General features: G+C 45.5%; 1 protein-coding gene across 1 annotated transcript; it reads right to left on the bottom strand.

Moving 5' to 3' along the window:
- Nucleotides 1–23,916: 23,916 nt before the first annotated feature.
- LOC147117352 (putative acyl-CoA dehydrogenase 6) lies at nucleotides 23,917–143,386 on the bottom strand. The gene is made up of 9 exons (XM_085988281.1): nucleotides 143,245–143,386; nucleotides 130,935–130,962; nucleotides 77,540–77,669; nucleotides 50,017–50,123; nucleotides 45,751–45,918; nucleotides 43,512–43,685; nucleotides 38,066–38,227; nucleotides 33,763–33,913; nucleotides 23,917–25,855 (listed from the first exon to the last, which is right to left on the bottom strand). The coding sequence occupies exons 1-9, from the start codon at nucleotides 143,338–143,340 to the stop codon at nucleotides 25,762–25,764; spliced, it is 1,110 nt and encodes a 369-aa protein (XP_085844407.1). The 5' UTR covers nucleotides 143,341–143,386; the 3' UTR covers nucleotides 23,917–25,761.
- Nucleotides 143,387–144,179: the final 793 nt, after the last annotated feature.

Genomic DNA, 144,179 nt, shown 5'->3' with positions numbered 1-144,179 from the left:
ACCAAATGGATTCTGTCCTTGTCCCCTCAAGAACATCCTCCCTTTCCAACACTACAATGTCTTCCTTAATCAGCACTGCCACCCCACCTCATTTTTTTCCTTCCCTATCTTTTCTGAATGCCTTGTACCCTTGAATATTAAGTGCTCAGTCCTCACCATTTTTAAGCCACGTTTCCATTATTGCCACAACATTATATTGCCACACAGTTAATTGTGTTTGTAGCTCACCAACCTTATTCACCACACTTTGTGCATTTACATACATGCATTCTAAACCCATTTTTGAATTTTTCCTAGTCTTTCTTAGTCTGCTGCTATCTAATATGGTACTACTACTGCTTCTAGTACTATCTTCTCTAGTACTATCCAACACACTCACTCTTCTATGCACCTTATTCCTTTTTTCTACTCCTATATGCTGGTGCCCATCCCCCTGCCAAGCTAGTTTAAACCCTCCCCAACAGCACTAACAAACCTCCCTGTGAGAATATTGGTCCCAGCTCTATTGAGGTGTACCTGTCCAGCTTGTACAGGTCCCACCTTCCCCAGAAATGGTCCCAATGCCTCGGGTATCTAAAGTCCTCCCTCCTGCACCATTTCTCCAGCCACGCATTCATCTGTTCTATCCTCCTATTCCTGTACTCACTAGCACGTGGCACCGGGAGTAATCCGGAGATTCTTACCTTTTTGAGGTCCTGCTTTTTAATCTCTCTCCTAGCTCCCAATAGTCTGCCTGCAGGACCTCATCCCTCTTTCTACCTATGTCATTGGTACCGATATGGACAACGACCTCTGGATGTTCACCTGCCCCCCCTCAAAGTGTCCTGCAGCCACTCAGTGACATCCTTGACCCTGGCACCAGGGAGGCAACATACCATCCTGGAGTCACGTCTATGGCCGCAGAAACTCCTGTCTGCTCTCCTAACTATTGAATTCCCTACTACTATTGCTCTTCCACTCTTTCTCTCTCCCCCCCCCCCCCCCCCCCCCAAACCCCCCCTGTGCAGCTGAGCCACCCGTGGTGATGTGGACTTGACTCTGGCTGCACTCGCCAGAGGAACCATCGCCCTCACCAGTACTCAGAACAGAATACTGGTTGGAGAGAGCAATGCACTCTGGGGACTCCTGCACCACCTGCCTGGTGGTCCTCTTCTGTCTGGCAGTCACCCATTCCCTCTCAGCCTGCATACTCTTAAGCTGTGGGGAGACCACCTCTAGAAACGTGCTATCCACGTAACACTTAACCTCGTGGATGCATCGCAGTGACTCCAGCCGCCGTTCATGCTCTGAAACCCGGAGCTCGAGTTGCTGTAGCTGGCGACACTTCCTGCACATGTGGTCGTCCAGGCTACGTGAAGCATCCAGGACTTCCCACATGGCACGGGATGTGTACTCCACGGGACAGCTGCCCTGCCATACCTCTAGTTAATAGACTAAGAACTAACCCAGCAGAAATAAACTTAAAACTTAACAAAAAATACATTGCCAGCTACTCGCATATCTGCTCGATCCTTCTATTTAATAGGCTATTAACTATCTTAGCAGAAATAAACTTAAAATATAATACACTCCCCAGCTACTCACCAATCAGCTCCTTCCCTTGTGCCGATGTCACTTTTTTTACTCTGACGTCATTTTTTCAAAAACTGCCTCTGTTGAGTTGCTGCAGCTCTTTAACTGCTCCACTCTCGCTGTGCTCCCTCCAGGTCCGCTCAGGCTGCAGGATGGATGAGTAAACTGACCACAGCACCATAGTACAGGAGGCCATTCAAGTGGGGGGGGGGGGAGGGGAGAGAGAGAGAGGAGTGAAAAGGAATGTTGTAGGGGACAATATAGACAGGGGGATAGATACTATTCTCTGCAGCCATGACCGGGAGTTCCAAAGGTTGTTTTGCCTGCCAGGTGCCAGGGTTAAGGATATCTCCTTGCGGCTGGAGAAGAATTTGGAGTGAGAGGGGGAGGATCCAGTTGTCATGGTCCACATAGGAACGAACAACTTAGGTAGAACTAGGAATGAGGTTCTGCTGAAAGAACAACAGAAAATGCTGGAAAAACTCAGCAGGTCAGGCAACATCCGTGGAGAGAAATTTGAGTTGACGTTTCGGGTTTGACCCTTCTTCAAAACTGGGAGAGAGTTTGAGGAGCTAGGGTCCAAATTAAAATGCAGAACCTCAACGGTAATAATCTCTGGATTGTCACCTGAGCCACATGCAAATTGGCCTAGGGACAAGCAGATCAGAGAGTTAAATACGTGGCTCAAAGAGTGGTGTGGGAGGAAGGGGTTTTGATTCATGGGGCACTGGCACCAGTACTTGGGAAAGAGGGAGCTGTTCCATTGGGACGGGCTCCACTTAAACCGGGCTAGGACCAGTGTCCAGGCAAATCGAATAACTAGGGCTTTAAACTAAAAAGGGCAGTGGGGGGGAGGCAGTTGCCTGCATGTTATAATCCCCTGGCCATTATGAGAAGGGTCATTGCTGAGGCCATAGCCGACGGCGGGGCTGAAGCCATTGAAGATGAGGCTATCTGCATACCTAATACTCTTCTCATCCCACTTCTCCCTCATCCCTCAATTTCTTCTGTCTTACAAGCTGCAGATTTTGTAAGCATGCACTTCTACTTTCTCCTCTCCCCTCACCACAGCTCAACACTTGTTATTTTTTTCATTTCAGATACTCGAGAACAGGAAGCTGCCCAGGCAGTGCAGGAGCTAGAAGAAAGTAAAGATGAAGGGACACCGTCACTCGATTTCACAGTCGCAGCCACCAGCTCAGATATTGACACTGTGTGTAATTTAGAGGATAGCATAGAGGAAGGATCTGTACATGGTGAGACACCGGGCGCACGTGCGCTGAAGCCAGGAATGGGGAAAGGATAACACAGGTGCCAGCTCGCTGAGGGTGAGGTCACACACTAGTTCTGCTGCAGAGGACTCAGATGAGGACTTCGATGGGCCAGGCTACAGGAGAAGTCTGATGGGTGTACACACCCAAATGCTTGGTGCACTGGGAAGCCTGACGGAAAGCCTGCATTAAATGTCAAGGCGCATGGAGGAGTCCAGCGCTAACTTGGCGCAGGGCTTTACATAGAGCTTGGAGCCCACCCTTTCCAATATGGAACTGGTGGCCACCTCCATCAGCACACCTGTGGAGCCAACCATGATGCAGCATCTGATGGCCGATGTCTCAGCTTCTATTGCAGCACAAGCAGCATCCACCCAATGTCTGAGTGCTGCAGTGGAAGCGCAGACTGTTGTCATCATGGCTCTGGATACCAGTGTGCAAAGGGGCTTCCAGGACGTCACAGCACTTCAGCAATCTGTTCTCCAACAGATCTGCTCCCTAAAGACCCTCTCTGGATATGGCCTCCTGCTGAGAGCCCTTCTGCCCCTCCTCCTCTTCCTTTGTTCTAGCAGCTTGTCCTGCTCTGTATGGCCTCTGCTAATTCTCCTACTAATGCTCAATGCCAAGAGGAAGCCCTACCAGGCCACTCATGTTTGGAAGCAACTGGTTTGTGCACAAGCCTTTAAGTCACCAAAAAAGTCCTTCAGCATCTACCACACCATTCCCTGTAGGCTTTGGCAACATTAAACAACTATAGAAATCACCAAACACTTGTAGAATCGTAGCAACAGCCAGAAGAAATAGTCCAGCAGCTAACCTTTAAATAGCACTAGTGATGTGGGGGGGGGGGCACCTTGTTGTTTAACGTCATGCTCAGCTGTGCGAGGTTAAGAGGGCTGGAGCGTGAAGCTCAAAAATGGCAGTGCTGGCGTCAAATCAGTGTTGCATGCTGATTGATGTCATGATCTGCCTGTTCTGCATGCTGCCGGCAGTCGTAGCGCCCAAAAAACAGGCGCTACAGTGCCCAATTTCACCCCCTTGGAGTTTCCAGCCTGGAAAGGAGATGTTTGATAGGTGATCTTATGGAAGTATATAAGATAATTCAGAGAATGGAATAAGAATAATCTGGAATACTACTTAAATGAAACTGTGGGAGTTGGACACTGGGATGCAGGTTCAAACTAGTAAAAGCAAATTTTAGGCTTGGTATCAGGAAATAATTCTTCATTCAGAGAGTGATTAATGATTAACACTTGGAATGGGCTTCCAGGTAGAGGAGTGGAGATGAGCCCCCTTGAATCATTTAAGAAACAATTAGATGCAGCAATTGGGGAACTGTAGAGTCTTTCTTGACGGATCAATTAATATGGGCTGAATGGTCTTAATTAATTTTAAGTATCTTGTGATCTGATGAAGTTGAAGATTTTTGATGATATAGCCACCATCATCAGAACTGGTGGCTGAGATAGATCGACTGGTCCTAGCTTGTCTGTATATGGTAATGCCACAATAGGCTGGAGCTCTGCTGGTTGTGTGTGGGAGTGGGGGTTGGGTGAATTAGCATGGCCTGCTTTGGTTACTTTCACACTGTAACTGGATGCAGGTGTGGATTAAAATTATGACATAAGTAGCAACTAAGCATATAAGAACAACAACTTGCATTTATATAATGCCTTTAATGTAGGAAAAGGTCCCATGGTGTTTCACAGGTGCGTATTCAGACAGAAATTTACACCGAACCAAAGAAGGAGATATTAAGATGGACAGCTAAAAGCTTGGTTAAAGAGGTAGGTTTTAAGGAGGGTCTTAAAGAAGGAGAGAGAGGCGGATAGGTTAGGGTGAATTCCAGAGCTTAGGGCCTATATGGCTGAAGGCACTGGTGCCAATGGTGGGGCGAAGGGAGTGGGAATGCACGAGGCCAAAGTTGGAGGAAAGCAGAATTTCTGGAGGATTGTAGGGCTGGAGGAAGTTACTGAGATAGGAACGTATGAGGCCATGGAGGGATTCGAACAAAAGGATGAGAATTTTCAAATAAGCCGCTGGTGGACCAGGAGCCAATGTAGGTCAGCGAGTACAGGGGCGATGGGTGAGCAGGACTTGGTGCGGGTTAGGATACGAGCAGCAGGGTTTTTTGAATGAGCTCCAGTTTATGGAGGGTGGAAGATGGGATGCTGGCCAGAAAACATTGGAATAGTCGAGTCTGGAAGTAACAAAAGCATGGATGAGGGTTTCAGCAGCAGATAAGATGAGGCAGGGGCAAAGACGGGCAATGTTACGAAGGTATCACAGAAATCACAGAAACCCCACAGTGCAGATAGAGGCCATTTCGGCCCATCGAGCCTGCACCGACACATATCCCACCCGATCCCCGTAACCCCACGTATTTAATCCCCCTAACACTAAGGGTCAATTTATCATAGCCAATCATCCTAACCCGCACATCTTTGGACTGTGGGAAGAAACCGGAGCACCCGGAGGAAACCCACGCAAACACGGGGAGAATGTGCAAACTCCACACAGTCACCCGAGGCCGGATTCGAACCCGGGTCCCTGGCGCTGTGAGGCAACAGTGCTAACCACTATGCCACCGTAGAAGCGGTCTTTTTGATAGAAAAGACATGGGGTCAGAAGCTCAACTCAGAGTCAAATAGTTATGCTGTGATACATTACCCAGTTACAATACAGCTGTTATGCATGTGTATACTTTTATTTAAAAATGTGATATCTCCATTTCCATCTTTATTCCTGTATAGTGCCACTATACTAAGTTTTTAAGGCTCCTTTCAACAAAATGGAAAAAATATTAATTGTAGTGTCCATACTTAGATGCTACATAGCGTCTTTAGGAATGCATTCCCAAATCCCTGCAGACTCGTCCTATGGTCAGGTCATGTGCTAATGTCTGATGAACGAATCTCGAAGATCTTTAGTGGTGGTCAGCAAAAGAGATATAAAGACTGCTTAAAAGCTACTCTGAAACAGTGCAAAATAGACGTCCATAAATGGGAACAATTTGCTCAAGAAAAGAAAGCATGACAAAAAACCATCCATAATGGCAGCTCCTACTATGAAGCTCGTTGCATTGCTGATGCTGAATGTAAACATCAGCTGAGGAAGTCTTGACTGAAAAATTAAGATTCCCAACCTGAAGTATCAGAAATCTACTGTTCACTCTGTGGACGATCATTCCGAGCAAAAATCAGTCTCTCCTGTCATGTAAGAACTTATCACAGAAAATTAGATGATATTTCGATATCGAAGGATGGACGCACCTATACATCGCTGACTGATGCAGGCTTTGTCACCTGTGCCTGCTCAAGCCCTCCAGTGGTTTAAAAAAAACTTGAGCACTGTTGTTACTTTTACTGGCACAGAGCTTTGGAGGCTTGAGAGTATGGCTTCAGATTCTCTCATCAGGTAAGAAAGCTCTGCTAACTACCTGCCAAACCAGAGGTCCAGGAATGTCCACCTTGCTCTGTAAACTTGCTCAGCAGCATACCTTCAAGTCAGTTCCTCCTTCTCTGGTGTTGACTCTTTGCTCTTGCATCCAGCAATGCTGCTTTCTTATCCTCCTCCATATAAAAAAAAATGTTAAGGGAAATCCCAAAGGACATTCCACCCTGTACTTTGCATTGGTGTCCTCCCGGCAGCCACAACTAGCAGGACAAACTATCTCAAAGTGAATGCCCCTCTAAACAGCAATCCAAATCTTCTATATCAAATAAATTAGTAAATCTGCTGAGTCAGGCTTCACAGCACCCTAACAGCTCTAACTCTTCACAGCACCCTCTTATTGGGGACAGCTTATTGCTCGCAACCTGCGACTGGTGCTGTACCTGGAAATTGTATCGCTGCTTCGTATGACATCATAAACGTGATGAAAGCTCCTGATATGCATTGCTGCACTTCTTGAGGCACCGTCCCATTGGGACCTTTAGCATTCATGGCAGGAAATGCATGGGGAGCATTATTACGGTGGAGACTCGGTGTCATGCGTGCTTGACGGTCCAGTGACGCTAATGCTAGGAAAAATTGGTCCCATATTCTACTGCTTTTATAAAAAATAAAAAAATAAAGTTGTGGTTTTATTTGAAGCAATAAAATAGCACGTGTGCAAAATTTTTTTTACCGTACTCTGCGAAGGCTTAGGTACAGTGTGGCTTTTCTCTGAGCTACAAGAAGAGTTCACATCAAACCTCCTGTGCCATCCCTGATAGCTCAATGAATTTATCCGGTGCATAGTTGAGCCATACAGATTAGCAAGGTCCCAGATTCTGTCTTGAGTTTCCTAAATTGAGCCAGGGAGAGGTAGGGTCAATACAATTGGCCTCAACAACTCTGGCATAGATGGAGAAATGGTTATGTACGTATGTATGTATATAGAAATGTAATGGTCATTTTTTTTAAAACTGGTGGGATGTCGGTGATAGTGTTCCCCAGAAATCTGTGCTGGAACTGCTTTTGTTTTCCATTTATATAAATGTGGATATAGGCACAAGAGGAAGGATATTGAAGTTTTCTGATGATACCAAATTAGGGGGCATGAAACAGTGCGATGAAGAATTCAGGAGATTGCTGGAGGACATAGACAGTTTGGCAGAGTGAGGAAATAGATATCTGATGTCATTCAAAGTAGAAAAACATGCATTTATGGAGAAAATTACAAAAAACTCCAGGTTTTGTGCCAGGATGACTGGCTGTCAAAGCAAGGTTAGCCCACTGCACATTGAGCTGACTGCATGATTTTGCATGGTCAAGGTCATTTGAATAATTAGCATAAGCTCTGAGCACAGTTTTGGCCTTGAGCCAGCAGCTTGGCTATTGGAGCAGGCAGAAAACATGTCTAGCAGCTCAAATTAAAAGATATGTGACTGCATATTGGGAAACATATAAGGATTCCCTGACTCCTCACCCATGGCCCGCCACAACTTTTCCTTTCTGTGCTTGCGGTGCACCAGATGGGTGCCCATCATGGGCAAGGACTCCGAAATCTACCTATTGTTCCACTCTTTTTATAAAGGTCCAAAATGGATTTGAAATATTTGTCAGCATTTGCTAAGGCTGGAGTGGGGGAGGGAAAGAAGCACCAGCCAAAAATGAACTGAAAGGGAAACCAATGTGAAGGCATGAAATAGAATCTATAGGCAAGTGATGGAATGAGGCAGCACCTGAAAGCTTGTTTGCTGGCTGGCAAAGTGGATGTGCTGCAGCATGAAGTAGGTGTGAGGAACATTGCTGGAGAGGGTGGCCTGGACTGCCATTGCTTTGGCAATCCAGGCCACCCTCTCCAGAGGACAGCAGTGCAACTGGCATGTCAGGAGATTGGGGCTACATTCAATAATCTGTACAGTACATGGTACCATCTGCCATGTTCTGCATTTTCAGGAATTTTGACACTTGGAAACAGCTCTACATCCTGTAAAGCTGATGCTTTTGTTTCACAGAGAAAGTGATGAATATGTAACCCTTTGCAAACAAGGTCTCTGTCACTTGCTTGATACATCTGTGGACAACAGACACATTTGGCATATCCCACCTTGGGGTGGCTTGCAAGGATCCAGTGGTGTAAAAGTTTAATGCAGTAAGGACTTCCATACCCACAGGAAGAGCTGACCATGTGGTTGCAGTTGTCTCCAGGTCTGCCTCCAAGAGATGGTATAGCTTTATGGCAACCCCTATTTGTGACAGAGGCACTGAAAACAGATCTCTGAAATGCCCAGGATTCCTGGGCATTTACTGCCTGGAGTAAAGACTGGTGTGTACGTAACACATGAGGTACAGTCGAGCATTATATTAGCTTTCTTGTCCCCTTGAACAGCTCTTCCTTCTCCAAATCTAGGAGCACCATTAGAACCTCCAAAGGAATTTGCACCCTGCCCACTTTGGTTGGTGCAAGCAAAATAGCTGCTGGAAACAGGATTTCAAAATAAGTCTTACAATACAAAATAAAAAATCAAGCACAAAAGCAACAAACATTAATGAGCAAATAAAGCGATTCACAGTGATGAGTTAAAAAAAGATATGTAGTCACTTATCTTTGAATTTCAGTCAGATTTTCTGCATGCTCTATTAGGCTAAGTACCAACTAAATTTAAAAAGAATACTCAGTTTTAAGATGCATACTCCTACAGGCCAGGCCATTCACACACCACTGCACCTCTTACAAATGAGCAAGCAGTGCTGCCAGCAGGTAAGTAGCAAAAAAGAGGTAAGGCCCAGTGTGAGTGTCATTTAAATGAATATTATATTTATAATGCAGGTTACACTGGTTACCAGCAAAGACTCGATATCCTGGCATGCACTGTGAATCGGGCATACCAGAATGAGCACAGATGAGGGTGCCTGTCAGAAACATGAAGTTAAAGAAATAGCAGTGTTTTGGGCAGGAGAAGACCCTTGATCAATATGGTGTACATTTCCAAACCTTCCAGCGGCTTCCTTACTGTGATTCTGTAATTAATGCGTCTATCTAACAGGATTAGGAGCAGGAGTAGCCCGTTTGGCGCCTCAAGCCTGCTCCACCATTCAATACGATCACGGCTGATCTTCGACCTCAACTCCACTTTCCCACCTGATCCCCATAGCCCTTGATTCCCCTAGAGTCCAAAATCTATCTGGAATATACTCAATGATTCAGCATCCACAGCCATCTGGGGTAGAGAATTCCAAAGATTCACAACCTTCTGAGTGAAGAAATTCTTCCTCATCTCAGTCTTAAATGGCCGACCCCTTATCCTGAGACTATGCCCCCTAGTTCTAGGCTCTCCAGCTAGGCGAAACAACCACTCAACATCTACCCTGTCATCTCCCCTCAGAATCTTGTATGTTTCAATGAGATCACCTCTCATTCTTCTTAACTCCAGAGATTATAGGCCCAATCAACTCAAACTCTCCTCATGGGACAACCGTCTTATCCTAAGAATCAATTTAGTGAACCTTCATTGCACCGCCTCTAAGGCAAGTATACCCTTCCTCCGATAAGGAGACCAAAACTGTGCACAGTACTCCAGGTGTGGTCTCACCATAGCCCTGTACAATTGCAGCAAGACTTCCTTACTCTTGTACTCCAACCCCCTTGCAATAAAGGCCAACATGCCATTTGTCTTCCTAATTGCTTGCTGTACCTGGATGCTAACTGTCTGTTTCCTGTATGAGAACACCTAAATCTCTCTGAACATTTAACCAACATTTAATAGTTTCTTACCATTTAAAAAATATTCTGCTTTTTCTGTTCCTCCTACCAAAGTGAGTAACCTCACATTTTCCCACATTATACTTTTTTATGCCCTGCTATGACTTTCCATTGGAATACATTGGGGGTGATTTTAGCTCAGGTGTGGGATAGTGTCGTGTTATCCGAATTTCGTGTTTCCCACACGAATCTAAATGGATGTGGGAGATTGATGCAATTTTAACTTAATTGGCCAATTGATTTTCAACGTGAGAAGCCTTTGCAAAGGGATTTTTCATGACTGAAAGTCCCCTCCGATGACGTCATTATTGCTGCTGCATTTAAGGTCTGCAACAAGCCTTGCTTCTTCTGCAGACAGCCAACCTTTTGCCCTTTCATGCTAGAGCGACCTGGAGGCAGAATGACCAGCGAGAGACCTAGGTCTGCTCCCAGGTTTGATGATGTTGCCTTGCAAGCTTTAGCTGAGGGAGCAGGATCTCATAAAGAGCTGCTCTTCCGTTCTTCAGGGAGGAAGAAGCCTCCCCAGCAGACCAAGGCTGTGTGGATCCAGGTGGCAGAGGAGGTTAACTCATTATCAGTACCCCGCAGAACCTGGATACAGTGCAGGAAGAGATTTCATGACCACCTGCGCACTGGAAAAGTGAGTATGGATTTCCCATCACCCTCAATTTGAACCCCATTGCCTTTCCTCACCAGCACTCAACTTTAGCAATCTTTTCCTCCGCATCCCACTTGACACTGACATCCATGCACCCTTATCCATTCCCTTTCTCTCTATGGTCACATTCACATCGCTATTCGGCTATGCAGCCCTCACACACCCTATCACTCTGATGCTTTGAATACAACTGACAACACACAGGGAGGGCCCTTGGTCTTGCCACCTCACTCCATCTTTGTCTCCTTCTAAGTATCTATGCTATGGAATCTCAACACTCACTCCTTCATTCTCACTCAACCTCCACTTGTCTCCCTCATTACAGGAAAAGAGAGCTCACAATAAGCGAGAAAAAGCGAGGACAGGAGGAGGGTCACCCTCACTAGCCCACCTCAACCCCTGGGAGGAGGCGGTCCTGGAGATCGTAAGAGTGGAGGAAGATGCGCAAGTGGGGGACGGACAGATGGGTGCATCACAGCAAACTGGTGAGAGAATAGTTTTCCATCTCTCTCATTGACATTGCATGAGTCGCTGATAATGATTCTGAAGTTCTTACAGATGGACTTATGATCATTTGCAATGTGCATGTAACCTTGGCATCACATCTCTGACTCTTTCCTTTACTCCCCCACAGGACCATCGCAAGCAGCCGTCCCCACTAGCCAGGAGGAACAGCCTGAGCATCCAGACTCCTCAGAGGAAGCTGCAACCTCTGAGGGCGCAGCATCAGCAGAATGCAGCGCACCCAGCACCAGCGCAGGCACACCTCGGTGGGACCTTCAGGACATATTGTAGTATTGTCACCTGTTGTATCACAGCTCACAAGTGAGCATCAGCAGATTGTGGAGACAGGGACAGCAGTGGAGTGTGCTAGTCAGAGGGCGCAGTACTCTGCCAGCTCGGCTCAGCTGCATGTCGACCCTCTGCCTCTGGGTCCATCCATAAGATTAGCAGTGCTGGAACTCCAGGAACAGATGCCGGAGTCTCTGGCAGGTTTTGTCTCCAGGGTCGATGCAAGTGTGGAGCGAATGGAGGAGTCCATAGCGAACATGAGCAGAGCCTTTGTGGAGTCATTGGCGCATCAACACATCACCATGGAAAGGATGGCAACCTCCATGGAGGAGATAAGTCGGCAGAGTGCAGAAAATATGGCGAGTGTTCATAATAGAATGACATCTCTGGAGGAGTGATGGTTATCTATCTATTGAACAAAGAAACCTGACCTTCATGGAAATCCTTCTGAGTAGGACTGCCAGTGCAGAAACAGGTCCCCATGGTCCCCTGATGTACAGCAAGGTGCTCTCAAGCCACTTCCAAGCGCTGGCCCCTTCTGGCCTGTGCAGCTTCAGGTGGGTGAGCAGCAGCCTGGCGCTCCTGTTGCTGGTTCTGCGGCTGGTGTTCGAGCTCATCTAATGCCCAGAAAGGAAGGAAATAAATGGCTCCCATGCTTCTGGTCTATGCCTCCGTTGAGGAAGCGCTGAGTGAAGGTGGCGAGAGGGGTTCCCAGGAGGTCACCCTAGAGATGGGTGTGAGGCTCCAACCTTCCACAGGTGTGGTTAAGCCTTCTAAAAGTTGCCCCAGACATGAGACCACTAAGTCCTGCCACCTGCAAATCATGGCTGTTCAAATCTCCTTTTTAATGGTTTACCTGCAGTTGATAGTCACCAATGCTCCCGCCAGGTTTCACATTCGTGATTCCCACCAGGCGTGTTTTATGTGGGAAAAGGGTTAAAGTTGCAAGGGCCTGTTAAAATAGGATTATAGACGCCATTTAGTGGTAATTAAGGGGCTTAAAGACCAGTCCCGCCTATTGGATGCGGGATGGAGTCAGGAACAATCAGGTGTGTGTGAGGATGATTTAGGGTGTGTGTGTCTGTGGGGATGATTCAGGGTGTGTGTGTCTGTGGGGATGATTCAGGGTGTGTGTGTCTGTGGGGATGATTCAGGGTGTGTGTGTCTGTGGGGATGATTCAGGGTGTGTGTGTCTGTGGGGATGATTCAGGGTGTGTGTGTCTGTGGGGATGATTCAGGGTGTGTGTGTCTGTGGGGATGATTCAGGGTGTGTGTGTCTGTGGGGATGATTCAGGGTGTGTGTGTCTGTGGGGATGATTCAGGGTGTGTGTGTCTGTGGGGATGATTCAGGGTGTGTGTGTCTGTGGGGATGATTCAGGGTGTGTGTGTCTGTGGGGATGATTCAGGGTGTGTGTGTCTGTGGGGATGATTCAGGGTGTGTGTGTCTGTGGGGATGATTCAGGGTGTGTGTGTCTGTGGGGATGATTCAGGGTGTGTGTGTCTGTGGGGATGATTCAGGGTGTGTGTGCCTGAGGATGATTCCGGGTGCGTGCCTGAGGATGATTCCGGGTGCGTGCCTGAGGATGATTCCGGGTGCGTGCCTGAGGATGATTCCGGGTGCGTGCCTGAGGATGATTCCGGGTGCGTGCCTGAGGATGATTCCGGGTGCGTGCCTGAGGATGATTCCGGGTGCGTGCCTGAGGATGATTCAGGGTGCGTGCGTGAGGATAGAAACATAGAAGATAGGCCATGCGACCCCTCGAGCCTGCTCCGCCATTCAATGCGATCATGGCTGATCATCCAAATTCAGTAACCGGTCCCTGCTTTCTCCCCATACCCCTGGATCCCTTTAGCCTTAAGAAATATATCCAACTGCTTCTTGAATATATTTAATGAATTGGCTTCTACTGCCTTCTGTGGTAGAGAATTCCACAGGTTCACCACTCTCTGGGTGAATTCCTCATCTCTGTCCTAAATGGCTTACCCCTTATCCTTAGACTGTGACCCCTGGTTCTGGACTCCCCCGCCATCGGGAACATCCTTCCTGCACCTAGTCTGTCTGGTCCTGTTCGAATTTTATAAGTTTCAATGAGATCCCCTCTCATTCTTCTAAGCTCTAGCGAATACAAGCCCAATCGACCCAATCTCTCCTCATACGTCATTCCTGCCATCCCAGGTATCAGCCTGGAGAATCTTCGCTGCACTCCTTCCATGGCAAGAACATCCTTCCTCAGATAAGGCGACCAAAACTGCACACAATATTCAAGATGTGGTCTCACCAAGGCCCTGTATAACTGCAGCAAGACATCTTTGCTCCTGTACTCAAATCCTCTCGCTACGAAGGCTAACATACCATTTGCCTTCTTAACCGCCTGCTGCACCTGCATGCTTACCTTCAGCGACTGGTGCACAAGGACACCCAGGTCTCGTTGCACTTCCCCTTCTCCCAATCTATTGCCGTTCAGATAATCTGCCTTCCTGTTTTTGCCACCAAAGTGGATAACCTTGCATTTATCCACATTATACTGCATCTGCCCAATCACCCAACCTGTCCAAAGCATACTGGAGTTTCTCAGCATCCTCCTCACAGCACACACCCCCACCCAGCTTTGTGTCGTCTGCAAACTTGGAGATATTACATCTAGTTCCCTCGTCTAGATCATTAATATATATTGTGAATAGCTGGGGTCCTAGCACCGATCCCTGCGGTAGCCCACTAGTCACTACCTGCCACTTGGAGAAAGACCTGTTTTTTCCAACTCTTTGCTTCCTGTCTGCCAACCAGTTCTCTATCCAAGTCAGTACCTTACCCCCAATCCCATGTGCTTTAACTTTACACGCTAATCTCTTATACGGGACCTAATCGAAAGCCTTCTGATAGTCCAAATACACCACATCCACTGGTTCTCCCTTATCTATTCTACCAGTTACATCCGCAAAAAATTCCAGTAGATTAGTCAAGCACGATTTACCTTTTGTAAATCCATGTTGACTTTGTCCGATCCTGTCACTGTTTTCCAAGTGCTCTGCTATTACATCTTTTATAATGGACTCTAGCATTTTCCCCACTACCGATGTCAGGTTTACCGGTCTGTAATTCCCCGTTTTCTCTCTACCACCTTTTTTGAATAGTGGGGTTACATTAGCTACCCTCCAATCTATGGGAACTGTTCCAAAATTCTATAGATTCTGGAAGATGACCAGCAATGCATCTACTATTTCTAGGTGGTACACGCTGCAGCCACAGTACGCCGGTCGTGGTGGGATTGAATGTTTAAGGTGGTGGATGGGGTGCCAATCAAGTGGGCTGCTTTGTCCTGGATGGTGTCGATTTTCTTTAGTGTTGTTGGAGCTGCATGAAATCTTTTCCTGCACTGAATCTAGGTTCTGCGGGTGACTCCCAAGGAGTTGACCTCCTCAGCCACCTGCATCCACACTGCCTTGCTCTGAGTGGGAGGCCTCTTCCTCCCTGATGAAGGGACGAGCACCCCCCTGTTGGCCCTAGCCCCATCTACTAATGCCTGCAGTGCCACCTCGTCAAAGCGAGGAGTTGATCTGGCCCTCCCGCTTGTCATATTTGCTGCAGCTCCCTCACACTGCACAGTCAAGAAGCTTGGCAGTCTGCAGAAGAAGCAAGGCTTACTGTGGACCTTAAATGCAGCAGCAATGATGACGTCATCGGAGGGGACTTTCAGTCATGGAAAACCCATTTGCAAAGGCTTCCCACACGTTGGAAATCAATTGACCAATTAAGTTAAAATTGCATCAATCTCCCACATCCATTTAGATTTGTGTGGGAAACATGAAATTCGGATAACACGACACCATCCCGCACCGGAGTTAAAAATCCCCCCCATAGAGTACAAAAGTCAGGACGTTCTGCTAAACCTATGAATACTCTAACTGGGGCCGAACTAATATTTTGTGTCCAAGTCTGGGCACCACACTTTAGGAAGGACGTGAAGGCTTTGGAGAGGGTATATAAGAGATTTACTAGAATGGTTCCAGCGATGAGTGAATAGACACATGGATAGACTAGAGAAGCTGGGGCTGATCTCCTTGGAACAGAGAAGACCAAGAGGAGATTTTATAGAGGTGTTTAAAATCATGAAGGATTTAGAGAACTAAAGGGTCTGTGCTGAAACCAGCATCCATGCCTTTGTTGCCTCTGGAATCGATTACTCTAAATCTCTCCCAACATCCACCTTCCACAAACCTCAGTTCATCCATAACTCTGATGCCCGTATCCTATCCCACACCAAGTCACACCCTGTCCTCCAACTAGAGGCAGCGTTTCAACCCAGCTACTTTGCAGCAATTTATACCTCCTCACCCACTAAGTAGTGTTTCATAGATACCCCTCTGAACCCACATTTCAACAGTGTGTACACTTGCCACCCACCCACCACCCCCCCCCCCCCCCCCCCCAGCGACTGAGCATCAGTTTGCAGATGGGAACCACCACCCCAAGGCCCCCCAACTCAGTAGCATTGAATGATGAATGTGTTTCCCAGCCGCCTTCCCCTCCTCTTCCCCCTTTTGTTTACCCCATCACCTCTCCCCATTCCTTGACTTGGTCCTCTTAAATGCTTCACCCTCTAACCCTGCTAACCTGAATACTGCACTTGGTCTTCACTCCCAATGTGCAAAGCTGTGGGAAATAGATAGAGTTCTCTGCAGCCGAGAGCGAGAGTCCCGAAGGCTGTGTTGCCTGCCCGGTGCCAGGGTTAAGGACATCTCCTCTGGGCTGGAAAGAAACTTGCAGTGGGAGGGGGTGGATCCAGTTGTCATGGTCCATGTTGGTACAAACGACGTAGATAGGACTAGGAAGCCGGTTCTGTTAAAGGAGTATGAGCAGCTAGGGGTCAAATTAAAAAACAGAACCTCAAGGGTAATAATCTCTGGATTATTACCTGAGCCACGAGCAAATTTGGCTAGGACAAATAAAATTAGAGAGTTAAATGCATAGCTCAAAGACTGGTGTGGGAGAAATGGGTTTTGCTTCCTGAGACACTGGCACCAGTACTGGGGCAGGAGGGAGCTGTTCCGTTGGGACGGGCTTCACTTGGCCAGTGCTGGGACTAGAGTCCTGGCGGATCATATAACTAGGGCTGTAGAGAGGGCTTTAAACTAACTAGTGGGGGGGAGGTTCCTAGCGAGCAAATAATAAAAATGACAACAGAGAAAGTCATAGACTTAGGTAGCAGTGGGGAAATTAAAAACCAGAGCGTGTCAGGAGGGGCAGAAGGTATGGAGTAAAAGGTAAAGTAATAAAAAGTGCAAAAGCAGGAACTAAGTTTCACAAAACATATTTGAAAGTTCTCTATCTGAATGCACGTAGCATTCGTAACAAAATAGACGAGTTAATGGCACAAATAACTACATATGGGTATGATCTTGTGACCATTACAGAAACATGGCTGCAGGGTGACAATACCTGGGAATTAAACATACCAGGTTATTTAACGATCAGGAAGGACAGGCAGGAAGGAAGGGGAGGTGGGGTGGCTATGTTAATAAAGGAAGGAATCACTGTAATACAGAGAAATGATATTGGGTCAAAAGATCAGGATAATGAAACAGTTTGGGTGGAGGTAAGGAATAATAAGGGGAAAAAAACTAGTGGGCGTAGTCTATAGGCCTCCGAACAGTTGCAACTCTGTTGGATGGAGTATCAATCAGGAAATAGTTGAGGCTTGTAATAAGGGAGCATCTATAATTATGGGGGATTTTAACTATCATATTAATTGGACAAATCAAATTGGACAGGGCTGCCTTGAGGATGAGTTCATTGAGTGTATTAGGGATGGGTTTCTTGAGCAGTATGTATCTGAACCGACCAGGGGGGCAAGCAACCTTAGATTTGGTCCTGTGTAACGAGACAGCATTAATTAAAAATGTCCTAGTAAAGGATCCCCTTGGAATGAGTGACCATAACATGGTTGAATTCCATATTCAATTAGAGGGTGAGAAGGTTGGATCTCAAACAAGCGTGCTAAGCTTGAATAAAGGAGACTATGAAGGTATGAGAGCAGAATTGAGTAGAGTGGATTGGGAAAATAGATTAAAGGGTAAGACGATACATGGTCAGTGGTGTAGATTTAAGGAGTTATTTTCCAACTTCCAAAAAGAAATATATTCCACTGAGAAGAAAAGGGTGTGAAAGAAAAGACAGCCATCCGTGGCTAAGTAAAGAAATTAAGGATAGTATTCGACTAAAAACAAGGGCATATAAGGTAGCCAAATCTAGTGGGAGGATAGAGGATTGGGAAAACTTTAAAAGACAGCAAAAAATAACAAAAAGATTAAGAAAAAGATAGATTATGAAAGTAAATTAGCAAAAAATATAAAAACAGATAGTAAGAGTTTTTATAGTTATATAAAAAGAAAAAGGGTGGCTAAAGTAAATGTTGGTCCCTTAGATGATGAGACCGGGAAATTAATGGTGGGAAATATGGAGATGGCAAAAACACTATGAATATTTTGTATCAGTCTTTACAGTAGAGGACACCAAGAATATCCCAACACTGGACAAACAGGGGGCTATAGGGGGGGGGGGGGGGGGGCGGGGGGGGGGGAGAGGAGCTAAACACGATCAAAATCACTAAGGAAGTGGTACTCGGTAAAATAATGGGACTCAAGGCAGATAAATCACCTGAACCTGATGGCTTACATCCTAGGGTCTTGAGGGAAGTGGCGGTAGGGATTGTGGATGCATTGGTAAAAATTTTCCAAAACTCCCTGGACTCAGCAAAGGTCCCGGCAGACTGGAAAACTGCTAATGTAACGCCCTTATTTAAAAAGGGCAGTAGACTGAAGGCTGGAAACTATAGACCGGTTAGCCTAACATCTGTGGTATGTAAAATATTGGAGTCCATTATTAAGGAGACAGTAACAGGACATTTGGATAATCATAATTTAATAGGACAAAGTCAGCATGGTTTTATGAAGGGGAAGTCATGTTTGACAAATTTGCTGGAGTTCTTTGAGGAAGTAACATATAGGGTGGATAAAGGGGAACCAGTGGACGTAGTGTATTTAGACTTCCAAAAGGCGTTTGACAAGGTGCCACACAAGATTATTGCTTAAGATAAAAAATCACGGGATTGGGGGTAATATTCTGGCATGGATAGAGGTTTGGCTATCTAACAGAAGGCAGAGAGTTGGGATAAATGGTTCATTCTCAGACTGGCAATCAGTAACTAGTGGTCTTCCACAGGGGTCAGTGCTGGGTCCCCAACTCTTTACAATCTATATTAACGATTTGGAGGAGGGGACCGAGTGTAACATATCAAAGTTTGCAGATGATACTAAGATGGGAGGGAAAGTAGTGAGTGAGGAGGACATAAAAAACCTGCAAGGGGACATAGACAGGCTAAGTAAGTGGGCAGAGATTTGGCAGATGGAATACAATACTGGAAAGTGTGAGGTTATGCACTTTGGCAGGAAAAATCGTAGAACAAGTTATTATCTTAATGGCAAGAAACTGGAAAGTACTAAAGTACAAAGGGATCTGGGGGTCCTGGTGCACGAAACTCAAAAGGTTAGTATGCAGGTGCAGCAAGTGATTAAGAAGGCCAATGGAATGTTGGCTTTCATTGCTAGGGGGATAGAATATAAAAATAGGGAGGTATTGCTTCAGTTGTACAAGGTATTGGTGAGACCGCACCTGGAATACTGCATACAGTTTTGGTGTCCATACTTAAGACATACTTTGCTCTCGAGTCAGTACAAAGAAGGTTCACTCGGTTAATCCCGGGGATGAGGGGATGGACATATGAGGAGAGGTTGAGTAGATTGGGACTCTACTCATTGGAGTTCAGAAGAATGAGAGGCGATCTTATTGAAACATATAAGATTGTGAAGGGGTTGGATCAGGTGGATGCGTGGAGGATGTTCCCGATGATGGGTGAAACTAGAACTAGGGGGCATAGTCTTAGAATAAGGGGCTGCTCTTTCAAAACTGAGATGAGGAGGAACTACTTCACTCAGAGGGTGGTAGGTCCATGGAATATGCTGCCCCAAAAAGCTGTAGAAGCTACATCATTACATACATTTAAAACAGAAATAGACAGTTTCCTAGAAGTAAAGGGAATTAAGGGTTACGGGGAGCGGGCAGGAATTTGGACGAGTCTAGGTTCGGATCGGTCATGGCCCTGTGGGTAGCGGAGCGGGCTCAGGGGCCGTGTAGCCTGATCCTGCTCCTATTTCGTGTGTCTAATTCTGTTAGATTCAGGAGATGGTTCTGTGATAGTAGATTGGCGGTTAGGATCAGATCAGCCATGATCTTATTGAATGGCGGAGCAGGCTCGAGGGGCCGATTGGCCTACTCCTGCTCCTATTTCTTACGTTCTTATGTTCATTAAATAATTTGAAGGAATACTCCCGGGAAGGTTTACAAAACAACCAGCCAGCATGTTGCTAAAAATGTGACACTTATATGCCTGTTATCTTATTTTTTAGTTGATAAATGGCTATTCCACATATTTGGCGTCAGCTGTGGCTAGTGGTAGTACTCGGAGTCAGAAGGATGTGGGTTCAAGTCCTACTCGAGACTTGAGCCCATAATCCAGGCTGACTCGTCAGTGCTGATCTGGCCCTCCCGCTTGTCACATTTACTGAGGGAGTGCTCTGCCCACACAGGTGGACGCAAAATATCTCATGACACTATTTCAAAGAAGAGCAGGGGAGTTCTCTTGGTCCTGGCAAATATTTATCCTTCAACCAAAACAGATTATGCAGTCATTATTTCATTGCTGTTTGTGGGAATTTTCTGTGTGTAAAGTTACTACACTTCAGAAAGTACTTAATTGGCTTTAAAGCGGTTTGGAACGTCAAGGTCATGAAAGGTGCTATATAAATGGAAGTCCTTCTTTTATTGGGCTAATTATAACCATTAACTTGTTCCTGCATGCATTTTTGGAGCCCCATGGTGCAGGAGAAATGACATGGGAGTGCTGAGCAGAGTAAACATTCCTCAAGCTTAGTGCTGACCTGAAATAAAATCTTGCTCTACTCATGTACTGCCCTCTCCGTGGGAATGTCTCGGATGAAATGTTAAACAGAGAAACTGCTGGGAGGCCAATACATTGATACAACATTTTATAAGTTTGAGGAACAGATACGTTGTTGTCTAGTGCTTACGTCATACCTCTCCCAAAATTAGTATGGGGTCAGGCTATGAGAATAATTGCTAATATCAATGGTCTATGTGAATCCATGCCACTGCTTACACTTGTATCATAGTATTGTGATTGGATGCCATGTGCCCAATCTTCAATTACCTGTTTAATCCTGCAAAGTCTACCATAGATCTATCAGCCATTCATTACTGCTGATGTGTTTTTGCCATGCCTCTCCAGAAATTGGTCCTCATTTACTGTTTTCCATGCACGCTTGAAATACACACAATCCCGTATTGCATATGTTGATGAGGGGCATAATGCCTGCTTTAGGGTCCCCTCTGCCAAACTGGGTTGTGCTGGGCTGAGCAGGTGTTGGAGGCTGCCTAGCAAGCAGCAGCCACCAAAAAAAAGTAAAAAAATGTTCTTTTTAAAACTTGATGTGGAGCCAAGAGCAGGAATGCTCCTCCCAGCTCCTCAGTATTCCAGAAGACTACTGCTGGCCCCATTTCGGCTCCCCTCCCCTTGCCCTCTCCTGAACCTTACCAGAGGACTGCTTGCTTGCCCCCGCCCACCACCCCGGAAATGGGCAAGCTGTCTCTGACGGAAGTTGCCCCAAGTATTCAAATGAGACCCAAGGCCCAATTTAGGGTGAGCCCGGGCACGCAGTGTCTGTGTGCCATTGGCTATGCGCTCGAAAATGGGTCATAATTCATTCGTTCTAATATGATAGAATTTTACATTGAGTTTGAAAGTGATTTGGTTAAATCCGAAACTAGGGTCTTAAATCTAAACAAAGCAAACTATGTAGGAATGAGGGGCGAGTTGGCCAAGGTAGATTGGGAAACTATATTAAAAGGTATGATGGTAGAGAAGCAATGGTTAGCATTAAAAAAATTAATACATAATTTACAACAAATATACGTTCTGTCTGTCTTCATGGAAGACGACAAAAAAAAACTTCCCGGAAATAGTGAAGAACCAAAAATTTCATAGATTCTAGAGCGGTTCCTGTGGATTGGAAGGTAGCAAATGTAACCCCACTATTTAAGAAGGGAGATAGAAAACAGGGAACTACAGACCAGTTAACCTGACATCAGTAGTAGGGAAAATGCTAGAATCTATTATTAAGGATGTGGTAACACGGCTCTAAGAAAATAATAGGATTGGGCAGAGTCAGCACGGATTTATGAAAGGGAAATCGTGTTTGACAAATCGGTTAGAATTTTTTGAGGTTGTAACTAGCAGAATAGATAAGGGGGAATCAGTGGATGTGGTGTATTTGGATTTTCAGAAGGCATTCGATAAGGTGCCACACAAGAGGTTATTAAACAAAATTAGGGCTCATGGGATTGGGGCTAATATACTAGCATGGATTGAGGATTTGTTAACGGACAGAAGAGAGTAGGAATAAACGGGTAATTTTTGGGTTGGCAGGCTGTAACTAGAGGGGTACCACAAGGATCAGTGGTTGGGCCTCAGCTATTCACAATCTATATCAATGATTTGGATGAGGGGACCAAATGTAATATATCCAAGTTTGCGGATGATACAAAGCTAGGTGGGAATGTAAGTTGTGAGGAGGATGCAAAGAGGCTTTAAGGGGATATATACAAGCTAAGTGAGTGGGCAAGAACATGGCAAATGGAATATAATGTGGAGAAATGTGAAGTTTGATAGGAAAAATAGAAAAGCAGAGTACTTTTTAAATGGTGAGAGTTTGGGAAATGTTGGTATTCAGAGGGACCTGGATATCCTTGTACACAAATCACTGAAAGTTAACATGCAGGTACAGCAAGCAATTAGGAAAGCAAATTGGCCTTTATTACAAGAGGATTTGAGTATAAAAGTAAAGATGTCTTACTGCAATTATATAGGGCCCTGGTGAGACCACACCTGGAGTATTGTGTACAGTTTTGGTCTCCTTACCTAAGGAAGGATATACTTGCCATAGAGGGAGTGCAACAAAGGTTCACCAGACTGATTCCTGGGATGGGGGGATTGTCCCAAGAGAGACAGTGAGTAGACTAGGCCTATATTCTCTAGAGTTTAGAAGAATTAGGTGATCTCATTGAAACATACAACATTCTTTCAGGGTTTGACAGGGTAGATGCAGGGAGGATGTTTCCCCTGGCTGGGGAGTCTAGAACCAGGGGTCACCGCCTCAGAATAAAGGGTCAGCCATTTAGGGCTGCGATGAGGAGAAATTTCTTCACACAGAGGGTGGTGAATCTTTGGAATTCTCTACCCCAGAGGGCTGTGGAGGCTGGGTCGTTGAGTATATTCAAGACAGAAATTGATAGATTTGATATTGAGGGAATCAAGGGATATGGGCATAGTGCAGGAAAGTGGAGTTGAGGTAGAAGATCAGCCATGATCTTATTGAATGGTGGAGCAGACTCAAGTGGCCAAATGGCCTACTCCTATTTCTTATGTTCTTATTTCTACCCCAGTAACTCTTTTCCTAAAATAGCAGGAGCAATGGAGTTGTATATTTTCTTTTACTGAATTTATCAAAGGGCTATAATTTACTGTAAGCGGAGAATGAATGGCACCTGGCATTTGTTAAACTTGACCTTGCCCATGTTTTCCATGAGCTTTTGCACTTAAAGTTTCTGTAAGTTAGAGATCCAAATGGCCCAGCGCCCTGTACAGGCCATCTGAGACCTGTGTGAACAGGGCCAGCAACTGTGTATCTCCTTAACCAGACACTAGAACTGCGCAGCCTCTGAAGTGCAAGTTAGAATAGTAAATTCAATGTCAAATCAGGTACAGAAAGCAAAATAGAGAGAGGGAAAGAAAGATTGGATTGAGAGAGAAAAAAATACAGAAATAAAAAGTAATTAAAAAAAAATCTCTCAACAATTGAAAGCTGAAGGAATGAGACTCCATGCTTGTAAAAGTTAATTTTCAATGCCAGAGGGGTTGTTTGCTGTTAGCCTCATGTTATTTTGACAATAAATTCTACTCAATGTGTTCTTAAGGATGATATGGTTTTGCTCCATCAACTTCAGATTGCACAGGAGTTCCTTTAGTTTTACTTTAAAAGAGCAGTTTTTTTTTTACTTAAGTAACTATTCAGTTCAAAACCAAAAAGAATCTTATTGTCCATATCAATGTTTTACTTACCACCACTGTTTTCTGTAAGCTGTGCGGCACTCCAGGGACCCCGTGCAGCCAGCCTGCCACCTCTTCAAAGAGAAAACCATGCATGCGTAGTATTTTGATTGGCCCACGCAGCGCCAAACAAAATTACAGGGAACGTTGCTTGCCCATAGTGGAGATTCCACACATTACTAATGCACACACTTGGGAATTAATATCTTCCTTTATTTATTTGCTGCTTGAAAGTAAAGAAAGAAACAAACATAACTGAACTATAGCTGGGATTGTTATTTATTCATTGCTGTCTACTCCGGGGAAGAGTAGGATCAGGGATAATGACAAGATTTTTTTGTGCGTACATTTGTCATTTTTCTGGTCATGTGGTGGCGATTCCATCCACTGCTATTTCACTTTTACAATTTCTGCTCGTGAGCAATACCATGCGTGATCAACTACCCTGTAGTACATTTTTAAATGTATAACATAAAATCATAATGTGCAATGTGACAGGAGATCAACCAATATTACATAAAATTATAAAGTGTATTGACACACCATAATCTGACACAGAACCAGTTAAGTTAGCCTGTTCTAAGACACTAAAGTAATAACCTAAACTACTAATGGGAAACATTCAACTTTTGGCAAGTAACCAAAAGAACTGAATACAGACCTTCCAATTCTTTTGCTCCCACTGCTCTCAAAAAACTGTTTTGCCAGTGATTTCATGGGTTTAACTTTAGCCATTTTCTTCTCAATTATTACCTCACCCAACTGTTAGAATTCCAATTAATGGACGATTTCAACAGAACTTTGGCAATAAAATTTGAGTCACAGATTTAGGATATTTACGTCTGAACAGTGGGTTTCAGAAAAACCTCTCACCTGTTAAAACTGGTTTAAATGATATAAAAGTCTAATGTGAGTATTTTCTGTTAAGGGCAAATTGCGGAGAAAACCTTTAAGTATAAAAATAACTATTATGAAGCATGTGCCATTTTCTAGTTTCACAGATCCACCATCCCTGCTCAGCTACTTCATGTTAAGTGTGTCTCAGTTACTCTATTCATTTCAATTGCCTTCAGAATTTTGGACTGGCCTTGGAGCTGCCTGATCCAGTAGCAGTATGTTTTTTCCTCCAAGGTTAGCAGACTCTTGATTGAGTGCCAGGCTGGTTTGAGGTGCTAACTTTCACTAAAGTGAATGAAGTCACTCTACCAGAGCCCAGGCTCTCCTGTAATATATATCACAGAGCTTAAGAGGAAGGAGACCACAAAATCCCACATATTTCATAATAGGCAAAGTAATATAACCATAGAGATTTACAGCACATCAGGACACCATATGATCCATTGTGTCTGGAGCAATCTAAACCTAATCCAACTGCCCTGAATCTTGCTCTGCTTCAAATATTTATCTATTTATGGTGTACTGTAGCAAAGCATCTTATACATTAAGAACTCTCTGCATAATGGCATTTCTCAATGTCTCCCCTCACTCTCTTAGTGACAATAATAAACTTATGACACCTCAACCAGAAGAAATAGTCCTTTTCTACTTCACCCTTTCGAAACCCTTCATAATTTAAAAAAGCTGTTAAATCTCCTCAGACTTCTCCGTTCTAGTGGAAATAGTCCTAATATTTAGAGATAAATACTGCGAGCTGGGTGTGAGTACTTTGAACAGAAAGTAGTCCCACAGTCTTTCCTCTTTTTTAAATGTGATGTTAGATCAGGCATTAAACCAGTACTAAATAAAAGGAATTATAATAACCATTCATTATTCAACTTGCAAAATATTTCTATGCTTTTACACAAGTGAAAAAGATTATTTCATGTCTGCTGACAAAGTTTCTCTAAGACAAAATAATGATTACACAGACACTGTACAACATACAGTATTAAGTAAATATGTTTCTCTATGTTAACATTTTACAAAATTGTCATAAAAATCAAACAATGTCACATAGAAAGCATCAAAAACAATTAATGCAACAAAACATTGTTTTGTTCTTGTCCCTGGTGATGGATTTTCTATTATTTGAATCAATCATTTCTTTCCAGGAATGGTTCCCATGTACTTGCATATGATGGACAACATGACTTCATCTGCACCACCGCCGATTGACATCAACCTCATATCCCTCAAGGATAAAATAAAAACACAGAATCATTCATTGACTGCACATAAAGATATATAAATGCTGACCTTTTTCATTGCAGTGTGCTATTTCCCAAATACAATGCCCAGCCATGTGAAATGTTTCAAGGAGTGTCTTACTGCCAGCATTCTGACCTATATTCTTTTGTTCCTCCTAGAGCAGGAGGTACCAGTCTCAACGGAGCATCTCACACGATGCTAATTTGGTAACATGCCGAGAATAACAATCAGAACAATATTTCTGTTAATTGTTTTAGCTACTGGAATTATCCTATGCCTTTCACAGGATCTCTCCTGTCTTCGATAAGTGGTAGAGCATCATAACATCAAAAATTGTTTTAGGTTTAAGCTAATAAGCAAACTGGTGAATAAATAACCGTATAAGTTTACAGAAGAAATTTTATCTAGCTCCTTGAAAGGAAAACAATAAAAAGTCACAATCGGAATGCAAAGCTATTCTTTTGTATATATTTTTTTAATAAAAGCAACGTTTCTTTTCTTGCATTTCTTACCACAGCAGGAGCTGTACCATAAGAGAGAATGTCCTGGATCTGTACCCAGGCGCACTGGATCACTTGAATACAGCAAGTACTGTATTAGAAAATTGGACAGGATGGAGCACACGCCTGTATAAGAACTTTCCCGCTTTTCCTTGCAAAGTATGTTGCATATTTGAAAACTGAGATTTGAATAGCAGCCTTGCTTGACACTCAAAATTGAGATGTGGATAGGGAGTTGCGGGCAGCAAAAGGAAATAACTATTTTTGGAAAAATGACTGCAGACATTATTTGGGAAGTAACTTGCAGCTTCAATACTGCCATTCTCTTGTGCTATTTGATGCAGGGTTGGAGTTTTCTGGTCCTTTTTACGCTATTTTCCATTGAGCAGATTTAGGTCACATTGGTGCAACAACTGTGCGTAAACACCTGTGGTCCATCATATGCAATATAATTAGTGAACACTTAGAAAGGCATAGACTAAGCAGCGAACTTGCGGACGTCTGCTATGAAATGCAGGCGTTATTCCACATATGCCATTTCAATGACAGACATCAAAACCTTAAAACTGCCAATATGACAATTTTTGGGTTGCGCTCAACCATGGTATAGGCACACTTATGTTGGCAGTGATGCCTTGCAATTGCGACAAGGCTAGCCCCGCCTCCTAATTGCAATAATTTCACAGGAACTGGAAATTAAACCAGCAAAAAGGCACTATAGTAATTATATTTGTTTGCCTCATTAAAAAAGATGTTTATTTTGCAACAGACACTTGCTACCGGACATCTTCCTTCAGGTATCAGGGCATGGCAGTCTGGGGCTTGCCTTTTAAATCATTGCCGTGAATGGCTGCTTTGTGATTTGCTTTGACCGTTGATTCAGATATGTAACATCCCACTGCTGAATGGTAGTTCCAAAATAGATACAGAATATTTCATTAAAACACAAAGCATTACTTTTCAGAAATCCTCCACTCTCACGTAACAAAACTGCACATTTTACCACAAGGGTAAAGCACCCTTCCAGTCACTTGAACAAAATGTCAAATTAAATCATAGCTGTTCAGTAACGGAACATATTAAATTACAAACGGGAAAATTTAGAAAGAAAATTTAAAAGCAACTGCAGCAAATATGGGGCAGGGAAAGAAGACCCTGCTATCACCTTGTCCTGAATTAGTTCAACAGCAAGAAATGAGCTTCATACAATATAGGACAACTATATACTTTGAAATAAAATTATTTCCCTCCCTTTTGTCTTGGGTTGTCCCACATCACACAGTAACCCAGGCAAATATGAAATCTAGCAGACATTATTTCTCATCATTTGGTCCAAACTTTTGTTACTACATCTGATGAAGTGCCACATTTCGCAAGAGGTGGAAATGTATTTTTCCTTCAGCACATGTAGGATTCATTATTTTGAGACTAAAGCCATTGTTTACTCAGTTTCTCAATCACTAATGGCAAACTTAAAATCATGAACTTTCCATGTGAAGAACACGGTGCCAAATAACTCTTGTTAAGCAAAAACAGAGGTCTACCAACAAGGATTTTCATGACCACTATTACAGGATTTTAGATTAGAAAACTTATATATACTAGCTGGAGTGCCTGGCGGTGCCGAGGGTTTTTTGAGGGCATGTTGTTATGAAAAAAGTACAAATAATATATATATATATGTATATATATATATATGAGTTTGTCTGTCTGTGTGGGAAGGAGAGCGAGAGAGAGGAGGGGGAAGGAGAGAGAGAGAGAAGGGGAAGGAGAGAGGGAAGGAGAGAGGGAAAGAGAGAGAGAGAGAGAGAGAGGGAAGGAGTGAGAGAGACAGAGAGGGAAGGAGAGAGAGAGAGGGAAGGAGAGAGAGCGAGAGGGAAGGAGAGAGAGGGAAGGAGAGAGAGAGAGGGAAGGAGAGAGGGAAGGAGAGAGAGAGAGAGAGAGAGAAGGAGAGAGAGACAGAGAGGGAAGGAGAGAGAGACAGAGAGGGAGGGAGAGAGAGGGAAGGAGGGAAAGGGGTGGGGGAGGGAAAGGGGTGGGGGAGGGAAAGGGGTGGGGGAGGGAAAGGGGTGGGGGAGGGAAAGGGGTGGGGGAGGGAAAGGGGTGGGGGAGGGAAAGGGGTGGGGGAGGGAAAGGGGTGGGGGGGAAAGTTAGAAGTTGAAGGCGCTAGATAAATGCAAGCTGGGTTAACGGCGTTTCTTAGAATCCCTCTGACATCCACTACAATAAAGAGAGATATTTTGAAAGCATTGGCAGTGCAACCTCTCGCAGAGGTCGAGGCGGATACCGACCTGGATGAGCAGAGCCCGGCCACAGAAGCTCAGGAAGCGAGTGCCGGGGCGGCTGCAGAGGAGGAAGCAGCAGCCGAGCGAGAGCAGGGCGGCGGTGGCCAGCGCCGTGTGCGGCGGCCCGAGCGAGAGCGAGCCCGGGCGCCGGTCGGTGCAGCCCCGCAGCAGAGCAGAGGCTCCAGCACCCGGCGCCACTCGGGCTCGGAGGCGGGCAGCTGGCGCCGGCACAGCCGCTCGAAATGGCCGTCAAAGTAGGCGAGCCTCCGGGCGAAGGGCAGCGACCGCGGCCCCGAGCAGCAGCTCCTTCCCCACTGGCCCATCATCGCTGCTCCTACTTCCGCAAGGCCGGGGTGACAGGAGAGAGGGGAGAAAGCGGCGGAGACCTCGTGGGCGGCGTAGCGCCCGAGGCCTGGCCCGAGTCACCCGAGCTGAGCTCCCGCTCCCTCTGACCCGAAGAGCTCGGCAGTGACATCCTGCAGAGCGGAGAGGCCCGGGTGACAGGAGAGAGGGGAGAAAGCGGAGAGAAGGAGGAGGCCAGCCTTTACCAAGATGGCGGCGATGGCGGGCCGCTGGTTTGGAATCGGGCCCAGCGGGATGGGTGGTGCTTAGCAAGGAGGGGCTGAGGCTTCGAGGCCTGAGGCCTGCAGGCAGCTCATCCACCGTGGATGCAAACATCCCGTGAGCGGAGAGGCCGGGGTGACAGGAGAGAGGGGAGAAAGCAGAGAGAAGGAGGAGGGTGAGGGTGGGACTGATGACAGGAGGAAAAACTTTACGCAGCGAGTGGTTAGGATCTGGAATGCACTGCCTGAGGCAGACTCAATCGGGGCTTTCAACAGGGAATTGGATAAGTACTGTTCTTCCTTCCAACTCTTGCAAGGGTGAGGTTCCATAGGCCCCAGTTGCCCTTCTGTATGCTGCATAAGTGACAACTCTTCGTGTCTTGAGAATGAACAAAGTCAATTTAAAATTAAGCATGCACTTCAAATATAAAAGTTGACACTTAAATAATCTGAGATTCAAAAGCAAAAAACAATGTGTCATGACAGTTTCACACCAACTTCACCTTCAGTCTCAACAGGCAGACCAAAAAACAGAATGGCCCTGAATTTGCAGTCGGAGGCTTCCCGCAGGCGAATGCCTCCGACCATCAAAAAATCTACGAACTTACCTGATGGTCCCGGAGGTTCGGACACTTGCGCTCCTGGGCCTCTATGCGTAGGCCTGCATCGAGGCCCATGTATCCCAGGGGCACATGCAGTTCACAAGCACCCCTGGGATCACATGGGCCGGCCCAACCAATGATAGAAGGGGATCCCCATTCATACTTATGGAGATTCCGTACATAGGTTCTCCAACTAGAGGAAAAATTCTTTCCCTATTCACTATCAAAACCCTTCATAACTTTAGAAACCTCTATTAAATTTTCTCAGCCATATCTGCTCCAGTGGAATTGTCCCAGTATCTCAATTCTCTCTTCACAACTATCATTTCTCATCCCTGGCATCATCCTACTGAATCTATGCTATATGGTTTCTATAATGGGGTTCCCAAATCGATACTTAGTACTCTTAACTGTTGCCCAACCATTGTTTTGAATAAATTTTACATAACCTCTTCACTTTTGTACTCTATGCCCCTATTTATAAAACCCCAAATGTTGCTGGCCATTTTATGACTTTTAACTACCTGCATCCACACACTCAAGGATTTATGTATTTGTATCCCTAGGTCTCTGTTCCTCCACACTCTTCATCAAATTTTCATTGTGTGGATATTCCTATTCCTTGTTTTTTCTCCCAAAATGCATGACTTTAAACCTACCCAAATTAAACTACATCTGCCATTTGTCTGCCAATTCCACTCATCTGTTGATAGTCCTCCTAGAGCCTTTTACAGTCATCTATAAGTGCCACCTCTGAAAACCCATAACCAATGGTGACTCCAGCAAAGGAGACCCTTGGAACTGATGAAAGTCCCTTATTGTTAGTCACAGATGGAGTAATAAGCCTTCACTGTAACTCATCAGTTAGCTATGCAGCCATCTACTAGTGCTGCTCCCTCACCTAGGGGTCAATTACTAGTAGTGCACACTAAGCAACATGGAGAAGTTCATGATACTCAAGGGGCAAATTTGGAGAAAAGTACAAAGGAGGCACTGAAAAGCATAATGAAATTAATAATTTGGTAGCTGGAAATGCTCACCTCCAACCCTTTTTTCTGTCCATAATGGCCCATGACAGGTGCATGTAGTGTTATGGATAGAAAATTCAGCCCCAAATTCTTCTGCGGTTGTTATATATCTAGCATTCTATTAGCCTTTTTAAAATTTGCTTTGCCATATAGTCTGGATATTAAAAGCAACACGTCAACAATTATTCTCAGGTCCCTTCCAAGGCACTCTAGTACGAGTTTAAAAAGTGGTATTACTTGTTTAATCCTTGTTTTACCTTTGTGAAGACAAAAGGAACTCACATGCTGATTGGGTCCCGTCTTATTCTGCATCCCATGCTGGCAGTTGCTTCATTACTTTCAAGAATGGGGTTATCATGCTATCTGAGAAATGTTTGATCCCCATTGTGCAAATAGGTTTGTTAAACTGAATGTAACAAAAACCAGCTTGGGCATTTCCCTATCAGCACACAGCATGAAGCTCAATGTAAGCTCGAGGAACAGCACCTCATCTTTTGATTAGGCACTTTACAGCCTTCCAGACACAACACTGAGTTCAACAATTTCAGATCATAACCTCTGCCTCCATTTTTTCGGACAGCAGGTGCTGATTCTACTATTCCCATTTACACCTCTTCTAGATCCATTTTTTTTTTTTACTTGTCCCATTACCACTCTCTTTTGCCTTGCTCCATCATCCCTTCTGTCATTCAATTTCTCCTGCCTTCCACCGTATCACAGACTTTCCCTTTTGTTCTTTCCTCCCCTCCTCCTGGTCCCTGTCTCTGTACTTGCTTAAAACCTGTTACATCTCTAACTTTTTCCAGTTCTGATGAAAGGTCAGTGACCTGAAACGTTAACTCTGTTTCTCTCTCCACAGATGCTGCCTGAGCTGCTGAGTATTTCCAGCATCTTGTTTTTATCCCTATCAACACAGCTGTTAGTCTTATTCTGGAGTAAGAAATCTCAAGGTAAACAAAAACTACTATGAACTGCCTGTTATTACACAGACCTAACAGATGTTTCTTTCACTATTGAATATTTGGTATTACAAATATGGTGAATATGTAAACGCAAAAAACACACAACCTGGACCTAACGGATTCTATTGGCTTTTCCTCCAGTGCTATTTTGTATAATTATAGTTGAACTGCCATCTAATTAGATGTGTGAAAGCAGGATTAAATTGGATAATATGTCATATGAAGCTGTTCAAATAGAATCAAAATCCTGAGCAAAAAAAACTAATACTGCATTTAAAAAATTATTTCCTGTAATTTCTAACACTTTCTGCTGTAATAAATGATTGATGTTAACCTATTTTGACGATATAGGTGGAGTACTTTTTATGCCTTGCACTATTTGATCAGGACATTATTTGTCCAAAATGATTGAATTAGCACCAGTAACTGCTGCTTCTTTTTTTGCACGTTCCCTCCCCACCTGACCTCCCATTCTCAAGGCATGGAGTCTTTCATGGGTATGTGTGAGGTGCCAGAGGGTGCTGGGCATCCCTTGGTACCTCATTCAAGTAGGTTTTTCTCAATTGGCCACTATTCATATGTAATTCTTACCATTTCTGTGTAATTCTGTGTGGAGTTTGCACATTCTCCCCGTGTTTGCGTGGGTTTTCTCCGGGTGCTCCGGTTTCCTCCCACAGTCCAAAGATGTGCGAGTTAGTTTGATTGGCTATGATAAATTGACCCTTAGTGTTAGGGGGATTAAATACGTGGGGTTACAGGGATAGGGTGGGATATGTGTTGGTGTAGGGGTTACGGGGATCTGGTGGGATATGTGTCGGTGCAGGCTCGATGGGCCGAAATGGCCTCTATCTGCACTATGGGGTTTCTGTGATTCTGTGATTCTGTGAATAAGTGTCAGAAAGAAATTTGAGGGCAGTGACATCACAGCCAAAACTATTCCTTTACTCATCCAATGTTCCACATAAGGACTTCCCGCTACCTCTTCCACCTAGAAGGACAAGGGCAGCAGGCGCATGGGAACATCACCACCTCCAAGTTCCCTTCCAAGTCACACACCATCCTGACTTAGAAGTATATCGCCGATCCTTCATTGTCACTGGGTCAAAATCCTGGAACTCCCTACCTAACAGCACTGCGGGAGTACCTTCACCACACGGACTGCAGCGGTTCAAGAAGGTGGCTCACCACCACCTTCTCAAGTGCAACTAGGGATGGGCAATAAATGCTGGCCTTGCCAGCTACGCCCACATCCCATAAATGAATTAAAAAAAACTTCAAGCAAAGGATGCTGGATAGCAATCAGGAACAGCAACTCTGACCAAATTTCTCTTCCTTAGCCCAGGGGTGCTGAAGGCAGCTAAAGTACTCTTAGTGCCACCCTGGCTGAGATCAGCTAAATCAGCACAAAGCAGGGATCAAACATGGGAGGTTCCAGGTTTGTGTGATTGAGCCACTGAGAGTGCTGAACTTTATTAGATCCACTACTAACTCATTATATGCACAAACTTGAGAAAGCACTAGTTTAGATTTGAAGACTTATAAGGAAAGATTTTTGTGGGTCTGGGCACTGGATCGGCTAGGCACAGTGAATACCGGAAAATCCGATGGGTCAGAGCACACATCTGTAAAGGAATCCATTCAATGTTTCCATAATGGAAGGAAAATCGGGCCGGTTCCATTAGAGGCATGCACTACGAGCCGCATGATTTTACAACACTCGTTGCGCCTACACAGACCCAAGAAAATCTCCCCTGTAAACCAATTCACAATCAAATGATATGACTAGAAACCTTCATGGTAATTTATATACTTCACAACCCATCAATTACTGTTAGAATATCTACTTCAATAGATTACTGTTTTAGTGGAGATTATTCTTGGCTTTTAAAATATGAAGAAAACGTTTGCAGTTAAACTCAGTTCATGTCTGCATCCTTTAATTTTACTCACCTGTACAGTCTGCTGACCAGCACCTCATTAGTAAAACCCATTCCTCCCCAGAACTGGAGACAGCTGTCGGCTACCTCACGAGCCAGGCGGCTTGCCTTCAACTTTGCCATTGAGGCTAATTTTGTTGTATCAGTTCCTTGAATATACTGAGCTGAATGAAGAAAAAAATAAACCTAATTATAACTATAATTAAAAATAATTCTTGTATGAACAAAGCATAACACAAAGTCGATTGTGTTAGAAGGCAGTATCATATTTCGTGGTGGTGGAGTAGGGTTAAGGGTTTGACATGGCATCAGAAACTACAAGGCAAAGCTTGGTATATCACCTCAACCCCGAGGTACGACTGCCTTGGATAAACTCCAGTGTGTGTTATTCTTTGTAACTTATAGAAATTAAGAATGTAGTAACATTGACATTTTTTGCCAGCAGAGTGTCGTGGCTGACGGTGACAAATAAGTTCCCCTGATCAAATCAAGTGATTTGATAAATAGTGATGTTGTGCCGCGTAGATGTGATAAGCTGCGATTTTTTGATTTATTTTAACAAATTATATTAGGAAATGTCATAGTTTCCATATATGTTACAATAGTGTATATAAAACAATTCAAAAATCTTACTTTAATTGTGTAGCAAACTGCAAAAACGAATCCCTTTTTCACATAATATGCAAGAATGATCAAAAATGACAAAAGAATTCAACAAAAAACATGCAAATATTTACATTAAATGCTAAGAGGGCGTAAAACTTTGCTAGAGTCCCAATAAACTGAGTTTAGATGTATGTCAATAGAATAATCTAGTATGTAAAATCTGTATAATTATAATACCTTTATCTCCTTAGAAAAAAATCTCATGTTCATAAAGTATCACTCGAGCTGAAGGGGCTGTCTACACCCATGCAATACATTTAACATTCTTTCTAAAGTCAGGGTCCTCTTTAAATATGTAAAATGAGTCCCGATGATGACCCCGAGCTTTGCCCCCCCGACCCCCACCAGCACGGTGGCATAGTGGTTAGCACTGTGCCTCACAGCGCCAGGGACCCGGGTTCGAATCCGGCCTCGGGTGACTGTCTGTGTGGAGTTTGCATATTCTCCCCGTGTTTGCGTGGGTTTCCTCTGGGTGCTCCGGTTTCCTCCCACAGTCCAAAGATGTGCAGGTTAGGATGATTGGCTATGATAAATTGACCCTTAGTGTTAGGGGGATTAAATACGTGGGGTTACGGGGATAGGGTGGGATATGTGTTGGTGTAGGGGTTACGGGGATTGGGTGGGATATGTGTCGGTGCAGGCTCGATGGGCCGAAATGGCCTCTATCTGCACTGTGGGGTTTCTGTGATTCTGTGATTTCTGTGATCTTACCACTTAACTGACTGCCTAGGATCAATCCTGCGGGTCCCCAGTGGCAGCCTCCTGTCTGTGAACTTACACTCCTGCCGGCCGGCTAGGTAATGTAGGTAGAGAGTAGGGCCTATTAGAGACCAAAAAGGTAACCGGTGTGTTGAGGCAGAAGACATGGGTATGGTTCTTAATGAAAAGAGGGAGGATGCAGACATTGTAGTTAAGGAGGATGAGTGTGAAATATTAGAGGAGATAAACATAGTGAGAGAGGAAATATTAAGGGGCTTAGCATCTATAAAAGTAGATAAATCACCAGGCCCGGATGAAATGTATTCCAGGTTGTTAAGAGAAGGGAGGAAATAGCGGAGGTACTGACCATCATTTTCCAATCCTCTCTGGCTGCAGGTGTGGTGCCGGAAGACTGGAGGACTGCGAACATTGTACCGTTGTTTAAAAAGGAAGAAAGGGATAGACCCAGTAATTACAGGTCAGCCTAACCTTGGTGGTGGGCAAATTATTGGAAAAAATTCTGAGGGACAGAATTAATGGTCAATTAGAAAGTCACGGATTAATCAAGGACAGTCAGAATGGATTTGTTGAGGGAAGGTCGTGTCTGACTAACTTGATTGAATTTTTTTGAGGAGGTAACAAGAAGGGTCGATGAGGGTACAGCATTTGATGTAGTCTACGTGGACTTTAGCAAGGCTTTTGTCAAGGTCCCACATGGTAAATTGGTCAGAAAAGTAAAAGCCCATGGGATCCAAGGGAAAGTGGCAAATTGGATCCAAAATTGGCTCAGTGGCAGGAAGCAAGGGTAATGTTCAATAGGTGTTATTGTGACTGGAAGGCTGTTTCCGTGGGATTCCGCAGGGCTCAGTACTAGATCCTTTGCTTTTTGTGGTATATATCAATTATTTAGACTTCAATGTAGGGGGCATGATTAAGAAGTTTGCAGATAATACAAAAATTGGCCATGTGGTGGATAGTGAGGAAGAAAGCTGTAGACTGCAGGAAGATATCAATGGACTGGTCAGGTGGGCAGAAAAGTGGCAAATGGAATTCAATCCAGAGAAGTGTGAGGTAATGCATTTGGGGTGGGCTAACAAGGCAAGGGAATACACAATAAATGGTAGGATACTGAGATGTGTAGAAGAACAGAGGGACCTTGGCATGCATGTTCAGAGATCCCTGAAGTTAGCAGGACAGGTAGATAAGGTGGTTAAGGCATATGGGAGTTTTTCCTTTATTAGCCAAGGCACAGAATATAAAAGCAGGGAGGTTATGCTTGAACTGTATAAAACACTAGTTAGGTCACAGCTAGAGTGCTACATACAGTTCTGGTCACCACACTACAGGACAGATGTGATTGCACTAGAGAGAGGTTACAGTGCAGATTTACAAGGATGGTGCCAGGACTGGAGAATTTTAGCTATGAGGAAGATTGGATAGGCTGGGATTGTTTTCTTTGGAACAGAGGAGGCTGAGGGGAGACTTAATTGAGGTGGCTAAAATTATGAGGGGTCTAGATAGAGTGGATAGGAAGGACCTATTTTCCTTAGCAGAGAGATCAATAACTAGGGGGGAATAGATATAACAGGGGGAATTGATTTCAAGTAATTGGTAGAAGGATTAGAGGGGAGTTGATGAGAACTTTTTTCACCCAGAGGATGGTGGGGGTCTGTGACTCACTGCCTGAAAGGATGGTAGAGGCAAAAACCCTCAACGCATTTAAAAAGCATTAGGATGTGCACTCGAAGTGCCGTAACCTACAGGACTACGGACCAAGAGCTGGAAAGTGGGATTAGGCTGGATAGCTCTTTTTTGGCGGGCAGACACATTGGGCTGAACGGCCTCCTTCTGTGCCTAAATTCTATGATTCTATGGGCTCGATTTTGCCAATGTGGAGCTTTTGGAGGTGGGACTCCCACTTGTCGGGTTTATTCCCGCCTCCAGCGACTTCTGGCCAACCCACGCTATTTTCCCTTGATTGACCTTGTTAAGCCCGCCCAGCGGGTTTAGCAAGCCAATTAAGGGAAAGCCGGTGACAGAGAACGTCAGCGTATGACGTTACATCTATCAAAAAATTTTGACAGGTGAATTGTCATCGTTTGACAGCTCTGTGAAGCTGTCAAACACTGGCATTCTCTGTTGTTTGATGAGTCCTTGTATTCAAGACTCATCAAACCTATCTGCTGAGCAGAAATCAGATGGCTGTTGCATTGGAGAATGCAGCAGCCATTCTGTCATCTCTGCTGGTGAGATGTCGGAGCCTCCGGTTCCCCAACTGTTGAAGCCTGCAGGAAGAAACAAAGGTAAGTAAACATTTTCTATCACTTTACACTCACCTCACATACTTACCTCTCCACACTTGCACCCATCACTCACCTCTACAGCGCACTTTTGGACCCCTCCGATTCCTGCAGACCCACTGCTCGCCTCGCTGACCCTGGCGGGGTTTCCCGACGTCGGGAAGCCTGCACTTGCAGGGGTAAAATGGGGATCATCCTCTTAACTGCCTGTTAACTACCTGTTACAGGCAGTTAAGTGGCTGTAATCCCTGTTCCACCTCGGGGAGGCGGCTCCCAGCGTGGGTCAGGTACCCGCCTCCTGGGAAGATGGCACGGAGGCGGGCTGGGGGCGGGATGGGCACCCGCTCCCAAATTCTGCCATTTTCCCAGCAGTCTCACCTCCAAACGCACCTCCCCAGGGCTGGCAAAATTCCCCCCTTGGTATCTGGCCGGGTTCGGGCAGGATTCCAATGAAGGTTATGGTAATGAGGCCCAGCCATTAAGATCAGCCGGGCCTCCATGCCCCTGTACTCCCCGGGCTCCACTTTGGGGCTCGACGCACCGTATCAGCCTCCCCTTTAAAATCAGGGCCATAGTAACTGAAACCCACTCATATTAAAATGATAAAAATGTTTGTGTTTGAAAGTGATTTCAGTTATTAAAGTTCCATACCAACACAACGATAAAGGAGAGAACGAACAAGTTCAATCTCAGTCTCAAGTTCAGCAAGGCGGAAATGTACTGTCTGGTTGTGCAAGACTGATTGGTCAAAAATTTTACGTTGGCGTGTATATTCGATTGTTTCCTGAATGATGTTCTGCATTGGAGCCAACACTGCAAAGAGAAAAATAACATTTTAACACAACAGTTAACATTGTGGGGTGTGAATGATAGTGCAGTGATACTGCACGTTGAAACACCAATACATGGTGTCAAGGATCTGCAGAGCCTGCTGTGACTCTGAGGTAGGGTGCAACTTGCATTATATACACCAGCTAGCTCAATAATATGTTCAAGGCCCCTCAATCATTTTCCATTTGATCCTCATTAGTTTCACTTTTTGTGATTTAATTAATGAATTCTTAACTGATTAGGGTCCTTGAATAACTACTTTGATCTTTCGAAGTATTTATAAGCCGTAAGGTAAGGTATCATTACCCCTTCCGCAAAGACCCCATCCTCAACGCCTCTGTTTTACCAGATTACTGCCCCATCACCAACGTCCCTTTCCTCTCCAAAGTCCTTGAATGTGTTGTCACCTGCAAAATGTGTACTCATCTCTTCGGCAACTCCCTGTTTGAATCTCTCCAATCAGGATTGCACCACTACCACATCACCAAAACAGTCCTAACCAAAGTTATGAATGATGTTCTCTGTGGCTGTGGCACATTATTCCTCCACGACCCCTCTGCAGTCTTTGACATAGTGAACTATACCATCATCCTGCAACACCTCTCCTCTCCGTTGTCCAGCTCGGTAGAACTGCCCTTACTTGCTCCACACTTACCCAACTGATCATAGCCAGATAATCTCCTGCAATGGCTTCTCTGCCCACCCTACACCAAATGGCAGGGGGTTGGGAACCTGAGCAGGGAGACAGAGGACAGGGAAACAAGGATAGAAGCAAAAGACAGGAAAGAGAAAAGCAAAGGTGGCAGTCAGAGAAATCAAGGGTTTAAATCAAACATGACCACAGTAAATAATAATTCTAAAAGGTCTAAGAGTGTTAAAAAAAACAAGCCTGAAGGCTTTGTGTCTTAATGCGAGGAGCATTTGTAATAAGGTGGATGAATTAGCTGCGCAAATAGAGATAAACAGATATGATATGATTGGGATTACGGAAACATGGCTCCAGGGTGACCATGGCTGGGAACTCAACATCCAGGGGTATTCAATATTAAGGAAAAACAGGCAAAAAGGAAAAGGAGGTGGGGTAGCATTGCTGGTTAAAGAGGGGATTAACACAATTGTAAGGAAGGATATTAGCTCTGATGATGTGGAATCTGTATGGGTAGAACTGAGAAATACCAAGGGACAGAAAACGTTAGTGGGAGTGGTATACAGACCCCCAAACAGTAATACGGAGGTTGGGGATGGCATTAAATGGGAAATTAGAGAAACGTGCAATAAGGGCACAGCAGTTATTATGGGTGACTTTAATCTACATACAGATTGGGCTAACCAAATTAGTAAATACTGTGGAGGAGGAATTCCTGGAGTGTATACGGGATGGTTTCCTGGACCAATATGTCGAGGAACCAACTGGAGTCCAGGCCATCTTAGACTCGGTATTATGTAATGAGAAAGGATTAATTAGCAATCTTGTTGTGCGAGGCCCCTTGGGGCGGAGCGATCATAATATGATAAAATTCCTCATTAAGATGGAGAGTGAAGTAGTTGACTCAGAGACTAGGGTCCTGAATTTAAATAAAGGAAACTACGATGGTATGAGGCGCGAGTTGGGTAGGATTGATTGGGGAATGTTACTCAAAGGGTTGACGGTGGATAGGCAATGGCAAACATTCAAAGATCGCATGGATGAACTACAGAATTTGTTCATCCCTGTTTGGCATAAAAATAAAACAAAAACGGTGACTCAACCGTGGCTAACAAGGGAAATTAGGGATAGCATAAGATCCAAGGAGAGGACATATAAATTGGCTAGAAAAAGCAGTAAACCTGAGGATTGGGAGCAGTTTAGGATTCAGCAAAGGAGGACAAAGGGATTAATTCAGAGGGGGGGAAATAGAGTATGAGAGTAAGCTTTCAGGGAACATAAAAACTGACTGTAAAAGCATTTATAGATATGTGAAGCGAAAAAGATTGGTGAAGTCAAGCGTAGGTCCCTTGCAGTCAAAATCAAGGGAATTTATAATGGGGAACAAAGAAATGGCTGACCAATTAAATACATACGTTGGTTCTGTCTTCACAAAGGAGGACACAAATAACCTCCCAGAGATGTCGGGGAACATAGGGTCTAATGAGAGGGAGGAATTGAATGAAATCAGTATTTGTAGGGAAATGGTGTTAGGGAAATTGACGGGATTGAAGGTCGATAAATCCCCAGGGCCTGATAATCTACATCCTAGGGTACTTAAGGAAGTGGCCCTAGAAATAGTAGATGCATTGCTGGTCATCTTCCAAAATTCTATAGACTCTGGAACAGTTTCCATGGATTGGAGGGTAGTTAATGTTACCCCACTGTTCAAAAAATGTGGTAGAGAGAAAACAGGGAATTATAGACCGGTAAGCCTGACATCGGTAGCGGGGAAAATGCTAGAGTCCATTATAAAAGATGTAATAGCAGAGCACTTGGAAAACAGTGACAGGATCGGACAAAGTCAACATGGATTTACAAAAGGTAAATTGTGCTTGACTAATCGACTGGAATTTTTTGAGGCTGTAACTGGTAGAATAGATAAGGGAGAACCAGTGGATGTGGTGTATTTGGACTTTCAGAAGGCTTTCGATAAGGTCCCGCATAAGAGATTAGCATGTAAAGTTAAGGCACATGGGATTGGGGGCAAGGTACTGACTTGGATAGAGAACTGGTTGGCAGACAGGAAGCAAAGAGTTGGAATAAACGAGTCTTTTTCCGAGTGGCAGGCAGTGACTAGTGGGGTACCGTAGGGATCAGTACTAGAACCCCCAGCTATTCACAATATATATTAATGATCTAGGCGAGGGAACTAGATGTAACATCTCCAAGTTTGCAGATAACACAAAGCTGGGTGGGCGTGTGTGCTGTGAGGAGGATGCCGAGAAACTCCAGTATGATTTGGTCAGGTTGGGTGATTGGGCAGATGCATGGCAGATGCAGTATAATGTGGATAAATGCGAGGTTATCCACTTTGGTGGCAAAAACAGGAAGGCAATTGTCTGAATGGCAGTAGATTAGGAGAAGGGGAAGTGCAACGAAACCTGGGTGTCCTTGTGCACCAGTCGCTGAAGGTAAGCATGCAGGTGCAGCAGGCGGTTAAGAAGGCAAATGGTATGTTGGTCTTCGTAGCGAGAGGGTTTGAGTACAGGAACAAGGATGTCTTGCTGCAGTTGTACAGGGCCTTGTTGAGACCACACCTTGAGTATTGTGTGCAGTTTTGGTCGCCTTATCTGAGGAAGGATGTTCTTGCCATGGAGGGAGTGCAGCGAAAATTCACCAGACTGATACCTGGGATGGCAGGAATGACGTATGAGGAGAGATTGGGTCGATTGGGATTATACTCGTTGGAGTTTAGAAGAATGAGAGGGGATCTCATTGAAACTTATAAAATTCTAACAGGACTAGACAGACTAGATGCAGGAAGGATGTTCCTGATGGCGATGGAGTCCAGAACCAGGGGTCACAGTCTAAAGATAAGGGGTAAGCCATTTAGGACAGAGGTGAGGAGGAATTTCTTCACCCAGAGAGTGGTGAACCTGTGGAATTCTCTACCACAGAAGGCAGTTGAGGCTAATTCATTAAATATATTCAAGAAGAAGTTAGATATATTTCTTAAGGCTAAAGGGATCAAGGGATATGGGGAGAAGGCAGGGACAGGGTACTGAGTTTGAATGATCAGCCATGATCTCATTGAATGGCGGAGCAGGCTCGAGGGGCCGAATGGCCTACTCCTGCTCCTATCTTCTATGTTTCTATTACCTCTGGAGTCCCCCAAGGATCTATCCTCGATAACCCCTTCTTCATTTACATGCTCTCCCTGGCGACATCATCTACAGCCATATACATTGACAACACTCAGCTCTACTTCTCTCAACCTCTCCATTGCATCTATGTCAAGCTGCTTGTCCAACATCCGGTCTTGGATGAACCGCAATTTCCTCCAGATGAACATTGGGAAGACTAAAGCCATTGGCCTAGAAATTGAGTTTGCGCTGCGCCAGGGCTTTAGCGCCGGAAGTTAGCGCCGGCGCTAAGTCCCTTTGCGCGCGCCAAAAATTCAGTAGCGCCGCGCCCAAACGGCTGCCGGCGCTACTGAAGGGTTTTAGCGCCTGAAAACTGGCGCAACGCGCCGCATTGCGGCGCTATTCCGGCGCTGCGGCGCCCGCTGCGGTGCGGCAGGCTCGGGAAGTGCAGGCCTCCTCCTTCCGTTAAGGAGGAGCTGCCTGCACCCGGCCGCGGCCCGCGCAAATATCAGCAAAAATGAGCCCGGCACCTCGGACAAGTGCCGGGCTTGCATCTGTTTCGGGGGGGGGGGGGGGGGGGGGGGAGAAGTCCGGGGAGGGAGCTGCGGGCAGGCGGCCGGCGGGAAAGCGGCCGGCCGCCGCGCCTCCTTAAAGCGCCGGCGCAGACTCCGGCAACACTCGTTTGCCGGAGTCTTAGTTGCGGCTGCCACTGGCGAGGCGGCCGCAACTGAATTTCGGCTTGGGGCCGGGTTACCACGGCAACCGGGACGCTGCGCACACCGATGACGTCATCGGTGCCGGCGCAGCGCTACCGGTCTACCGCCGCGGAAGGGCCCCAGGCAATTTAGGAACCGGCGCCAATTGCAGCGCTAGGCCCTCTAGCGCCGCAAAATCGGTGCTAAGGGCACTGAATTTCTAGGCCATTGTCTTCAGCCCCTACCACAAACTCTGTACCTTGCTACTGATTCTAAACCCCTCCCCAGCCAGTGTCAAAGAATGAACCAGACTGCTTGCAACCTTTGTTTTATATTCAACATCTATTGACGTTCCAAACTCATATCTTCTTCATTACAAAGAACACCTAATTCAAGCTCAAACATCATAAGCGCTTTGGGACATCCTGAGGTTGTGAAAGGCATTATATAAATCCAAGTCCTTTCATTCGTTTACTCCTTGGCGGATCTGTCGAGGATTACATTTTCTCTTTATTTCACTTTTGATTTTTTTGTTAATCCATCTAGACTCATGCCTGGTTAGCAAGACACTTACTGTATTTAGGTATGCATTTGTTTTGCATGCTCAAAAGTATGCCTTTTTCCACAATTGCAGCATCCCTCCATCAATTTGCTATAGTTGTTCTTTCATTGTTTTGAAACAGGCTTTTTAAATGTTATATACTGAGCTCCTGCTTTTTCTTTTTTCTGAGTCCCATAGTAGCAGATTAAACAGCGTTTTGTTTTTTAACCAACTTGGCTCACGTTCGGTAATTACTTACTTCCTGCAACTCCCCACATGCGCTCTTCCTGGAATTGCAACATCTGGTAAGTGAAACCCATTCCTTCATCCCCAATGAGATATTTTCTTGGAACCCTGACGTCTTCAAAAAAGATCTGTGCTGTATCTGATGACCTCATGCCCAACTTATCAATCTTTTTAGCCACATGGATTCCTGAAAATTTAATTTATATGATTACCAAATTTACGACACTTTGCATTAAATTTCCTGTTCTCAACAGAAATGTTTTCTTTATAAAGACACACAATAGAAATAACGTACAGGAGGCTAGTCCACCATCAATTGCTAACGCAAAGATTGTGGGCTCTAAGCCCCTCTACAAACTTCAGTACATAACCTAGGCTGGCATTTTAGTGAGGTGCTGAGGGAGTGCTACATTGTCGGTGTTGTTGTCTTTTGAATGATAGGAGGCCTCTAACGTCTGCTCAGTTGGATATAAAAGATCCCATAGAACTATCTGAACAACAAGGAGCTCACTCAATTCTCTGACCACTCGCAGGTAGTGAGTGGCATGTCATGGTGTGACAGGGAAAGAGCCATTTATGGCTGCAGGCTGCATTTGGGGTGGGGTTGCGAGGGAAAATGTTTCCTCAGGGGCTTGCTTTCCTTCTTCTCTCCAATCGCTCCGGTCTCCTCCTACCTTTCATTCCATTTGCATCCCTATCTCTTTATTCTTTCCACTATCTTTTCCCCTTCCTACCACCATCTCATTCCCATCTCTATTACTACCTATTCCCCTTTAAACTACTTGATTAAGCCTTGTATCCTCCCCTCCTCCTTGCTCTACTGTCACTCATCTCACCCTAACCTTTCATCCACTCCACCCCTACCACATGCACTCTTTCCCCCAGGATGGGTGGCAAAAGTCCATAGCCCCTCCCTCACCCATTCCCATCATTTCCTTTCTGTTTCCTTCAAAGAAACTTTTTTTGCTCAACTTACTTGATTTTTAATAAATCAAATGAGAACAACGAAAGAAACTGCCTGTCTTTCTCTGTATCTCATTGCTGTAAGGAATTAAAAATCATATTTCCCAATCATCAACAAAGCACAGGTAGATAAATAGTTGGCTTCAAAATTCAACTTTAAAAAAAAAAATTGAACTAACATTAACAAGGTCTCTCTCTCTTCCTATTTCCCTCTTGTTCTTTCCCCTCTCTGCCCCAGTCTCTCTCTTTTCCTCGCCCCTCACCTTAACACACTTTCTGAAGTTTATAGAAAACACAAAAGCTTCAAAAGTTGAAAGCTGGAAACTGTATTCCCTCAGTACAGCTCAGAGACCACACCTGGAGTACTATGTACAATTTTGGTCTCCTTACCTAAGAAAGGATATACTTGCCATAGAGGGAGTGCAACGAAGGTTCATGAGATTGATTCCTGGGATGGTGGGACTGCCGTATGAGAAGAGATTGAGTAAACTAGGCCTGTATTCTCTTGAATTCAGAAGAATGAGAGGGGATCTCATTGAAGCATACACAATTATTACATTTAATGACATTGTGAAATACTTAATTTTTGGAATTATTTAATTTTAAACATTAGAAATTTCAGTTGCTGAGGAAAAATATTCTCAGCAATTTGAGTGATTGTGCAATCTCAGGATAATTTATTTTCATTATAAAATGGCAGCTATTGCGTATCACTTTGGGTGGCAATTTTTATTGAAAACACCTATTACAGTGCCACCTACAGGAATAACAGGTACTTCAAGTACCTATAAATAAGTTTTCAATTAAATACACCTCATGTACTGCATTAATATATAGTAGATGGTTGAAATCTACCAAAAATTAACAATTAAGGGGAGTCAGGTCTCAATCATAGAGGAGGCTGAATTCATCTGTATTTAATGTATGGGAGCCTAATGCTTCACAGAAATAAAAACAGAAAATGCTGGAAATACTCAGCAGGTCAGGCAGCATCTGTGGAGAGAGAAACAGAGTTAACGTTTCAGGTCGATGACCCTTCGTCAGAACTGGCCAGTTCACATACCAGTTCTGACGAAGGGTCATCAACCTGAAACGTTAACTCTGTTTCTCTCTCCACAGATGCTGCCTGACCTGCTGAGTATTTCCAGCATCTGCAGTATTTTGCTTTTGTATTAATGCTTCACAGATTTCCTCTGATGTCTATTTATTTGTTAGCAGCAGATAGGACAGTAGGACCTTCCACAATTCTCTCATGTCAGCCTATATTTTATGTTCACTCTAATTCTTACCTGTCAATTTCATGGGCAGACATATGAGAGACTTGTTTTTGTGAACAGGCCCATTATCAGTGTTTGCTAAAAGACACATCCAGTCAGCTTGACAACCATTAGTTATCCACATTTTCCCTCCATTTATTATATAGTCATCTCCATTCTTGACAGCTTTGGTCTTGATGTCTGTAAAGATGGACAATTTAATGATATAAAACATAATATGAGAAGACCTACAAAACTTATTGATCCTAAACTTTTTATGAATTCAAAATGTTCCATTTTGTTTTAACCTTTTCTCCATGACTGAAAGAAACAAAAATACCAGCCAGATCTCAATAGATGGCTCTCTAGAAAATCTTGAATTTTTGGCAAAATTGTTAATTACAAGTACAATACAACTCTGTATTGTACAAGGGTGTATGAAGCTATTAGATCCACTTACTTAAAATATAAAATGTACATTAAATCTGACAAGAGAATTGGCAGTAATATCTGCTTATCAGGAGTAATGTAGTGATTTATATATAGCCACAAGTAGTTTGTGTTTCAGTGCTTTTATGGGGCAATCTTTGTTCTGACCGAAACATTTTCTTATATAAATCTTGGCTACTGACAGTCCAAGAAGTTCCTGACTCGCTGGTCCAACAGGTAATGTTTATTTTCACCTGATGTACTGTGAAACTGAAAATAGAACTAATATTACAGTAATAAATCTGTGATATCAAGAGCAACTTCACTACTGTTATATTAATCTTATCAAACCAAAATATGTTTTAAACACAGCTCCAACCAAAAACAAACAACTCCATATTTTGGTTCAGTCTTCACAAAGGAGGACACAAATAACCTCCCAGAGATGTCGGGGAACATAGGGACTAATGAGAGGGAGGAACTGAAAGAAATCAGTATTTGTAGGGAAATGGTGTTGGGAAAGTTGATGGGATTGAAGGCCGATAAATCCCCAGGGCCTGATAATCTACATCCTAGGGTACTTAAGGAAGTGGCCCTGGAGATAGTAGATGCATTGCTGGTCATCTTCCAGAACTTGATAGATTCTGGAACAGTACCCATGGATTGGAGGGTAGCTAATGTTACCCCACTATTCAAAAAAGGTGGTAGAGAAAAAGCAGGGAATTATAGACCGGTAAGCCTGACATCGGTGGTGGGGAAAATGCTAGAGTCCATTATAAAAGATGTAATAGCAGAGCACTTGGAAAGCAGTGACAGGATCGGACAAAGTCAACATGGATTTACAAAAGGTAAATCGTGCTTGACTAATCTACTGGAATTTTTTGAGGATGTAACTGGTAAAATAGATAAGGGAGAACCGGTGGATGTGGTGTATTTGGACTTTCAGAAGGCTTTCGATAAGGTCCCGCATAAGAGGTTAGTTTGCAAAATTAAGGCACATGGAATTGGGGCAAGGTATTGACTTGGATAGAGAACTGGTTGGCAGATAGAAAGCAAAGAGTTGGAATAAACGGGTCGTTTTCTGAGTGGCAGGCAGTGACTAGTGGGGTACCGCAAGGATCGGTCCTAGGATCCCAGCTGTTCACAATATATATTAATGATCTGGACGAGGGAATTGGATGTAGTATCTCCAAATTTGCAGACGACACAAAGCTGGGTGGCCGTGTGTGCTGTGAGGAGGATGTCATGAAACTCCAGTACGATTTGGACAGGTTGGGTGATTGGGCAGAAACATGGATAAATGTGAGGTTATCCACTTTGGTGGCAAAAACAGGAAGGCAGATTATTATTTGAATGGCAATAGATTGGGAGAAGGGGAAGTGCAAAGAGACCTGGGTGTTCTTGTGCACCAGTTGCTGAAGGTAAGCATGCAGGTGCAGCAGGCGGTTAAGAAGGCAAATGGTATGTTGGCCTTCGTAGCAAGAGGGTTCGAGTACAGGAACAAGGATGTCTTGCTGCAGTTGTACAGGGCCTTGGTGAGACCGCACCTTGAGTATTGTGTGCAGTTTTGGACGCCTTATCTGAGGAAGGATGTTCTTGCCATGGAAGGAGTGCAGCGAAGATTCACCAGGCTGATACCTGGGATGGCAGGAATGACGTATGAGGAGAGATTGGGTCGATTGGGCTTGTACTCACTGGAGTTTAGAAGATTGAGAGAGGATCTCATCGAAACCTATAAAATTCTGTCAGGCCTGGACAGACTAGATGCAGGAAGGATGTTCCCGATGGCCAGGGAGTCCAGAACTAGGGGTCATAGTCTAAGGATAAGCGGTAAGCCATTTAGGACTGAGATGAGGAGGAATTTCTTCACCCAGAGAGTGGTGAACCTGTGGAATTCTCTGCCACAGAAGGCAGTAGAGGCCAATTCATTAAATATATTCAAGAAGGAGTTGGATATATTTCTTAAGGCTAAAGGGATCAAGGGATATGGGGAGAAGGCAGGGACAGGGTACTGAATTTGGATGATCAGCCATGATCTCATTGAATGGCGGAGCAGGCTCGAGGGGCTGAATAGCCTACTCCTGCTCCTATCTTCTATGTTTCTATTTACCCCATTAGCTCCGTTTCATCCCTTAATCTTTCTTTGTTCCCATCCTCTATCTACCCTATTTTTAAACTCTAATTTTAGTTCCTTTCTAATTATTGATCTTTCTTAACTTTATGTCTCGAAAAAGTTGAAGGGCCGATTTTAACCCTGACAGTCCGGCAGGAATGGGGCGGGCGGGTGCTTAAAATGGCGGTCAGGTGCTTTCTGCTGCATTCCCGATGCGTTCAAGCTCACCCCCATTTTAACAGTGTTAATTTTGGTTTGGGGAAAGGCACCCGCCATGGTCAAGTAGGGGCCTCATTCATATGTAAAAGTTGGGGTCCTATGACACAATTAGGATCTAGATGCAATTTTAACTTCAGGCCGTGTAAGACGCACACAGTGCTGGACCCACCAGTGAAATCTGGTGGAAGCAGTAGCGTGGCCAGAAGAGGCCCAGGTAAGTTTGAATTTTTAATTTTTTTATGGTTTCTTTGAGGGATCAGAAAGAACAGACGTGCTCTTCGGGGCCCCACAAGGAAACCTTGGGCCTCCCCTTAGTTTCCCACTACCCGACTGTGATCTACTCTGGACCGCCACTGCTCACTTACCTCAATGCCAAGGACTGTTCCCTTGGGTCCTGGCAGTCTCCTCCTGCCTTGCAAACTCTCACTCCTGCCCAATGGCTAGGTAGTGATTCCAACCCTCCAACATGGAGGATTAAAATTGCTTGGGCCTTACGCCGGTGCTGTCAGGAGGGCTTCCCATGCACTCGCGCCCCAAATTAAAAGCGGAGCTTACGTTTCAAATTCAACCTTGTTTCCCTAGTTCCCACCATTCATTTTGGTGGTGGATGAAGTTTTTGTACACAGCATTTTACTTTGTTGAAAAATAGCTTTCAAATGATTTTCATCAGTGAATTGAAAGCCCATACTTGTATCTTTTTTCCATATCAAATTAGGAAAAGAACTGCTGAATGAGTAGAAGTGTCAAAAATCTCCAGAGCTGAACAGTGCCTGGATGATCAAACTGTTCAGCGGTTTAACATTCGTTACATCTGGAATGAAGGTTTCAATGCCCTAAAATTGGCTGCAATATGTAGAGGTGATACTCACGTTTAAGCTCCAGGTGATCCGAGCTGCCATCTGCAGTTTGTGGCCACCAGGTCCTCAAAACGCAATGTACCAATTTTCCTCTTATTCTTTTTCAGACCATTTTTATTTTAACTTTAATTTTACTTTTTTCTACCTATCCTGCCTCTATTCTACTGCTTTTTTTCTTACTTAAGTTTAAAATATTTCATTATATTCGTATTGTTCTATCTCCTGATCTCACCTTCCGTTTTGGAGGTGGGCAACTGCCTGAAAACCTACTTGAAGCCCCATTTTGAAGGCAATAGAAACCCCAGATTCTAAAAAAAACTGACATGGCCACAACTTAGACTCAACCAGTGCAATCACTATTGGGAAAACGGCATCAAAATGATTAAGAGCTTGCCATTGACAAATAAACCAATCACTGGTTCTGGAAACTCAACACTACCCAGACAAGTAAGAGTGTTTGTGGTGCTGTATGGTCCGATTCCCTACGTGCTATTAAGTCTGATATTAAATAGCACATTTGGAAATTGATGTGTTTGGTAGAGTTTCAAATACCACTCACCAGTTTTATTACATTTCAAAATATCAAATTTAGCCCTTATTCTACAATACCTTAAATAAATTTATCGAATTATCTTTACCGACCTTTGTTTCAGATTTAGTTTACTAATATATCTTATGTACTTGCAACATCAGATCCAGCTCCAACTTCACTGATTCCCAAACAGGCTACCATGTCCCCAGCAATGGTAGGTATGAGGAATTGACGTTTCAGTTCATCTGAGCCAAATCTGGGAAAGAAATGACACCAGATTTTGAATATTGTTACTATTTTCTTACCCTTAGTCAACATTTTTACATAACTATACAAGGTGCAGAAGCTTGATGTAAATTAAGCAAAGAAGAATTGGTGTTTTTTTGTTGTTGCAAGAAACGAGAAATGTGACTTTGGACTGGTTTTTACCCTGTACGTCAAGAATAAGCTTTACGCTTTCATAGTATTTAGCAAGAATAAATCTTCAGTAAAATGTTGAGCACCTCGCTCTCTCTCTTTCACAGGCACGCTTATTGTTTAGCTCTGAAATTTTTATTCTCCCGCTCTGCTGGCAGAAGTGTAGCAGGGCAGGGCCTGCAGCTATCCCTGCAGATAGAGATGCTGATCTTGCCTGAAATTCTGGGGTCAGCTTATTTGAATATTGTTAGGCAAGACATAGACGAGTCATCCCAGTAATAGGGCATTTATACCAAGGAGTCCCAGAAAATTCCAGAAGGGCAAAAGAAGGCGAAGGTCAAGGTACAAAGCAATATTTAAAGATTGCAGCAAATTAAAGGCCTTGAGAAGACAGAGATGGCACCTGAAAAACAAAGAGGGCGGTAAGGAAATATGTCTGTAAGGAAATATGGCTTTAGAAAGTATTTGGGGAAACTGTACAGATAACTGTAGCTGTAGTAAAGACAGCTGCTTGACGGCAGTCGTATAAATAGGAAGCCATCTTGGCCATGCAGCAGTACTGCGCGAGCTGGCACTGACTCAAGACCTAATAAAGAGTACTCAATGATATCTACTCGTAAGTCTCTTAATACTAAGATATAAGATAAATTACATGGTACCAGGATTTATAGAACGCACGATACGAGCATACCACAACAATGGAAGGGATAAAACCACCGACTAGCCTGCAACTTGAAGGAAATCTGGACGAAAATTGGCGCAAAATCAAACAACGCTTTCTTCTCTACCTCAGTGATCGACGCCACGACTAGCTCTGGAACACGTAAGGTAGCTTTGTTGCTAACAGTGGCTGGCTCGCAGGCAATCGAGCTGTATAATACATTTACGTTTGCAGCTGAAGGTGACAAAAATGATCTGGACAAGGTGATAGATTTGTTCGATAAATACTGCACACCTAAAAAGAATGAAACATTCGAGAGATTTGTTTTTCGCTCCCGCATGCAAAAGCAAGGAGAATCCTTTGATGTTTTTCTGACAGACTTGGAAACAAAAGCACAAACATGTAACTTTGGAGACTTGAAGGAATCGATGATACGTGATCAGGTCGTTTTCGGAATACTTGACAAGAAGGTGAGGGAGAGAATGCTTAGGGACAATGACTTATGGATGCTGCAGTAAAAATGTCATGCGAGTGAACTCTCAGCCATGCACACGCAAACATTCGATGGGAGAACTACAGCAACGGGCGTGAGAGCGCTGGGACTGGACAACCTACCAGTGGATGTAGTACACAGAAGGGACACAAGAGGGCGCACAGAGTTCAGGACTATGACGCCATACGATTGCAGACGGTGCGGCAATAGACACGTGGCAAGACAATGTCCGGCTTATGGGAAGAACTGCGCAAAATGTAAAGGCAGGAATCACTTTGCTAAAATGTGCTTTTGGGAAGAGAAAACCGAAGGTAAAAAGACGGTGCATGCTATTGAGACTGAAGACACGGAATCGGAGACTTTGTATGTTGGAATGGTGCAAAATGACTTAAAACAGGGTAAAGATATGGAAAAGGAAGTACATTCCGTAGGACTAAAGACTGAAGTTTGGATAGCCCCCTTGCTGGTAAATGGCACCATTGTTCCCTTCAAGCTAGATACAGGTGCTAAGTCAAACCTCATAAGCTGGAGTGATGCACGGAATCTCAAAGTGAGACCAAAAATACTGAACAAGACAGTGGCTTTGAAGGCGTACAATGGACAAAGTATTGAAACAAAAGGAACGTGTAGGCTGAATGTTAAGGTAAAAAATCGCATTCACCCATTGACGTTTGTTATAGTGCCTGAAGGACATGAGTCACTGTTGGGGGATAAGACATGTGTGGATTTGGGCTTGGTAAAACGAGTCTATACTATTAATGAACTGAACTGTGTGCAGAGTGCCCCCCAAGACAGTACAAATATAAAGCATGATGCTATAACACACAAGTACGCAGATGTATTTCAGGGTTTCGGAGCACTGCCCTTTACATACTCCATCAAACTGAGAGATGACGCACAGCCTGTGATTCACGCACCCAGGAGAGTTCTGGTGGCTCTCCATGAGAAACTGCGGAAAGAGCTAGACCGCATGGAGGGACTAGGTGTCACAAAGAAGACTGAGGAACCGACTGACTGAGTAAATTCCATGGTTTGCGTCAATTCAAAGACTGATAAATTGCGTGTCTGCATGGATCCCAAGGACCTTAACGCTAATAATAAGAGAGCACTATCAAATCCCTAAGAGAGAGGAAATAGTCAGCGAAATGACAGGAGCAAAATTCTTCTCCAAGATGGACGCCTCGCATAGATTCTGGCAGCTGAAACTTGATGAAGAGAGTGCTAAGCTGTGCACCTTTAACACCCCGTTTGGTCAATACTCTTACCAGCGCCTGCCCTTCGGCATTAGCTCCGCCCCAGAAATCTTCCACAGAGCAATGGAGCAAATCGAGGGCCTGGATGGTGTACGTGGGTGATCTGGTAGTATGGGGCTCCACTCAGGGACAGCACGACACCAGACTGGAAAAAACACTTCAGAGGATACGGCAGTATGGACTCAAACTAAATAAAGACAAATGTCAGTTCAGCGTCAATGAAATCACATTCCTCGGGGACAAGATTTCTGCAGAAGGGATTCAGCCAGGCAAGTCAAAGGTAAAGGCCATACATGACATGGAAAAACCGAAGGACAAGAAAGGGGTTCAGCGGGCCTTTGGCATGGTTAATTACCTAGGGAAATTCATTCCAAATCTGGCAGTGAAAACCGCTCACTTGAGAAAACTGCTGCACCAAGAGACAGAGTACCAATGGGGACATGAACATGAGAATGAATGGAAGGGGCTGCTACACATTCTAGCAAGTGAACCCCTACTGAAGTTCTTCTGCCCTGAAAAGAGGACAAAAGTGTCCACAGATGCCTCTAAGGGTGGATTAGGGGCTGTCCTTCTACAGGAAGATGAAGGAGAATGGCGACCAGTGGCATATGCGTCACGCTCCATGACGGCTACAGAGTGCCAGTATGCGCAAATAGAGGAGTGCCTGGGCTTGGCGTTTGGGTGTGAAAAATTTCATACCTACATCTATGGACTTCCCAAGGTTATCCTAGAAACTGACCATAAGCCACTGCTAGGGATCGCAAAAAAGAATCTGTGTGACATGTCATCACGGATACAGCGCCTAATGATGAGACTACAATGTTATGATTTTGAGCTCACATATGTGCCAGGGACACAAATGTTCATTGCAGATACACTATCCAGGGCTGCGCCTCGTGCCACACAAAACAGTGAAACAGAAGAGGATGCGGCCCTTCATGCGAATATGGTCTATGCAGCATTGTCCGCCTCACAGGAACAACTATCAAAGATAGCCACAGAGACATCAAAGGACCCTGTTCTGAGGAAAGTGATGAGAAATCTTCAAGAGGGTTGGAAGAAAGGGTCATGTAAACAATATCATCATATTCAGTCTGAGCTTTCTGTGGTCAATGGACTACTGCTTAAGTGTGACAGGATTGTAGTGCCCATCTCTATGCGGCGAGAAATGCTTAACAGGATACATGAAGGGCACCTGGGTGTGGAAAAGTCAAAAAGGAGAGCACGTGAGGCACTCTACTGGCCAAACATGAACTCTGATATTGACCAGATGATCAGTGAGTGTGCTACATGTCAGGAGTATCACTACAAGCAAACTAAAAGCCCCTCATTACCACAGAGCTCCCATCACAACCTTGGGAAAAGGTAGGAACTGATATTTTTCACTACGAAGGAAAAGACTATTTGTTAGTTATTGATTATTACTCTAATTATCCTGAGATTGCTCTCCTACCCAGCACCACGTCAAGAGCTGTGATAACTCACCTGAAGTCAATCTTTTCCAGGCAGGGCATCCCTCTAACTCTGGTCTCTGATAATGGCTCTCCCTATGCCAGTCATGAGTTTCAGTCGTTTGCTACAGAGTATGAGTTTAAGCATGTAACCTCCAGCCCGCTCTACCCTCAAGCCAATGGAAAAGCGGAGAAGGGGGTACAGATTGTGAAAAGACTATTAAAGAAAGCAGCACACAGCAACACTGACCCATATCTGGCCACGATGTCGTACAGGGCGGCCCCGCTGGAAAATGGCAAGTCTCCAGCTGAGCTCTTACTGGGTCGCAAAATCCGTACTCGACTTCCCAGGCATGTCACACCTGATCACAGAGATGAGGTATGGGCAGACAAGGCCTGGAAACTTCAGCGGAAACAAAAAACGCTCCATGACCGCACAGCCACTGCACTAGTGCCTCTACAGGAGAAGGGTGTAGTTCGCATTGAAGGGCCTGGGTCATGGAATCAAAGAGCCACCGTTCTACAACAGGTCGCCCCCCAGGTCATACAGTGTCATGACAGAAAATGGCAATGTGCATCGCAGAAACAGGAGGCACCTACTGAAAACCACTGAGACCTATCAGCCGCAGGGGGACAGAGAGGATGAGCTGATGATGGAAATCCGACAGAGTGACGAGTGTGGTACAGACATGAATGTAATGGACACAACTGGGTTGGCCCAGCAAATACCCACTCAACTACGCAGGTCACAGCGCACCAGAAAGCCTGTCGTTAGAGTCGACCTGTAGACAAGGGAAAGACTGTAAACAGCTAATGGACTTCTGGGTGTGGGTAGTGTTTATATGTACCGGCAGTTATTGCAAGGTATAGTTACACTGACAGTTTTTACATGTTGTTAATAGTAATTAATAGTAGTTACACTGACTGTTTTTATATGTTGTTAATATGTGTTCTATGTGTTATGTTATGTTATGGTGTTTACTGTTTATGTCATCGTTGAGGGGGAAAGATGTACAGATAACTGTAGCTGTAGTAAAGACAACTGCTTTACGGTAGCTGTAGTAAAGACAGCTGCTTGACAGCAGTCGTATAAATAGGAAGTCATCTTGGCCATGCGGCGGTACTGCACGAGCTGGCACTGACTCAAGACCTAATAAAGAGTACTCAACGATATCTACTCGTAAGCCTCTTAATACTAAGATATAAGATAACATTACAGGAACCGGTCCAAAATAATTTAAAATTGCAGCCTTGCCTGGAACAGCGGATTCACCTTAAAGTGCTATAATTGATAATAGACTGAAGAAGCCAAACAAGTTTTCTGTTTATTCCTTTGTCCAATCTACAACATCTTTAATTAGTTTATAATTTTGGGCCTTGGTAGACAACACTTAATTTCTTAGCTTTGATAGGCCAAGGTTATATTCATTCTTCTAATTAAATTAGTAAAGAGGACAATGTTTTGAGACTTGATTTCAGTCAGTAAGGCCGTTAGTTTCAAGGTCTGCAGGATGGGCCATTAACCCAGAGACAATAGAAGCTTGTGTTGAGACTGAAGACAGAGATAAGAGGGGCCCAAGCAACGTCTGTGCCTGGACACGCACATATCGTCAATATGATTGGGTAGGTTGGGGGCGTGTGGGAGAAAATGTGATTGGATGAAATCTGCTATAAGTTCCTGTTTTTGGGGTATATAATAACCCGGAGTTTGGGACCACTCTCAGTGTAGAAGATTCAACATTGAGCGCCTAGAAGGTGAACGCGGACGAACTATAGAGGGAACGTGGAACAGGACGTCACAACAACAACTTTTATTTATATAGCACCTTAGAAACATAGAAGATAGGAGCAGGAGTAGGCCATTCGGCCCCTCGAGCCTGCTCCGCCATTCAATGAGATCATGGCTGATCATCCAAATCCAGTACCCTGTCCCTGCCTTCTCCCCATATCCCTTTAGCCTTAAGAAATATATCTAACTCCTTCTTGAATATATTTAACGAATTGGCCTCAACTGCCTTCTGTGGTAGAGAATTCCATAGGTTCACCACTCTCTGGGTGAAGAAATTCCTCCTCATTTCTGTCCTAAATGGCTTACCCCTTATCCTTAGACTGTGTGTGACCCCTGGTTCTGGACTCCCCGGCCATCGGGAACGTTCTTCCTGTATCTAGTCTGTCTAGTCCTGTTAGAATTTTATAAGTTTCAATGAGATCCCCTCTCATTCTTCTAAACTCTAGCGAATACAAGCCCAATCTCTCCTCATACGTCATTCCTGCCATCCCAGGTACCAGTCTGGTGAATCTTCGCTGCACTCCCTCCATGGCAAGAACATCCTTCCTCAGAAAAGGCTACCAAAACTGCACACAATATTCAAGGTGCGGTCTCACCAAGGCACTTCACAGGAGTGTTATAAAAAAAAAAATTCTACCCAAGAAACACCGGGGTAATATAATTCTCAACTGTACCTTGCAAACTGCTGTTCAAATATTGTAATGTATTAAGTCTTACTTGTATCAAATAAAAACCACCACTGTTACCAATACAGTGTCAGCTTCGGACAATTGAAAAGAGTCCAAAAGGACTATGGGGCCTTAAACTTCACAGGGTGCAATTTGGATGTACCAATGGGTAAAATAAGGCAGAGATACAATGGCATTCTTGGTTCTGGAGGTAGGAAACCTGTCAATGGAGCTGCCTGTGTGATGTGGAAGGAGGTGACAGTGGGAGTCAGTGGCAGTTCCATAACCTCAACAAGTCCCCTGTAATGGCAGAAGAAAGGTAATAACCTGACATGGGCTGCAAAGGTACATGACATACCACCTAAGTGCCACGACGACCTAGTGTGCCCTCAGGAAGAAGACATCATTCTTTGCCTTTAATTAATAGGAACAGCACTATGCGGTTTCCAAGATATATAGCTTCAACATCAGTGTGTGGCTCACGTGGATTACCTACTTCACCAACCCCCACATCCTACCATGATGTTAGCTCTTTGAAGCTCACTTCCCACATCCAAGTGTCAACAGAGCTCCTTCCAATTCACTCTAAACTTTGAAAGTTGGGACTCTCTTCAGATAAAACTACAAGACTGATGCTAGCATATCAAATCTGTACCTATCAGGTGGACGTAAAAGATCCCATGGCACTATTCGAAGAAGAGCAGGGGACTTCTCCCTGGTGTCCTAGCCAATATTTATCCTTCAAGCAAGATCACTAAAAACATATTATCTGGTCATTATCATATTGCTGTTTGTGGGACCTTTCTGGGTGCAAACTGGCAGCCGCGTTTCCCTACATTACAACAGTGGTTACACTTCAAAAGTAATTAATTGGCTCTAAAGCACCTTGTGACATCCCGAGGGTGTGAAAGGCGCTATATAAATGCAACTCTTTTTTTTCTTTGAGACAGAATAAGGACATACGAATTAGGAGCAGAAGGAGGCCATACAGCCACTCGAGTCTGCTTCGCTCTTTAATAAAATCATGGTTGATCTTCGACTTCCACTCCACTTTCCTGCCCTATCCCCATATTCCTTGATTCCTCTGGAGTCCAAAAATCTATCTATCTCAGCGTTGAATATACTCAACGACTGAGCATCCACAGCACTTTGGGCAGAGAATTCCAAAGGTTTACAACCCTCTGAATGAAGAAATTCCTCCTCATCTCAGTCTGAACAATAACAACAACTTGTATTTATATAGCGCCTTTAACGTAGTAAAATGTCTCAAGGTGCTTTACAGGAGTATTATAAGACACAAAATTTGTCACCAAGCCACATAAGGAGAATTTAGGGCAGATGACCAAAGCTTGGTCAAAGAGGTAGGTTTTAAGGTGCGTCTTAAAGAAGGAAAGAGAGGTAGAGAGGCGGAGAATTCCAAAGCTTAGGGCCTAGGCAACAGAAGGCACAGCCACCAATGGTTGAACAATTATAATCAGGGATGCTCAAGAGGGCAGAATTAGAGGAGCACAAATATCTCGGGAGGTTGTAGGGCTGGAAGAGATTACAGAAATAGGGAGGAGCGAGGCCAGGGAGGGATTTGAAAACGAGGATGAGAATTTTGAAATTGAGGTGTTGTGTAACTGGGAGCCAATGTAGATTAGCGAGCACAGGGGTGCTGGGTGAACGGGACTTGGTGCGAGTTAGGACATGGGCAGCCGAGTTTTGGACGACATCAAGATTACGTAGGGTGGAATGTGGGAGGCCAGCCAGGGGTGCGTTGGAATAGTCAAGTCTAGAGGTAACAAAGGCATGGATGAGGGTTTCAGCAGCCGATGAACTTAGGCAGGGGCGGACATGGGCGATGTTATGGAGATGGAACTAGGTGGTCTTAGTTATGGCACGGATATGTGGTGGGAAGCTCTTTTCAGGGTCAAATATGACACCAAAAAAGAAAGACCGACCAAGGTTGCGAACAGTGTGGTTCAGCCTCAGACAGATGTTGGGGAGAGGGATAGAGTCAGTGGCTAGGGAACGGAGTTTGTGTCAGGGACCGAAAACAATGGCTTCGGTCTTCCCAATATTTAATTGGAGAAAATTTCTGCTCATCCAGAACTGCATGTTGGACAAGCAGTTTGACAAGTTAGAGACCATGGAGGGGTCGAGAGAAACGGTGGTGAGGGAAAGCTGGGTGTCATCAGCGTACAAGTGGAAACTGACGCTGTGTTTTCGGATGATGTCGCCAAGGGGCAGCATGTAGATGAGAAATAGGAGGGGGCCAAGGATAGATCCTTGGGGGACACCAGAGGTAATGATTCGGGAGCAGGAACAGAAGCCGTTGCAGGTGATTCTCTGGCTACGATTAGATAGCTAAGTATGGAACCAGGCGAGTGCAGTCCCACCCAGCTGGACGATGGTGGAGAGGCGTTGGAGAAGGATAGAGTGGTCAACTGTGTCAAAGCCTGCAGACAAGTTACGGGTGAGGAGAAATAATTTACATTTCTCACAGTCACAAAGGATGTCATTTGTAACTTTGATGAGGGCCATTTCGGTACTGTGGCGGGGCTGAAACCTGATTGGAGCGATTCAAACATGGTGTCGCGGGAAAGATGGGCACGGATTTGGGAGGAGACAACACCTTCAAAGACTTTGCAGAGGAAAGGGAGGTTGGAGATGGAGCGGTAGTTTGCAATGACAGGGGGGTCAAAGGCTGTTTTATTGAGGACAGGGAGGGGGGACAGAGAACCGTTAACAATGTCAGCTAACAAGCCAAAAGGCCGGCCCCTTATCCTGAGACTATGTGCCCTAGTTCTAGACTCCCCAGCCAGGGGGAACAATCTCTCAGCATTTATCCTGTCAATCCCCCTCAGAATCTTATATGTTTCATTCTTCTAAACTCCAGAGAGTATAGGCCCAATCTACTCAATCTCTCCTCATAGGACAACCCTCTCATCCCAGGGATCAATCTAGTGAACCTTCGTTGCACCGCCTCTAAGGCAAGTATATCCTTCCTCAAATAAAGAGACCAAAACTGTGCAAAGTACTCCAGGTGTGGTCTCACCAGAGCCCTGTACAACTGTAGCAAGACTTCCTTACTCTTGTACTCCAATCCTCTAGCAATCAAGGCCAACAAGTCATTTGCCTTCCTAATTGCTTGCTGTACCTGCATGCTAACTCTCTGAACACCAACATTTAATAGATGCTCACCATTTAAAAAATATTGGCCCTGAATTTGCGATCGGAGGCTTCCCGCGGGGAAATTCCTCCAATCCGCAAATAAAATGCAGGGTGACAATGCCTGGGAATTAAACATACCAGGTTATTTAACAATCGGGAAGGACAGGCAGGAAGGAAGGGGAGGTGGGGTGGCTATGTTAATAAAGGAAGGAATCACTGTAATACAGAGAAATGATATTGGGTCAAAAGATCAGGATAATGAAACAGTTTGGGTGGAGATAAGGAATAATAAGGGGAAAAAAACACTAGTGGGCGTAGTCTATAGGCCTCCGAACAGTCGCAACTCGGTTGGACGGAGTATCAATCAGGAAATAGTTGAGGCTTGTAATAAGGGAACATCTATAATTATGGGGGATTTTAACTATCATATTAATTGGACAAATTAAATTGGGCAGGGCTGCCTTGAGGATGAGTTCATTGAGTGTATTAGGGATGGGTTTCTTGAGCAGTATGTAACTGAACCGACCAGGGGGCAAGCAACCTTAGATCTGGTCCTGTGTAATGAGACAGGATTAATTAAAAATATCCTAGTAAAGGATCCCCTTGGAATGAGTGACCATAACATGGTTGAATTCCATATTCAATTAGAGGGTGAGGAGGTTGTATCTCAAACAAGCGTGCTAAGCTTGAATAAAGGAGACTATGAAGGTATGAGAGCGGAATTGAGTAAAGTGGATTGGGAAAATAGATTAAAGGGTAAGACGATACATGATCAGTGGTGTACATTTAAGGAGTTATTTTACAACTTCCAAAAAAAGTATATTCCACTGAGAAAAAAAGGGTGTAAAAGAAAAGACAGCCATCCGTGGCTAAGTAAAGAAATTAAGGATAGTATTCGACTAAAAACAAGGGCATATAAGGTAGCCAAATCTAGTGGGAGGATAGAGGATTGGGAAAACTTTAAAAGACAGCAAAAAATAACAAAAAGATTGATTAAGAAAGGGAAGATAGATTATGAAAGTAAATTAGCAAAAAATATATAAACAGATAGTAAGAGTTTTTATAGTTATATAAAAAGAAAAAGGGTGGCTAAAGTAAATGTTGGTCCCTTAGAGGATGAGACCGGGAAATTAATGGTGGGAAATATGGAGATGGCAAAAACACTGAATGAATATTTTGTATCAGTCTTTACAGTAGAGGACACCAAGAATATCCCAACACTGGACAAGCAGGGGGCTATAGGTGGGGAGGAGATAAACACGATCAAAATCACTAAGGAAGTGGTACTCGGTAAAATAATGGGACTCAAGGCGGATAAATCGCCTGGACCTGATGGCTTACATCCTAGGATCTTGAGGGAAGTGGCGGTAGGGATTGTGGATGCATTGGTAATAATCTTCCAAAACTCCCTGGACTCAGCAAAGGTCCCGGCAGACTGGAAAACTGCTAATGTAACACCCTTATTTAAAAAGGGCAGTAGACAGAAGGCTGGAAACTATAGACCGGTTAGCCTAACATCTGTGGTAGGTAAAATTTTGGAGCCCATTATTAAGGAGACAGTAACAGGACATTTGGATAATCATAATTTAATAAGACAAAGTCAGCATGGTTTTATGAAGGGGAAGTCATGTTTGACAAATTTGCTGGAGTTCTTTGAGGAAGTAACATATAGGGTGGATAAAGGTGAACCAGTGGACGTAGTGTATTTAGACTTCCAAAAGGCATTTGACAAGGTGCCACACAAAAGATTATTGCTTAAGATAAAAAATCACGGGATTGGGGGTAATATTCTGGCATGGATAGAGGATTGGCTATCTAACAGAAGGCAGAGAGTTGGGATAAATGGTTCATTCTCAGACTGGCAATCAGTAACCAGTGGTGTTCCGCAGGGGTCAGTGCTGGGTCCCCAACTTTTTACAATCTATATTAACGATTTGGAGGGGACCGAGTGTAACATATCAAAGTTTGCAGATGATACTAAGATGGGAGGGAAAGTAGTGAGTGAGGAGGACATAAAAAACCTGCAAGGGGACATAGACAGGCTAAGTAAGTGGGCAGAGATTTGGCAGATGGAATGCAATACTGGAAAGTGTGAGGTTATGCACTTTGGCAGGAAAAATCGTAGAGCAAGTTATTATCTTAATGGCAAGAAACTGGAAAGTACTGAAGTACAAAGGGATCTGGGGGTCCTGGTGCACGAAACTCAAAAGGTTAGTATGCAGGTGCAGCAAGTGATTAAGAAGGCCAATGGAATGTTGGCTTTCATTGCTAGGGGGATAGAATATAAAAATAGGGAGGTATTGCTTCAGTTGTACAAGGTATTGGTGAGACCGCACCTGGAATACTGCATACAGTTTTGGTGTCCATACTTAAGACATACTTTGCTCTCGAGTCAGTACAAAGAAGGTTCACTCGGTTAATCCCGGGGATGAGGGGATGGACATATGAGGAGAGGTTGAGTAGATTGGGACTCTACTCATTGGAGTTCAGAAGAATGAGAGGCGATCTTATTGAAACATATAAGATTGTGAAGGGGTTGGATCAGGTGGATGCGGGGAGGATGTTCCCGATGATGGGTGAAACTAGAACTAGGGGGCATAGTCTTAGAATAAGGGGCTGCTCTTTCAAAACTGAGATGAGGAGGAACTACTTCACTCAGAGGGTGGTAGGTCCATGGAATATGCTGCCCCAAAAAGCTGTCGAAGCTACATCATTACATAAATTTAAAACAGAAATAGACAGTTTCCTAGAAGAAAAGGGAATTAAGGGTTACGGGGAGCGGGCAGGAATTTGGACATGAGTCTAGGTTCGGATCGGTCATGGCCCTGTGGGTAGCGGAGCGGGCCCAGGGGCCGTGTAGCCTGATCCTGCTCCTGTTTCGTGTGTCTAATTCTGTTAGATTCAGGAGATAGTCCTGTCATAGTGGATTGGCGGTTAGGATCAGATCAGCCGTGATCTTATTGAATGGCGGAGCAGGCTCGAGGGGTCAATTGGCCTACTCCTGCTCCTATTTCCTATGTTCTTATGTACCTGGTGGTCCAGGAGGTACGGAGACTCGCGGTCCTGGGCCTCTCCGGGTACCCACAGGTAAAGTTCCATGTATCTCAGGGGCACACGCGGTTCGCAAATGCCCCTGGGATCATGTGGGCCGGCCCAATGAATGAAAGAAGGGAATCCCCATTCATGCATATAGGGATTCCATGTGTACGGAAATCTTATAAGCATGAATGGGAATACCCCAGAAAATACATCTGCACAACAAATACATTTAAAAAAAATCACATTTAAAATTAATTAAAATGCCATTTAATTAACTATCTAAAACAAAAATTTATTTTTTTGAAAAATAATTTAAAATGTTTTAAAGGGGCTAAAAATAAACTTACCTTATACAGGTTTTTTAATGTATAAATGATTGACAAATTTTTTTTTTTTTTTTTTTAAACTCTTACGCTGGTAAAAGCAGGCCTTCAGGCGTAAGAATTTCAGGGGCATTCGCTCGGCAGAAGTCTCCGCCCGCACATGCCCTTTTCCCTGAAATGCGGATGATCTGTACGTGCCCGTAGGGGCCGCAAATTATGGCCAGTTCTGTTTTTCTAGTCTTCCTACTAAAGTGAATAACCTCACATTATACTCCATCTGCCACCTTATTGCCCACTCACTTAACCTGTCTATATCCCTTTGCAGGCTCTTTGCATCCTCCTCACATCTTATTTTTCCACCTAGCTTTGTACTGTCAACAAACTTGGATACATTGCACTCGGTCCCTTCATCTAAGTCATTGATATAGATTGTAAATGGCTGAGTCCCAAGCACTGATCCTTGCGGCACCCCACTGGTTACAACCCACCAATCTGAAACTGACCCGTTCATCCCTACTCTCTGTTTGTCAACCAATCCTTTATCCATGCTAATACATTACCCCCAACCCCATGTGCCCTTATCTTGCTCAACAACCTTTTATGTGGCACCTTATCAAATGCCTTTTGGAAATCCAAATATACTACATCCACTGGTTCCCCTTTATCTACCCTGCTAGTTACATCTTGATGTCAGGCTAACTGACCTGTAGTTCCCTGTTTTCTCTCTCCCTCCTTTCTTGAATAGCAGTGTTACATTTGCTACCTTCCAATCCTCTGGGACCGTTCCTGAATCTACAAAATTTTAGAAGATCACTACCAATGTATCCACTATCTCTGCAGCCACCTCTTTTAGAACCCTAGGATGTAGACCGTCAGGTCCAGGGGATTTGTCAGCTTTTAGTCCCATTAGTTTCTCAAGTAATTTTCTCTACTGATATTAATTACTTTAAGTTCCTCTCTCTCATTAGCCCCTTCGTTCCCCACTATTTTTGGTATACTTTTTGTGTCTTCTTCTGTGAAGACAGATAAAACATATTTGTTTAAAGTCTCTGCCATTCCCTTGTTCCCCAATATAATTTCTCATATCTCAGCCTCTAAGGGACCGACGCTTACTTTTGCTGCTCTCTTCCCTTTTTCCATACTTGTAGAAGCTCTTACAATCTGTTCTTATATTTCTTGCTAATTTATTCTCATATATTCTATTTATCAATTTTTTGGCCATCCTTTGCTGGTTTCTAAAGCTCTCCCAATCCTCAGGCTTACTGCTATTCTTTGCAACATTATAAGCCTCTTTTTTTAAGCTAATACTATCCATAACTTCTTTAGTTAGCCACAGATGGATCACTTTTCCCGAGGAATTTTTATTTCTCAATGGAATGTATATTCGTTGAGAATTTTGAAATATTTCTTTAAATGATTGCCACTGCTTATCTACTGCCATACATTTTAGTCTAATTCCCCAAGCTATCTTAGCCAACTAGTCCTTCATACCTACGTAATTGGCTTTGTTTAAGTTTAAGACTCTAATGTCGGACTTAAGAATGTCACTTTCAAACTCGATGTGAAATTCCAGCATATTATGATCACTCTTCCCTAGAGAATCCTTTACTATAAGATTACTAATTAACCCAGTCTCATTACACAAAACAAGATCTAAAACAGCCTGTTCCCTGGTTGGTTCCATGATGTACTGTTCAGAAGGCATTCGATAAGGTGCCATACAAGAGGTTATTAAACAAAATTAGGGCTCATGGGATTGGGGGTAATATACTAACAGGGACTAAGGATTGGTTACCAGAGAGAAAACAGAGAGTAGGAATAAAAGGGTAATTTTTGGGTTGGCAGGCTGTAACTAGTGGGGTACCGCAAGGATCAGTGAATGGGCCTCAGCTATTCACAATCTACATCAATGATTTGGATGAGAGGACCAAATGTAATATATCCAAGTTTGCTGATGATACAAAGCTGGGTGGGAATGTATGTTGTGAGGAGGATGCAAGGAGGCTTCAAGGAGATATAGACAGGCTAAGTGAGTGGGCAAGAACATGACAAATGGAATATAATGTGGAAAAATGTGAAGTTATCCATTTTGGTAGCAAAAATAGAAAAGCAGAGTATTTTTTAAATGGTGGAGATTGGGAAATGTTAGTGTTCAGAGGGACCTGGGTGTCCTTGTATACAAATCATTGAAAGTTAACATGCAGGTACAGCAAGCAATTAGGAAAGCATATGGTATGTTGACTTTTATTACAAGAGAATTTGAGTACAAGAGTAAAGACGTCTTACTGCAATTATATAGGGCCCTGGTGAGACCACACCTGGAGTATTGTGTACAGTTTTGGTCTCCTTACCTAAGGATATACTTGCCAAGCCAAGCCAAGCGCAAACAGCGGAAGGTGCGCACGTCAACCCAAGCACCCCACCCACCCGCTCTTTCAACCACCGTCTGCCCCACCTGTGACAGAGACTGTAGGTCCCACATTGGACTCATCAGTCACCTGAGAACTCATCTTTGGTGTGGAAGCAAGTCATCCTCGGTTCCAAGGGACTGCTGAAGAAGAGATACTTGCCATAGAGGGAATGCAACAAAGGTTCACCAGACTGGCTCCTGGAATGGGGGGATTGTCCTATGAGGAGAGATTGAGTAGACTATGCCTATATCCTCTAGAGTTTAGAAGAATGAGAGGTGATCTCATTGAAACATACAAAATTCTTACAGGGCTTGACCAGGTAGATGCAGAGAGGATGTTTCCCCTGGCTGGGGAGTCTAGAATCAGGAGTCACAGTCTCAGAATAAAGGGTCAGCCATTTAGGGCTGAGAGGAGGAGAAATTTCTTCACTCAGAGGGTGGTGAATCTTTGGAATTCTCTACCCCAGAGGGATGTGGAGGCTGAGTCGTTGAGTACATTCAAGACAGAGATCGATAGATTTTTGAATATTAAGGGAATCAAGGGATATGGGGATAGTGCAGGAAAGTGGAGATGAGGTAAAAGATCAGCCATGATCTTAGTGAATGGCAGAGCAGGCTCAAAGGGCCAAATGGCCGACTCCTGCTCCTATTTCTTATGTTCTTATGTTCTTGAGTGTTTCTTATGAAAATTAACTGCATCCTATTAATTAAATACCTTGGGCCGGATTTTCCGATCAGGGGCTTCCTGCGTGCGAATGCCTCCGATTGGGAAAAATCTACGCACTTATCTGCTGGCTCTGTAGGTCCCGAGACTTCCGATCCTGGGCCTCTCCTGGTCCGCGCGCGCAGAGGCCCAGGTATCCCAGGGGCGCACGCAGTTCGCAAGCATCCCTGGGATCACGTGGGCCATGGGGAACCAATCAAAGAAGGGAATCCCCCTGCACATTTTTGACAGATCTCTACGCATAGATCTGTCAAAAGTATGAATGGGGATCACATTTAAAAACAGTTAAACATTAAATAATTTTTTTAAAATCACGTATTTAAAATTACATTAAATTAAATATTTTAAACAAAAATTAAATTTTTTGTAAAAATAATTAAAGTTTTTTTTATGGGGCTAAAAATAAACGTACCTTTTTAAAAGTATTTTTAAATTATATAAATGAGTGAAAAAAAATTATGTTTTAATTTTTTTAAACTTGTATGCTGGTAAAAGCAGGCCTTACGCCGCATTTACCAGGCGTAAGATTTTTAAAGGTTTTCAGCGGGCGGAGGTTGTGCAGAAAGCGGAACTCTCCACCTGCAGAGGCCCTTCTCCCCCCAGGCAGGCGGAGGATCTGTCAAAATTCTTGACAGATCAGAAATGCCGGGTTTTAGCGCATGCGCTTCGCATGCCTGAAACCAGCACTTGTGAGGCACCTTTGGGTGCGTACACACCCATGGGGGGCTGGAATATCCGGCCCATTATTAAGTTTAGTTGGAAGACTTGACGAAAAGGAAGAGCTATCATTTGATTTCATTCATTTTAGCAATAAGTGTTTTTTGCAAGCTTTAGGGCCTGGGTTACCATGACAATTGAGTACTCAGGCTGCATGCCATATAACCAAAGGAGTGGAATTAGTTGTCGATGTCTGCAGGAAAGTTCAGGTTTTAAATCCAGAAATTGAAGCAGCTGGTTTTTGTTAACAACTGCAAAATTGAAAAATATAAACAGAAAATGAAGTCTGAAGCTCAGAAACAAAGCTGAAATATTATTCTGTATTGTGAATGAATGTGTGTTGACCTTTACTCTAGTATAGACCTGCACTGCATGACAAAATGAATTAACCACTGAACCAAAGCCCTCATGTTTGTAAATTCACTGGCAGACCAGGCTTATGCAACAGTTGATGGCAGTAATGAGATCAGCTCGATACATCTGTCCCCTAATCACTAACTTGCTCACTGGTTGGTTTTACCACTGTAAAATAATTGAGAAGTTTGGAGTTCATTCATCCGCAAATGAAATAGCCACTATTTTTTTTTAAAATGTCCTTGGAATAGCTACTTTAACTAAATTCCTATTTTACAATATTGTGATAAGATTTGCTTTTTCACGAAAAGTGGCTTCCTTTAAACGGATAGAAAATTTTATGAAACTAGAAAACAGGACTCTATTATAGTGATGATATACCTATCAATTCGTCCAATAAAAAGCGACGAGTTAGGAACGTAACTAAAGGTTTTTATTGACTAAATAACAGAGCCCACCCTCGTGGGTGATCGGGTCCAACAAGGAGGAATACCAGCCAGTCGACTACCTTTATACCTGGGCAGGTAGGTGGAGCCATGGGCGGAGTCGGAGGTGGTCAGCCCAGGTATAACAGCGCGACAAGAGGCGACCTCGTATCGTGATACAACAGTGATAACGGTGATAACAATACAACAGTGATAACTATAGTGTAACGATAAAAGTGGTTTACCACATTCACCCCTTGTTTAGATTTGAGTCCGGCGGGGTGAAGTGTACTACCAGTTCTGGTATGTCAGTCTGTCCGGAGGCCTCGTAAGCCTCTCCGATCGTCGCAGCGGCGGTGCTGCATTATCCGGTGTTAGTGCTGGTGTCTGCGTGGTCGGCGAAGGCTCGTGGGGTTCCGGCATGCCGTCTACCTGGGCTGGAATTGGGGGGGTGGTGGGGGGGGGGGTAAAGGTGGTGTCTCCGGAGTGCCCGAGGGTGCGAGGTCTCGTAAGGAGACAGTGTCCTCCCGCCCGTCTGGGTAAGCCACGTAGGCGTACTGGGGGTTGGCGTGCAGGAGGTTCACCCTTTCGACCAGGGGGTCTGTTTTATGGGCCCTCACGTGCTTTCGCAGCAAGACGGGCCCCGGAGAGGTCAGCCAGGTTGGTAGAGTGGTTCCCGTAGTCGACTTCCTGGGGAAAACAAACATTCGTTCATGGGGGGTGGCGTTAACGGCAGTGCAAAGTAGTGACCGGATGGAGTGCAGCGCTGTCGGGAGGACTTCCTGCCAGCGGGAGGTTGGGAGGCCCTTAGACTTTAAGGCTAAGAGGACGGCCTTCCATACCGTCGCGTTCTCTCTTTCCACCTGGCCGTTCCCTTGGGGGTTGTAGCTGGTGGTCCTACTTGCTGCAATACCTCTCGCTAGTAGGAACTGACGGAGTTCCTCGCTCATGAAAGAGGAGCCCCGGTCACTATGTATATAGTTTGGGAACCCGAACAAGGCGAAGAGGTCGTTCAGGCATTTAATGACCGTGGTACTGGTCATGTCTGGGCAGGGGAAGGCAAAGGGGAAACGGGAGTACTCATCAACAATGTTGAGGAAGTACACATTACGGTCAGAGGACGGGAGGGGCCCCTTAAAGTCGATGCTCAGGCGCTCGAAGGGGCGGGTGGCCTTGATCAGGCTTGCTCTGTCCGGCCTAAAGAAGTGCGGTTTGCACTCGGCGCAGGTCTGGCAGTTCCTGGTTATGGTCCTGACCTCCTCGATGGAGTAGGGCAGGTTGCGGGCCTTAATGAAGTGGTAAAGTCTGGTGACCCCGGGGTGGCAGAGGTCGTTGTGGAGGGTCTGAAGTCTATCACTTTGCGCGCTGGCGCATGTAATTCGTGACAGAGCATCGGGGGGTTCGTTCAGCTTACCTGGCCGGTACAAGATATCATAATCGTAGGTGGAGAGCTCGATTCTCCACCTCAAGATCTTGTCATTCTTGATTTTGCCCCTCAGCTTGTTATTAAACATAAAAGCGACCGAACGTTGGTCGGTAAGGAGGGTAAATCGTTTGCCTGCCAGGTAGTGCCTCCAGCGTCGTACCGCCTCCACAATCGCCTGGGCCTCCTTCTCGACCGACGAGTGTCGGATCTCAGGGCCCTGTAGGGTCCTTGAGAAGAAGGCCACCGGTCTCCCCTCCTGGTTAAGGGTGGCGGCTAGGGCGAAGTCGGATGCATCGCTCTCGACTTGGAAGGGGATGGACTCATCCACTGCGTGCATAGTGGCCTTGGCAATGTCTCCCTTAATGAGGGAGAAGGCTGCGCACGCTTCCTCCGTAAGGGGGAAGGATGTGGACTTCATGAGGGGTCTGGCTTTGTCCGCATAATTGGGCACCCATTGGGCATAGTAGGCGAAGAGCCCCAGGGTTCTCTTAAGTGCCTTAGGGCAGTGGGGGAGGGGTAGCTCCATGAGGGGGCGCATTCTTTCGGGGTCGGGGCCGATGAGTCCGTTCTCTACTACACAGCCAAGGATGGCAAGGCGCGAGGTGTTAAACACACATTTCTCCTTATTGTAGGTGAGGTTCAGCCGTTGGGCTGTACGGAGGAATTTCTCCAGATTCACGTCGTGGTCCTGCCGGTCGCGGCCGCAGATGGTGACGTTATCTAGGTAGGGGAATGTGGCCTGCAGTCCGTTCTGGTCAACCATCCGGTCCATCTCCCTTTGGAAGACCGAGACCCCGTTGGTGACACCGAAGGGGACCCTAAGGAAGTGGTATAGGCGCCCATTCGCCTCGAAGGCGGTGTACTGGCGGTCCTCGGGGTGGATAGGGAGTTGGTGGTAGGCCGACTTAAGGTCGATGGTCGAGAATACGCGGTATTGTGCAATCTGATTGACCATGTCAGATATGCGGGGAAGGGGGTATGCGTCCAGCTGGGTGTATCTGTTTATGGTCTGGCTGTAGTCGATGACCAGGCGATTTTTATCGCCGGTCTTAACGACCACGACCTGGGCACGCCAGGGGCTGTTGCTCCCCTCGATGATGCCCTCCTTCAGGAGACGCTGCACCTCAGAGCTAATGAAAGCTCTGTCCCCAGCGCTGTACCGCCTGCTCTTGGTAGCGACGGGTTTGCAGTCGGGGGTGAGGTTAGCGAACAGGGAAGGTGGCGGCACCTTGAGGGTGGATAGGCTGCAGGTGTTACGCGGTGGGCGGTTTAACCTTCGCTGGTTGTCGACTGTGAGTGGGGGGAGGGGTCCACCGTATGCTAGGGTTACACTTTGGAGGTGGGATTGGAAGTCCAGCCCTAGTAGGACGGCAGCGCAGAGCTGGGGGAGGACGAGGAGTTTAAAGTTTTTATACTCTGTACCCTTAACCGACAAGGTCACAGCACAGTAGCCGCTAATGTCCGTGGCGTGGGACCTCGATGCCATCGAGATTCGGTTGCGCGTTGGCAGGACAGGGAGGGAGTAGTGGCTCACCGTGTCTGGGTGGATGAAGCTCTCCGTGCTTCCGCTGTCGAACAGGCAGGTCGTGGCGTGGCCGTTTACTTTGATGTCCATCATCGACTTGGACAGGTGGTGTGGGCGGGCTTGATCCAGAGTGACGGAGGCTAGCGTGTAGGTAAGCGAGTCGTTGTCGTCTGCGGGCGAGGCGGTCGTCGGGTCCGGGGGCCCGGTGGCAGTCGGGCGTGGTGGGTAAAATGGCGTCTCCCACGAGGTAGGACAAAATGGCGGAGAAGATGGCTGCCCCCATAACTCACATGAGGCACTATTGGGGTCGGTTGCCTTGATCAAAGATGGCCGCCCCCATGACTCACGTGTGGGGATACTGGCCTCAGTTGCCGTGAAAGAAGATGGCCGCCCCCACAGTTCGCATGAGGCACTGCTGGCCTCTGAAGATCCGCTCCTGCAGGCCTTAGAGAAATGGCCTTTCTTCCTGCAGGTTGTGCAGGTAGAGTTCCTGGCTGGGCAGCGCGACCTCGGGTGCTTCTCCTGGCCGCAAAAGAAGCAGCCGGCGGCCCGATCGCGGGTGCCCGATGTCGGAGCCGGTACCGGGGGTGGCGGGCCCGGTCGGGTCCGGGACGCCGACGCTGAGGTAGGTCCCGGGGGCGGCGCTGCGAAGGGTATTGCGGTAGGGGTCGGGCCCGAGTCCCAGGGTCGCGAGCAGTACCTGGAAAACGCCTCCTGGTCCTGATGGGCCACCTCCAGGGAGAGAGCGAGGGCTTCAGCTTTGTCCAGGTCGAGGTCTTTAGCTTCAAGCAGTCTTTGCCGTGAGTAGTCGGACCGTAGGCCTTTCACAAAGGCATCGCGGATATTATCTTCCGTATTTTCAACAGCCGTCACCGCTTTAAAGTCACAGTTCCTGCCGAGTGCTCTTAGCGCCCGTAAAAATTCAGCTACAGACTCTCCTGGCTGTTGCGGGCGGGATCTTAGGAGGTGCCTGGTGTACATGTAATTTACCGGGCTGCGGTACTGCTGTTTCAGTAGGTTGATAGCGGCCTCGTACGTAGTCGTGTCCTGTATGAGTGCGTATACTCTCGGGCTCGCTTGGGCGTTCAGAAGTCTTAGTTTGGATCTCTGCGGGGCGCCGGATTCTTCCAGGTAGGATTCGAAGCAGTCCAGCCAGTGTTTGAAGTTGAGGGCTGCGTTTGCTGCCTGTGGGTTTAGATCCAGGTACGGTGGTTTGAGGGCTTGCAGCCAAGCCGGCTGGTGTGGCTGTGCTTCTGGGAGGGCTTCTGGCTGGCCAGTAGTAGACATCTTTAAAATTTAGTCAATAAAATTGATATACCTATCAATTCGTCCAATAAAAAGCGACGAGTTAGGAACGTAACTAAAGGTTTTTATTGACTAAATAACAGAGCCCACCCTCGTGGGTGATCGGGTCCAACAAGGAGGAATACCAGCCAGTCGACTACCTTTATACCTGGGCAGGTAGGTGGAGCCATGGGCGGAGTCGGAGGTGGTCAGCCCAGGTATAACAGCGCGACAAGAGGCGACCTCGTATCGTGATACAACAGTGATAACGGTGATAACAATACAACAGTGATAACTATAGTGTAACGATAAAAGTGGTTTACCACAAGTGAAAACAACAATATTTATATAAGGAATACACTCTAGAATTGAGATATTAAAAACATAAGTAAACATCAACCCTGCCTGCCTTTCTTTGTCAGATGCCTTTTGACCCATTGTGCTTTTCCTTCATTTTGCTTTTACTTTGGATTTCCAAGATTCATGGGGGGGAAAAATTCGGTATCGCCCCATATGGGGCGCCATTACTGGCGGTGCTCAAAGTTTAGCGCCTAGCGCTAATTATCGCCTCTGACAGCAAAATTGGCTTTTATCGCCCTTGGAGGTGATTGGAGCGCTAAATCAGGCACTACACAACTCTCTTAAGGCGCTAAGGCCGAGGAGCGAGGCGCTACCTCAGAGGGCGGGCGCAGCGCAGGTGCTGTCAGTTAGCGATTGAACACAAGACACACTGGCACCAGTCAGTTCTTAAAGGGGAGGGTCAATCTTGCTCTGCAGCCACAACCTGCTCACTGGAGCCTTGAATCTCGGCCTGGGCAGAGCTGTGGCTAAATCTAGCAGCCAGACACTATGGAAAGAGCCAGGGAGCGAGCACAGCACTTCTGCAAGCGGGCTTTGGAAGCTCTGGTTCGCGGGGTGGAGCACAGAAGGTCCATTCTGTACCCAGAGAGTGGCAGGAGGTCTTTGCCACGCGAGTACAGAAGAGTGTGGAGGGAGGTGGCTCAGAGAGTGTCCTCAAGCAGCATGGTGCCTAGGACCCATGTGCAATGTAGGAAAAAGTTCAACGACCTCACTCGGGTCGTCAGGGTGAGTGCCTTTTTTTCAAAACCTCTTCATCCCTCCCATCTCAACCTCACTTTATGGCCAGAGGGTCTTGACAGCCCCAATGCCCAACACTCATCCAACACCTATGGCCCTTTCATCAAACACACTTTTCATACAGTAAGGGCTATTCAACCATGGGAGGCATTTCAGGCAAGATTATGGCTGCATACAGTAAGGGCTATTCAACCATGGGAGGCATTTCAGGCAAGATCATGGCTGCATATTTACTCAGACGCCGTCCTTTTTCTTGCAGGCCAAGCTGTCTCATAATAGGAGACAGCAGCAACGGACTGGTGGAGGGCGGCCTCACCTTCAAGCCCTCAGCGATCTTGAGGAGCGCGTCCACAGGATTGTGGCAAGCCGGGTGATTGGTCCCGTCACCACTGGAGTCGTCGACCCCGTTCTGGACAGCAATGGTAAGGTCATCACCTTTTGGTCCTCTCTCCTTCCACTTGTTCCTCACAACAGCAGCCTTTGACACTTTCAATCCAAATCACTAAATCGCTGCACTCATGCCTCCCTTGCTGCCACCCTGTCCTCACGCTAAAGCCACTCTTGTACCTCCCTGCTTTCAGATGGTGATTCACCAGGTGAGGAGACGGGCCCTCAAGCTGCCAGTGAGAGTGAAGCTGAAGGCGAGGAGGAAGAGGAAGCCAGACCATCAGCGCCACCCTCTACCGAGGCAGCCCATGCCCATACTGGGGAGACGCCTTCCCTGGAGGGGAGCAGGGGGGAATGGTCTGATGAGGGTGAAGCTCCAGGACCCAGCGGGCTGCAGCAATGCGAGGGGGGTAGGGAAGCTCGGGGGCCTTCTCCCCGGAGGGAGAGTATGGCCTCGAGTCCTGCTGCACTGGACGCAGATGAGGAGCGGGTTCTCGCTGAAATGAGCGCCCAGGCGGAGCAAAGGCACACTGAGCTCATGGCTGCAGTGGCAAGGATTCCCGAATCCATTGAATCACTGGCAAGGAGTGTGGAGCACTTCGCTGTAGCACAGGCGGCTGCCACGCAAATGCTAAGTGCTGCAATGCAGTCAGTGGCTGGTCTCATGCAGACGCAGATTGAGGCCACACGAGCACTGACTGCTGCCACCCTCGCTGGATCGGGCAGAGTTCCCCGGGGCTCTCACCGCGCCGCAGCAGGCCAGCAATCTGTGCTCCATCAGACTGCTTCGGATGCTGAAGTGCTGCCCCATGGGAGTGCCAGTATGTCGGTCGAGCAGGGAGTTGCTGTCTCCTCTCTCAAGATGGCAGCATTCCTGCTGCCACCACTGGCACTTCTCCACTGCAGTTGCCACCACCTGTAGGACAGACTGCTGCCACCCATGCAGAGTTGGTGCAGTCAGCAGCCGGGCCCTCCAGGCCCAGAGCTGGTCCAGGCCGTCCCTCAAGGGCATCTGCAGTCTCAGTTTCTGACACTCAGTAGCCTTCCCCCAGCCTTGCTCCAGCCACTGGGGTCCCATTACAGAGGAGCTGCAGGGTGGGAAGGGGGGAATTTCACAAGGGAAGCAGATCACCCTCGAAGGGCAAAAAGTAGGAGGTGTGGCAAAATGTTTTTCATTGTTTTATTGAAGGCCGAGGTCCGTGGTCAAATTTTTTTTTAATTTTTTTTTTTACTGTTTTGGACATTGTCTCCAGGTTGTGAGAGCCAGTTATGTGAATGACTGCTTTTTTTTGTGTTTCTTTCTATTACTTTGTCATGCGGAAATGAGACACACAGAGTTTGTGAAATAAAGAAGTGTCTGTATTCAAAATGTACATGTTTGGTCTTTGCACTCATTGTTGCCTTGGCCGGCTTAGGGGTTGCGGGATGGTTTCATTCAGGTTGTTTGAATGGCAGAAGCTATTCCCTCAGAGGGGGCCTAGAAGCGACTTACTATGAGCCTTTGACGGACGGCCCTTCCACTTTGTGCCTCCCTACCGCCTTGGTGCTGCTGATGATCATCCTCCTCATCTTCCTCCTCCTCTGCTGGTGCTCCTCTGGTGGCATTGGATGGGTCCTGAGGATTGCAAGGTTATGCAGCATGCAGCACACAACAACGAAGTGGGAGACTCGCTCAGGCGAGTACTGCAGGGCTCCTCCAGATTGGTCCAGACAGTGGAACCGTTGCTTGAGCACGCCAATTGTGTGCTCAACGATGTTCCTGGTAGCTTGATGGCTCTCATTGTATCGTAGCTCAGCAGGGATGCTGGGCGAATGCAGCGGTGTCATCAGCCAGGTGCACAGAGGATATCCCTTGTCCCCGAGAAGCCAACCTCCTGGGTGATGCGGTGCCTGGAAAAGGTCTGCCACAGAAGTCTGGCGCAGGATGAAGGCATCGTGCCTGCTGCCTGGAAAGTGGGCATTGACAGCGAGTATCAGCTGTCTGTGGTCACAGACCAACTGGACGTTTAAGGAATGGAGGCTCTTTCGGTTGCGGAAATCCTCGGCATTCTCTTGCGGCGTCCGCAAAGCCACATGCATGCAGTCAATGGCGCCCTGCACCATGGGGAAGCCCGCTATCATCGCAAAGCCCATTGCACGTTCTTTCTGCTTGTCCGGGGTCATGGGGAAAGAGATGTACTCTCGTCTCCTTTTAAAGAAGGCAATTGTTACCTGACGGATGCAGCAATGCACCACGAACTGGGAGATATTGGTGATGTCCCCAGTAGCTGATTGAAATGAGCCGGTGGCATAAAAGTTGAGAGCCACTGTTATCTTTACTGCCACTGACAGAGACGTCCTGCTCCTCAGTTGAGGCTGCAGATCTGGCTGAAGCAGGTGGCAGAGCTCAGTGACCACCTCCTTGCTGAATCGCAGCCTTCGCAAACACTGCTCCTCAGACATATTAATGTAGGAGAACTGTTGGCGAAAAACCCTGGGAGGGTAAGGTCTCCTGTACCGAGGCCTGTTGGCCCTCCTCCATCTGGCCATGATTGCCGCTCTCTCTCTCTGTGTCCTCCGAATGTGATGGAGAAGGAAGACGTTCCCATTCATTGCAGCCCCCATAGTATCTGGGCAATCAAATTTATGAAGGTCAAAAAGCAAAGTACCTGCAAAGTTATGGTCAGAAGCCAAAACTACCTCAGACAGCGTTGACTCAATGCAGAAGTCTCTCTTTCTCTCTTTGTCTCTCTCCAAATCTCTCTCTCTCAGAACAAGTGGTGCAAAAATGGCTACCACACAAAAGCCAGGAAGAGGCCCCCTTTAAATAGCGCCCCCCCAGCCCCACAGCGACTGGGAAGTGTTCCAGTCAACCTGTCGCTGGTAGCGCCAGGCGGAAAGGAGGGGGGCGCCATTGAATTTCCAGTCCGGGGTGCCCCAAGGGCGTTGCACTCTCGAATGACATCAAGATCTGCGTGCGCAGGAGATCGGGCGGTATTGTTTAGTGCCGCCGCAAAATGTCCGGTCAATTTCGCGAGAGGCGCAGATATCGCCACGCCTGGGCGCTAGTTGGTTTGCGCCCCACTTAGCACCCTCTTAAGGTGCTAACGGGTGGCGCTACCAACTGAATTTTTCCCCCATGGTTTTCTATCTCTACCTTGTAGTAAGTGTACTTTAAATTGAATCATAGTCAATTTCTTGTTTATGTTATTAGAAAGAAACTGATCATGCCAAAGCTTTCAACTTATTGCCATTTTCATTATTTTTATTACTTCTTTAAAAAATTAGCTATTTTCCTGTTCCTGAGGTTTCCTGCAACACTTGCCTGCCATGTGAGCAGGTAACATGATCCCAAGCTTCTTCCTAAGTTACTCTAGAACTAATTGCCAGAAAGTATACAAGTGGACGGGAGACTTGGGTGGTTTGTCTGGCAACTTTCCCTCGCTACCTGCGGGCAAGTGCCTGGCGTTTACTCAATGCCTCTCCCTAATAGTATAACATTAGGGTCCCTTCATTCTGTTGAGAATAAAATCACGGCATTTTCAATTAATTCAACAGCAAAATGTAAATGGTGCTTACAGAAAACTGAAATTGATAGGGAGGTATTATAATGCAGTGTTTCCATCCTCAACTTCCTCTAACATATGAACATACAAGAGGAAGAGCAAGAAAAGATCATCAGGCCCAATTGCTAATGGAAATTCTGCTGGGAGACTACGATGAATACATAATGACCCTGTCTCAGGAAACTGTGGCAGTGTCGGGGCAACGGGTAGAAGGCCTACACCTCTGGGCCCATGGTCAGGAAAATCCAGCCCGAAGGCTCCAAACCGTTTACTGGCAACCTGTTCATTATATGATTAATCATTTTCACTTGATTATTTGTGAGCATATGAATAATTTCAATTGAATGGAATATTTATAATTACATTTAAGCACCAGTGGAAGGCCAAATCTCAGTCAATGCTGTTACTTTGTGAAGTCATGACAACAAATTATTAGTTCTGTCTTAACTTCTTTGACAACACTTCTAAGTTGCCTAAATCGAATAACTGCCCAAAAATACATGCCACCCTAAAAAATGTAGTCATACCTGGCTAGAGCTGGTGTAGCCATATCACTCTGGACGCCGATTGCCATGGGAATTCCGCCACATCGTATGTTTCCCAGCTCTTCCGCCACTGCTATATTGTAGCTGAAATCCAAACCAAGCCCACCATATTCTGGGAAAAGAAAGGAAAACTTTACAGTCTTTCTAGCTGTATCGATGGCCATTAAGCCCAACATATCATTTCTGTGTGGTTAGCAAACAGTTGGAGACAACTCCACTTTAGATGCAGCATTTATTCTTTAAATTACAAGATCACAAGATTTTATAGCTGGGGAAGGCCCATCTTAGCTCATCCAACAAGAATGATGGATGGTCAGGTTAATCATAGAATTGTTACAGCACAGAAGGAGGCCATTGAGCCCATCGAGTCTGCACCAGCTCTTTCGAAGAGCAATCCAGTCAGTCCCACTCCCCCGCTCTTTCCCCATATCCTTGCACTTTTTTCTCCTTCAAGTATTTATCCAATTCCCTTTTGAAAGCTACTATTGAATTTGTATCCACCACCCTATCCTAACCATTCATTGTGTAAAAATGTTATACCTCATGTTGCCTCTGGTTCTTTTGCCAATCACCTTAAATCTGTGCCCTCTCATTATTGACCCCTCAGCCATTGAAAACAGTTTCTCTTTATTTACTCGATATAAATCCTTCATGATTTTAAAGAACCTCTATCACATCTTCCCTGCTCCAAGGAGAACAGCGCCAGCTTCCTCTAGTCTATCCACGTAACTGTATTCCCTCATCACTGGAACTATCCTAGTAAATCTCTTCTGTACTCTCTCCAAAGCCTTCATGTCCTTCCTAAAGTGTGGTGTCCAGAATTGGACACAATACTCCAGCTAGGGTTGACCTAATGTTTTATATAGATTTAGCATAACTTCCTGGCTATTGTAATTTATGCCTATATTTATAAAGCCCAGGATCCCATATGCTTTATTAACTGCTTTGTTAACCTATCCTGCCACCTTCAAAGATTTGTGCACCCCCAGGTCTCTCTCTTCTTGCACCCCCTTTGAAATTGGACCATTTAGTGTGTATGGTCTCTCCTCATTCTTCCTATCAAAATGTATCACCTCACACTCCTCTGCACTGAATTTCATCTGCCATGTGTCCGTCCATTCCACCAGCCTGTCTACGTCGTCTTGAAGTTTATTACTATCTTCCTTACTGTTTACTACACTTCTAAGTGTCAGCTGCAAATTTCAAACTTGTGCCCTGTACCCCCAAGTCTAAGTCATTAATGTCTATCAAAAACAGCTGTGGTCCTATTACTGAACCTTGGGGAATGCCACTGTTTACCTCTCTCCAGTCCAAAAGACAGCCATTCACCACAGCTCTGTTTTCTTTCCCTTACCCAATTTTGTATCCAAGCTGCAACTGCCCCTTTCATCCCATGGGCTTCACATTTGCTAACAAGCTTAATGTGATAATTTACCAAACACCTTTTGAAAGTCCATATACACAACATCAACTGTACTGCCCTCATCCACCCTCTCCGTTACCCCATCAAAAAACTCAAATCAAGTTAGTCAAACACGATTTGCCCTTAACAAATCCTTGCTGGCTCTCCTTTATTAGTCCATGCTTTCCTACATCACAACAGTGACTACACTTCAAAAAGCTGTAAAACGCTTTGGGACGCCCGGTGGTCGTGAAAGGCACTATAGATATGGTTGTGGTTGAAGGTCAATCATCACAGCCCCAGGACATCGCTGCAGGAGTTCCTCAGGGCAGTGTCCTAGGCCCAACCATCTTCAGCTGCTTCATCAATGACGTTCCCTCCAACATAAGGTCAGAAATGGGGATGTTCGCTGATGACTGCACAGTGTTCAGCGCCATTCACAACTCCTCAGAAAATGAAGCACTCCATGCCCGCATGCAACAAGACCGGGACGACGTTCAGGTTTGGGCTGATAAGTGGCAGGTAACATTCGCGCCACAGAAGTGCCAGGCATTGACTATCTCCAACAAGCGGGAGTCTAACCACCTCCCCTTGAAATTCAAAGGCATTACCATCGCCGAATCCCCCACCATCAACATTCTGGGGGTCACCATTGACCAGAAACTTAACTGGACCAGCCACATAAATATTGTGGCAACAAGAGCAGGTCAGAGGCTGGGTCTTCTGCGGCGAGTGTCTCACCTCCTGACTCCCCAAAGCTTTTCCACCATCTACAAGGCACACATCAGGAGTGTGATGAAATACTCTCCACTTGCCTGGATGAGTGCAGCTCTAACAACACTCAAGAAGATCGACACCATCCAGGACAAAGCAGCCCGCTTGATTGGCATGCCATCCACCATCTTAAACATTCACTCCCTCCACCACCAACATACCGTGGCTGCAGTGTGTACCATCTACAAGATGCACTGCAGCAACTCGCCAAGGCTCCTTCGGCAGCACCTCCCAAACCCGCGACCTCTACCACCTAGAAGGACAAGGGCAGCAGGCGCATGGGAACACCACCACCTCCAAGTTCCCCTCCAAGTCACACACCATCCTGACTTAGAAGTATATCGCCAATCCTTCATCGTCGCTGTCAAAATCTTGAAACTCCCTACCTAACGGCACTGTGGGAGTACTTTCACCACACGGACTGCAGCAGTTCAAGAAGGCGGCTCACCACCACCTTCTCAAGAGCAATTAGGGATGGGCAATAAATGCTGGCCTTGGCAGCGACGCCCACATCCCACAAATGAATAAAAATAAATAAATGCAAGTCTTACTTTCATGCTTGTCCAAGTGGCTGTTAATTTTTTCCCAGATTATTGTTTCTAAAAGCTTCCCCACCACCGATGTTAAACCGACTGGCCTGTAATTGCCAGTTTTATCCTTCTCCTCCTTTTTGAACAAGGTTGTAACATTTGCAATCCTCCAGTCCTTTGGCACCGCCCCTGTATCTAAGGAGGATTGGAAAATTGTGGCCAGCACCTCCACAATTTCTACCCTTACTTCCCTCAGTAACCTAATCAGGCAAGATCTTTTCTGAATCCATGATGATTGTTGTTTATTAGATTATTACACTGGTAATCTTCACACTTACTCTTGATAATTGGTTTCCTACCCAGTATTGAAGTAAGTTTATGGAGTCTGTAGTTGCCGAGATCTGTTGTGTCACATATAGCGACAAGACTTTGAAGAAGGAGCAGGAGATGGGTAAGCAAGAGACCTGGAAGCAGCGCAGTGTTTGTACAACACTTATCCTTCCTTCCATTTCCATCTTATTCGTACATTCACTGAAACCAAAGAATGTTTTGAACAGCAGGTCCCCGACAGCATTATAGACAAAGGCTGCAGCCAACTAAGTTGTAACGTGAACAAGTTGGTAACACGGTTTTGTACGTACAGCAGGAGAAACTGAGGTAGCTCCCAACCATGCAACTCACAGCACATCATGTCACTCATAGTGACCCTGGCAAGCAGAGCACCAATACACCCATCCAAGGGATTTAGAAAGTAAGCCTGAGTAGAGTACACAGTGCGAACAGAGAACAAGTGAGCAGAAGCAGGTGCCATAGAAGCAGAAGGAAACTGTCTGGGGAGTCAGACTGCATTAATCCACAGATGATGAGGACAGGAATTTTGATCTCTGGAGCTCTGCTTTTAAAAGGATGCTTTGAGCATGAAAGATGTTTGGAGTCATTGAGGGGTGGGCCTACCTGCTTTCCTCACATGGTGGCTAGCTTGAAGGATTCTACAAATCACGTGTGTCATTTCTAATGAGTGAGATTAAACATTCTGTAGTCTACCTTGGAGTGTATGGCAATTCCAGGGATATCTGTAGTGGAGCCTCCCACAGGAGGGGCCCTGCTCACCATCATTGCACCTCTCATGAATGCTCAGACTGCTACCACAAAGGCCTTGAGCTGCACTGTCAGATCCTCCATGGGGTAGATTGTTGAGTGAATGGACAAGGCCATTACTGGTGCTGGGGTTTGCCATCTGCAGATTAGCTGGTAGTGACATAGAGGATGAGTGCAGAGGCAGGCATGAACTGGCAGTACATGATGCTGTTATCTCTCCTAATGACAACATACCATTTTGCCACTCCCCTCTGATGACTTCACATGGGTGAGCAAGTAGGCAGCACAGCTGTATAAGTATTGTAACCGATAGCTGGACATCTCAGGCCTGTACTCAGAGATTAAATGCCACCTTAATCTGAGGAGTCTCTCAGAAACACAGCTGCCAGCAGCCTCACAGGCTCCAGGAACAGAGGCTGGAATTTTCCCACTGTTGGGCATGTAGGTTTGGAGGCAGATCAGCAGTAAAAATTGGCGAAATTGCGAGCCCGTCAGGAACTCGCCGCCTTGCGCATTTAACTTGTGCACGTTTCCTAGCGCGTCTTGGACCCAAATGGCAGAGGTGGTCGACTTAATTAATTAAAGTAATTAAGTGCTTGTTATGAGATCCTTAACAGGGTTTTTAACCAGAGCTTTTGATTTTTACTGGATGACCATGGGAATCACGCAGCTCGGGAATCTCGTGTCAACGTGAGGCGGAAGCTCAGTGGCCATTGTGCGAGGTCATTAATGGTGAGCATAGAAATCCAAATAAATACTCCCACATGTTATCTTATTACTTGCCTATGGGAAAGGCTCTTGCTGACTCCATTTTGTGCACAGATTTAGGTGGCTAGAGTTTGCAAGTCTTTTCTACAACCTCGGAAGCCACTCTCACCACATTGCTAATAACTATCACAACATTAACAGATTGGTCCTCTGATCTCTACTTGACCTGCCATCTATGACATCAGCATGGGTGCCGTTTATACTGTCTCACCTTGGTTCTCAGAAATGGACCAAGATAAGCTCCACCACCAGCAGCAGCAACACCACCACCAATCCTCTCCTCAATGACCTGATGCTCCACAAGACAGAGGGCATCAGCGCAGGGCTGCACCGCACCAGAGACGATACCCCCAACACAGATTATACAGGCACAGGATGAGCTTCCTCAACATGACTGAGCAGCAGTGCCAAAGGAGGCTCAGGCTATCGTGCCAGGTCGTCGCAGACATTTGCAGTTTACTGGAGCAAGAGCTGCAGCCCAGAGGACCTGGTGGACACTTCTTACCAGTGGTAGTCAAAGTCACCACCGTCCTCAATTTCTTCATACCAGGCTCCTTCCATGGATCTGCAGCAGACATTTGCGGCATCTCGCAGTTGGCCACCTACAGATGCATCAGAGGTCACCAATACCATGTTTAACAAGGCAGGCAATTATGTGAACTTTGTCACTGATGAAGCCAGTGTTACTGAGCGGGTGCTCGGCTTTGCTGCGCTGGTTTGCTTCCCACGGATGCAAGGCATAATGGACTGTACACGTGTGGCCATCAGAGCACCCCCACATCACTCTGGAGTGTTTGTGAACCGCAAGGGCTTCAACTCCCTCACTGTGCAGCTGGTCTTCAATCATAGGAAGATCATCATGCATGGTGTGCCAAATTCCATGGCAGCTGTCATGACTCTTTCGTGCTGTGCCAGTCCACCCTCCCTCAGCTCTTCGCACCACCAAACAGACATACTGGCTGGCTGCTTGGAGAAAGGGGCTATCCACTAAAGATGCGGCTCACGACACCCTTGAGGAGGCCAAGCAATGAGGCCGAGGAGTGTTATAATGAAAGCCACATGTCCACCAGATGTGTCATTGTGAAAACAATAGGCATGCTCAAGATGCGCTTCAGATGCCTCGACAGATCTGGAGGAGCCCTTCCAATACACATCAGCCAGGGTCTCCAGAATCGCCGTCGTATGCTGCGCGCTGCACAACATAGCACAGCAGCAAGGATTAGAGCTGTATGAGGAGCAAGGGGAGGAGGAGGAGGAGGAAACCGAGGGCCAGATGGCACCAGCAGCGGAGCACATTGCTGCCAGGGATGGCCTCATCATGGCCAGATTTAGTTAACTTCCTGCAATGCACCCATATGGCTGCCACATGCTTTGTCAAGCTCCCCCCTGACTCCACAACAACACCATAAAGCATTTCTACGATGACCAAGCCATTCCTTTCACACTGACCCCCATTGCTAGAGGGTACGTAATGTCTCACCATTCACTCCAACTCACAAAGCCACTTCTAAGGCAGCAGACAAAAATGGGCATGACTGGAAAGTGGTGAAAATAAATACTTTTATGTGTGTGATAACAGTAACGGGACCTTAACACTAACACTTCTTTATATAACAATGTGCATATCCTTATGCAATTAGGATTGTGACATTTTTCTTATACACACGCTTCTACGAGGTGCAACCCCTGTGGCTTCAGCAGAGGTAGAGGCAGGCTGCTCACTTCCCTGCTGCGACTACACTGACACTTTTGGCGGATGTCCTCTGGGTTTTGGAGTCTGTGAGAGCCCCGCTGAAGACTGCTCCTCCTGCGACTGTGCAGGGGCAGACTCGGCCATCGCAATCCGAGGAAGCATCTGGGGCTCTGACTGAGGGGGAGAAGTGAGAGCGCTTTGAGAGTAGCCCCCACTTCCATGTCCCCACTCAGCATCATCCCTCTCATGGGCTACCCGCACTTCCCTACTAGCAAGGAGCTGGAGAGCAAAGGTTTTCTGTGATGGAGACAGGGACCTTGTTATACCCGTGCTCCATTGTTCTTGATGCGTAGACAGGTCCCCGGTCTCCAAAATCCAACATTGGTTAGTAGCAAATAATGGGGGCAGGGCGGAATGCTGTAAAATAAAGATATCATGACTGCTGCTGTATAAGTGGCCACTGTGCAGATCATCACAAACAAGCTGTACGACGATGGAGTAGAAGCCCTTGAGGTTCCTGTATGAGGTACTCCTGTGAGCCAGAGCATATTAGGTTATATGCAAGCCATCAATGACAACCTGAACTTCCTACCATTTCAAATAATCCTCCTCTTATTTTTCTCTCTTGACCATGAGAAAAGTGATGTGATTGCTAGCTCTTGTAAACAACAGATGTTAGTGATGCCCCTGCTACCAACTTGCAAAGAGCCCAAAACAAAATAGTTCAGGGCTCGCTGTACCTTGGCACTAACAGCAAGGTACCTACCCTGGGGTTCAGCTGGAGGCCCTCCTGCAGCATGTTGCACTACCTCCCTGGTCAACTCAAGTCCATGCATGAATTGTTCCACCATGACAATATATGTACCTTTGCAGGCTAACGTTGACAGAGGCCCTCCTCCTATGGAAAAGCCTTTCTTCCCATGCATTCAAATGTTCTTCCTCCAAGTAATATTCGCACTGGTATTCCAAAGGATTCCAAACAGGCTTGCTAAAAATGCCCTTGATACACAGTGCAGCATGTCCCCTCACAAGCACTAGCAGAAACGACCGTACAATTTGAAATGGAAGTTGTTAGCTGTTACTTTAAATAGTTTTCAACCAAATGGCATAGCCTAGCAACTCTGAATGTCAACTTATATGGGCAGTCAGTAGAACTGGCATCTGACCACCGTGACCACAGGAAGTGACGAGGAAGGCTTTACTGCAGCATTTTCGCACCATTCCCATACCATTTGCAACTTACAGCCGGTTTCTGGCAGGGGTTGCTTGTGCCCACCCATTCACCGCCGGAAATGCACACATTTGAAAAGGGACAAAAAGTCAGTGTTGTGGGGGTCTGCCCCATTTTCTATACCCTGCGTACTGGTAACAACAGGGAAACTGACACATTATTAATTGTGGCTTGTAATAATTAATTGTATAGTCTGGGAAACTGACTTCAAGTGCTTAAATTTAGGACATTGATAAATACTGCAATTCTCATGACTTCAAATATTAGATCAGAAAGGTGATTCACTTTTAACTTCATGGTTGAGGAAAATGCCTTGCTCAGTGGTACGAGAAAACTAAATTGATTGAATGTGTCTCGCCAATAATGCTCAGTTACTCAGAAGGAAAGGTCAGGATAAAGAGGTGGGGACCCAGCTGTCCTATCCGTGCCCCTTTAATGGGGAGGGATGGGATGGTGGGTGGGGGGGGGAGGCAGAAAAAGCCTGGCTTACTTACGCTTGCAGCAGGTGCAGGTCAGACAATACAATTTAAATGAGGCAGATAGGGAAGTTCCCAGTCGCCACCTCATTCTCCAGTCTGAATGCCTGGGCATCACCAAGCAAAGGCAATCAAAGTACAGGCCACCGGGGCCAGCCCCCATCCGCACTGCAGGAGGGTTTACTGAGGTCCAGGGCCAGGTCACAGACATATAGGTGAGGATTGTTCTTAAACTTTTTAAGCACCTCCACCCACCCCCTGTGAATTTCAAACTTCAATCAGGACCTTCTGGCTGCAGATCACCATCAGCAACCTACAGGTCTTGATTCTTGAGTCTATGGAATGGAAATTTGACGTAATGCACCCATTTTGCTGGGTGTAAATGGGTGCAACGGGGTAGATTTTCGGGGACCAACCTTTTGCGCCCCAAGGATGCCTGAAAGGTGTCCAACCAGGTATTGGGTTGGGCTGTTACACTCTGTAAATGAGGGGTGCAACACCTGTTATAGGCCTCCCAATGCCAAATTGGATTGAGAGAATCAGAATTCTCAAGTGGTTGCTGCGGCTTAAGTAGCAACTGCCAGCAAAAGGTTACTTTAAAAAAGAATGTAAAATACATTCCTGTGGAGCCAGGAGAGTTCCCCAGACTCCATAATACTATATTGCCCACCTTCTCCACCCCACCCCCGTTGCTGCTCCATCCCCCATCCTGGGATTTACCTTAGGGTCGCTGCAGGCGAGGCAAGTGGCCCAATATTTGGCAGTGTAAATGGATGAGTTGCCTGTGGAGGCACAACAGATGCCAGCAGCTTGCCAGGAATATTAAGATGAGGCCCAAGGACCAATTTCAGGTAGTTCTCGGGCCGGCCTCTTCTGGCGTGTGCAGCTTATGCAGCCCCTGGTTTGCGCCCAAACCTAATTTTCCCCTCTGACCTCATATAGGTTTCCTAAAATTCCAGATAAAATTAGCTCAACTGTTTCTATGACAAACTTTGAGAGTTTATCCACTGGAAGAAATATGGACTTTTAATATGCTGCTTCCCCTCCCTCAGTAGCAAAAGTCATGATATTTACGCAATCAAACAGTTCAAGTAGTAAAGGTTTCTGGTCAATTCTTTAAATTCTATATTTTCCCTCCACTAATGTAAGTATCACGATCAAATCTACCAATTGGAAACATGGCCACCAGTCACATCTATGCCATCTGAACCATTTTTGCATATGAACCTATATACTAAGTGCCTAACGTTTATGAACAAGATCAGAATAAGACTCATGTGGACAACAGTATCTACGAAACACTTGTATTAACTGACTGATAACTAAGCCAGACACAGCATGTTTTTCCAAGCTGTGAATAAGCTGCCTCAGTGCGTCGGACTACCTGCCTTTTTGACAGCGGGAGCACGGAAAGCTTTATCCACCCCGACACGGTGCGCAGTTACTCTCTCCCGGTCCTGCCGACGCGACATCGGATCTCTTTGGCTTCCAAAGCCCAGTCAGCGGACGTCGGTGGCTACTGTGTAGCGACCCTTTCAGTAAGGGGCACAGAATACAAAAATTTTAAACTCCTGGTCCTGCCCCATCTTTGCGCTGCCGTTCTACTGGGGTTGGATTTTCAGTGCAACCTTAAGAGTGTCACATTAGCGTACGACGGACCCCTCCCCCCACTCACAGTCTGCAGCCAGCAGCTTTTAAATCGCCCGCCGCGCACCATTTGCAGCCTCTCCACCCTTAAAGTCCCCCCCCCCTCCTTGTTCGCTAACCTCACCCGCGACTGTAAGCCCATCGCTACCAAAAGCAGGCGTTACAGTGCCGGGGATAGGAGCTTCATTAAATCCGAGGTAGCGAGACTCCTGAAGGAAGGGATTATTGAAAGTAGCACCAGCCCATGGCGAGCACAAGTGGTGGTAGTGAAGACTGGCGAAAAACAGCGCCTAGTTATTGACTACAGCCAGACGATCAATCGCTACACCCAGCTAGATGCATACCCACTCCCCTGCATATCTGACATGGTCAATCAGATAGCACAATACCGGGTGTTCTCGACGATTGATCTGAAGTCGGCATACCACCAGCTCCCCATCAGGGCTGAGGACCGCCAGTACACAGCTTTTGAAGCTGACGGTCGTCTCTACCACTTCCTCAGAGTTCCCTTCGGCGTCACCAACGGGGTTTCAGTCTTCCAACGGGAGATGGACCGGATGGTTGACCAGAACGCGCTCCAGGCCACTTTCCCCTATCTAGACAACGTCACCATCTGCGGCCGCGACCAGCAGGACCACGATGTTAATCTAGAAAAATTCCTCCGTACGGCCCAGCGGCTGAACCTAACATACAACAAGGACAAATGTATGTTTCGTACCAAGCGCCTTGCCATTCTTGGCTGTGTAGTGGAGAACGGAGTCATCGGCCCCGACCCCGACAGGATGCGCCCCCTTATGGAGCTCCCCCTCCCCCACTGCCAAAAAGCACTGAAGAGATGCCTAGGGTTTTTCTCGTACTATGCTCAGTGGGTGCCCAACTATGCGGACAAAGCCAGACCCCTCATCAAGTCCACCTCCTTCCCCCTGACAGCAGAGGCCTGTGCAGCCTTCACTCTCATAAAAGGAGATATTGCGAAGGCCACAATGCACGCAGTGGATGAGTCCATCCCTTCCCAAGTGGAGAGCGACGCATCCGACTTTGCCCGAGCTGCAACCCTTAACCAGGCGGGGAGACCCGTGGCCTTTTTCTCAAGGACCCTCCAGGGCCCCGAGATTCGACACTCCTCTGTCGAAAAGGAGGCCCAGGCCATTGTGGAAGCTGTGCGACATTGGAGGCATTACCTGGCCGGAAAACGATTTACCCTGCTCACTGACCAGCGTTCAGTAGCTTTTATGTTTAATAATAAGCAGAGGGGCAAAATCAAGAACGACAAGATCTTGAGGTGGAGAATCGAACTCTCCACCTACAATTACGATATCTTGTACCGGCCCGGTAAACTCAATGAGCCCCCAGATGCCCTATCACGTGGTACATGCGCCAACGCGCAGGTCGATAGACTGAAGACCCTCCACAATGACCTCTGCCACCCGGGGGTCACCAGGTTTTTTCACTTCATCAAATCCCGTAACCTGCCCTACTCCATCGAGGAGGTCAGGACCATGACCAGGAACTGCCAAATCTGTGCCGAGTGCAAACCGCATTTTTATAGGCCAGACAGAGCAAGCCTGATCAAAGCCACACGCCCCTTTGAACGGCTGAGCGTCGATTTTAAAGGGCCCCTCCCCTCCTCCGACCGCAATGTGTACTTCCTCAACATAATTGATGAGTACTCCCGTTTCCCGTTTGCCATCCCTTGCTCAGACATGACCAGTACCACGGTCATTAAATGTCTGAATGACCTCTTCGCCTTGTTCGGTTTCCCTAGCTATATTCATAGCGACAGGGGCTCATCCTTTATGAGCGACGAACTCCGGCAGTACCTGCTCTCGAGAGGTATCGCTACAAGCAGGACCACCAGCTACAACCCCTGGGGGAATGGCCAGGTGGAAAGGGAGAATGCGACGGTCTGGAAGGCAGTCCTTTTAAACTTGAAATCTAAGGGCCTTCCGACCTCTCGCTGGCAGGAAGTCCTCCCTGCGGCGCTCCATTCCATTCGGTCACTGCTCTGTACAGCCACCAATGCTACCCCTCACGAGAGAATGTTCTCCTTCCCCCGGAAGTCCACATCGGGGATCTCGTTACCGACATGGCTGACTTCTCCAGGACCCGTCCTACTGCGGAAGCACGTGAGGTCCCATAAGACGGACCCCCTGGTCGAGAGGGTGAGCCTCCTCCATGCCAACCCTCAGTATGCTTACGTGGTGTACCCGGACGGGTGGGAGGACACAGTCTCCATACGAGACCTCGCACCTTCGGGTGCTCCCGAAACACCCCCCTCGCCATCCACCACTACCCACGCCTACCCCCAGTACGCTTACGTAGCGTACCCGGACGGGCGGGAGGACACAGCCCCCACACGAGATCTCGCACCTTTGGGTGCCCCTGAAACACTACCATTGCCATCCACCACTACCCACAACCCAACCCCGCTAGACGGCATGCCGCAGCCCCAGGACCCGTCATTGACCACCCAACCACTCAATGAGACGCCAGACTCAACGTTGGATGCTGCACCATCACCGCCGCCACCACGACGATCAGGACGGCATACAAGGCCACCTGATAGACTTACTTACACGAACCTTTAGTACACTTCACCCCGCCGGACTCAATTTTAAACAAGGGGTGAATGTGGTAAACCACTGTTGTTGTTGTTGTTGTTATTACACACTGTTGTACCTATGCATGCCTCAACATGTCTCGGCTGGCTCCACCCACACAGGCCCAGGTATAAAGGTGATTGACCTGCAGCCCCCTGCCTTCTTGGAACCCAGTCAACCACGAGAGGCATGCTCTGTTCTTTGCTAATAAAAGCCTTTAGTTACTCTCTTAACTCTCAGTCTTTTATGAGTAATTGATAGCGCATCACCTAACGTTTATGAACAAGATCAGAATAAGACTCATGTGGACAACAATATCTACGAAACACTTGTATTAACTGACTGATAGCTAAGCCAGACACAGCATGTTTTTCCAAGCTGTGAATAAGCTGCCTCAGTGCGTTGGCGGGAATTTCAGCGGCAGCAGCAGGGCTATAAAAGGCTCCAGAGACCCAGGTAGGCGTACCAGTCTCCGAACTTGGAACTCAGAGGGAAGGAGAGAAGTAAAAAGTAATCGAGGTGTGACGTCACCAGAAAGCAGGTAAGTGATTGGTTGGTGAGTATTTCTCTCTTTTTAAACTTTAACTCTGTGGTTTATAGTTTCTAAAGTCTCTGAGGTGTAGCGGGGACTGTTTATAAACCAGGGCCCTTAAATATACTATTTAACTGAAGTGTAATTGGTGGGATTGATTTGATTTAATTTGTTGGTAAATTTTATAAGTTGGTAAGTTCAATTAAATAGAGGTGTGATAGTCATCATCTAGAATCGGGGCAGAGGGTATTTAAAAATAATATTAATAAATTTAATTAATTACATAGAATGGGAGAGCAGGTGATGTGTTACTGCTGCAATATGTGGGAGCTGGTGGACACCATTGATGCTCACGGTGATCACATTTGCAGTAAGTGCTGGCCGCTCGAGGAACTCCGGCTCCATGTTGAAGAGCTGGAGTCCGAGCTTCAAACACTGCGACACATCAGGGAGGGGGAGAGTTACCTGGACTCTGTGTTCCAGGAAGTAGTCACACCAATTAGATTAACTAATTCAGATGTATTCCGTGGTCAGGGACAGGAGCGTGTGACTATGAGTGAGGCAGCTACGGGGATCCAGGAGGTAGTGTTGGAGGAGCTGCAACCCTTGCTCTTGTCCAACAGGTTCAAGGCTCTTACTCCGTGAGGACGGGAACGGGGACTGCAGGGAGGATGAGCAACCTGGCCACAGCACCGTAGAACGAGGGGCCATTCAAGTGGGGGGAGTAAAAAGAAATGTTGTAGTGATAGGGGATAGTATCATAAGGGGGATAGATAGGGTTCTTTGCAGCCGAGAGCGAGTCCCAAAGATTGTGTTGCCTGCCCGGTGCCAGGGTTAAGGACATCTCCTCTGGGCTGGAGAGAAACTTGGAGTGGGAGGGGGAGGATCCAGTTGTCGTGGTCCATGTTGGTACCAACGACATAGATAGGACAAGGAAAGAGGTTCTGCTGAGGGAGTATGAGCAGCTAGGGGCCAAATTAAAAAGCAGAACCACAAGGGTAATAATCTCTGGATTACTACCTGAGCCACGAGCAATTTTGGCTAGGGTAAATAAAATCAGAGAGTTAAATGCGTGGCTCAAAGACTGGTGTGGGAGAAATGGGTTTTGCTTCTTGGGACACTGGCACCAGTACTGGGACAGGAGAAAGCTGTTCCATTGGGACGGACTTCACTTGGCCAGTGCTGGGACTAGAATCCTGGCGAATCGAATAACTAGGGCTGTAGACAGGGCTTTAAACTAATTAGTGGGGGGGAGGTTTCAAGAGAGCGAAAAATAAAAATGTCAGCAGAGAAGGCAATAGAGCAAAGTAGCAGTGGGGAAATTAAAAACCAGAGCGTGTCAGGAAGGGACAGAATACATAAAGCTAAAGGTAAAGTAGTAAAGGGGGTAAAAGCAGGAATAAATTGTCACAAAACATATTTTAAAGTTCTTTATCTGAATGCACGCAGCATTCGTAACAAAATAGACGAGTTGACGGTACAAATAACTACACATGGGTATGATCTGGTGGCCATTACAGAAACGTGGCTGCGAGGTGACCATGACTGGGAACTAAACATCCAGGGGTATTTGACTATTAGGAAGGACAGACAGGAAGGAAAGGGAGGTGGGGTGGCTATGTTAATAAAAGCTGGAATCACTGCAATAGTGAGAAATGATATTGGGTCAAAGGATCAGGATAGTGAAACAGTTTGGGTGGAGATAAGGAATAATAAGGGGAAAAAGTCACGAATGGGCGTAGTCTATAGGCCTCCTAACAGTTGCAACTCTATTGGTCGGAGTATAAATCAGGAAATAGTTGGGGCTTGTAATAAGGGAACAGCTATAATCATGGGAGATTTTAACTTTCATATTGACTGGACAAATCAAATTGGGCAGGGCAGCCTTGAGGAAGAGTTCATAGAGTGCATTAGGGACGGGTTCCTTGAGCAGTATGTTACTGAACCAACCAGGGGGCAGGCAATCTTAGATCTGGTCCTGTTTAATGAGACAGGATTAATAAAAAATGTCCCAGTAAAGGATCCCCTTGGAATGAGTGACCATAACATGGTTGAATTCCAAATTCAGTTGGAGGGTGAGAGAGTTGGATCTCAAACCAGCGTACTAAGCTTAAATAAAGGAGACTATGAAGGTATGAGAGCAGAGTTGACTAAAGTGGACTGGGAAAATAGATTAAGGTGTAAGACGGTACATGAGCAGTGGTGTACATTCAAGGAGATATTTCACAACTTTCAAGAAAAATATATTCCACTGAGGAAAAAGGGGCGTAAAAGAAAAGACAGCCATCCGTGGCTAAGTAAAGTAATAAAGGACAGTATCTGACTGAAAACAAGGGCATATAAAGTAGCCAAATCTAGTGGAAGGATAGAAGATTGGGAAGCATTTAAAAGCCAGCAAAGAATAACTAAAAGATTAATTAAGAAAGGGAAGATAGATTATGCAAGTAAACTAGCAAAAAATATAAAAACAGATAGCAAGAGTTTCTACAGTTATATAAAAAGAAAAAGGGTGGCTAAAGCGAATGTTGGTCCCTTAGAGGACGAGACCGGGAAATTAGTAGTGGGGAACATGGAGATGGCAAATACGCTGAACAAATATTTTGTATCTGTCTTTACAGTAGAGGACACTAAAAATATCCCAACACTGGACAAACAGGGGGCTATAGGGGGGGAGGAGCTAAACACGATTAAAATCACTAAGGAGATGGTACTCGGTAAGATAATGGGACTTAAGGTGGATAAATCCCCTGGACCTGATGGCTTACATCCTAGGGTCTTGAGAGAAGTAGCGGTAGGGATTGCGGATGCATTGGTGGTAATTTTCCAAAACTCCCTGGATTCAGGAAAGGTCCCAGCAGATTGGAAAACTGCTAATGTAACGCCCTTATTTAAAAAGGGAGTTAGATAGAAGGCGGGAAACTATAGACCGGTTAGCCTAACATCTGTGGTTGGTAAAATGTTGGAGTCCATTATTAAGGAAGCAGTAACAGGACATTTGGATAAGCATAATTTAATCGGACAGAGTCAGCATGGTTTTATGAAGGAGAAGTCATGTTTGACAAATTTGCTCGAATTCTTTGAGGACGTAACAAACAGGGTGGATAAAGGGGAACCAGTGGATGTGGTGTATTTGGACTTCCAAAAGGCATTTGACAAGGTGCCGCACACAAGATAAAAAATCACGGGATTGGGGGTAATATACTGGCATGGGTGGAAGATTGGCTATCTAACAGAAAACAGAGAGTGGGGATAAATGGTTCATTCTCGGGTTGGCAATCAGTAACTAGTGGTGTTCCGCAGGGGTCAGTGCTGGGACCCCAACTCTTTACAATCTCTCTTAACGATTTGGAGGAGGGGACCAAGTGCAACGTATCCAAGTTTGCCGACGATACAAAGATGGGAGGGAAAGCAGTGAGTGAGGAGGACATAAAAAAACCTGCAAAAGGACATAGGCAGGCTAAGTGAGTGGGCAGAAATTTGGCAGGTGGAATATAATGTTGGAAAGTGTGAGGTTATGCACTTTGGCAGAAAAAATCAAAGAGCAAGTTATTATCTAAATGGAAAGAAACTGCAAAGTGCTACAGTACAAAGGGATCTGGGGGTCCTGGTGCATGAAACACAGAAGGTTAGTATGCAGGTACAGCAGGTGATCAGGAAGGCCAATGGAATCTTGGCTTTTATTGCAAGGGGGATGGAGTATAAAAGCAGGGAAGTCTTGCTTCAGTTATACAGGGTACTGGTGAGGCCACACCTGGAATACTGCGTACAGTTTTGGTTTCCATATTTAAGAAAAGATATACTTGCTCTCGAGGCGGTTCAGAGAAGGTTCACTCGGTTGATTCCGGAGATGAGGGGGTTGACTTATGAGGAAAGGTTGAGTAGGTTGGGCCTCTACTCATTGGAATTCAGAAGAATGAGAGGCGATCTTATCGAAACATATAAGATTGTGAGGGGGCTTGATCGGGTGGATGCGGGGAGGATGTTTCCACTGATGGGGGAGACTAGAACTAGGGGGCATAATCTTAGAATAAGGGGTTGCCGTTTCAAAACTGAGATGAGGAGAAGCTTCTTCACTCAGAGGGTAGTAAATCTATGGAATTTGCTACCCCAGAGAGCTGTGGAAGCTGCGACTTTAAATAAATTTAAAACGGAGGTAGACAGTTTCCTAGCTGATAAGGGAATTAGGGGTTACGGGGAGCGGGCAGGGAAGTGGACGTGAGTCTAGGTTCAGATCAGCCATGATCCTATTGAATGGCGGAGCAGGCCCGAGGGGCCGTATGGCCTACTCCTGCTCCTATTTCTTATGTTCTTATAAATGGTAAAGAACACTCATTATCAGATTCCAGGAATAATTATTATCTGATATAAATGCTCCTTTGGCTGGCAGCTCACACATGGATGTCTAAGTTGCCTAATTTATCATTTCAACATATTTCCTTGCCATCTTAAAGTTATGCTAATACTGCAGCTCACTGATTCATAGGCTGTCTTATAGTACATTCATGTCAGTAGCTGATGAGTCAAACTATGTTTTCATTAGAATTTCTTCTGCTATATCCGAAACAAAATTGTACACTACCTAAAAAAACTAAATATTTTAAACACGATAGACTCAACTCCACTTTTAATCCAATCATACAAAGTAACATACCACTAATATATTCGAATAAAGTAAGGTGATTATACAATACAAAAATGTTATGCTTTATTAGAATTTGAAACATACTAGCCTAGATTTCAAATAGATTACAACTAGATGTTTCGCTAGCCATTGTAATTTTTTTTAAGATACAGTGAATTATTTGAACTGAACTACACCCAAGAATAACTGGGGGAGATGGGGGCAAGCTTTGAATTAATCAGCTAAAATGAAATTGCACATTTTTAATTGATGTTTTTCACAGAATCTAGGTTCTTGATCCATCAATAAAAAATTGTTTTCGGTTGTTCAGTACCTGGTAGAATTTACTATTCATGCAACGTTCCTAAAATATTAGGGCCTAGAAATTCAGTATAGCCACGTTCGGGGCGCTAAAGTCGGGCAGCCGCTAAAGTTCGCGCCACCTTCGCCGATATTCAGTCGCATCGCCCCAAGAGGTTGCTGCTGCGCTAAAACAGGCGATGCACGACTATCATTAGGCGCTAAGCCGGCGGTCCGGGGCGATACCCCCAAGGGCGGGCGCAGCGCAGGTGCGGCGAGTTGCTGATTGACGGCAGACACTCTGGCGCCGGTCAGCTCTTAAAGGGGGAGGGTGGACTTGTCTGGCTGCCATGCCCTGCGCACTGCAGCCCTGAAGCAAGGCCTGACCAATGCTGGTTCATCAGTTCTACGCCCTGGACCATGGTGAAGCCCGCTATTCTTCCAAATCCCATTGTACGCTCTTGCTGCTTGTCCAGGGTCATGGGGAAGGAGATGTACTGACGTCTCCTTCTGAAAAGGGCATTGTTCACCTGTTGGATGCAGCAATGTACCGCGAACTGGGAAATGTTGGCAATGTCCCCAGTAGCGGATTGGAAGGAGCCGGTGGCATAGAAGTTGAGAGCCACCGTCACCTTCACTGCCACCGACAGAGACGTCCTGCTCCTCAGCTGTGGCTGCAGATCTCTGCGAAGCAGGTGGCAGATCTCAGTGACCACCTCCCTTCTGAATCGCAGCCTCCGAACACACTGCTCCTCAGACATGTTCAGATATGAGAACTGCTGGCGGTATACCCTGGGTGGGTAAGGCCTCCTGTGCCGACACCTGTTGGCCCTTCTCCGTCTGGCCATGACTGGCGCTCTCTCACGGCGTCTCTGATCCCTTTGAATGCAATGCAGAAAGCCAACGTTTCCACCCATTGTAGCCCCCATTACAGTATATGTGGCGACTCAAGGCTATGGCACTGAAAGTGAAATCCAAGTGCAAAGCTCTGGCCTGAAGCCAGAAGTACCTGTGCGAGCGCTGAGTCAAAGCAGAAAGCTCTCTGCCTTTGTCTCTCACACAGAAGGATTGGCACAAAATGGCTGTCACTTATAATGCAGAAGGAGTCCCCTTTAAATAGCGCCCCCCGCACCCCGCAGCAACTGGGAACCGTTCCACTCTACCAGTCGCTGGGGGCGCCAGGCGCAAAGAAGGGCGGCGCCACTGAAGTTCCGGTTTGGGGCGCACAAAGGGCGTTGCACGATGAAATGACGTCAGGATCTGCGCACGCAGCTGAGCGCGCGCAAAGACTTTGCGCCGACGCTAAATCTCTAGTGAAGTTGGGGAGAGGCGCAGATCGCGCTGCGCCCGGCCGCTAGCCGCCTAGCGCCCAACATCTCCTCCTCCTAAGGCGCTACCAGCTGGCGCAAGCAACTGAATTTCTAGGCCTAGATCTCCTTGGGAAATGCCCGAAATTTACGTTTGGATTAGGAGCGCTGTGGGAGTCAGGGACTCCAGGTTGCGGCCTTGGCTTGGTGGTAGCACTCTCACCTCTAAGTCAGAAGGTCATGGGTTCAAGGCTCACTCTACCGACTAGAGCACATAATCTAGGTTGGCACTTCAGTGCAGTACTGAAGGAGTGCTGCACTATCAGAGGCGCTGTCTTTCGGATGAGATGTTAAACCCTCTCAGGTGGACATAAAAGTTTTTATGGCACTATTCGAGGAAGAGCATGGGAATTCTCCCAGAGTCCTGGCCACCATTTATTCGTCAACTAAAACGTCAAACAGATAGTCTGGTCATTTATTTCATTGCTGTTTCTGGGACATTGCTGTGCATAAATTGGCTGAGGTGTTTCCTATATTTCAACAATAACTACACTTCAAAAGTACTTAATTGGCTGTAAAGCAGTTTGGGATGTCCTGAGGTTGTGAAAAGCACTATATAAATGCAAATTCTTCCTTTCTATAGACAGCTGAAGGCATGGCTGAAAGTTGTGGGGTAAAGCGAGTAGGGGTGCACAAGAAGCCAGAGCTGAAAAAACAGAGATCTCAGAGGGTGTAGGGCTGGATGAGGTTAGAGAGGTAGGAAGGGGTGAGGCCATGAAGGGACTTGAAGACAAGGATGAGAATTTTAAACTGGAGGCGTTTGGGGGATTGGGAGCCAATGTAGGTCAGTAAGCACAGGTGTGAAGGGTAAGCGGGTCGTGGTGCAGGTTAGGATACAGGCAGCAACATTTTAGATGAGTTGAAGTTTATGGAAGATGGAGGATGGGAGGCCAAGCAGGAGAGCACTGGAATAATCGAGTCGACAGGCAACAAAGGCAGGGATGAAGATTTCGGCAGCAGATAGGCTGAGGCAGGGGCAGGGGCAGAGATAGGCGATGTTACGGAGGTGGAGGAAGTAGGCAGTCTTTGTGATGGAGAGATATGGATCTGCAAACTTTAGGGGACTTGCATCCTGTTCATTCAGCGATCAGCCAGACCACCGAAGGGAACTTGCATCCTAATCCAGGAATTTATCTGGCAGAAGGGTTACTGACTAAAGATATTGTCCCAGGTCAAAATAGGTTACTGTGACTATCATTGTGATGCTAACCAAGTAAATGAGTTTTGATTAATATATTTGTTGAAACTAAATAAATAATTCACCTAATAAGACAGTGTGGTCTGGTGTGATTGTCTGTGTCCCAACGAGAATCACAGCTGGGTGCTGGACTCTCAAGAACTGATATTATAATTTTTACCATTTCACACCCTTGATGTATATGTACAGTCGGCATAGATTTCCTTTACATCAAGAGACATTAAATTATTTATAAGTATATTCCTTTCAGAGATTTGGGTGTTCTCGTGCAAGAAACACAGAAAGCTAGCATGCAGGTACAGCAAGCAATAAGGAAGGTAAATGGCATGTTAGCCTTTATTGCAAGGGGGTTGGAGTTTAAGAGTAAGGAAGTCTTGCTACAATTGTACAAGGCCTTGGTGAGACCACAGCTGGAGTACTATGCACAGTTTTGGTCTCCTTATCTAAGGAAGGATATACTTACCATAGAGGCGGTGCAATGAAGGTTCACTAGATTGATTCCTGGCATGAGAGGGCTGTCCTATGATGAGAGATTGTGTAGAATGGGCCTATACTCTCTGGAGTTTAGAAGAATGAGAGGTGATCTTATTGAAACATACAAGATTCTGAAGGGGATTGACAGGGTAGATGCCGAGAGGTTGTTTCCCCTGGCTGGAGTGTCTAGAACTAGGGGCATAGTCTCAGGATAAGGGGTAGGCCATTTAAGACTGGGATGAGGAAGAATTTCTTCACTCAGAGGGTTGTTAATCTTTGAAATTCTCTGCCCCAGAGGGCTGTGGATGCTGAGTCTTTTGAGTATATTCAAGGCTGAGATAGATAGATTTTTGGACTCTAGGGGAATCAAGGGATATGGAGATCAGGCAGGAAAGTGGAGTTGAGTTCAAAAATCAGCCATGATCTTATTGAATGATGGAGCAGGCTCAAGGGGCCATATGGCCTATCCTGCTCCTATTTCTTATGTTCTTAAAACTATGTCAGCATTCAAGATTAGATTGGATGAAGGAAATGTGGTGCAAGGGATATGGGAACACGACAGGTAAATAAATGTGATTCGAACTATTTGCTCTTTTGACCCCTCCACTGCTTCTGTGTTGTCACGTTGCTTATCCGACTTCCAGTACTGGATGAGGACAATTTCCTCAAATTAAGCATTGGGATGACCAAAGCCATTGACTTCACTCCCCGCCACAAACTCCGTTCCCTAGCTGCCAATTCCATCCCACTCCCTGGCCACTGTCTCAGGCTGAACCAGATTGTTCACAACCTTGGCATCCTATTTGATTCGGAACAGAACTTCCGACCCCATATCCTCTCCATCACTAAAACTGCCTACTTCCACCTACGAATATCTCCCGTCTTCCGCCTCTGCTTCAGCCCATCTGCCGCTGAAACCCTCATCTATACTTTTGTTACCTCCAGACTCGACGATGCCAATGCTCGCCTGGCCGGCCTCTAGTCTACCACCCTCCATAAACTTGAGCTCACCTGAAACTCTGCTGCCTGTGTCCTAACTCACACCAAGTTCCATTCACTCATCGTTGACCTACATTGACTCCCGGTCCACCAATGCCTCAAATTTTAATTCTCATCCTTGTGTTCAATTTTCTCCGTGGCCCTGCCCCTCCCGATCTCTGTAACCACCTCCAGCTCTACAATATTCTGAGAACTCCAATTTTGGCCTCTTATGCATCCCAGACTCCCTTTGCCCCCATCACTGGTCTTGAACCGTTGCAGTCCGTGTGGTGAAGGTACTCCCACAGTGCTGTTAAGGAAGGAGTTCCAGGATTTTGACCCAGCGACGATGAAGGAACGGTCATATATTTCCAAGTTAGGATGGTGTGCGACTTGGAGGGGAATTTGGAGGTGATGGTGTTCCCATGCGCCTGCTGCCCTTGTCCTTCTAGGTAGTAGAGGTCCCGGGTTTGGGAGGTGCAGTCGAAGAAGACGTGTAGATGGTACACACTGCAGCCATGGTGCGCCGGTGGTGGAGGGAATGAATGGCACCCCATCCACCACCTTAAAACAATCAAGCAGGCTGCTTTGTCCTGGATGGTGTCGAACTTCTTGAGTGTTGTTGGAGCTGCACTCATCCAGGAAAGTGGAGAGTAGTCCATCACACTCCTGACTTGTGCCTTGTAGATGGTAGAAAGGCTTTGGGGAGTCAGGAGGCGAGTCACTCACCGCAGAATACCCAGCCTCTGACCTGCTCTTGTAGCTACAGTATTTATTGTGGCTGGTCCAGTTAAGTTTCTGGTCAATGGTGACCCCCAGGATGTTGATGGTGGGAGTTTCGGTGATGGTAATCCCATTGAATGTCAAGGGGAGGTGGCTAAACTCTCTCTTATTGGAGATGGTCAATGCCTGGCATGTGTGTGGCGCGAATGTAGATAGAGAGAAACTGTTCCCTATGGTGGAAGGGTCGAGAACCAGTGGATGCAGATTTAAGGTGATTAGCTGAAGAACCAAAGGCGGCATGAGGAAAAAAAATTTACGCAGCGAGTGGTTATGATCTGGAAGGCACTGCCTGAAAGGGTGGTGGAGGTAGATTCAATCGTGGCTTTCAAAAGGGATTTGGATAAGTACCTGAAGGAAAAAAATTTACTGGGCTACGGGGAAAGGGCGGGGGAGTGGGACTAGCTGAAGTGCTCATGCAGAGAGCCAGCACGGGCTCGACGAGCCGAACGGCCTCTTTCTGTGCTGTAGCCATTCTATGATTATGTGCAAGCCAACAAGGTTAATAAAAACAAAAATATGGCTAAAAAAAGCATGAGAATTGTTTGAAAATAGAACAGCCCGATTTTGTGTTGAGAATAACGGTGAGGCTAACAGCGCTCACTATTATGGAGTAAAACGTGGAATTCCAGAAGTTACCCTGCTCCTCTACAGGCTGCGCTATAACAGTGCCGTGCCTATTGACTCGGCATTGAATCAATGTAAGGGCATGAAGTTACCCACTACATATGGCAGAAAAAGTTAGGGCTGGTGCATTCAGCTTTAAGTGAATTTTTAATGGGGTGATAAATCATAATTATTGCCAAATAACATCTCTGGCCCATAAAAAGTGTGGAGTTTCATTCCTTCAGAATTTAATTAGTATTGGAGATTTAAAAGATTAATTTTTTTTTACTTTTTCTGTCTGTCTCATTTATCTGCCTCTCTTAATCCCATCTTTCTTTCCCAATCTTTATTTCGTTTTTTGTACATGATTTAAATCTAATTTATACTTCCTGGTGCGTCACACTGAGGATCCTTCAATCTGATTGGTTGAAGAGCCTCGCTGCTCACACATGCCACAGATCCCCTGTGAAGAGCGCCATGCTGGATCGGATGCCCGATGACAGCAAGCCTCCTCTAAAAAGGCCACTAAAACTCTGTGGGCAGTTGTCAGCACAGTGAACATCAAGTGCCATTCCTTCACCACTGACCACAAAATCCGGGCCGACATTTACTGAATGAAGGTAATGGTACCAAATATCAGTAAGGGCGTATCCCAGTGGAAGTGCCAGAATATGCTCATGCGGGACCTCCATTGTTGCCCCATCAAAGTTTCCGGCGTCAGGGGAACGTCCCTTAATTTGAATTGGAACAGCAGATACCCACATCACGAGGAGCTCCCACTTGCCAAAGAGGCCACAAATTGCAACAGTTGCTGCCTGGGAAGGAGAGGGTCCCTTTAGCTGTCCCCATACAATACAATTCACAGGCCATGGCTACAATCCCAGTCTGGACCCCCTGATGTGGCCAACTTCCGCCACTGGTCGGCATTGTTCGCCTGGTCTCACCAGATCAGTAAAACTAAATATAACAAAGGATCAGTCTCTTACAATGCTGGGGGAAATCCAGATGCAAGGCCAAGACCAATGTTCCTTTTAAGCTGTGCGGCCGCTCGCTGCCTTTTCAATGGGAAAACCACGCAAGTCCGGTATTTTGAATGGGCTGTGCAGCAACTTAAAGGGGCTGCACACCCAAAAAAAATGAACAGGAACATTGGCCGAGATCCAGCCTAATTTCCAGCCTACCCTGTGCATGCCCACAGATTTTCAGCCTCAATGTGTTTGACATCATACATTTTCAATCAGAATTACACCTAGTGCCTCAGACTACACGGAGGAATAAAAGTGAAAATTCATAAAATTCTTTCATACTAGGGCTACCACTGAAAACGCTAAGAGTTATTTGTCAGAATTTCTATTTTTGGGCCAAGGCTGTCTTGCCCTTATTCAGTATCATAAGGCGCAGGGATAAAGTATAATGGAGATTCTGATTGGGGTTCTCTCATTGTAAAAGACTGACTTCTTTCCAACTAGATAGGAAGAAGACTGTCCAGCATAATGAAAAAATAAATGGGTCAGATAATCGCTGTGTGAATAGCCAGACGCAATTTAGTTAAATTTGAGACCTTTTGGCACCATCACTCAAAAATGGTGCTCAGCATTTCCAATTAATCTGCTCCATTTTCTGTTTAAAGACAAACGGGAAAGCTAATTGTGTAACATATACATGTAGGGCAGGTCCGACGGATCGTATATATGTGTGTGTCTATAATATATATACATATATAAACACACATATATCTATCCAAGTACACATACATATATACAGTCAGTGCTAGGAACAAATGACGAGAAGTCAGTAGGAAACATAGACATAGAAACATAGAAGATAGGAGCAGGAGTAGGCCATTCAGCCCTTCGAGCCTGCTCCGCCATTCGATGAGATCATGGCTGATCATCCAAATTCAGTACCCTGTCCCTGCCTTCTCCCCATATCCCTTGATCCCTTTAGCCTTAAGAAATATATCCAACTCTTTCTTGAATATACTTAATGAACTGGCCTCCACCGCCCTCTGTGGCAGAGAATTCCACAGGTTCACCACTCTCTGGGTGAAGAAATTCCTCCTCATTTCAGTCATAAATGGCTTACCCCTTACCCTTAGACTATGACCGCTGGTTCTGGACTCCCCGGCCATCAGAAACATCCTTCCTGCATCTAGTCTGTCCAGGCCTGACAGAATTTTATAGGTTTCGATGAGATCCCCTCTCAATCTTCTAAACTCCAGTTGAGTATAAGCCCAATCGACACAATCTCTCCTCATACGTCATTCCTGCCATCCCAGGTATCATCCTGGTGAATCTTCGCTGCACTCCTTCCATGGCACGAACGTCCTTCCTCAGGTAAGGCGACCAAAACTGCACACAATACTCAAGGTGTGGTCTCACCAAGGCCCTGTACAACTGCAGCAAGACATCCTTGTTCTTGTACTCGAGCCCTCTTGCTACGAAGGCCAACATACCATTTGCCTTCTTAACCGCCTGCTGCACCTGCATGCTTACCTTCAGTGACTGGTGCACAAGAACACCCAGGTCTCTTTGCACTTCCCCTTCTCCCAATCTATTGCCATTCAAATAATAATCTGCCTTCCTGTTTTTGCCACCAAAGTGGATAACCTCACATTTATCCACATTATAGTGCATTTGCCATGTTTCTGCCCAATCACCCAACCTGTCCAAATCGTACTGGAGTTTCACGACATCCTCCTCACAGCATACCCTCCTACCCAGCTTTGTATCGTTTGCAAATTTGGAGATATTACATCCCATTCCCTCGTCCAGATCATTAATATATATTGTGAACAGCTGGGGTCCTAGGACCGATCCTTGCGGTACCCCACTAGTCACTGCCTGCCACTCGGAAAATGACCCGTTTATTCCAACTCTTTGCTTTCTGTCCGCCAACCAGTTCTCTATCCAAGTAAATACCTTGCCCCCAATCCCATGTGCCTTAATTTTGCACGCTAATCTCTTATGCGGGACCTTATCGAAAGCCTTCTGAAAATCCAAATACACCAGTCACTGAAGGCGAGCATGCAGGTGCAACAGGCGGTCAAGAAGGCAAACGGTATGCTGGCCTTCATAGCAAAAGGGTTAGAATACAGGAACAGGGATACCTTGCTGCAGCTGTACAGGGCACTGGTGAGACCACACCTCGAGTACTGTGTACAGTTTTGGTCGCCTCATCTGAGGAAGGATGTTCTTGCCATGGAGGGGGTGCAGCGGCGATTCACCAGGCTGATACCAGGAATGGCGGGAATGACCTATGAGGAGAGACTATGTAGTTTAGGGATGTACACACTGGAGTTTAGAAGATTGAGAGGGGACCTCATAGAAGTGTATAAAATTCTGACAGGTCTAGACAGACTGGATGCAGAAGGAATGTTTCCCTTGGCGGGTGAGAACAGAACTAGAGGACATAATTTAAGGATAAGGGCTAAACCATTTAGGACAGAGATGAGGGGGAATTTCTTCACTCAGAGAGTGGTGAACCTGTGGAACTCATTGCCACAGAGGGCAGTGTACGCCAGCTCATTAAATATATTTAAGAGGGAATTAGATATATTTCTACGGGCAAAAGGGGTTAAGGGTTACGGAGAGAAGGCGGGGACGGGATACTGAATTAAAGGATCAGCCATGATCTCATTAAATGGCGGAGCAGGCACGAAGGGCCGAATGGCCTACTCCTGCTCCTATCTTCTATGTATCTATGTACCACATCCACTGGTTCTCCCTTATCTATTTTACCAGTTACATCCTCAAAAAATTCCAGTAGATTAGTCAAGCATGATTTACCTTTTGTAAATCCATGTTGACTTTGTCCGATCCAGTCACTGCTTTCCAAGTGCTCTGCTATTACATCTTTTATAATGGACTCTAGCATTTTCCCCACTACTGATGTCAAGCTTACCGGTCTATAATTCCCCGCCTTTTCTCTACCACCTTTTTTGAATAGTGGGGTAACATTAGCTACCCGCCAATCCATGGGTACCGTTCCAGAGTCTATCGAGTTCTGGAAGATGACCAGCAATGCATGTACTATTTCTAGGGCCACTTCCTTAAGTACCCTGGGATGTAGATTATCAGGCCCTGGGGATTTATCGGCCTTCAGTCCCATCAATTTTCCTAACACCATTTCCCTACAAATACTGATTTTTTTCAGTTCCACCCTTTCGTCAGCCCCTATGTTCCCCGGCATCTCTGGGAGGTTATTTGTGTCCTCCTTTGTGAAGACAGAACCAAAATATGTATTTAGTTGGTCTGCCATTTCTTTGTTCCCCATTATAAATTCCCGCGATTCTGACTGCAAGGGACCTACGCTTGACTTCACCAATCCTTTTCTCTTCACATATCTATAAAAGCTTTTACAGTCCGTTTTTATGTTCCCTGCAAGCTTCCTCTCATGTTCTATTTTCCCTTTCTTAATTAATCCCTTTGTCCTCCTTTGTTGAATCCTAAACTGCTCCCAATCATCAGGATTATTGCTTTTTCTGGTCAAATTATATGCCCTCTCCTTGGACCTTATGCTATCCCTAATTTCCCTTGTTAGCCACGGTTGGGTCACCTTTTTTGTTTTATTTTTATGCCAAACTGGGGTGAACAAATTTTGTAGTTCATCCATTCGGTCTTTGAATGTTTGCCATTGCCTATCCACCGTCAACCCTTTGAGTGCCATTCCCCACTCAATCCTACCCAACTCGCTCCTCAGACCATCGTAGTTTCCTTTATTTAAATTGAGGACCCTAGTCTCCGAGTCAACTACTTCATTCTCCATCTTAATGAAGAATTCGATCATATTATGATCGCTCCGACCCAAGGGGCCTCGTACAACAAGATTGTTAATTAATCCTTTCTCGTTACATAATACCGAGTCTAAGATGGCCTGATCTCTGGTTGGTTCCTCGACATATTGGTCCAGGAAACCATCCCGTAAACACTCCAGGAATTCCTCCTCCACAGTATTGTTACTAATTTGGTTGGCCCAATCTATATGTAGATTAAAGTCACCCATGATGACTGCTGTGCCCTTATTGCACGCTTCTTTAATTTCCCTTTTAATGCCATCCCCAACCTCCACCTTACTGTTTGGAGGTCTATAAAACTAAAGGAAGTGGTCTGGCAGTGAAACAGGGACCCCAGAATTTTGGCCCTGCATCCAATATAATGAGTGTAAAAATTTGCAGCTCTTAGCAAAAAAAACTGGAGACCATTACCCCACAGTGTAAGAGCTTCCTTCGATATGAAACTCAGTACTGGAAAATTCCCTCGCGTGCGTCAGCGGGAGAAATCTCGGCGGGAATCGTGGAGCTGCGACTATAAAAAAGCCCCAGAGGCTCAGGTAGGCCTCAGTGCGTCAGCGGGAGAAATCTTGGCGGGAATCATCTTGGCGGGAATCACAGAGCGGCGACTAGAAAAAGGCCCCAGAGGCTCAGGTAGGTCGCAGTGCGGGGGCGGCGGGAGAAATCTCGGCGGCGGAGCGACTATAAAACGGCCCCAGAGGGTCAGGTAGGCATACCAATCTCCAATCTCAGAGGGAGAGAAGTAAAAAGTAATCGAAGTGTGACGTCACCAGAAAGCAGGTAAGTACTTGGTTGGTGAGTATTTCTCTCTTTAGAAACTATAAACCACAGAGTTAAAGCTTATAAAGTCTCTGTGGTGTAGCAGGGACTGTTTATAAACCAGGGCCCTTAAATATACTATTTAACTGTAGTGTAATTGGTGGGATTGATTTGATCTAATTTAATTGCAATTAATTAAAGGGTAAGTCATGGCAGGAGAGCCCGGTGCCGTGGTATGCTCCTCCTGCGCTTTGTGGGAACTCAGGGACACTTCCTGTGTCCCTGACAACTATGTGTGCAGGAAGTGTGTCCAGCTGCAGCTACTGGCAGACCACATTGCGGCGCTGGAGCTGCGATTGGATTCATACTGGACCATTCGCGAGGCTGAGGACATCGTGAATAGCACGTTTAATCAGTTGGTCACACCGCAGGCAAAGGTTGGGCAGGCAGAAAGGGAATGGTTGACCAACAGACAGAGTACTAGGCACAGGCAGGTAGTGCAGGGGTCCCCTGTAGACATCCCCCTCTCAAACAGATACACCACTTTGAGTACTGTTGGGGGGGGATGGCTTATCAGAGGAAGGCAGCAGCAGCCAACCTCCTGGCGCCAGGGGTGACTCTGCTGCACAGGACGGGAGGAAAAAGAGGGGTAGAGCTATAGTAATAGGGGATTCTATTGTAAGGGGAATAGATAGGCATTTCTGCGGCCGCAAATGAGACTCCAGGATGGTGTGCTGCCTCCCTGGTGCAAAGGTCAAGGATGTCTCAGAGCGGCTGCAGAACATCTTGGAAGGGGAGGGTGAACAGCCAGTTGTGGTGGTGCATATAGGTACCAACGATGTAGGTAAAATGTGGGATGAGGTCCTAAAAGCTGAATATAGGGAGTTAGGAGGTAAGTTAAAAAATAGGACCTCAAAGGTAGTAATCTCAGGATTGCTACCAGTGCCACGTGCTAGTCAGAGTAGAAATAGAAGGATATTTCAGCTGAATATGTGGCTAGAGGAACGGTGCAAGGGGGAGGGATTCAAATTCCTGGGACATTGGAACTGGTTCTGGGGGAGGTGGGACCAGTTCAAACCAGACGGTTTGCACCTGGGCAGGGCCGAGACCGATGTCCTAGGGGGAGCATTTGCAAATGCTCTTGGGGGAGGGTTTAAACTAAAATGGCAGGGGGTTGGGAACCTGAGCAGGGGGCAGAGGAAAGGGAAACGAGGATAAAAGCAAAAGATAGGAAGGAGAAAAACAAAAGTGGCAGTCAGAGAAATCAACGGTTTAAATCAAACATGGCCACAGTAAATAATAATTCTAATAGGTCTAAGAGCATTAAAAAAACAAGCCTGAAGGCTTTGTGTCTTAATACGAGGAGCATTCGTAATAAGGTGGATGAATTAGCTGCGCAAATAGAGGTAAACGAATATGGTTTAATTGGGATTACGGAAACATGGCTCCAGGGTGGCCAAGGCTGGGAACTCAACATCCAGGGGTATTCAATATTCAGGAAAGATAGGCAAAAAGGAAAGGGAGGTGGGGTAGCATTGCTGGTTAAAGAAGGGATTAACACAATTGTAAGGAAGGATATTAGCTCTGATGATGTGGAATCTGTATGGGTAGAACTGATAAATACCAAGGGGCAGAAAACGTTAGTGGGAGTGGTATATAGACCTCCAAACAGTAATGCGGAGGTTGGGGATGTCATTAAAAGGGAAATTAGAGAAGCGTGCAATAAGGGCACAGCAGTCATCATGGGTGACTTTAATCTACATATAGATTGGGCTAACCAAATTAGTAACAATACTGTGGAGGAGGAATTCCTGGAGTGTTTACGGGATGGTTTCCTGGACCAATATGTCGAGGAACCAACCAGAGATCAGGCCATCTTAGACTCGGTATTATGTAACGAGAAAGGATTAATTAGCAATAACAACAGAAAATGCTGGAAAAACTCAGCAGGTCAGGCAACATCCGTGGAGAGAAATTTGAGTTGACGTTTCGGGTTGGACCCTTCTTCAAAACTGGAAAGAAAAGAAACTAGATCGGAGGCAGGGCTGCGATCGGACAAAAGAATAAAAGAAACAAAAGAAAAGTAATGAAGATGAACAAGGTTGAAGAGCCAAACGGAGATCCCGTCGAAGAGAAGAGCAGAACTTCTTCAAGGTAGGCATTCCTAGAAGAGGTGTGGCAGCGAACCAAACACTAGTACGATAGCAAAATACTGCAGATGTTGGAAATCCGAAATAACAACAATCTTGTTGTACGAGGCCCCTTGGGTCGGAGCGATCATAATATGATAGAATTCTTCATTAAGATGGAGAATGAAGTAGTCGACTCAGAGGCTAGTGTCCTAAATTTAAATAAAGGAAACTACAATGGTCTGAGGCGCGAGTTGGGTAGGATTGATTGGGAAATGTCACTCAAAGGGTTGACGGTGGATAGGCAATGGCAAACATTCAAAGACCGCATGGATAAACTACAGAATTTGTTCATCCCTGTTTGGCATAAAAATAAAACAAAAAAGGTGACTCAACCGTGGCTAACAAGGGAAATTAGGGATAGCATAAGATCCAAGGAGAGGACATATAACTTGGCCAGAAAAAGCAGAAAAGCTGAGGATTGGGAGCAATTTAGGATTCAACAAAGGAGGACAAAGGGATTAATTAAGAAAGGGAAAATAGAATATGAGAGTAAGCTTGTAGGGAACATAAAAACTGACTGTAAAAGCTTTTATAGATATGTGAAGAGAAAAAGATTGGTGAAGTCAAGCGTAGGTCCCTTGCAGTCAGAATCAGGGGAATTTATAATGGGGAACAAAGAAATGGCAGACCAATTAAATACATATTTTGGTTCTGTCTTCACAAAGGAGGACACAAATAACCTCCCAGAGATGTCGGGGAACATAGGGTCTGATGAAAGGGAGGAACTGAAAGAAATCAGTATTTGTAGGGAAATGGTGTTAGGGAAATTGATGGGATTGAAGGCCGATAAATCCTCAGGGCCCGATAATCTACATCCTAGGGTACTTAAGGAAGTGGCCCTAGAAATAGTTGATGCTTTGCTGATCATCTTCCAGCATTCGATGGAATCTGGAACAGTACCCATGGATTGGAGGGTAGCTAATGTTACCCCACTATTCAAAAAAGGTGGTAGAGAGAAAACAGGGGAATTACAGACCGGTAAGCCTGACATCGGTAGTGGGGAAAATGCTAGAGTCCATTATAAAAGATGTAATAGCAGAGCACTTGGAAAACAGTGACAGGATCGGACAAAGTCAACATGGATTTACAAAAGGTAAATCGTGCTTGACTAATCTACTGGAATTTTTTGAGGATGTAACTGGTGAAATAGATAAGGGAGAACCAGTGGGTGTGGTGTATTTGGACTTTCAGTAGGCTTTTGATAAGGTCCCGCATAAGAGATTAGCGTGTAAAGTTAAGGCACATGGGATTGGGGGCAAGGTATTGACTTGGATAGAGAACTGGTTGGCAGACAGAAAGCAAAGAGTTGGAATAAACGGGTCTTTTTCCGAGTGGCAGGCAGTGACTAGTGCGGTACCGCAGGGATCGGTCCTTAGACCCCAGCTATTCACAATATATATTAATGATCTAGACAAGGGAACTAGATGTATTATCTCCAAATTTGCAGACGACACAAAGCTGGGTGGGCGTGTGTGCTGTGAGGAGGATGCCGAGAAACTCCAGGATGATTTGGACAGGTTGGGTGATTGGGCAAAAGCATGGCAGATGCAATATAACGTGGATAAATGTGAGGTTATCCACTTTGGTAGCAAAAACAGGAAGGCAGATTATTATCTGAATGGCAATAGATTGGGAGAAAGGGAAGTGCAACGAGACCTGGGTGTCCTTGTGCACCAGTCGCTGAAGGTAAGCATGCAGGTGCAGCAGGCGGTTAAGAAGGCAAATGGTATGTTGGCCTTCGTAACGAGAGGGTTTGAGTACAGGAACAAGGATGTCTTGCTGCAGTTATACAGGGCCTTGGTGAGACCACATCTAGAGTATTGTGTGCAGTTTTGGTCATCTTATCTGAGGAAGGATGTTCTTGCCATGGAAGGAGTTCAGCGAAGATTCACCAGGCTGATACCTGGGATGGCAGGAATGACGTATGAGGAGAGATTGGGTCGATTGGGCTTGTACTCACTGGAGTTTAGAAGAATGAGAGGGGATCTCATTGAAACTTATAAAATTCTGACAGGACTGGACAGACTAGATGCAGGAAGGATGTTCCCGATGGTCGGCGAGTCCAGAACAAGGGGTCAGTATAAGGATAAGGGGCAGGCCATTTAGGACAGAAATAAGGAGGAATTTCTTCACCCAGAGAGTGGTGAACCTGTGGAATTCTCTACCACAGAAGGCAGTAGAGGCCAATACATTAAATATATTCAAGAAGGAGTTGGATATATTTCTTAAGGCTAAAGGGATCAAGGGGTATGGGGAGAAAGTAGGGACCGGGTACTGAATTTGGGTGATCAGCCATGATCGCATTGAATGGCGGAGCAGGCTCGAGGGGCCGAATGGCCTACTCCTGCTCCTATTTTCTATGTTTGTACCTTGGACAGCCAAGGACAATGTGCCAATGAAAATTAAATTGCAATTACAGATAATCCTTAAACTGAATAACGTAAATGTAAATATAAAACAGCAAAAGATCCAAATTTAGAAAAAGGACAGCATCTCCCAATGACTAACATTGGGTTAAAGAACAATGAATACCTAATTCAGCATAAAACTCAACAGGATAACCCACAGCCATCAGTCCCCATTCATAACACATATATATTGAATCTGCCGTCAAAGGCATGTATTAGAAATGAATACTTCATCACTCATGAATGAGTGTCACTGGAAGTTTTCAGGCTTTAATGATTCTGGTTCTGAGCCGGTAATTCTAAATCAAGGTTAGCATTTGTGAATGATGACCTGTTAATTTCAACTGCATATTTCTGACATCTGGTTTCACTGTACAGTGAAGCCCTGTTTAACCAAACCATGCACAAACTAAACTCTCAAAAGCCAAATGGGAGATGCCCTTTCTATAAAAAGCTGTCACCAAATTCTACTGACTATTACAGACCTTGAAAATCAGGTGTCCTTCCCCACATTTTTGCAGGCTTATTCTATAGGTCTTTTGTCTCTGAGGAGCAGGCATGATAAGAACACCATGTCAGTGACCTATTGGAGGGTAGTCACCATCACAATGCTAGTTACTGTTTTGCATTTAGCTAGCACTGAACTTTCTATTCTTAGATAAAAACGAAAATGTTGGAACTACTCAGCAGGTCAGGCAGCATCTGTGGAGTGAGAAACAGAGTTAATGTTTCAGGTCGATGACACCTTTCATCAGAACTGGAAAAAGTTAGAGATGTAACAGGTTTTAAGCAAGTGCAGGGGCAGGGAAAGGGGGGAGGGGAGGAAAGAACAAAAGGGAAGGTCTGTGATAGGGTGGAAGGCAGGAGAGATTAAATTACAAAAGGTAGGGTAGTACAAAGCAAAAGGAGATAGTAATGGGACAAGTAAAGAAACAAATGGTGAGTCTAGAAGAGGTGTAAATAGGAATGGCAGAATCATCAACAGCTGCCATGTGAAAAAATAGGGGCAGAGGTTATGGTCTGAAATTGTTGAACTCTATGTTGAGTCCAGAAGCCTGTAAAATGCCTAATCGAAAGATGACATGCTGTTCCTCGAACTTACATTGAGCTTCATTGGAACAGTGTAAGAGGCCGAGGACAGAGAAGTCAGAGTGGGCGTGGCGCAGAGAATTAAAGTGACAGGCGACCGGAAGCTCGGGATCACCCTTACGGACTGAACGAAATGTTCCGCAAAGTGGTCACTCAATCTGCGTCTGATCTCCCCAGTGTAGAGGAGACCGCATCGTGAGCAGCGAATACAGTATACTAAATTGTAAGAAGTACAAGTAAATCGCTGTTTCACCTGGAAGGAGTGTTTGGGGCCCTGGACAATGGGAAGGAAGGGTGGAGGTAAAAGGGCAGGTGTTGCATCTCCTGCGCTTGCACGGGAATGTGCCGTGGGAAGGGGATGGGGTGTTGGTGGTGATTGAAGAGTGGACCAGGGTGTTGCAGAGGGAGCGGTCCCTTCAGAATGTAGGGAGGGGAGGGGAGGGGAAGATGTGTTTGGTGGTGGGATCACACTGGAGGTGGCGGAAATGGCGGAGGATGATCCGTTGAATGTGGAGGCTGGTGGGGTGAAAGGTGAGGACAAGGGGAACCCCATCGTAGTTTTGGGAGGGAGAGGAAGGGGTGAGAGCACAAGTGCGGGAAATGGAATGGACACAGTCAAGGGCCATGTCAACCACAGTAGAGGGGAATCCTCAATTGAGGAAAAAGGAAGACATATCGAAAGCACCAGTATGGAAGGTGGTATCGTTAGAACAGATGCGACGGAGACAGATAAACTGGGAGAATGGAAGAGAGTCCTTACAGGAAGTGGAGTGGGAGGAAGTGTAGCCCAAGTAGCTGTGGGAGTCAGTGGGCTTATAGTGGATATTTGTCGATAGCCTATCCCCAGAAATGGAGACAGATAAGTCAAGGAAGGGAAGGGAAGGGAAGGGAAGGGAAGAGTCGGAGATGGACCATGTGAAGGTGAGGGAAGGGTGGAAATTGGAAGCAAAGTGTATGAAATTTTCTAGTTCAGGGAGAGAGCAGGAAGCAGCACCGATATAGTCATCAATGTACCGGAAAAAGAGATGAGGGAGGAGACCTGAGTAGAACTGGAACAAAGAATGTTCCACATATCTCATGAAAAGGCAAGCATAGCTATCAGGAATTCCTTTTATCCTATTTTGGGGGGGGGGGGGGGGTGGCAGGGTGCGGAATCGCTGAGACACCACATTAGAATTTATGCCCCTCCTATAATTAACCCTAATCCCTGGCTCTCACCGCCCCCCACTTTCCTCCTTACAACACTGGTCCTGAGCTCCTACTTCTTGCTTTAATTAGTTGATGTTGTTGCATACTGTGTGGGAATTCCTTCTCCAACTTTTTTCAGCTCTGACAAAGGGCCATCGACCTGAAACGTTAACTCTGTTTCTCTCTTCACGACGCTGCCTGACCTGATGAGTGTTTCTAGCATTTTCTGTTGTTTCAGATTTCCAGCATCCGCAGTATTTTGCTATTATAACCCTAATTCATGCTGCATTCACCTTGCCCTCTACTCCTGAACTGATAGTGGCACTCTATTCCTCCAAAAAGCATCACTCCCAGTTTCTCAACTTCCTCAAATCGATGTTCCCACCTACTCTCCTCTCTCTTTCTCCAAAGAGCTGCTCCCAGTTTCTACTCATGCCTAGCTTCTCCCATATCTTTTCCTGACCTACGAGTGTTCTCCCATCTACTCCATTCTCTCCACTCCCTAAAGTGTTCTCCCAATTTCGTCTTTTTCTTTACCTCAGCCTCAAAGAACACTTCTGGCTCTCACCCCAGCTGGCACTTTCCTCCTTGCAGCCCTGGTCCTGAGCTCCAACCTCCTGCTTTAAATAGTTGACGCTGTTCCATACTGTATAGGAATTCCTGATCTTGTGAGAATTCCTTCCCAGTATGCAGTGGAAGGAATGAAGGAATCAGTCAGATTGGGAGCACCAAGATGCAAGAGCTATGGAGCGGCATTTGATCCACATCGATTTTCAGCTGCTAATGTGGGCACATGGACAATATCCCCGAAACAATTAAGCCCCGATATTAATATGAAGGCAGTTTCTGAGCCGGGGTGGGGCGGAATTGCGTGGGGGAAACCCGGAAGTCAACTGAGTGGGTCGGAATCTGCGATCTCAACTCAATTGTACCAATTACTTTAAACATAGAACATAAGACTTAGAAGCAGGAGTAGGTCATTTGGCCCCTCGAGCCTGCTCCGCCATTCAATAAGATCATGGCTGATCTGATCTTGGCCTCAACTCCACTTCCCTGCCCGCTCCCATAACCCTTGACTCCCTTATCATTCAAAAATCTGTCTATCTCCACCTTAAATATATTCATGGTGTGGAGATGCCGGTGTTGGACTGGGGTGGACAAATGTAGGAAGTCACACAACACCAGGTTAGAGTCCAACAGCTTTATTCACAAGCTTTCGGAGCGCTGCTCCTTCGTCAGGTGAAGTGGAGAGATGCATATACACACAGCATATATAGTCAGAGAATACTGCTAGATGATTACAGGTAATCTTTCTAACTGCCCTTTCTCACACCTCGGCAGAGAGATAATCACAGCAATCAAAGGTGTGAATGGTGTCCAAACAGGTCAGTCAGGAAAACATTACATCAAAGAACAATGAGGTGGGGTCACAAGGGGTCAAATGTTGCAGATGCTGGGGTCTGTATGAAAAACAAAAAACAGACAAAAAATATTTTTTTTGCTGGAAATCACAGCAGGTCCGGCCGCATCTGTGTAGAGAGAACAAATGGGTGTCCCCTTATTCTGAAATTATGCCCCCTAGTTCTAGATTCCCCCACGCGGGGAGGCATCCTCTCTGCATCTATCCTGTCAAGCCCCTTCAGAATCTTATATGTTTCAATAAGATCCCCTCTCATTCTTCTAAACTCCAATGAGTATAGGCCCAACCTGCTCAGCCTTTCTTCATAAGGCAACCCCTTCATCTCCGGAATCAACCTCGTGAACCTTCTCTGAACTGCCTCCAATGCAAGTATATCCTTCCTTAACTAAGGAGACCAAAACTGTACGCAGTACTCCAGGTGTGGTCTCACCAACGACTTCTCTACTTTTAAACTCCATTCCCTTGGCAATAAAAGCCAACATTCCATTTGCCTTCCTAATTACTTGCTGTACCAGCATGCTAACATTTTGTGATTCATGTACAAGGACCCCCAGATCCCTCTGTACCTCAGCATTTTGTAATCTCTCCCCATTTAAATAATAATTTGCTTTTTTATTTTTCCTACCAAAATGGATGACTTTTGACTGTTCCCTGCAACCGCGAAAGAGAATCCCGAAGGCTGTGATGCCTGACCGGTGCCAGGGTTAAGGTTATTTCCTTGCGGCTGAAGAAGTAGTTGGAGTGTGGGGGGGGTGCGATCCAGTTGTCGTGGTCCATGTAGGAACCGATGACATAGGTAGAACTAAGAATGAGGTTCTGCTGAGGGAGTTTGAGGAGCTAGGGTCTAAATTAATAAGCAGAACCACAAGGGTAATAATCTCTGGATTACTACCTGAGCCACGCGCAAATTGGCATAGGGTCAAGCAGGTCAGAGAGCTAAATGCGTGGCTCAAAGAGTGGTGTGGGAAAAAGGGGTTTCAATTGATGGGGCACTGGCACCAGTACTGGGGAAAGAGGAAGCTGTTCCGTCGGGATGAGCTCCACTTAAACCAGGCTGGGACCAGCAACCTGGCGAATCGAATAACCAGGGCTGTAGATGGGGCTTTAAACTAAAAAAAAAGTGGGGGGTGGAGGGGTCAGGTGAGGGGAAATTCGATATCTAAAGAGAAAGGTCAAGGCAATAGAGCAGTGTAGTGATTTGGGTAAAAGTAAGCAGAGTGCGACAGGAAGGGAGAGAGAGTTTAATGGTAGCAGCGCAGCAGAGAATAAGATCAAAGCAGGGAATAATGGTAAAAAAATTTAATTAAAGGCTCTTTATCTGAATGCACAAATAGAGATAAATGGGTTTGATCTAATAGCCATTACAGAGACATGGTTGCAAGGTGGCCAAGGTGGGGAACTAAATATTACAGGGTACTTGACGTTTCGAAAAGACAGGCAGAATGGAAAAGGAGGGGGAGTAGCCCTGATAATAAAGGAGGACATAAGGATCTCAGCTCGGAAGATCAGGAAGTAGAATCAGTATGGGTGGAGATAAGGAATAACAAGGGGCAGAAAACACTGGTAGGTGTAATATATAGGCCCCCTAACAGTAGCTATACCATTGGACAGAATATTAATCAAGAAATAGGAGGAGCTTGCAACAAAGGTAATGCAATAATCTTGGGGGACTTTAATCTTCATATAGACTGGACAAATCAAATTGGCAAAGTTAGTCTGGAGGATGGGTTCATGGAATGCATTTGGGGCAGTTTCCTAGAACAATATGTCATGGAACAGGCTATTTTAGATCTTGTATTGTGTAATGAGACAGGATTAATTAGCAATTTCATAGTAAAGGATCCTCTGTGGCAGAGTGATCATAATATGATAGAATTTCACAATAATTTTGAGAATGACTTGCCTAAGTCTGAAACTAGAGTCTTAAACTTAAATAAAGCCAATTACATAGGTATGAGGGGCGAGTTGGCCAAGGTAGGTTGGAAAAATAGATTAAAATGTATGGCGGTAAATAAGCAGTGGCTAGCATTTAAAGAAATATTTCATAATTCTCAACAAAAATACATTCCATTGAGAAACAAAAACTCCATGGGAAAAGTGATCCAACCATGGCTAACCAAAGAAGTTAAGGGTAGCATTAGATTGAAAGAAGCAGCTTATAATGTTGCAAAGAATAATAGTAAGCCTGGGAAAGTTTCAGAAACCAGCAAAGGTTGACCAAAAAATTGATAAAAAGGGAAAAAATAGAATGAGAGAAAACTAGCAAGAATTATAAAAGCAGATTGTAAGAGTTTCTACAAGTATGTAAAAAGGAAAAGAGTAGTAAAAGTAAACGTTGGTCCCTTAGAGGCTGAGACAGGAGAAATTATTGTGGGGAATAAGGAAATGGCAGAAACATTAAACAAATATTTTGTACCTGTCTTCACAGTAGAAGACACTAAAAGCATACCAAAAATGGTGGGGAACCAAGGGTCGAATGAGGGTGAGGAACTTAACGTAATTAATATAAGTAGAGAAAGAGTACTAGTGAAACTAATGGGACTAAAAGCCGACAAATCCCCTGGACCTGACGGTCTACATCCTAGGGTTCTAAAAGAGGTGGCTGCAGAGATAGTGGATGCATTGGTTTTGATCTTCCAAAATTCCCTAGATTCCAGAATGGTCCCAGCGGATTGGAAGGTCGCAAATGTAACACCGCTATTCAAGAAAGGAGGGAGAGAAAAAACAGGGAAATACAGGCCAGTTAGCCTGACATCAGTCGTTGGGAAAATGCTGGAATCCATTGTTAAGGAAGTGGTATCAAGTCACTTAGAAAATCATAACATGGTTTTATGAAAGGGAAATCGTGTTTGACAAATTTATTAGAGGATGTAACTAGCAGGGTAGATAAAAGGGAACCAGTGGATGTAGTATATTTGAATTTCTAAAAGGCATTCGATAAGGTACCACATAAAAGGTTTATTGGGTTTTTATCTGGTTTTTCGCCTCTCCCAGGAGATCACATGGGTTCGGGTGGGATGTAGAGTGATAGTAGATTTGAGGTTAGGATCAGATCAGCCATGATCTTATTGAATGGTGGAGCAGGCTCGAGGGGCCTACTCCTGCTCCTATTTCTTATGTTCTTATGTTATTACACAAGATTAGGGCTCATGGGGTTGGGGGTAATATAGTAGCATGGATAGAAGATTGGTTAATTGACAGAAAACAGAGAGTAGGGATAAACGGATCATTTTCAGGTTGGCAGGCTATAACTAGTGGGGTGCCGCAAGGATCAGTGTTGGAGTCTCAGCTATTTATAATCTATATTAATGACCTAGATGAAGGGACCGAGTGTAATGTATCCAAGTTTGCTGATGATACAAAGCTAGGTGGGACAGTAAGCTGTGAAGAGAACACAAAAAGTCTGTAAAGGGATATAGATGGACTAAGTGAGTGGGCAGTAAGCTGGCAGATGGAGTATAATGTAGGGAAATGTGAGGTTATTCACTTTGGTAGGAAGAATAGAAAAACAGAACATTTTTTAAATGGTGAGAAACTTTCAAATGTTGGTGTTCAGAGAGATTTGGGTGTCCTCGTGCAAGAAACACAGAAAGCTAGCATGCAGGTACAGCAAGCAATAAGGAAGGCAAATGGCATGTTGGCCTTTATTGCAAGGGTTTGGAGTATAAGAGTAAGGAAGTCTTGCTACAATTGTACAGGACCTGGAGTACTGTGCACAGTTTTGGTCTCCTTATCTTAGGAAGGATATACCTGCCCTGGAGGCGGTGTAACGAAGGTTCACTAGATTGATTCCTGAGATGAGAGGGCTGTCCTATGATGAGAGACTGTGTAGAATGGGCCTATACTCTCTGGAGTTTAGAAGAATGAGAGGTGATCTCATTGAAACATACAAGATTCTGAAGGGGATTGACAGGATAGATACTGAGAGTTTGCTTCCTCTGGCTGGAGTGTCTAGAACTAGGGGGCATAGTCTCAGGATAAGGGGTAAGCCATTTAAGACTGAGATGAGGAGGAATTTCTTCACTCAGAGGGTTGTGAATCTTTGGAATTCTCTGCCCCAGAGGGCTGTGAATGCTGAGTCTTTGAGTATATTCAAGGCTGAGATAGATAGATTTTTGGACTCTTGGGGAATCAAGGGATATTGAGATCGGGCGCGAAAGTCGATGATCAGCCATGATCTTATTGAATGGCGGAGCAGGCTCGAGGTGCCATATGGCCTACTCCTGCTCTTATTTTTTATGGTCTTATGTTCTTACAAAGTATTTACAGCACAGAAACAGGCCATGTGGCCCGACACGTGCCAGTACTACCCAATATCGTACCATACGATAGCATAACCCAGGGTGCAACAATTGTTCCCCACTGTGATCTAAATTGGATATTTGTGTCTTCTGCACGTGCTCTAAAGTGTGGCTTGCAATTTTTTTTCACTTTTTCAGGTGAGGCCAGGTATGAATTAGTTGAGCTGCTTTACTTCACAGCAAATTAACCTACAGAGCAACAGTTATGATTGGACTCACTTAATTCTTTGTGTAGCAATGCAAAATAATGAATGCCAAACACTATGACTTACATCAGTATTGCTTGGCTTAAACAAAATGACCTCTCACTACCCTTCTGCATTCTAAACTACTGAACCTGGCAAAACTTTGCATTCACAGCTTTCTGTTTAAAAACCTGACTGAGTGTGTATTTGTATCTCTGCTTTCAAATACCTGTATTCACAACCCAAGGGGAAGGTCTATGCCAGAAAGTACCCACCGCGGACCTGAGCGGGTGCAGTGGCAGTGGAGGCGACGATTAAAGGGAGCACCAGAGAAGGTCCAGAACGCAGCACGGACCCAAGCAGGAGCGGTGGCAGTGGCTTAAAGGGAGCACCGGAGAAGGCCCAGAACACAGCGCGGACCGGAGCGGGAGCGGCGGCAGCTTAAAGGGAGCTGATTGGCGACTTAAGCAAAAAGTCACAGGACAGCAGGTAGGTGATTGGTTGAGGAGTATTACAGCTCTTTTGCTCTCTAGGTTAGATAAGTGGATTAAATTCAGAACTGGGAGAGTATTAACTACTATAACTTTATTGAATTAATAACTTAAACTAAATTAACTAATTAAAAGTAAAAATAATTGTTTGAATACAAACTAACTAATTTATATAAATAAAATAAGGTTAGACAGAGATGGCAGGGCAGGTGGTGTGTTGTAACTGCAGCAAGAGGGAGTTGGTGGAGACCAACGAGATCCCGAGCAACCAAATCTGCAGTAAGTGCCTGCAGCTCGAGGAACTTCGGCTCAGAGTTGTTGAGCTGGAGTCTGAGCTGCAGACATTGCGATGCTTCACGGAAGGGGAGAGTTACCTGGACAATATGTTCCAGAAGGCAGTCACACCCCTTAGGTTAAGCAGTACTTTAGAGTTAGTCAATGGTAAGGGACAGAAGGGTGTGACTGCGAGTCAGGAAGATATGGGGACCCAGGATATAGTGATGGAGGAGCCTCAGCCCTTGACCTTGTCCAATAGGTACGAGGTACTTGCTGCCTGTATGGATGAGAACAAGGACTGCAGGGAGGATGGGCAAACTGACCACAGCACCGTGGTACAGGAGGCCATTCAAGTAGGGGAAGTAAAAAGGAATGTGGTAGTGGTAGGCGACAGTAAATTCAGGGGGATAGATACTGTTCTCTGCAGCTGCAACAGGGAGCACCAATGGTTGTGTTGCCTGCCCAGTGCCAGGGTTAAGGATATCACCTTGCGGCTGGAGAAGAACTTGGAGTGGGAGGGGGAGGATCGAGTTGTTGCGGTCCACGTAGGAACCAACAACATAGGTATAATTAGGAATGAGGTTCTGCTGAGGAAATTTGAGGAGCTAGGATCCAAATTAAAAAGCAGAACCTCAAAGGTAATAATCTCTGGATTGTTACCTGAGCCACACGCAAATTGGCTTAGGGACAAACAGATTAGAGGTTTAAATGCATGGCTCAAAGGGTGGTGTGGGAGAAAGGGGTTTCAGTTCATGGAGCACTGGCACCAGTACTGGGGTAAGAGGGAGCTGTTCCGATGGGACGGGCTCCACTTAAACCAGGCTGGAACCAGTGTCCTGGCGAATCGAATAACTAGGGCAGTAGAGAGGGCTTTAAACTAATGAAGGGGGGGTGGGAGGATTCAGGAAAGAGTCAATTTAAAAGCAGCAAGAGAAATGTCAAGGCTCTAGAGCAGATTTTGGGGTAAAAATAAGCAGAGTGGGTCAGGCAGGGACAGAGAGAGTAACAAAAGTAATAAGGCATCAGTGACTAAGGTGACATCAGGGAAAAATAGAAAAAAATCAAAGCTAAAGGCACTATATCTGAATGCGCAAAGCATTCGCAACAAAATAGATAAATTAATAGCGCAGACAGAAATTAATAGGTTTGATCTAATAGCCATTATGGAGAAGTGGTTGCAAAGTGGCCAAGGTTGGGAACTAAATATTCCAGGATACTTAACTTTTAGAAGAGATAGGCACAATGGAAAAGGAGGAGGATAAAGGATAGGATAAAGACAGTAGAGAGAAAGGATCTTAGCTCCAAAAATCAAGATGTTGAATCAGTTTGGGTGGAGCTAAGAAACAGCAAGGGGCAGAAAACATTGGTGGGAGTTGTTTATCGGCCCCCAAACAGTAGTTGTAATGCAGGTCAGAGTATAAATTAGAGGCGCATGTAACAAGGGTAATACAATAATCATGGGGGACTTTACTCTACATACAGACTAGGCAAACCAAATTTGCAGTAATAGTGTGGAGGATGAATTCATGGAACGTATACAGGATAGTTTTCTAGATCAGTATGTTGAGGAACCAACTAGGGAACAGGCTATTTTAGATTTAGTATTGTGCAATGAGAAAGGGTTAATTAATAACCTTGTAGTAAAGGGGCCTTTAGGGAAGAGTGACAATAATATGATAGAGTTTTATATTGAGTCTGAAAGCGATTTGGTTAAATCCGAAACTAGAGTCTTAAATCTAAATAAAGCAAACTACGTAGGTATGAGGGGTGAGTTGGCCAAGGTAGATTGGGAAACTACAGTGAAAAGTATGATGGTAGACAAGCAATGGCTAGCATTTAAAGAATTAATACATAATTTACAACAAATATACATTCCTTTAAGGCACAAAAACCCCACAGGAAAAGTGGTCCAACCATGGCTAACAAGAGAAGTTAAAGATAGTATTAGATCAAAGGAAGAGGCTTATAATGTTGGCAAAAAGAGTAGTAAGCCTGAGGATTGGGAGGATTTTAGAATTCAGCAAAGGAGGACCAAGAAATTGATAAAGAAAGGGAAAATAGAATGTGAGAGTAACCTAGCGAGAGACATGAAAACAGACTGTAAAAGCTTCTATAGGTAAGTAAAAAGGAAAAGACTAGCAAAAGTAAATGTGAGTCACTTATAGGCTGAGACAGGAGAAATTATAATGGGGAATAAGGAAATGGCAATGAAATTAAACAAATAACTTTGGGATCGATTTTTAATAGCCCTGAGGAGGCGGGTTTGGAGATGGGTCTGTTGGGAAAATCAGAAAAAATGGCTTCAGACACCAAACTCGCCTCCATCCCGCCCCCACCCGATTTTCCTGAGTGTCTGTTTAACTGCTCCCAAACTGACCCGTCTCCAACCGGTGCCTTGCTAATCCTATTTTCATCGTGGTTTCCCATTTTCCTGCTTCTGGCTCCTGTTTCCCGACGAGTCAGAAACAGGTTCAAGGAGACGGGTTGCTGGAGGACATGATTTGTATGCATTGGTGGAGCACTTTAAAAGCGCCCCTGAAATATGACTGACATTCAAATGCAACAACTTTGCTGTTGTAGGTATGGGATAACATTTCGCACATCTTTGACCTTCTGACTGTTCAAGCTGCCACCCATCTGCAGTGTGTCAGGAATGGAAATATTTCAGGCCACTTTGACTGTGCGCTTGCAAGATTGTTACCTCAAATGAAATCTATAGCAAGGGGATGGGAAACATTTATGCCCTCTCATCCTGGTCCTCATAATCGGGGGAGTAGCAGCCACGTGGCTAACCACGTCTTCCTGGGAAAAGGAGGAGGAGGAGGACGAAGGGAGCCTTGTATGCCCAGTTGCTACAAATGCAGCATCCATCCAGTTCACTGCTGCCCATCAACCAGGGTATGCACACTGCCATAAGCTTACTCTTCGACCATATGTGGCCACCATATGGCTCTGTAATTGCAGGCGGCACTTGTCCAATGTCATACTTCATCTCTGCTAGACCCTCTTATTTCCTATCACTTTTACCATCAGCATTACAAATGTAAGTTGCCCTGAGCACTCAATGCGCTTTTGCCATTTCCCAGAACACATAGGCCACACAATCAACTGTTTGACATAATTTATCTTTAATACATGACAAAATATACCAACAACAGTCAGAAAAAAAAGAAACATTACCCAAGTGGGTCCCCTTGTGACTACAGGTGCTAAATTGTTCTCTTACACGTGCTTCTACGTGGTGCTTCCCCTGTGGCTTCAGCAGATGTAGAGGCACCTTGCTGACTAGGATGCTGCGCCTACTTAGACGTTTTTGGCGGGTGTCCCCTGGGTTTGGGAGCCTGGGAGGGCTCAACAGTCTGATCTTCCTGCGGCTGTGCAGGGGCTGAAACAGTCATCTCCGTTGTCTCTGCAAAGTGAGTCTCTGACTGAGGGCTCCATAGTGGCACGATCGTGCGAGCGCTTTGAGAGGAGCCCACACTTCCTTCTGTCCTGCCAACAACATCCCTCTTATGGGGCAGCCGCACCTCAGTGCTGGCAAGTGACAGGAGAGCACCTTGCTGCACTTCAAGGGAGCCATGAGGACCCGTATCTGCACTAGCAATCCTCCTCAAAAGGACATCCATGAAGCTCTGGTCTCTCTGCTCAATAGCTGCCCATTGCTCCTCCAGAGATGTCATTCTATTCTGAACAGTCACCATGTTTTCCTGACGCTGGCAACTTATTTCCTCCATGGCCGTAGCCATCCTTTCCACTGAGGTAACCATCCTTTCCATGGAGGTTGCCATCCGATCCATGGTAGTGCATTTGTGCGCCATTGCCTCCACGTCAGTGCTGATGTTAGAGATGGACTCCTCCATTCTCTCCACACTCACACTAACCATGGAGGCAAACCCTTCCAGAGACACCTGCACTTGTTCCTGTATTTCACGAACCGCGCTTTTTCTGGATGGCCCCAGAGGCACAGCGTCTGCATGCAGCTCAGCAGAGCTAGGAGACTGATGCGACCTCCGCCGTGGACTCTCCACTGCTGTCGCTGTCTCCACCATCTGCTGATGCTCACTTGTGCGCTGTGATAGACCAGGTGGCAACACTACTCTAACTCGTGATGGCCCCACCGAGGTGTGCGTTGGTGCGCTGAGTCCTGGTGATGCTGCTTCCTCAGAGGCTTCAGGTTCCTCTGAGGAGATGTCTGGCTCTTCGTCCTGGATCGTGGGGAGGGGGGCACTCGATGGTCCTGTGGTAGCGTAAAGGCTTGAATTAGGCATCTGATATTGATGTAGCAGACACATCCTTTTGAGCAGATGATAAAAAGCGATTCTCTATGAACATCATATTGCATTGCTTTCTGAGAGAGATGAAAATCTATTATGTCACCAGCTTCCTCTAGTGTGCTCATCTCTCCATCGCCCACTTCCAGGTCCTCGCCACCTCCAACAATCTCGTTTGCTGCCTCGTCAGCACTGGTCAATGTGGCTAGGGAAGCTGTTCCACCTCCAGTCATTGCTCTCTCCCTCTTACTGTGGGCTATCTTTTCCTGCAAGGAGGGACACAAGCGGTGTTTCAGCCACAGTGATGTAATTAATCCCTACCATAGAAGATTTGAGTGAGTCGAAGATGGGCTAAGGTGCCAACAGGAAGGTAGCTCCCTGTGCATTGTTAGTTGTTGTCACTGCATGACAGTGAGAGTGAGTCTAAAGGGTGCATAGGTAGGATGCTGAAGTGATTCAGTGCAGAGACAGATAGGAAATGGTGCAAGGGAAGTAAGAGTAAGGTGGGATGTGAACATAAGAACATAAGAAATAGGAGCAGGAGCAGGCCATACGGCCCCTCGGGCCTGCTCCGCCATTCAATAGGATCATGGCTGATCTGAATCTAGACTCACGTCCACTTCCCTGCCCTCTCCCCTTAACCCTAATTCCCTTATCTGCTAGGAAAATGTCTATCTCCATTTTAAATTTATTTAATGTTGCAGCTTCCACAGCTCTCTGGGGTAGCAAATTCCATAGATTTACTACCCTCTGAGTGAAGAAGTTTCTCCTCATCTCAGTTTTGAAAGGGCAGCCCCTTATTCTAAGATTATGTTCCCTAGTTCTAATCTCACCCATCAGTGGAAACATCCTCACCACATCCACCCGATCAAGCCCCCTCACAATCTTATGTGTTTCGATAAGATCGCCTCTCATTCTTCTGAATTCCAGTGAGTAGAGTCCCAACCTACTCAACCTTTCCTCATACGTCAACCCCTCATGTCTGGAATCAACCCAGTGAACCTTCTCTGAACCGCCTCGAGAGCAAGTATATCTTTTCTTAAATATGGAAACCAAAACTGCACACAGTATTCCAGGTGTGGCCTCACCAATACCCTGTATAACTGCAGCAAGACTTCCCTGTTTTAATACTCCATCCCCCTTGCAATAAAAGCCAAGATTCCATTGGCCTTCCTGATCACCTGCTGCACCTGCATACTAACATTTTGTGTTTCATGCAGCAGGACCCCCAGATCCCTTTGTACTGTAGCACTTTGCAGTTTCTCTCCATTTAGATAATAACTTGCTCTTTGATTTTTTCTGCCAAAGTGCATAACCTCACACTTTCCAACATTATATTGCATCTGCCAAATCTCTGCCCACTCACTTAGCCTGTCTATGTCCTTCTGCAGGTTTTTTATGTCCTCCTCACTCACTGCTTTCCCTCCCATCTTTGTATCGTCGGCAAACTTGGATATGTTGCACTCGGTCCCTTCCTCCAAATCGTTAATATAGATTGTAAAGAGTTGGGGTCCCAGCACTGACCCCTGCGGAATACCACTAGTTACTGATTGCCAGCCCGAGAACGAACCATTTATCCCAACTCTTTGTTTTCTGTTAGATAGCCAATCTTCCACCTATGCCAGTATATTACCTCCAATTCCGTGATTTTTTATCTTGATCAGTAATCTTTTGCGTGGAACCTTGTCAAATGCCTTTTGGAAGTCCAAATACACTACATCCACTGGTTCCCCTTTATCCACCCTGTATGTTACATCCTCAAAGAATTCGAGAAAAGGAGGAGGCTTCCAAAGTACAGGTGATGAGAAGAGAAGGGAAGCAGAGTGAAGGCAAGTGAGATGGGATACTCACTTTTGATGTTCTCACAAGATCATTAAACCTTTTGCGGCATTGGATCCATGAGCGTGCATAAATGGACCTTGCACTCACCTCCTGAGCAATGCGCAGCCAGGCTGCCTTGGTCTGCTGAGGAGGCTTCCTCCGGCCATCAGGCGGGAAGAGAATCTCCCTGCGGCCTCTCACAGCATCCACAAGAACTTGGAGAGACTCATCATTAAACCGAGGAGCTGCCTTGCCTCTGGAAGAAGTCATAGCTTTGAAAAGAAGTGCAGGAAACCACAATGGAAAGGCTCAGGCTGGAAGGCAGCTTTAAAAGCAGCTGCTATTATGACGTCATCTGAGGTGGCCAGCCGACCCGATCCCACTCATTGGACCAGCCAGCGCGCCATGAAATTAACAAGGTACTTTAATAAAAATCGCAACTCTGCAACTGTTCCCACCGGAAGCAGCTCCCAAACCCGCCCACCACACAACCCGACTCCAACCCGCCTCGGGAATTAAAATCGAGCCCTTTGTGTCTGTTTTCACGGAAGACGATGCAAAAAACGTCCCGGAAATAGTGAAGAAGCAAGGGTCTAGCGACAATGAGGAACTGAAAGAAGTTAGTATTTGTAAAAAAAAAAGTACTGGAGAAATTAATGGGACTGAAAGCCGATAAATCCCCTGGACCTGATGGCCTACATCCTAGGGTTTTAAAAGAGGTGGTTATAGAGATAGTAGATGCATTGGTTGTCATCTTCCAAAATTCCATTGATTCCAGAACAGTTCCCGCGGATTGGGAGGTAGCAGATGTAACCCCACTATTTTAGAAAGCAGGGAGAGAAAACAGGGCACTATAGACCAGTTAGCTTGACATCAGTAGTAGGGAAAATGCTAGAATCTATTATTAAGGATGTGGTAACAAGGCACTTAGAAAACAATAATAGGATTGGGCAGAGTCAACATGGATTTATGAAAAGGAAATCGTGTTTGACAAATCTGTTAGAATTCTTCGAGGTTGTAACTAGCAGAATAGATAAGGGGGAACCAGTGGATGTGGTGTATTTGGATTTTCAGAAGGCACCGAGAGGTTATTAAACAAAATTAGGGCTCATGGGATTGGGGGGAATATACTAGCATGGATTGAGGATTGGTTAACGGACAAAAAACCAGAGAGTAGGAATAAAGGGGTCATTTTCGGGTTGGCAGGCTGTAACTAGTGGGGTACCGCAAGGATCAGTGCTTGGGCCTCAGCTATTCACAATCTGGATCAATGATTTGGATGAGGGGACCAAATGTAATACAGGAAACTTTGTTATATCCGGCACCGACGGGACCGAGCTGTTGCCGATCTATCAAAACTGCCGGACATACAAAGTTAATGTTGAAGCATACGGAGGTTTTCATCTCCGTATCTGACAACAAACACTGTTGCTTAGCAACAGCTTGTAAACAGTCGGCCCGTACCTTGGAAGCGTCTCTGTAGCTTAGCAACAGCTTCAGAGAGACTTTCCAGAGCCCGACTGTTGAAAACAAAGCCACGAGAAGAAAAAAAAACTAACAAAACGGCTCCTGATTTCTGCCGGTAGATCGAGGTTTCCGGACATACAACCTCCGGGTAAACCAAAGTGTCCTGTATATCCAAGTTTGCTGATGATACAAAGTTAGATGGGAATGTAAGTTGTGAGGAGGATGCAAAGAGGCTTCAAGGGGATAGAGACAGGCTAAGTGAGTGGGCAAGAACATGGCAAATGGAATATAACGTGGAGAAATGTGAAGTTTGATAGGAAAAATAGAAAAGCAGAGTATTTTTTAAATGGCGAGAGATTGGGAAATGTCGGTGTTCAGAGGGACCTGGGTGTCCTTGTACACGAATCACTTAAAGTTAACATGCAGGTACAGCAAGCAATTTGGAAAGCAAATGGTATGTTGGCCTTTATTACAAGAGAATAAGTATAAGAGTAAAGACGTCTTACCGCAATTATATAGGGCCCTGGTGAGACCACACCTGGAGTATTGTGTACAGTTTTGATCTCCTTACCTAAGGAAGGATATACTCGCCCCAGAGGGAGTACAACGAAGGTTCACCAAACTGATTCCTAGGATGGGGGGATTGTCCTATGAGGAGAGATTGAGTAGACTAGGCCTATATTCTCTAGAGTTTAGAAGAATGAGAGGTGATCTCATTGAAACATACAAAATTCTTACAGGGCTTGACAGGGTAGATGCAGGGAGAATGTTTCCCCCGGCTAGGGAGTCTAGAACCGGGGTCACAGTCTAAGAATAAGGGGTCGGCCATTTTTGACTGAGATGAGGAGAGATTTCTTCACTCAGAGGGTGGTGAATCTTTGGAATTCTCTACCTTAGAGGGTTGTGGAGGCTCAGTCGTTGAGTATATTTAAGACATAGATCGATAGATTTTTGGATATTAAGGGAATCAAGGGATATGGGGATAGTGCAGGAAAGTGGAGATGAGGTAGAGGATCAGCCATGATCTTACTGAATGGTGGAGCAGGCTCGAAGGGCCAAATGGCCGACTCCTGGTCCTATTTCTTATGTTCTTAGGTTTTAGAGTGTTTCTTATGAAAATTGAGTGCATCCTATTAATCAAATAATACATTATTAATTTTAGTTGGAAAACTTGACGAAAAGGAAGAGCTATCATTTGATTTCATTCATTTTAGCAATAAGTGCTTTTGCAAGCTTTATGGCCTACTTCAGCTATTTCTTATGTTCTTATGTAAGTATCCAGGGCCAGGAACCTCCCATACATTGGATGTGAATTTAACTACCGAGATAGGCTAATTAATTGCTATTTTTTTAAGTCTGTAAGGAAAATTAGCATTTTAATTACCTTTTATTTGTCTTTTTTTTAAATGCAAGAATAAAGTTTGCTTTAAAATCCTAATATTTAAATGTAACCCTTTTCCAAATCGTTTGTGAAAAAATGGTCAAAATCTGAAACTGTGACACTGTCTGACTGATCGCAAAAATTATAAGTATGAATTTCAAAGTTTGCTTTTCAAATTTCAAAGCACCAGGGATGTACATACTGCAGAAAAATACATGCTGCTATCTCAGCAAAATCACATATTATTGCAGAGAAGTGCAGTTTTAGATCTTGCATACTCAGCGTCGTGAAAAAAAATCAGGTTTCTAAGGCAGCAGGTTCATTTACTGATAGTGAAAAATTCTAATAATCTTAAGGAGTCATAGATGATCCCTCTGTCCTTATCACAGAAATTACTACCACATTAGCATTCATTTATAGTTCCAGAATATGACAAAATATACATTGTAATGTGTGAATATTCAATTTTGGGCATCTGTATCAGAAAGTGCAGTGCTTTCTGTTAGCTTGCAGTTATATTATTATAATAAATCAATATAAATAAATATGTAACAAAACTACAGAATGAGATATTTTTCTTAATGTAGATTATTTTTATTCTTTGGACTACAACTATTTCAATAGCAAATAATGCAGCTTTCTTTTATATCATTTAAATATAGTGTTTGGATTTCGGAAAGATTAATAATTGAAAAACATGATCCCTCTCCCCTTTCCCTTCTTCACAACTATTCTCTGACCAAAATAACTTGCAACTTGCCTGCAAACTACAATGTTCTGCAGTTTTTGTCTTGTATTTATTCGCAGCATGTGCATGACATTTCAGGATGGAGTCTCCTCTTCCTACTTGTCTGTCTGCTGTAAGGCTATGAGGTGCTCAAGAGCTCCACAGAATGACTTACCTTTTGACTTTCCCTCCTTCCCCATAGGCAAACAACTAACTTCTGCTCTGGACTTTCCTTCAGTTGTTCTGTGGTGTGGGGAAATCACAAGCGAACTCAAAGCCTATCAATTCATTCACCACCACCACGCCACATTGAATGCCATGTTCTTTGTAATTGAGAAGATTCATCTCCTGACCAATCCAAGGTCTAAGACCAAGAGATTTCAAAACAGCTTCTAGTTAAAACTGACTGCAATACTGACGTAAAATGGTGTAAGTACTTTCCAGTATTTTTTATTGTCAGAACAGAACTAGAGAACACAACTTCAATATTAACAAGCCCCAAACAAGGATCATCTATTAGAAGAAACTATTATTTTTCTTCTTAGCATAGCAGATATGTGGAACAGACTCCCAGCTAAAGCAACCAATTCTATCTATATTAATCAGAGCTGTCCAAACTATACAGGCCCTTGATGTCATCATACCAGAGACATTAACTCACCAAAACACAAACATGGTTAAAAGTTGCAAGCTGTGTCCTTCACAGAAAGCCAAACAAGTCTTTCATTCATTATCCATTTCTTCAAAATAAGTAAATTGTAGCAAGAAACACTGAATTTCTAATTACAGGAAACTCTTTTTATCCGGCACCAACGGGACCGGTGTGGTGCTGGTTTATCAAAAAGTCCGGATTACCGAGAGCTATAGTTAAAAGGTACGAGAGCTGAGAGCTCCGTATACAGCAAAAAACCCAGGCTTCCCTGTTGCTTAGCAACAGGTGCAGGATCCAAGCATCCATGTTGCTTAGCAACAGCTGCAGCCACACCCGACTGCACAGCCACAGATCGAGGAACGGCCAGTAATATGAAGTAAAACTTACCTGAACCTACTCCTGAATTTTGCCGGTTAACCGAGATTTCCGGTTATTTAGGTACCGGTAAATCGAGAGTTTCCTGTATTATAAATCTGCCTAACAGTCTCTTCTTTTAATGCTTTGTACATTTGTTGTTCATGTCAAGAGAATTATTTCAATAAGCAAAACCTCTCTTATACAAATGCAGATCCCTAAGACACAAGCCTTTCAAATATACATACAGCATCAGGGAGTGACAGATGGTGACACTAGGTGCCCGAAAAGGAAAAGCATTTTATGCTGCATTACTAACATCCCTCACACTGATGAACACAAAATTCATAACAGCAAAGTAAAGGAAAATCAGCCAGTGTTCATGTTCCTGACCACAGCTGGAAATGAGCATGTGTGGACTTTGGGTGAGCATAGAATTGCATTCAGTTGTAATGTCTCCCCCAGTCAAATATATTGCAGAAATTCACTGTTTAGGTTCATACATCGAGAATGATTTAGACAACATACCAGAGAACACCTGGAAACATTCCCACGGCTTCATGAGAGAGGGAAAATTTTAAAAAAATAGCAGAAAAAAAGAAAAGTTAGAAGCAGGATAAAACACTATAAAAATAAGTATACAGAAACGATCAACTACTCTATGGAGCCCAATTATTTCTGTACTGTTGAGGCATAAAAAATTATGGAAAATAACCAAACAGAGCTGAATAATGGAAGTTGTAAGGTTAGACAAATATTCTGGAGATGTTCTCTATTATCTTTGGGACTTCTGATAACTGTGTGGGTTGGGTAGAGAAAATGATAGGCCAGGCTGTGTATCATCTGGCAAAGTACCAAGCTCGATGAGCCAAAAAGCCTTTTATCATTTCATGCTACTTTATGTTTTAAAGAATTCTGAGTGAGCATATAGCAACACAGAAGGCTCTAGGTTTTATTCACGTTACATTTTTGAGATCACAGTAACCTAATCTGTTTGGTACTTAAGCTAAAATATTGAAGTTTTTATGATTAAGCAATTTGAAACTTTTCACATTGTTTTCCTTGAGTCATGATTTTCAGCTAATGCATGAAAAGAAAGAGAATCTGGTAGACTGGTGAAAACATCGGCAGGTGATTTTGCTAAATTTATTTAAGGAGACACTTTTATTCATTACCATACAACTTGGAGATTGTTAAGGGAGTAAACAAATGAAGCTTAATCAGAATATAGTTTAAAATTATCATTAATTGCTTAACAGATTTCTCCAGGGCATTAAATGAAAATACATTCTTATTTGATTATTGACAACAATCATCAAATTTTCAGTCATAGAATCATAGAGTGATACAACACTGAAGCATTCGGCCCATTGTGCTGGCTCTTTGAAAGAGCTATTCAATTAATTCCACACCCCTGCTCTTCCCCATTGCCCTGCAATGTTTTCCTCTTTTCAATGCATGACATATTATAGCGCACACAGAACAAGGGAAAACATTCAAATACATATAATTGCACCACTTTTTCTAACATCTTATCATTAAATTTCCTGTTGAATGGTCGAAGTTTGGTCTTATTTGTTTATATTAGTGCTAACCTTGAACCTTCCTTCCTGTTGCTCTACGTCTTTATTTGGCCCAATCATTGGCTGTTGTATCAACAAGGAACTATTATGATACATTTTTCGCTTTAGGCCGACAGGCACAGTATGTGAGGTGTGCTACATCGGTAAGAGATGGGGAATGTTAGCTTTCCTGTCCCAGGCCATTTAAAGGCCCGGGCACACTCTGTACATGGGTGCACCACTTCTCAAGGACTTGCATTGGGGTTAGAGGCACAAACAGGAGCATAGTTTTAGGTTTGAAGGGCCTGCAAAAGCACCCCTGGTGCCAGAATCGGGGCCTTCTGTCTGCTGATGGAATAAGAAGCTACCATATGGTTCTTGTTACTTGTAAAGATAGTTCAACAGAAATATCTTCTGGCTTATCTTGGTTGCAGGTGGCTCATCCTCGGTCACTTGTTCCAAGTTGGGCAGCATGCAGCAGATTATGATGATCGTGATTGGCCTGGATTATAGATATTGCGTGATCTGTCCAGGCAGCTGAAGCATTATTTCAAAACTCTTAGTGTGTTCAATAAAGAGCTTCGTGGCTACATGGGCCTTGCTGTATCTGAACTCTGCTGATGTTTGTGGCTACCCGAGAAGCATTTGGAACCAGGGTAGCCTAAGTCTCCTAGGAGCCATCCTTGCAGTCTTTCTTTAGTTCGGCTCAGTTAGTAGCATTCTCAGCTCTAAGTCAGAAGGTCCTGGGGTCAAGCCTGTTTGCCAACTCAGGTGAACTAAAAGATCCTAGGTACTATTTGAAGAACAGCAGGCAGTTTTCCCAGTGTTCTTACCAATATGCATCCCTCAATCACTATCTCAAAACTAGTCATTTATCTCGTGCTGTTTCTGCAACCTTGTTGCTATATTTGTTTACATAACAACAGTGCCTGCACATCAATAGTACAGCATTGGCTGAGGCATCAGAATATATTGAAAATGCCAAAAGTGCTATATAAATAATCCTGGCATGAGAGCTCATGACTGCTGCCTGGGAAGTGAGCATCAATTTTCATGATCCTGTTTTGATGGTCACATATGACCTACACTTCAATGGACTTTTCTGGAAACTCTCGCACTTCATGAAAGCTATGGAATTATGTACAGGGCCTTGTAAGGCTACTTGGGTGCCAATGATGTCCTAGTCCTAGATCTTGCCATCTAAGAACAGTTCAGAACCCTCTTATTTTGCTGACAGCTGCCCAAGAAAGAAAAAAGTTATGACATTTTTCATCTCAGCAAAAAATGCATCAGTTAACTTAACACATCGTTGAACTGCAGATTGTCTGATATTGTTAGTGTGCCCTATGGCATAGTCATAACGGCACAGAAGGAGGCCATTCAGCCCATCGAGTCCATGCCAGCTCTCTGTAGAGCAATCCAGTCAGTCCCATTCCCCCGCTCTAACCCCTGAGCCCTGCAAGTTTATTTCCCTCAAGTGCCTATTCAGTCTCCCCTTGAAAACATTGAGTGTCTCCACTTCCACCACTTCCGCTGGCAGCGAGTTCCACTCGCTGCGTAAAAAAGTTTTCCCTCACGTCCCCCCTGTACCTCTTGTCCAAAACCTTAAATCTGTGTCCCCTAGTCTTTGTAGCATCAAGTAGTGGGAACAGCCTTTCCCCGTCTAGCCTATCCAAACCCGTCATAATCTTGTACAACTATCAAATCACCCCGCAACCTCCTTTGCTCTAATGAAAACAAATACAGCTTCTCCTACCTGTCCTTGTAGCTAAGATGCCCCATCCCCGGAACCAGTCTGGTAAATCTCCTCTGCACCCTCTCAAGTGCCTTCACATCCTTCCTAAAGTGTGGTGACCAGAACTGGACACTATACTCCAGTTGTGGCCTAACCAGAGCTTTAGAAAAGGTTCAGCATAACTTCTCCACTTTTGTACTCAATACCCCTATTTATGAAGCCCAAGATCCCAAATGCTTTGTTAACCACTCTCTCAATATGTCCTGCCACCTTCAGGGGCCTATGCACATTGACTCCCAGGTCCCTCTGTCCCTGCACACTCTTTAAAACTGTACCATTAAGTGTATATTGCCTCTCCCTGTTCTTTGTGCCAAAATGCATCACCTCATACTTCTCTGTATTAAATTCCATCTGCCACTTGTCTGCTCATTCTGCTAGCCTTTCTATGTCCTGTTGCAGTCGATTGGTATCATCATCACTATTTGCCACACCCCCAGATTTGGTGTCATTGGAAAATTTAGAAATTCTACTCTGTATTCCAATATCCAAGTCATTTATATATATCAAAAAAAGCGGTGGCCTCAGCACTGACCCTTGGGGAACACCACTGTCTACCATCCTCCAGTCTGAAAAACAGCTGTTTACCACAACTCGCTGTTTTCTGTCCTTAAGCCAATTCCTTATCCAAGCTGCCACTGACCCACCTATTCCATGAGCCTCAATTTTGTTAACCAGCCTTCTATGTGGTACTTTGTCAAATGCCTTCCTAAAATCCATGTAGACAACATCCATTGCATTCCCTTCATCAATCCTCCCTGTTACTTCATCAAAAAATTCAATTAGATTAGTCAAACATGATCTGCCTTTTACTAATCAGTGTTGGTTCTCCTTAATTAGCTTAAACCTCTCCAAGTGCCCGTTAATTTTTTCCTTGATTACTGTTTCTAAAACTTTACCCACCACTGATGTTAAACTGACCGGCCTGTAGTTACTAGGATTGTCCTTACACCCTTTCTTTAACAATGGTGTCACATTTTCCACTTTCCAATCCTCAGGCGCCTCAAGGGAAGATTGGAAAATTATGGCAAGCCCTTCCGCTATCTCCTCCCCCAATTCCCTTAGCAACCTGGGATGCAAACCAGGCGACTTGTCCATTCTAAGCATACCCAGCCTTTCCAGTACATCCTGTCTATCAATTTTCACTCCTTCCATTGCTACCTTTTTCACTTCTACCGATATTTTGTCAGCATCCACCTCCTTAGTAAACACCGGTACAAAATACTCATCGAGTATTCTAGCCTTGCCCTGCACATCTAAGCATATAACACCTTCTTTGTCCCTAATAGGCCCCACCCCGCCTCTTACTTCCCGCTTACTGTTTACATGCTGGTAGAAGATTTTTGGGTTCCCTTTTATGTAAACCGCCATTCTACTCTCATATTCTCTCTTTGCCAATCTTATTTTCATCTTCACTTTCCCTCTCCCTCTCAATTTTGTGTATTTGGTCTGGTTCTCCCTTGAAGAATTCACCTGACATGCATAGTATGCCCTCTTTTTTTGTTTCATCATCTTCTCTATCTCCCTTGTCATCAAGGAGCCCTTGTTTTGGTTCCCTTACCCTTCCTGCTTGTTGGAATGTACCTAGCCTGTACTTGGAACATCTCCTCCTTAAAGATCACCCATTGTTCCATTACAGTTTTTCCTGTCAATTTTTGGTTCCATTTTACCCTGGCTAGATCTTTTCGCATCCCATTGAAGTTAGCCCTATTCCAGTTTAGAAGTTCCACTCTAGATTGTTAATCTAAATCTTATGATACGATGATCACTCGTACCCAAGTGTTCTCCCACAGACACATGGTCGACCTGGCCCACCTCATTCCCCAGCACCAGATCCAGCAATGCCTCCTTCCTAGTTGGGCCAAGAACATACTGGTCAAGGAAATTCTCCTGAACACATTGCAGAAATTCTTCCCCCTCCTTTCCCTTTACCCTAGCATTATCCCAATTGATATTTGGGTAATTAAAGTCCCCCAATATCACCACTCTATAGCTCTTGCATATCTCTGCAATTTCCCTGCAGATTTGCTCCTCTACCTCCCTCTCACTATTTGGACACCTGTAGAATACCCCCAATAGCCTGATCATACCCTTTTTGCTCCTCAACTCTAACCAAATGGATTCTGTCCTTGTCCCCTCAAGAACATCCTCCCTTTACAATGTCTTCCCTAATCAGTGCTGCCACCCCACCTCCCTTTTTTCATTCCCTATCTTTTCTGAACACCTTGTACCCTTGAATATTAAGTGCCCAGTCCTCACCGTTTTTAAGCGACGTTTCCGCTATTGCCACACGGCTAATTGTGCTTGTAGCTCACCAACCTTATTCATCACACTTTGTGCATTTACATACATGCATTCTAAATCAATTTTTGAATTTTTCGTAGTCTTTCTTAGTCTGCTTCTATCTAATATGGTACTACTTCTGCCTCTAGTACTACTTTCTTCTCTAGTACAATCCAACACACTGCCTCTTTTATGCACCTTATTTCTCTTTTCTACTCCTATATGTTGGTGCCCATCCCCCTGCCAAGCTAGTTTAAACCCTCCCCAACAGCACTAGCAAACCTCCCCGCGAGAATATTGGTCCCGGCTCTGTTGAAGTGTAACCCGTCTGGCTTGTACATGTTCCACCTTCCCCAGAAACAGTCCCAATGCCTCAGGAATCTAAAACCCTCCCTCCAGCCACGCATTCATCTGTTCTATCCTCCTATTCCTGTACTCACTAGCACGTGGCACCGGGAGTAATCCGGAGATTACTACCTTTGAGGTCCTGCTTTTTAATCTCTTTCCTAGCTCCCTATAGTCTGCCTGCAGGACCTCATCCCTCTTTCTGCCTATGTCATTGGTATCGATATGGGTAACGACCTCTGGCTGTTCACCCTCCCCCCCTCAGTGACATCCTTGACCCTGGCACCAGGGAGGCAACATACCATCCTGGAGTCACGTCTGCGTCCACAGAAACACCTATCTGTTCCCCTAACCAATGAATCCCCTATCACTATTGCGCTTCCACTCTTCTTCCTTCCCCCCTGTGCAGCTGAGCCATCCGTGGTGCCGTGGCCTTGGCCCTGGCTGCTCTCCCCAGAGGAGCCATCACCCCCACCAGTTTCCAGAACTGTGAACTGGTTAGCGAGAGAGATGCACTCTGGGGATTTCTGCCCTACCTACATGTTGGAAAGAACCAGCAACATAGAAGTTTAGGTCTGTGGTGACCTTGATAGCCAGTATTGTATTGGAGGTTGGCTGGAGGTCAGATACTCTGGCACAACACCATCAGTCTCCTTGGTGAAGTGGAGTCTGTGAAAGCAGTTTTCCTCCGACAATCCAAGGTAGTATACTTCTGCCTGTAGTATGGGTTGTGTGTAATGATGAGTAAGGGCAATCCACCTCTGAGACAAAATAGCCTGCCTTGCATCCTTCTTTTAATTCTCCTCTTCATCCTCAAAGTAACAGAAATAGATGAACCCTCGCTTTCAAAATTAGGACTGCAACGACTAAAAATTTGGCAGTCAACATTTTTGAGAAAAGACCTCAAAATATAGCCTAACAAAAATTACAACTAGCACACAGTATTCCCAACAAGATTCACAATGATTGTATACATGATAACATGCATCCAATTAAAATATATATTAATAAAATAAAATTCTTGACTGTTCTTAAAACCGGATTTTAAATTTGCTCCAGTGCAATCAATCTCTACCTAATTTTCTAACTACCTCCCCATTCCTGTTTTACTTCAGTGCCATCAGCAATGGCAAATATTTTCCATGGTGTTCACACAATTTTCTTTTCTAGTGCCATTTGTTATAGCTCACAACTGCACTAATATTTCCTAAATATTTCTATCTATTTTCATTATTTTAACTGTAAATAATAACGCAATAGATGGTTTTTCTGCTACTGTGATATATTAAAAATAAATTCTTAGACAATAAAACAATCCGTTTCAATTTAATCCTTCTAAATGCTACCTGCTTGTGTTTAGCAATAACATAACCACCGCCAGTAGATTGTTTATTATTCAGTTTCAGCTAAATAATTTATATGTTTTTTTCCCAGTGTCATTCCACCTGCCTTTTTTAAGGTAGTAAATAATGAAACATTGTCCATTCTCTAGGCTGTCCTGAATTGCTTATTCTCCCAAGTATTGTAACCTAATTTTTGATTATAATATTTATTTCCATATGCTATTTTTACATTTCCAGTGCTTAGTTTATTATGTAATCCATTTGCTTTCCACAAGTACAAACTTTCCTCATTCTTTATGATTTTCTTCCGCCCATTATCTATCTGCATTTTTCCTAAATCTTTGCCTTTTTCACAAAATTTCATTTTTTTGAAAATAAAGATAACTACAGTTTATTTATTCTTTTAATTCCTTACAGTGGTCTCGCTGTAGGATGGACAGGCAACCTGCCCCCAACCGTCTGTCAACACTGTTCTGCAACCAACGGCCAGGTGCTGTGCGACAGATGGCTTTCCTTCAGCTTCTTCCCTTTCTTCTGTTGACCATCGTCAACTACCCCATCATAAACATCTTGGGGTCACCACTGACCAAAAGCCTAACTGGACCAGCCATATCAACACCATGGCTACAAGCGCAGGGCAGAGGTTGGGTCCTAGCCAACATTTTTCCTACAAGCAACACCACTAAAAGCAAATCACCTGGTCATTCATTTCAGTGCTGTTTGTAGGACTTTGTTGTGTGCAAACTGGCTCTCACATTGGCCTACAGAACAAGTGACTATATTTCAAAAGTATTTCATTGGCTGTAAAGCACTTTGGGACACCTTGAGGGGTGTATTATATAAATACAAGTTGTTCTTCATTACTCTTCAACGAGTGGCTAACCTCCTGATGCCTCAAAGCCTTTCCACAATTTAAAAGGTTCAAAGTCAGGGATGATGAAAGCACACCACTCAACTAGATGGCTGCAGTCACAACAACACTCAAGAAGTTCGACACCATCCAGGACACAGCAGTTCATTTGGCTGCCACTCCTGCCACTGGACTCAAAATCCACCGCCTCCATCAAAAGCACAAAGTGGCTGCATTATGTAAGATCTACAGGATGCACGGTCTTCTTCTTCTTCTTCTTCTAAGGCAGTCCCTCGGAACCGAGGATGACTTGCTTCCACATTAAAAATGAGTTCACAGGTGACTGATGAGTCCAATGCGGGACCTACAGTCTCTGTCACAGGTGGGGCAGACGGTGGTTGAAGGAGTGGGTGGGTGGGGTGCTTGGGTTGACGTGCGCTCCTTGCGCTGGGCTTCCGCTTGCTCTCGGCGAAGAGACTCGAGGTGCTCGGCGCCTTCCTGGATGCTTCTCCTCCACTTTGTGCGGACTTGGGCCAGGGATTCCCAGGTGTCGGTGGGGATGTTACACTTTTTCAAGGAGGCTTTGAGGGTGTCCTTGAAGCGTTTCCTCTGCCCACCTGGGGCTCTCTTGTCGTGCCGGAGCTCCGATTAGAGCGCTTGTTTTGGGAGTCTCGTATCTGGCATGCGGACGATGAGGCCCATCCATCGGAGCTGATCGAGCGTGGTCAAAGCTTCGATGCTGGGGATGTTGGCCTGAGCAAGAAAACCGACGTTGGTGCACCTATCCTGCCAATGGATTTGCAGGATCTTGTGGAGGTAGCGTTGGTGGTACCTCTCCAGTGCTTTGAGGTGCCTGCTGTACATGGTCCATGTCTCTGAGGCATACAAGCAGGGCGAGTATCACTGCTGCCCTGTAGACCATGAGCTTAGTGCCAGGTTTGAGGTCCTCGTCTTCAAACACTCTCTTCCTCAGGCGGGCAAAGGCTGCACTGGCACACTGAAGGCGGTGTTGGACTTCGTCGTCGACGTCTGCCCTTATTTACAGTAGGCTCCCGAGGTATGGAAAGTGGTCCACGTTGTCTAAGGCCTCGTCATGGATTTTGATAATCGGGGGGGCAGCACTGTGTGGCGGGGGCAGGTTGGTAGAGGACCTTTGTATTACGGATCTTTAGTGCAAGGCCCATGCTCTCGTACGCATCAGTGAAGGTGTTGACGATGGTTTGGAGCTCGACCTCCGAGTGAGCGCAGACGCAAGCATCGTCTGCATACTGTAATTTGACGATAGAGGATGGGACGACCTTGGATCTGGACTGGAGGCGACGGAGGTTGAACAGTTTCCCGTTTGTTCTGTAAATTAGTTCCACTCCAGTGGGGAGCTTACTGAGGGTGAGATGGAGCATTGCAGCAAGGAAGATTGAGAAGAGCGTTGGTGCGATGACACAGCCTTGCTTGAACCCAGTTCGTACGTGAATTGGGTCTGTGGTGGAACCGTTGGTCAGGATCACGGCTTGCATGTCGTCGTGAAGCAGACGGAGGACAGTGACAAACGTTTCAGGACAGCCGAATTTGAGGCGGATACTCCATAATCCCTCATGGTTGACAGTGTCGAAGGCCTTTGTGAGTTTGAAGAAGGCCATGGTGCTATTCCCTGCATTTCTCTTGTAATTGACATGCGGTGAAGATCATGTCCATTGTGCCCCTTAGTGAGCGGAATCCGCATTGCGACTCTGGGAGGAGCTCTTCAGCCATTGGGAGAAGGCGACTGAGGAGGATTCTTGCGATGACTTTCCCTGTGGCAGACAGCAGGGAAACTCCTCTGTAATTACCGCAATCAGACTTGTCACCTTTCTTGAAGATGGTCACAATTACGGCGTCTCTGAGATCCCCTGGCTTGCTCTCCTCCTTCCAGATAAATGAGTTCATGAATTCGCGCCAGTAGTGCTTCTCCGCCATGCTTTAGCGCCTCGGCGGGGATTCCATCTGCTCCTGAGGCCTTGTTGTTCTTTAGTTGTCGGATGGCCTTTTCAACCTCATGCTGGGCTGGGGTTGTGCTGAGATGGTGGCGGGTAGCATGCTGTGGGATGGAGTTGAGTACACTCGTGTCGAAGACAGAGTCGTGGTTAAGGAGATCTTCTTTTGATAATTTCATCCTGTGAGAGACAACATCATTCATGTCCCGAGGCCGGGACCCAGGAGCGAGGACAAGCCCAGCAGCGAGGTCAAGGCCCAGGAGTGGCACAGCGTGGACCAGCAGCAGGGTCGGGGCCCAGGGAAGGTGCGGCACGGGCCAACAGCGAGGTCGGGAGGACCACAATGCATCCTACGAAACCTAAGCAGAGAGGACCTGCGGGAAGGAGGGAGGAGGACAGTAGCAGTAAGTTTGTGTGTGTGCTAGGCCGTTGTAGCAGAGCCTGGTCTCCAATCGTCTTGGATCCCCTTGCCATTGGACCAAGACCTTGCTCTGTCAAGCCCGTGTGGTAGCTGGTGTGCAACGGCCACCCCACGTTAAAAGAATTCACGCACAGGCATCTTCCACCCTTTAAAATGAAGTTCGGGACCTGGAATGTCAGGACCCTCATGGACAACCCCAACAGTGACAGACCAGAACGCCGTACTGCTATCATTGCCCGGGTGCTCAGACGCTTCGACATTGACATCGCCGCCCTAAGTGAGACCCGGCGGGCAGGGGAAGGCCAGCTCAAGGAGCAAGGCAGTGGTTACACCTTCTTCTGGAAAGGCAAACCCGAAGAAGAACGCCGCCTCCATGGGGTAGGCTTCGCCATAGAAAATGAACTAGTCGGGCATCTCAGAGACTCCCTAGCAGTATAAACGAGCGCCTCATGACTCTTCGACTCACCCTAGCCCAAAACCAGTGCGCTACGGTCATCAGTGCGTACGCCCCAACACTGGAAGCCACAGACGAGACCAAAGAGGAATTCTACTCCAGCCTCGAACAATCCCTGTCCCGAGTCCCAACGGGCGACAAGCTGATCCTCCTTGGCGACTTCAACGCCAGAGTTGGAAAGGACACAGACCTCTGGAGAGGTGTGATTGGCAGAGAGGGGGTAGGGAAAGCCAACTCCAACGGTACCCTCCTCCTGTCGAAATGCTTAGAACATGGCCTCGTCATAACCAACACCTTGTTCCGTCAGAGAGACAAGTGCAAGGCTTGATGGCAGCACCCTCGTTCCAAGCACTGGCATCTGCTGGACGACGTCATCATCTGAGTGAGGGACTGCAAGGACGTCCGTATCACCCGCGCCATGACAGGAGCTGATGACTACTGGACAGACCACCGTCTAATCCGCTCTGTCATCTCCATCAATGTAGCCCCAAAACAGCGGCGGCAACAGAAACAATGCTGCAGGAAAATTAACGCTGGAGCACTCAAAGACCCCGCTAAGAAAGTCCTATTCAGCCTGCGCCTCACAAACAACCTGACGACTCCCAGTGATGCAGAGACACAGAGTGCCCACAGCGTCTGGTCTGCACTCAAGGCCTCCATAATCAGCACCTGTGAAGAGATGCTCAGTCACTCGACCAGGAAACACCAAGACTGGTTCGACGAGAATGACCAGGAGATCCAGGAGCTAATAAGCCGCAAGCGCAAGGCATTTCTGATCTGGAAACAGCAACAGAACTCGAGAGCAAGAAAGCAGCTCTACAGAAGCCTGAAGGCCGAGGTCCAACAAAAAACTCGCGACCTAAAGAACAGATAGTGGGTGGAGAAAGCGCAGGAGATCCAGCAGCTAGCTGACAACCACGACGTGCGTGGATTCTTTAGCGCAGTCAAGACCTACTACGGCCCAAGCACCCAAGGCCCTTCCACACTGTGGGCCAAGAATGGAGAGGTACTCATCAAGGACAGGGAAGCAGTCAGTGCCCGCTGGAAGGAGCACTTCGAAGATGCACTGTAGCCCAAAGCTCTGGAATTTCCACCGCCTCTCTACCTCTCTTTCCTCCTTTAAGACGCTACTTAAGACCTACCTCTTTGACCAAGCTTTTGGTCATCTGCCCTAATATCTCATGTGGCTCGATGTCAACTTTTGTTTAATAAATTCCTATGAAGTGCCTTGGTACGTTTTACTATGTTAAAGGCGATATAAAAATACAATTTGTTGTTGCAGCAATTCATCAAGGTTAATCTGAGAACACCTCTCTCCCCTGCAACCTTTACCACCAAGAAGGATGAGAGCAGCAATGTTGTGGTTACACCATCCCCTCCATGTACCCTTCAAGTCACACATCATCCTGACTTGGCAGTTCCTTCATGGCTACTGAGTCAATATTCTGCAACTCCCTACTTTGTGAAAGTGCCATCACCACAGAGGTTCAAGAAAGTCCACTATCTTCTCAAGGCAACTAGGGATGAGCAGCAAAGTACCTCCCACAATCCAAGCACAATTTTAAAAAACTTTTGTAGTTCTATTCAATTATTTCTAATTACTTCTCAAGAGAACTGCTATAAAATGAAACACCACTACAGCAAGAAATTCAGGGAAGAAAGAAAGATGATGTTTGGTTTTACAAATAATATTTGATGTATACTTGAGGCTATACATTTTAAACAAATTCTAAACCTATTTATCACATTATAATTTTTCTTATGCTCAAATAGCACATAGTCCAGAATTATAATTATGGAATCATAAATGTGAGTTACCTGTTGGCCTGTTAATGCCCAGGAAGCCAGCTTGTCCAAGGATTTTGAAGACTGTTTGGGCTGGGAATAACCCTGCTTCTTCCCATTTATCAACATAGGGATTGATTTTCTTCTCAATAATCTATTAGAAATAAAATCAATAATCTTTTATCAGCGTCTTTCAAAAAGGATGATTCAGTAAGATTTTGTAACAGATAATTATTACTTCATTAAAAAAAAAGTTGCTAGGCCTATATTACTTTTCCTATTTGACACACAGTGGCCAATAATGCACTTTTGGCATAGCATTGCAGGGGCCACTGCTCCTCAGGCACTCCGTGAGCCTGTGCCCCACTGAGCAGACCTCACCCAATAATGAGATCAGCTCATCTATATATATAAAGCGGCTCTTCTGTCTGTCCCGATGTCTGTCTGTCTGTCTGCCTGGTCTCTATACCTTTGGAAGTTACAGAGCGTACCGACGCGCGCATCGCCTCAAAAGAAAGCTTGCGATTCCGGACCGGTCATAGGCGTATTTACGTTTCGGCCGGACAAAAGTCCCGCCCGCGGTATCCCAAAAACGTTCAGCGTTCCGCTCATTAGCATCTCATTAGCGACCGTGTGACGTCGAGGTCTTCCTACAGTTGAGTGTCGAGTGACTCGACGATTGACCAATCCTACGCTTCGGTGACCTGACCGGTCGACCAATCGGTGCGTGTGTGGGCGGGCCTTATCCTTCTGAACCGAGGTGAGTGGCCGCCATCTTGATTTTCCGCGATTTTTTCCCCCACACTTTCTGTGTGTTAGGGAACGAAGGTAAATATTTCAATTATGTGTTAGGCAATTAATTAACAATTTATTTGAGCTTTATATTGTGTTTAGCAACCCCCCCCCTCCTCCTCCTCACCCTCGCGCAGGGGGGACTCAGGGCCTGAAGCTGAAAAAATTTCTCTCTC

Source organism: Somniosus microcephalus, chromosome 5, assembly GCF_052327205.1.
Source record: "Somniosus microcephalus isolate GS21.2 chromosome 5, FLI_Smic_1.0, whole genome shotgun sequence".
Taxonomy (NCBI): Eukaryota; Metazoa; Chordata; class Chondrichthyes; order Squaliformes; family Somniosidae; genus Somniosus; species Somniosus microcephalus.
This window is presented reverse-complemented; position numbering and strand designations above follow the sequence as displayed.

Excerpts from the sequence above, each read along its gene's own strand:
- LOC147117352 (XM_085988281.1), bottom strand. The coding sequence starts at position 143,340 with ATGTTGATAAATGGGAAGAAGCAGGGTTATTCCCAGCCCAAACAGTCT. Across the intron at positions 33,914-38,065 it reads TCTCCTTTATCGTTGTGTTG|CTCAGTATATTCAAGGAACT; the intron begins GTATGGAACTTT and ends TTCTTCATTCAG. Across the intron at positions 25,856-33,762 it reads CTGGTCAGCAGACTGTACAG|GGATATGAGGTTGATGTCAA; the intron begins GTGAGTAAAATT and ends TTTATCCTTGAG.